Below are 144,179 nucleotides of genomic sequence, written 5' to 3'. Positions count from 1 at the left end.
CTCCTTTGCCTGGCCAAGCAATAAAAGCTAACTTTTTCTCCTTCACCCAAAACTCTTGTCTCGCCTTTGGATTTGGCACCCGGCACCCATGGCTGAGTTTCAGCGACAACACAACATTGGCGACATTCTACAATCACGGTTAACACAATCTCACCCTAGAAGGGGAGAGAAAAATGAATGGTCTGCCAAAGCTGCCTGGAAGGAAACATTTCTATTTGAAATCTTTGCATCATAAATGCTCTACGGGAAAAAAATCTGACTGCACAAAATAGTTAAAGATGATCATTAAATAAAATCATCAAGGTGTGTAAGCAAGATATAGAAAGAATTCAATGACATTGTCATGTGACTCAAACCTTTCACTGAGCAGAAACTGCCTTTTTTTGTTTTTGCTTTTGTTTCTGCTTTGCTTTCTAGGGCCGCACCTGCAGCATATGGAGGTTCCCAGGCTAGGGGTCAAATCAGAGCTGTAGCTGCCGACCTACACCACAGCCACAGCAACGCGGGATCTGAGCCACGTCTGCAACCTACGCCACAGCTCATGGCAACACCAGATCCTTAACCCACTGAGCGAGGCCAGGGATTGAACCTGAGTCCTCATGGATACTAGTTGGATTTGTTACCACTGAGCCATGACGGAAACTCCCAGAAACTGGTTTTAAAAGAGAGACTGTTACTATTAAATTGAGAGGGAATTCGTTTTTCATGGACGTGTGAGACGTTTGGGTGAAGAGACTGGTTGGGCACATTTCAGTGTGTTGATGCCACGCAAAGATAGGCCTGATTTGCATCAGGTAAGAGATGAGGAAGTAGCCTGTCAAAGGCTGTTTGTCTTGGATGAAGTGGTCCTTATTCTTAGGCTGTGTGCCCTACCGTAGGAGACAAGTCTAAGGCAGCCTAGAATTAAAAGGTTGAAAATACCTACCTCTTCAAATCAGAAAACCAGAAATGGTCACTTTTGGAGGCCAGTCAATGCCTTAAATATCTCAGTTTCACTCACATGTCACCTGTTTCCCGGAGCTCTGAACGCCCATAGCTGGAGTTTCATATGTACGGTTTTTATGCTTAGAGGGTCACTGAACTTCAAAGCCCTCACGAGGGCAAAAAGTTATACTGTAGAGGTGAAATAGACTGGCCATCAATGATAATTGCTGTAGTATAATATTACACACACATACATGGATTACACTATTATATATAATATTACACGTACATCCATGCTATCCTATGATACCATTACATATATATCCATGGACATATACATTACAGATTACACATCACTATTATATATACATGCACACACATTGTCACACATATGTTTTATTATTACATACACATATATATGTTATTATAACTACTGGGAGCAATTTGATTAATAAATCAGACTATACCTCTGTCAAATTTTGGGCATGATTTCCCCTGTCTTTTTTGTTTGTTTGTTTTTTCTGGGGCCACACCCGAAGCATATGGAGGTTCCCAGGCTAGGGGTCTAATTGGAGCTGTAGTCGCTGGCTTACACCAGGGCCACTGCAATGCAGGATCCGAGCCACATCTGCAACCTACACCACAGCTCACAGCAACACTGGATCCTTAACCCACTGAGCGAGGCCAGGGATCGAACCTACAACCTCATGGTTCCTAGTCGGATTCGTTAACCACTGCGCCACAACGGGAACTCCTTCCCCGTCTTTTTGATGTTATGCTTCGTAAGGGTGCGGGGAGGGGCGGGGGGAAGCTTGTCTTTATTCGGTTATCCAGTGGAGTGATAATGATAGTGTTTCTTCAAGAAGAAAACTCAAAAGTCACATCTCAGAGATTCAAACAGCTTTTAATTTATACGTTGATCTCTTGTGATCTGGGATGGAATGCCATGGGATTTAAACTGGGCCCTCTCACCACAGAGACAGCAAAACACCCTGCATTTTCTAATCTTATAAGCACTGAGGCTTGGATGATGGATGACTAGGGGAAAATCCCGAGGCGGCGGGAATTGGGATGTGCTTTCTCGTTGCTCACCTCGCTAATTCCCTTGAATAGACATTTCGAAGTATGTGCCTACTTTCCTTCTGTGGCTCCTCGTATCAGCTCCATGACTCTGGTCACTCCCCCTCTGCTTTTCTTTCTACTCCTTTCGAGGGTATGAAGCTTATTTTTCTTTTTCAACTGCCTGCTTCTAGAGATTAGGGGTTAATGACAGTTGACAAGCATAGAATAATTTATTTTATTATTATGTGTTGCATTGGAAGCAGTTATTATGTTTTGGGGTTTGGTTTGGTTTGGTTTGTTTTTTGGGGATTTTTTTTTTTTTTGGCCACGCCTGCAGCTAAGGATGTTCCTGGGTCAGGGATATTGAACCCGCAGCATAGCAGTGACAATGCCAAATCCTTAACCACTAGGTACCCGGGAACTCCCTGTTATTATGCTTTCGGCTATTTTAGAGATAGGTATGATTTGAATTTGTGCATAAATACAGTTTTCTCAAGTTAGGGTTTATGACCCCATTTTGCGGTGGAGGGATCATGGTGTGTAAATAACTTGCCCAAGTTCTCCCTGTTGGTCTGTAGGGGAGTCAGGGTTTGGAAGCCAGAGTTTGACTCCGGAGCCTCGATTCTTTCCTCCGTCGCTCTCTGTGTAAACCTTACTTCTCCTCCAGGCCAGCCACCCCAGCATTTAACGGGGTACCCAGCCTGTGATGGGAGATTGAAGCAGACCCTGACGGTAGACTCGTTCACCATGTTAGGGGAACAGGCCTCGGCAGGAAACGCAAAGCAAAGCAGACACAAAGAGTTTAACGTGGGATCAGAATGCCACATGCTGCCTCCTTCCCCACCTCCCAGCCCAAAGGAAAAAGACATCAAAAATGACCCCAAATTAATTCTGCGTAAGTAGGACAAAGACCGCAAAGCAAGTAGTGCCAACCCACTTGAGAGACGGCGAGGAATGACTTTGGTTCCAACTGAGCAGAAATTCAATTTTTGGCATCCACTCAGCTCAGAAATAAGGTCAGTTGCTGAAAACTGTGTCCCAGGAAAGCCTGCGTGTCACCGGTGATAATCTTCAAACTTCTGGGACAGCCCCGGGGGACCCCACATCAGTGTTTTCGTGCTTTTCCTGAAAGCATTTGCATAAGCGTTGATTACAGCCTTGCTCCCAGCTTGGCTTTTATATTCACAGGGTTCATATGTGAATATATGCACAGGGTTCCCATGCATCATACTCCGGGGTTTTCCCAGGTCATTTAAAAATCTCATTTCCCTACAGCAACAATTTCTTATTTCTGTCCCTCTGGCAAATCCTTCTCGGGGCAGACAAGGCATCATTCTCTTTGTTCTTAAAGAGGCAGCCAATTATGGATTTGTGTGTTTGGGGCTCTGAAACATGACATTTGAGACAGGCTTTCTTTCATCCACAGATTCCCTAGGGCATAATCTAATTATCAACAAGGTACACAATGCCCACAGTCTTGTAGAGAACTCTGGAGTAAATGCTCTGTATTGACCAGAGACATAAATAAGAGATCATTAATTCATGAGCCAGCGGTTATCAAACACACTGGACATCTACTGAGGGTTAGATGTGCCACATGGTAGTAACTAAGGGGTGAAAATTCTCAAAGGCTTCCCAGTGGCTTGGTAGGGCCAATTTCCCACCCAGTGGTGTGATGCCATAAGGGTTGGCAGGCTCTGCCCTGCTCATATTTTTTTTTTCTTTTTTTTGCTTTTTGCTTTTTAGGGCTACACATGCTGTCTATGGAGGTTCCCAGGCTAGGGGTTGAATTGGAGCTACGGCTGCCAGCCTACACCACAGCCACAGCAATACCAGATCTGAGCTGCATCTGTGACCTACATCACAGTTCATGGCAATGCTGGATCCTTAACCCACTGAGCAAGGCCAGGGATTGAACCTGCATCCTCATGGATACTAGTCAAGATTCATTTCCACTGTACCACAATGGGAATTCCTGCCCTGCTCCCATTTCTTTCTTTCTTTCTTTTTTTTTTTTTAATGATTTTTATTTTTTCCATCATAGTTGGTACAATGTTTCATCAGTTTTCTACTGGACAGCAAAGTGACCCAGTCAAGCATATATACATTCTTTTTCTCACATTATCCTCCATCATGCTCCATCACAAGCAACTGGATACAGTTCCCTGTGCTGTACATATCATTGCTTATCCAAACCAAATGCAATAGTTTGCATCTAATAACCCCAAGCTCCTAGTCTATCCCTCTCCCCTTGGCAACCACAAGTCTGTTTTCCAAGTCCATAAGTTTCTTTTCTGTGGAAACTTTCATTTGTTGCTATGTTAGTGATCCAGATATAAGTGGCATCATAAGATATTTGTCTCTCTTTCCTGCTCCCATTTCAATGAAGACACATAGGTCCTATCTACGCTTCTGCCAGAGGGGCAGCCACATGTTCCCTGAGTCAAGAGGACGCTGGTTGGAGAGTAGAGAGGGAGAGGGGAAAGAGCAGGGATGGGAGTGCTTGGATGGGTGGCTTAAAGACCAGCTCTGTTGGGAGCCAACCCAATAACAGCCTCTAGTCCATCCTCCAACAAGTCTCCATGGAGGAGCTAGAGGCAATTTCTCCTTCCTGAGAGTGACACTGCCCAAAATCCTGGAATGAATTTCCAACATATATGTGCACGTATGTCAGGGGAAGGGGGTCCCACACATTCAAGTAATTCTCTGATTCCAATTGGGTGTCGGTCAAGTCAACACTACAATTCTAACACTACATTTGGTCCTTTCCGACTCTGGGCTCTGTATCCTGTATGAAGGGCCTGGTTATACTATGCCATTTTCTACAGGGGGCTTGAGCATCCTCAGATTTTGGTACGCATGGGGGTCCTGGAACCGATCCCCCACAGATACATATGGAAAGATGACTTGGGTACAGTGTCAGATCCCACAGGTCGAGGACTCCGTCCTATAAGACTGTCTCCCCTCCCACTTCAGATGCCAATTGCAAGTCCAGTTTGTCCCTTGGATTTCTGACCAACTGGTTGTCATTTTCAGAGGTTCCCACAACCCCCTTGTTGGGTTTGATTAACTTGCTAGAGTGAATCACAGAACTCAGAACATTTTCCTTACTAGATTCCTAATTTAGTATAAAATGATATCCAACTATTCTGTAATAGTTTTTTTTTAAAAGCTAAATATACTCTTACCACATTAAAAAAATGATATATGGGAGTCCCTGTCGTGGCACAGCAGAAAAGAATCCGACTAGTATCCATGAGGAAATGGGTTCGATCCCTGGCCTTGCTCAGTGGGTTAAGGATCCGGCGTTGCTGTGAGCTGTGGTGCAGGTTGCAGATGAGGCTCAGACCCTATGTTGCTGTGGCCAGCAGCTACAGCTCTGATTTGACCCCTAGCCTGGGAACTACCATATGCTGAGGGTGCAGCCCTAAAATAAATAAGTAAATAAATAAAATATTTTTTAAAATGATATAATTCAGGAACAACCAGGTGGAGGGGGTGCATGGGGCAAGATAAGGAGAAAAGGCACAGAGCTTCCATGCCCTCCCAAGGTGCCCCGTCTCTCCGAATCTCCACATGTTGGCCAAACTGGAAGCTCTCCAAACCCTGTCTCTTTGAGTTTTTGTGGAGGTTTCATTACACAGGCATGATTGATTAAATCATTAGGCGTCAATTAAATGTCCAGCCCCTCTCTCCTTTCCAGAGGTCCAGGAAGGTGGGGCTAAAAGTTTCAAGCCTCCAATCCCATGATTGGTTCCCTTGGCAACCATCCCTCATCCTTAGATTCCTTCCCAAAGTCACCTCATTAACATCACCGGACACCTTTACGTCTCTCTTCATTCTGGAAATTCCAAGAGTTTTAAGAGTTCTGTACCAGAAATACAATGAAGACCGAATATCTATTTCTTATTATAAATCACAATATTACCCCTGCCTTTCCTCTAGCCACCACCCAGTGGTTAAATGTCTAGGAAATGAAAATAACTAGTGCCCACTTATGCACAAGCACATGTCTCTAAGTAGGTCACAGAGGTAGAGGTATTTATCTGTTTCGTGTTCAAATCTTGCCTTTCCTTCTGCCCCTAATATATCCATATATCTTACTCCTTCACTTGATTCAAACTCTGTTCCAATGTCACATATTCAGGAAAAGCTTCTTTGATTACTCTAATTGAAATGGCACCTTTTATCACTCTCTAGTTGCCTGTCCTTTTTTTTTTTTTTTTTTTCCCTTCAAAGCATTTAGCATAATCAGCATTACGCTGTTGGCCTCAGTATCCAAGAAGGGTTACTTCCAGGGCTTCCTGCTGATACCAAAGTGATGAAACTAAGCAGGACCCTGTAGGGCTTTTCCAGGAACAGACCCCTATACCCCACCTCTTGTTTGTAGAAAAGCTTTATTTAGCCTCCTAGACTTTCCCTGAGTTTCAAAGAGAAAATGTAATCAGAGAAGTGAGAAAATGCAGAAACAAAGGAAAGCAGTCCAGCAAGAGAAAATAATAGTTTAGCCATAAAACAAAGTCAAAGATCTTTAGTTCCTTCTCAAGAGCTGTAGAAAATATCCTGAGCCATAGTCTTGAGGCTTTTTTTTCCCTTTCTTGCAGATACTAAAGCCACCACCAGGGGGAGGAAGTTAACTGAATGTTGACCACCAGCACTTAGAAACCAGACTGGTTGGAACCAGAAGGCAGAGTCCAGAAACACCACCCGTTTACCTTACCACCAACCTGTCAGAAGGATGGCCATGAGCTGATTAGACACTCTGAGACCCTCTCCCTCCTGCTGCCTTAAAATCCCTACCTTAACTAAAAAAACTTCCTAACGAGTTCCTGTGGTGGCTCAGTGGTTAGCGAATCTGATTAGGAACGATGAGGTTGCAGACGTGGCTCGGATCCCCAGTTGCTGTGGTTCTGGCGTAGGCCGGTGGCTACAGGTCCGATTAGACCCCTAGCCTGGGAACCTCCACATGCCACAGGAGCGGCCCTAGAAATGGCAAAAAGACAAAAAAACAAAAAACAAACAAACAAACAAACAAACACCTCCCTAAAGGCCTTCAGGGAGTTTGGGTCTTGTGAGCATGCCTAACCTCCTAGCTTGGCCCCATTGATGGGTTGCTTTGCAATAAATGATGCACTTCCCTTCACCAGAACTTGGTGTAAATAGACTGCCTTTACTGTACTCTAGCTGGTGAGTGGATCCAAGTTTGATGGTGATGCTTAAGTGCATATAAAACAGGGTAGAGCAATGAATACTATTTCTTTCTTTCTTTTAAATCTTATTTTATTTATTTATTTATTTATTTATTTATTTATTTATTATTTGCTTTTTAGGGCCACACCTGTGGAATATGGAAGTTCCCAGGCTAGGGGTTGAATTGGAGCTGTAGCCACCAGCCTATGCCGCAGCCATGGCAACTCGGGATCTTAGCCGCATCTGCAACCAATGCCACCACTCCTATAACCTGCTGAGCCACAGCGGGAACTCCCCGAATCAGTTTCAGCTATTACAATAGAGTATTTGACAGTTCACCTAGAAGACCTTGTATACACATTAATATTGTTTATCCACTTACTGTTATGTCCCTGAAGTTTGTTACAGGTTTACACATTTTCTATTCTTTAACAGTCCTGCAGGGAGTTCCCACTGTAGCTCAGTGGTTAACGAATCCATCTAGGAACCATGAGGTTGCAGGTTCGATTCCTGGCCTTGCACAGTGGGTTAAGGATCTGGCGTTGCTGTGAGCTGTGGTGTAGGTTGCAGACAGGGCTCAGATCCCACGTTGCTGTGGTTGTGGCCTAGGCCAGTGGCTACACCTCTGATTAGATCCCTAGCCTGGGAACCTCCATATGCCGAGGGGGCAGCCCTAGAAAAGACAGAAAGACAAAAAATAAATAAATAATCCTCCAAAAAAATTCTGAAAAATACAATGTAATATCTGACAATTGCCCCTTGAATTTTTCATCTAAACAAATACAGAATAACAAGATACAGGCACCTAGAAAACACTCCCCTAAACTGAGACATAGCATTGTGCCAAGAATAGACAAAATTGTCCTCATCTTTGAGGCTCATGAAACAAAGCTGCCAGCTTCCACCAAGATAAATATATATTAGACACAAATAGACTTTGCAACAAGGATTAGAGAGGACAGAATTTTTTGAGTCCATCTCTCTGTGTCACTTCTTTCCTTTGCATCTGAGGCATCTGCCACATTCGGGCCCAAGAGACACTCGCTGGGACTTGTGGTCCTTTTGTTAGACAGGAACAAAAAGACTGGGTTGGTCAGACGCTTCAGTTCTTTGGGGTCTGGAGTGAATTGCATTTCTGCAGAGGAGCACAAGTTGTGAAGCTTTGCACCAGCAAAGGGTCCTGCATCTACCAGTGCCTTCTTGGGCAACGTCTGTGTTGCTGCGAGGGTAGCATCAAGGCCAGACAGCAGAGGATGACGGCATAAAGATGTGAACTCTGGGAGTTCCCATCGTGGCTCAGCAGAACTAGGAACCATGAGGTTGCGGGTTCGATCCCTGGCCTCGCTCAGTGGGTTAAGGATCTGGCGTTGCTGTAAGCTGTGGTGTAGATCGCATATGTGGCTCAGATCCCATGTTGCTGTGGCTGTGTTATAGGCCCGTGACTACAGCTCTGATTAGAACCCTAGCCTGGGAACCTCCATATGCCGTGGGCACGGCCCTAAAAAGACAAAAGACAAAAAAAAAAAAAAAAAAAAAAAAAAAAGATGTCAACTCTGCTCAGTCACCAACGGGCTTTTAGTCCTAGACTGCTTACTTAAGCTTTCTGGCCCTCAATTTCCTCAGCTTTAATCAGGGAGTTAAATGAAAAAAACAAGTTTCATAAAAATGTGTCTAGTAAGATTCCATTTCCTTGTTTGTTCTTTGCGGTTTTTTTTTTTTTTTTTTTTTTTGGTCTTACCTAGGGCCACACCTGCGGCATATGGAGGTTCCCAGGCTAGGGGTCGAATTGGAGCTGTAGTCGCTGGCCTATGCCAGAGCCACAGCAACGTGGGATCTGAGCCACGTCTGCGACCTACACCACAGCTCACGGCAATGCCAGATCTCTAACCCACTGAGCGAGGCCAGGGATCGAACCGGCAACCTCATCGTTCCTAGTTGGATTCGTTAGGGAACCCTGGTTTTTGGGGTTTTATTTGTTTGTTTGCTTTTTAGGGCCGCACCCACAGTATATGGAAGTTCCCAGGCTAGGGGTCGAATCAGAGCTACAGCTGCTGGCCTACATCACAGCCACAGCCAAGAGGGATCCGAGTTGCATCTGTGATCTACACCACTGCTCACGGCAACATGGGGTCCTTAACCCACTGAGAGAGGCCAAAGATCGAACCGGAAACCTCATGGTTCCTAGTCGGATTTGTTTCTGCTGAGCCACAACTGAAACTCCTGTGTATCTATGTTTTTTTTTTTTTTTTTTTTTTTTGTCTTTCTGTTTTTTCTAGGGCCACACCCGCGGCATATGGAGGTTCCCAGGCTAGGGGTCTAATCGGAGTTGTAGCCACTGGCCTACACCACAAGCCACAGCAATGCTAGATACTTAACCCACTGAGTGAGGCCAAGGATCGAACCTGCAACCTCATGGTTCCTAGTTAGATTTAACTACTGAGCCATGACAGAAACTCCAGTGTCTATGTGTTTCTAATTTTTTATTAAAAATGTTGATTTAGAATGCTGGGCCAATTTCTGCTGTACAGCAGTGACTCAGTCATATATATGCTGTGTGTGTGTGTATATATATATATATACATATGTATCTTATTGTTTATCTACCTTATTTGTTTTGAAAACATTAAAAAACCCTTTATAGGAGTTCCCTGATGGCCTAGTTATTCAGGATTCAACATTGTCATTCCTTGTGGCACAAATTTGATCCCTGGTCCAGGAACTTCCACGTGCCTTGGGTGCAGGCAAAAAAAAAAATCCCTTTATAAATGTGTTGTGTGTCACATACATATATATAGAGGATGCGTATACACACACATGGATACATAAAATATATGTGTCTGCATCTATATAGAGATACAGACAAATACATAGATATACATGCATAAACACAAAGAAAGCTTTTAAGGGAGTTCCCATTGTGGCTCAGCAGTAATGAACCTGACTAGTATCCATGAGGACACGGCTTTGATCCCTGGCCTCACTCAGTGGGTTAAAGAATCCGGCATTGCCGTGAGCTGTGGTGTAGGTGGCAGATGCAGCTTAGATGCTGGCAGCCATAGCGCTCATTTGACCTCTAGCCTGGTAACTTCCATATGCTACAGGTGCGTACCTAAAAAGCAAAAAAGAAAAGAAAAAAGAAAACTTTTTTTTTTTTGTCTTTTTGCCATTTCTTGTGCCGCTCCCACAGAATATGGAGGTTCCCACGCTAGGGGTCTAATCGGAGCTGTAGCCGCGGCAACGCAGGATCTGAGCCGCGTCTGTGATCTACACCACAGCTCACGGCAGTGCCGGATCCTTAACCCACTGAGCAAGGCCAGGGATCGAACCGGCAACCTCATGGTTCCTAGTCAGATGTTAACCACTGAGCCACGACGAGAACTCCAAAAGAAAGCCTTTAACATCAGTTTTTCTAGAGAGCCAAACAGGATGCTTGGCTATTGGCCCCTGAGTCTCACTTTCCATCTATGGTGGCAATGATCAGGAGAGCTCAGGGACTGCTCCGCCCTAAGGTTGGGGTGGTGAGGTTGCAACTCCATTTCTCATAAGGCTCCCAAGTGCCTGCAAATAATGGTCCTTGAAGCCTGGGAACAGCTGGCACCCATGCTCACCCTTTGGGTACTCAAGCACAAATCTCTTTTTCCCTACTTGCAAGCACATTCCAATTCTTGTCCCCTATAGAAAAGAAGAGTTACAGAGAGGTGGGATCCTTCTTTGGGAGCACAGCACCATGGATGTCTGGTTCATTTAGCCTAAGCTTGTCCATTCACAGAAGGGAGGGCGCCCCTGTGACTGCTTCTCTTCTGCCCCGAGTTCCAGCCTGCACTAAAAGATGCTGGCAGCTACTCCTGAGCGCTTGACTTGATTGGCATTCAAAGTGTTGATGTGAAAATGCGCATGAGGAGGGTTGGTTGGCGAGTGAAAATGGGGTGATGAGGGGAGAGATTATTAAATTTTACTATACTTGAAAATTTTTTTTTACTTTAAAATTTTATTTGTTTTATTTTTTAATTGTTTTTTTGCTTTTTAGGGCTGAACCCGAGGCATACGGAAGTTCCCAGTCTAGGGGTCCAAATCGGAGCTATAGTTGCCGGCCTACAAGAAAGCCACGCAATGCAGGATCTGAGCCATGTCTACGACCTACACCACAGCTCACAGAAATGCTGGATCCTTAACCCACTGAGCAAGACCGGGGATTGAACCCCCATCCTCATGGATACTAGTTGGATTCCTTTCCTCTGTGCCACAATAGGAACTCCCTCCAAAAAATTTTTTTAAATTAAAGTATAGCTGATTTATAATGTTGGGTCAATTTCTGCTGTATAGCAAGGCGACCCATTTGTATACACACACACACATTCTTTTTCTTGTGTTATTGTCTGTCATGTTCTATCACAAAAGTTTGGATACAGTTCCATATGTGTACAGCAGGACCTCATTGCTTATCCATTCTAAACGTAATACTTTGCATCTACTAACCCCAAACTCCCAGTCCCTCCCCCTTCTCCCTCCCCCTTTAACTTTTGTTGTTGTTGTTGTTTTGTCTTTTTGCTGTTTCTTGGGCCACTGCCACGACATATGGAGGTTCCCAGGCTAGGGGTCTAATTGGAGCTGTAGCCGCGGGCCTACACCACAGTGACAGCAACTCAGGATCCGAGCCATGTCTGCAGCCTACACCATAGCTCACGGCAATGCCGGACTGTTAACCCACTGAGCAAGGGCAGGGATCGAACCTGCAATCTCATGGTTCCCAGTCAGATTCATTAACCACTGTACCATGATGGGAACTCCCCCCTTTAACTTGAGTACATTTTTATAGCATGCTTTCACTAGGCTTTTACTTGATCTACAATGAAAATCAGTACACATTTCTAATTAAAAATCTAGTTCATAGAAGTAGGCACTAAAGGTAGTAAGCATACTTTCCAAATACACAGTATGACCATCATTTCAGGGTACGTGCTGACTTGCTGTCCCGTGGCCTTTCATATCATTATGAACATTTGGTCAAGCATTTGGGTTTTGCTTCTGCTGACCACACTGCTCATTATAAGATTAGAGTCATTTCTCAAGACTCATTGCTACCAGGTTTGCAAAACAGAAATAGAGATATTTTGATGTTCATGCAGCTCTTTCAAAGACACTGAAGTTTCAAAGACACTCTTAAAAAATGAGGTAATTTTAGAAAGAAATTAAAGCTCCTGGCTACCCTCGCCAGGAGTAAATGTGAACAATTAAAGAGGTAATTGGATTAAAACTGGGTTAAAAAAAAAAAAAAAACGACTGACTTTTAGAGCTCACGGAATCACAGGGAAAGAAAAGCAATTTGATTCCGAAATATCATGGACAATGTCTGACCCTTTTGACCTTTCAGCTTTTTGGAGGGGAGGGGGCTGCACACTCAGCATATGGATGTTCCCAGGCTTGGGATCCAATCGGAAGAGCTGCAGCTGCCGGCCTACACAGCAGCCACAGCCACACCAGATCTTTAACCCACTGAACAAGGCCAGGGATCAAACCCACATCCTCCTGGATATGAGTCTGGTTCGTTACTGCTGAGCCACAACAGGAACTCCCCTTTCAGCTTACTCTTCTGTATGGATTCTGTAGGATCCTACCCTTTACAACCAGTTCTGACCTTTTAGCTCAAGAATAGTGAAAAAGGATACGAAAAATATACCCTCTTGATGTGACACATGGACCTATCCCAGACGAGCACACTGAATGTGGCCTTTGTATTCCTGATATTCAAGCAAGACTTCTTATTCTTAATGGTTTCTTGAGCTATTAGATAATATTTGAAAACTGACCAACTTTTAATTTTAATTTAAAAATTTTTTATTATTTACTTATTTATTTGGTCTTTTGTCTTTTTTAAGGCCGCACCTGTGGCATATGGAGGTTCCCAGGCTAGGGATCTAATTGGTGCTATAGCTGCCGGCCTACACCACAGCCACAGCAACACCAGATCCGAACCACATCTTCAACCTACACCACAGCTCACAGCAATGCCGGATCCTTAACCTGCTGAGCAAGGCCAGGGATCAAACCCGCAACCTCACGGTTCCCAGTCGGATTCCTTTCCACCACGCCATGACGGGAACTCCGATCAACTGTATGATCAAAGGCCATTGGGTTACCATGTCTCATTTTTCTCAAAAGCAGGATGTATAGTCGTGTAAGAACTTTGCTGATTTTCCAGATGGCTTTGGAATAAGTCAAATTCTATTCTTCCCTCAAACTGATTACTTGCTCTAAGTTTCAAAGATGGAGAACTTTCCTGTCCTTCATATGAAGAAAATGAAAAGCTTGCCTGAACTTTACCAACAGAGAATTTGTGAGATACAAGGAAGGAGAAAGGGAGGAGGGAAGGAAGGAAGGAAGGAAGGAAAACCTTATTTGACCTGCAGCCCTTTAGAATCAAAAATGAACCTGGTCCTTTTAGTTTCTGTGGCTACTCCTCTCCTGCATTCAGGTTTTTACATGCCCCTACTTCTCTCCGAAACTGGAAAACATGCAGTAATCTCACTTTAAAGTCATAGATAAGATATCTGTGTTACTCAGTTTCTGAAGTTGCCATCAAAGGGAGTCAGCTCCTTCAATACTGTCACCTAGGCTGCATTTCGGATTTTTTTTTTTTTTAAGGCTGTACCCGCAGCCTATGGAAGTTCCCAGGCTAGAGGTCCAGTCAGACCTGACAGCCTACACCCCAGTCACAGCAAAGCGGGATCCAAGCTGCATCTGCGACCTACACCATAGCTCACAGCAATGCCAGATTCTTAACCCACTGCACAAGGCCAGGGATGGTGCCCTCAACTTCATGGTGCATTTCCACTGAGCCACGCTGGGAACTCCGCATTTCAGTTTTTATGTACAGAACTTCATCTGTGCCATTGCATCCAAAGCTGAGGACATGATTCCAGAAATATGTCTGCACCAAAAATTGAGTGTTTTGCCTGGATTCCATTGCTTGAATAAAGTAACCCAATAATTTATATTGCTTTCCATTGAGTAAGTCTTCTTGGGAAGAGATTTTTTTTTTTTAAACCTGGCTTGAAAAATTGTGTGTGTGTGTGTGAGAGAGAGAGAAAGAGAGAGAGAGAGGGAGGGAGAGAGGGAGAATTTTGACGACAGGCAAACAACCAACATGCATTGTGTAAACAGAGACTTTCTGTGGTAAATATTCAGAAATTTCAAAAAATGTACTTAAATTGTTACTAAGGTCCTTAAAACCAGCCAATCTGTTATTTATTCCCTCTCCCCTCTCCTATTATTTGAGAAACATTTTGACAAATGCAATTTCTTTCATTTTCCTATCTCCTTTTGTATTTTTTTCAAGTTACTGTTTTGCAGATGATTTATTTATATGGGCTGCAATGGTTCCCAAACATCAGAAGGCTCATGTTTATGCATTTAAATCCTCTGGGATTCCACGAAGCCGCTGCTTTCAAGGCGTTCAATATCCGTCCTTTCCATACCAATGAGTTTCTAGGCGACTTTTCACAAGGTTCTTGGAGCCAGTGCATTTTCTTGCAATTTTATCCTGGAGAGATTCAGGTCGCTGGAAAAAAACAAAAAGAAAGAAAAGAAAAGAAAAGAAAGAGAGATATTCATCTATGGTATGGTGAAAGTACTTAAAATTAGACTGCTTTAAAAGATAATTTTCTTCCAGTATTTTGTAATTTTTAAAAAACTTGGAAAATATAGGGAGTTCCCATTGTGGCTCAACGGTAATGAACCTGACTAGTATCCATGAGGACGAGGGTTTGATCCCTGGCCTCACTCAGTGGGTTAAGGATCTGCTGTTGCTATGAGCAGCTTGGATCCTGCGTTGCTGTGACTGGTGTAAGCCAGCAGCTACAGCTCTGATTAGACCTGTAGCCTGGGAACTTTCTATGGTGCAGCCCTAGAAAGAACAAATAAAATAAAATAAAATAAAAATCAGAACATATTTGATGTTTTGTGGTCGGTTTGGTGGGCTTTTCAAAAATTACATCTCTTGGTTCACATTCCTAACATTCCACAGAGGAGAGGGGTGACAGACAAAATTCTGAAAACTGAGTCAAGTGCGTGAGAACACAGGGTTAAGGCCTCCTCTTTGAAACATAAGGAGAAAAGAGGACCAGGGCAAAATGATTTAGGATTGTAAGAATTTACTGAGATCAAGTGAAGAAAAAAACAAATATGTGTTCCTATTTTTAAACTTTGGTTGAGGGACTTAGGAGAGTTTAATATACTTGATCAAGTTAGCTATTTTTACTCCCAGTTCTATTTTCATTTTATTTATGCCAAAATTTCCAACTCAGCCAAACCACATCCAGGGCAAAAGATTCTTGTTTCTCTAGGAGCTTAACCAAACTCTGACTATTTTCCTAGTGTCAAGGGACTGTCCAGATAACCAATATAGCTCGAGAGGAAATAAGCTTTCTGGCACTGAGTTAACAAACTAAAAATATGGCAATAATGGCATGCTCTAATCCCACTCACGGACATCTTTGCTCTTTTCCTGTTATTCTAGCAACATTTTTTTTTTTTTAAATGGCTGCACCTGCAGCATATAAAAGTTCCCAGGCTAGAGCATCAGAGCTGCAGCTACCAGCTTACACCACAGATCAAGCCGCATCTGCAACCTGCACCACAGCTTGTGGCAACGTTGGCTCCTTAACCCACTGAGCGAGGCCATGGATCGAACCTGAATCCTCAGGGAGAGTAATCGGGTTCTTGACCCACTGAGGCACAACAGGAACTCCCCAACTTCTTTTTCTTAAATTCTGGTGGACAGCAGTGGGGGTAGCTGGACTCCAGACGAACCATCTTGACTTTGGGAAGCTGGAATCCAGAGGAACCATCCTGACTTTGATCTCTAGCTGTGAGGAAGAATATGCATAAGTGGCCGCTCTCCTAGCATTATGATATTTATGAGGACAAGGGCTGAAAATATCATGGAGGCATGAGCTGGTGTGTCCAGGCTGACAGCTGCATTCCCAGGAGTGCACCTTCTGCAGTGGCCAACGGAGATGAAGGGGTCTGCTCTGAAGAATAATTACTTTCTCAGTTTGAGGAGAGGGAAAAGGTTTACTGTTAAGTGACTATGGGACTTCTAAAGAGTAAAATACAAATAAAGGCAGTGCAATGGAGTAGAAAGGGCATGGACTGGTTCGAGAATCAGAGAGCCTTGCGTTTAAAATCCAGGATTCACCACTGACTAGCTGTTATGTATAATTTGTCACAAAGGGGACACAAAATTCTCGCTGAGTCAAATTCCTAAAAGTGCACTTTTCTGTTAATTTTAATTTTTAAAATTTAATTTATTTATTTTTGCTTTTTAGGGCTGCACCTGCAGCCCATGGAAGTTTCCAGTCTAGGGGTTGAATTGGACCTGCAGCCACTGGCCTACGTCATAACCACAGCAACTAGGTATCTGAGCCACATCTGCCACCTATACTGCAGCTCTCAGCAACACGGGATCCTTAATCCACGGAGCGAGGCCAAGGATCAAACCCAAACCTTCTTGGATGCTAGTCAGATTTGTTACTGCTGAGCTACAATGGGAACTCCTCTATTAATTTTTAGACTCTTGTAACTCTCCTGGGCACCCCGAAATATCACAATATTTCCACTCTCTGAACAGTTGCTGCATTTAACATCTATACAAACCATGTGGCTATGAGTATATATGAGTCAGGGTTCCCTAGAGAAACAGAACCAATAGGATCCCTCTCTCTAAATACATAAACTTGATATATGTATATTGATAAATATATCGAGAGGCAGAATTTTAGAAATTGGCTCATGGAATTATAAAGGCTGAGAAGTCCCATGATCTGCAGTGTGCAGGCTGAAGACCCAGGAAAGCCAAGGATGTAATTCAGTCTGTGTTCAAAAACCTGAGAACAAGGGGGGACCGAGGGCACAAGAATACGGGTATCCCAACTTAAGCAATCAGGCTGAAATACCAAATTCTTCTGTCCTCTGCCTTTTTGTTCTAGTCAAGTCCTCAATAGATTGGGTGATGTCCACCTACACGGAAGAGGTTAACCAATTTTCTGAGTCAGTTGACTCAGAGGCGACTTTGACCTGACACACCTTCCCAGACACACCCAGAAATATTGTTTAAACAAATATCTAGACATTCCATGATCCAGTCAGATTGACCATAAAATGAACCATCACACAGAAGTTGCCATTACACATTGTGAATACGCAGTTATCATTTTTCCAAATCAAAATTACAAGAGATATCTCACACCAGTCAGAATGGCCATCATTAATAAGTCTGCAAATAACAAATGCTGGAGAGGGTTTGAAGAAAAGGGAACCCTCCTGCACTGTTGGTGGTGGGAATGTAAATTGGTACAACCACTATGGAAAACAGTATGGAGGTTCCTCAGAAAACTAAATATAGAACTACAATAGGGAGTTCCCGTTGTGGCTCAGTGGTTAACGAATCCGACTAGGAACCATGAGGTTGTGGGTTCAATCCCTGGCCTTGCTCAGTGGGTTAAGGATCCAGTGTTGCCATGAGCTGTGGTGTAGGTGGTAATCTTGGCTCGGATCCCACGTTGCTGTGGCTGTGGTGTAGGCTGGTGGCTACAGCTCCAATTAGACCCCTAGTCTGGGAACCTCCATATGCCATGGGAGCAGCCTTAGAAAAGGCAAAAAGACAAAAAACAAACAAACAAACAAACAAACAAAAAACAAACTACCATAGGATCCAGAAATCCCACTCTTGGGCATGTATCTGGACAAAATTACAATTCAAAAAGACACATGCACTCCTACGTTTATAGCAGCACTATTTACTATAGCCAAGACATGGAAACAACCTAAATGTCCATCGACAGATGAATGAAAAAAGAAGATGTGGTACATATATGAAATGGAATATTACTCAGCCATAAAAAGAATGAAATAGTGTCATTTGCAGCAACATGGATGGAATTAAACTGATTATACTGGGTGAGGTAAGTCAGAAAGAGAAAGGCAGGAGTGCTTACTGTGGTGCAGTGGATTAATGATCAGCTTATCTCTGTGGAGGCACCGGTTGGATCTCTAGTCCCGGACGGTGGGTTAAGGATCTGGTGTTGCTGCAGCTGTGGTGTAGGTTGCAGCTACAGTTTGGATTTGATCCCTGACCCTGGAACTTCCATGTCCTGCAGGTACAGCTGAAAAAGAAAAAAAAAAAAAAAAAAGAAAGAGAAGGACAAATACTATATGATATCACTTTTATATGTGGAATTTATTTATTTATTTATTTATTTATGTATCGTCTTTTTGCCTTTTTCTAGGGCTGCATCCATGGCATATGGACGTTCCCAGGCTAGGGGTCTAATCAGAGCTACAGCTGCTGGCCTACGCCACAGCCACAGCAACTCGGGATCCCAGCCACGTCTGTGACCTCCACCACAGCTCACGGCAACGCCAGATCTCTAACCCACTGAGCAAGGCCAGGGATCAAACCCACAACCTCATGGTTCCTAGTCGGATTCGTTAACCACTGCGCCACGATGGGAACTCCGACTTTGCCCTTATTGTTGACCTTCATTTCTTCCATGGCCAACTGGTCATGTCCTGCCAGATCCTCCTCTGTCATTGGCTTTTGTTTGTACTATGAGTGGTTTCCTAACAGTGAGGTGGGGTGCTTAGGTGAGGACTAATTTTGTATGACAATCTCAATGATCCACTCCTTAGTAAATACTGTCCCATTATGATCATTCTTGCTGCCCTGCCTAACTCATAAATGGAGACTCAGAATAGAGAACTCGCCTGAACCCGCTGTAAGATAAATTAGATCAATGTGGACTTGAGGAAATTGTCAGAAAACCCTACAAGGAAGTCTTTAGTTTGTGTCCTAAAAGACCAGGATAAAAGGAGAGAGGGCATTGAAGATGAGCATTCCAGGCATTAAGTGGCTTATGATCTGAGCCACTTTCCTTGTCAACTTTACCTGATAGGTTGCCATAAACTACCTGAATCAATTAGACTATGTTGAAGATCAGAGGGCCCGCTTGGGGTTTCAGGTACCAACACAGAGTAGAAAGCAGGAGAAGCTAGGCTGGGTGGTGTCCACTCCCTATTATCTCTCTGTTTACCCATCTTTTTCTGAGTACCTGGAGGGTGGCAGGTGGGTGCCTCTTGAGAGCAGATAGCTATCTAACCAGATAGCAAGTGAGAAGGACAAACATGGTTTTGACCCGCAGCCAGGCTATGTGGCATGTTCTATTCTCTCTGCCTACTGATCCCAGTGATAGTCTGCCACTGAGCAAGGAATCCTGGAATCCTGACCCAACATAACAGACAAATAGCTCAGCTCTTCCATTTATTTTATAGCTACATTCCTAGACTAGCCTGTTGATGAAGCTGATATACCTTGAGTCAGATTTTCCCCCATTTGGCCACAGCATTGGATGCAAGAGTCTGAAAATCTGGATCAAGTCCAGACCAATTAGATTTTCTAGATTTGTGACAACGTTAGAGTCTTGGTTTTCCACCTCTAAAATGATTAGAGCCTCCTCTCTCCAATTAGATCCTGTGTGGCTCTCCTTAACAAAGTTAGTGTCCCTGTAATTACTTGAATAGTATCTGTTTCTCACTTGGACTCTCAGCTCCAGGTCTGTCCTGTTCTCTGTTGAATCCTCAGATTGTAACAGAGTACATCACACAGAGCAAGGACTTAAGAAACATCTGTCGAATCAATGAATACATGAATTGTGTGTCACCTCCTATTCCCAAGGAAGCTGAAATCGAAATGGCTCAGAGTGGCCATAGATCGGTGATAACATATATCTTTGGGCCCCTTGACACACAAGGCAGAGGATAGCCTGTGCTCTGACTATACACCATTCTTTATGTCACGGGCCGTTTTCAGCCCTGCATCTTCGAAACTGAACCACACAGCCCCACGGATCCCTGGGTATTTTGTGAGTGTTTCTCTCACCAGGAAGTTTTCCCTCATCTACCTGGAGAAGTTGTGCAATGCCACAGTCTGATGCAAAAAAATACATATCCAAATTCCCCTTCACCGCTGCATCCTCTGCCATGAAACGGATCACTGAATTGCATTAGCTAGATTGTGGACAGTCTGGGTAAAAAGTATTCCTCTGGCTCAGATAATTTGTCCCTCTAGAAAAGTTCTGAAATGTACCTCTTTTTTTTTTTTTTGGTCCTTTGTCTTTTGAGGACTGTACCCTCAGTATATGGAGGTTCCCAGGCTAGGGGTCTAATCGGATCTATTGCTGCTGGCCTATGCCACAGCCACAGCAACTCCAGATCTGAGGTGCACCTGCGACCTACACCACAGCTCATGGTAATGCTGGATCCTTAACCCACTGAGCGAGGCCAGGGATCAAACCGGCATCCTTATGGTTCCTAGTCGGATTCGTTACTGCCATGACGGGAACTCCTGAAATGTACCTCTTGATATCAAGTTTTAGAATAATAACATTATCTCAAAGGTAATCTGTGGGTGCAGGTACTGATGATGAGGCAACAGGACAAGGTGTGAGGCTTTTCTTCCCACCTATTTGTTTTGAGTAGGTCTGGTTCTTTTCCAAGTCTTCTGTTTGCCTGATCTATGAAATGGGTGTGTGAGCACCACACCCTCCCACAGGACTGTAACTTGGACGTCAGCGAGCTTCATTACGTGCTGTTTGCCTCACCGAGGAGAGCACACAACAGGTCGAAAGTGTCTTTTAATTATCTGCCTGCCCACATGCCAGGTGCCACTTACCCAGCTTTCAGATGGAGATTGGCATCAAATAGACCAGCCACACAAGGAAATGGGAAATGATAGGAACAGAAGGCAGAAAAGGAGGCCCCAGAGGGGAGGCTGAGCAAGCAGAGCTTTGGTCGGGGTCCTGTGGTTCAGGATGGGCTGATGGAGACACCGTGGGCTTGGAGGGTAGGCAGAGGCAAATTCAAATCCGAGCTGAGGGTCTTTCAATTTACTTAAAGGTCTGAGTCCTACTTCCAAGATTAAAACAGGGACGTTACCAAATGTCTAGAGGTGTTGTAAGTATTGGAGACATGTATGTAAACCATTCAATCACGTGTTGTGTGCTTGTCACGGCTCCTGACGCTGCAGGGAGAGAGAGGGTCAAGTTTGATAACACCTGCTGTATGTCTGGCCATTCTCGTATATGATAGAAGGAAATACTGCCTACCAGTTAGACTAATAAATAGATTTTGAGGATGAAATTTTGCTTTCAAAAATAATCCCTTGCCTCCCTCACCCATCCATTTTGTTCTGTTTTCCCTGACAACATCTTTCTTATAAACTCATTCCTGGTTGTAGCTGAGGTTACTGGCAATGAGTTACAAATGAAATATAGGTGTTCCCATTGTGGGGCAGCAGAAATGAATCTGACCAGTATCCATGAGGATGTGGGTTCAATTCCTGGCCTCGCTCTGTGGGTCAGGGATCTGGAGTTGCCGTGAGCTGTAGGATAGGTTGCAGCTGTGGCTCGGATCCCGCATGCCTGTGGCCATGGCGTAGGCCAGCAGCTGCAGTTCCGATTTGACCCATAGCCTGGGAACTTCCATATTCTGCAGGTGCATCCCTAAAAGGCAAAAAAAAAAAAAAAAAAAAAAGAAATGAAATATAAATGTCTGTCATCCTGATGGACTTTTCCTATCCCAGGCACGCTGCCGATCCTGTCTTATTCTGTGTGTGTCCTGCCTCACACTGGCGCAGCCTGTGGACCCGGACCTGCAGGGGGATGTTCTAAAGCCAGAGTGACCAGATGAACACTTCTGTTTGCTTCCCTTAAGCGCTTCCCCCACCAGCCTCCATGAACCTTCAGATCTATGGAAACTCTAAAATATCTTAGAAGAACACGCCGAGTTCAAAGGAGCTGGAAATGCAGCTGTAAGCATCCTTGATGAGCCGAGCTGGTGTGACCTTGGTCTTGGGCAGAGCCTTGAGGGAACTGGCTTAGAAATCAGTCCAGGTAAAAACAAGACTTTTACTGAGACCAGTGATGAGAACCCAAATTTGGGAAGGAGCGCTGAAATGTAAAGGAGAAGGAGGGAGGGTTTGCTGTTGGTTTATACCATGTATCAGCAAGCAAACTTTGGGCATGTTGCCTAAGTCTTATTTTCCACAGCTTTCAAAAGGGGATAATACATTACCTACTGCAAACCTTTATTATCATGATGGAGGGAAGATAACGTTGGTGAATCACCTTGCAGATTACCCAGTGCTTACAGGTGCTCAAGAATGTCACTTGCTGCCTCGTTTCCATGCGTCCTCTTTCTCATAGGCTAGTGTGTTGCTGTTGGCTCACACTGAAGCTAGGATCCATTGTGCCAACTTTGTCTGCATTTCAAGGTCAGAGGCGTCATGTTAGTAGCTTGAAATTTTCTATGGAGGGAGTATTTACACCATAGACATTGGCCCAGGCTACCAGTCAGGGCTTTCTCATCCACGTCCCTCCCTAGAGAACTTGTTAAACATTTATCAGCTCATTACTGGGTATCAATGAGGTACTTTAATATCTTTGAACCTCGGTTTCCTCACCTTTAGAGGAGGGAGAATAAACAGTCTGCCCATCTCACAGGGAGCTGGTATCAAATAACGTAATGAAAAACTGAAATGACTGAGAGTAGTAATGACTAAGATTAGGGTGAGCTAGAGAAGGTGCTAATGGCATTTCTTCTAGGGAAGAGGGAGATGTGCTGGTGGTCTGCCACTCTTGGTGAGGTCCTCTAGTCCATGACTGGAAGCTGAGAGGGGACATGGATGAGACCTGGATGGGATCTTTGGTCACCGAAGAGAAGTGGAGGAGGGCGGGGCAGTGGTGGCTCAAATGCTGCAGATCCTTTTTTTTTTTTTTTTTTTTTTGTCTTTTTAGGGCTGTACCTGTGGCATATGGAAGTTCCCAGGTTAGGGTCCAATCAATCAGGGCTATAGCTGCCCGCCTACACCATAGCCACAGGGACACCAGATCCTAACTACATCTGCAAACTACATTACAGCTCTCTGCAAAACTGGATCCTTAAACCACTAAGCGAGGCCAGGGATTGAACCTGTGTCCTCACAGATACTACTCGGATTTGTTACCACTAAGCCACAATGGAAACTTCCAGATTCATGTTGTTATAATTGATATCTAGTAGATTTTCTTGAGTAAACATGTCTTCAATGGTTCTCTGCTTTTAGGACAATTTCCACATTTATTTATTTATTGACATAGGGTTGATCCATAGTATCACATTAGTTTCAGGTGCACAACACAGTAATTCAAAATCTTTGTAGATTATACCTCATGCAGAATTATTTTAAAATATTGGCTATATCTCCTGTATTGTCCAATGTTTCTTTGTTGCTTATCTCTTTTGTATATGGTAGTTTGTACATCTTAATCCCCTAATCCCTATCTTGCCCTTCCTTCCTGCTTTCCATATCCTTGCTGGTAACCTCTCGTTTGTTCTCTGTATCTGTGAGTCTGCTTCTGTCTTTTTTTTTGTTGTTTGTTTGTTTCACTTTTTAGATTCTGTATGTGATGACATACAGTATTTGTCTTTCTCTGACTCTTTTTACTTAGCCTAATAGCCTCCAAGTCCATTCATGCTGTTTTAAATGGCAGAATTTCATTCTTCTTTATGACTAATATTCCAGTGTGTGTGTGTGTGTGTGTGTGTGTGTGTGTGTACCACATCTTCTTTACCCATTCATCTCCTGATGGACAGTTAAGTTGCTTCCATATTTTGGTTATTGTAAATAATGGTGCTCTGAACATTGGAGTTTATAGATCTCTTTGAATTAGTGACTTAATTATCTTCAGAGATACAAAAGATTGTTTTATAAACCTTTTTTTCATATAATTCTAACCATTTGTAGTTATTTCCTACTGTAGTGAGTCCACAGAGCTCCTCATGCCAGAAGTGGAAGCAGTAGTGATTATTTATTTATTTGTCTTTTTTTTTTTTTTTTTTTTTTTTAGGGCCACACTTGCGGCATATGGAGGTTCCCAGGCTAGGGGTCTAATTAGAGCTATAGCTGCTGGCCCACACCAGAGCCACAGCAACTCGGGGTCTGAGCCGTGTCTGCAAACTATACCACAACTCATGGCAACACCGGATCCCTGATCCACTGAGTGAGGCCAGGGATTGAACGTACAGCCTCATGGTTCCTAGTCTGATTTGTTTCTGCTGTGCCAAGATGGGAACTCCCAGTAGTGATTTTTTAAACAATACTCCAAAATCCTAAAAGGGAAATTTGTTGGTTTCTTCTATATTAAAATGAAAAGATTTTGTTCAGGGATGTATGGTGGATAAGAAACTAACCAATGATTTCTAGGTGGGCAAAACTGAAATAAGATATTTATAAAGTATGCTGATAATAGAATACTATACATTGTTAATGGCTATACATCCAGAATATATAGGAACTTCTGTAAAACTGCAGGAAAATGATGGGCAACCTCATAGGAAAATGGGCCACGAATGTGACTAAACAGTTCACAGAAGGAGAAAACTCATATCTAATGAGTTCCTGAGGAGAGACAGAGCCTTGTTAGCAGTCCTAAAAATGCAACTAAAATAAGATTCCATTTTACTCTCAACAACAGGCAAAAATTATAGGTTATCAAATGCTGATTGAAATGGGGAAACAGAAAGCTTCATGTTCTTTTGGTAAGAGTATCACTTCAGGAGAACACTTTAGGGGTATTTAGTGAAATTAAATACACATTTAGCCTATGACCTAGGAAATTCCATGCTTGGATACCTTGGAAAATCTTTCGTAAAGACACAGGGAAGATTCATGATAGCATTGCTGTTAATGTTTGTCTGTGTAGAGATTTGGAACCAATCTAAAAGGTTGAGTGAAAGGATGAACTTAGTGTGGTATATGTAGTGATAAGATTGAAAGATCGAGATCTACATGTGTCAATGAGGATGGTTCACAAATACACTATTGAGCCTGAAAAATAAAGAGCAAAATGAGATGCTTAGCACAATGCAATTGATGGAAAATATAAAAATAATGTTTTCTGTTGTTCATTGTTACACAAATTTGTGAATAAAGGCATGGATGGTGGGATGATATACATTAAATACAGGAGCCTGGATGTGCACAGTGGGCGAGGAGGTGGCAAATGGCATTGGGCATGGGAGATGAGGAGGATGAGGAATAAATGAACAAAATTAAATTAAAAAGGAACTGCACTGGAGTTTCCATTGTGGCTCAGCCAGTTAAGAACCCGACTAGTATCCATGAGGATGTCAATTCAATCCCTGGCCCTGCTCAGTAGATAAAGGATCTGGCGTTACTGCAAGCTGTAGTATAGGTCACAGACACAGCTTGGATCTGGCATTGCCATGGCTGTAGGCCAGCAGTTGCAGCTCCTCTTTGACCCCTAGCCTGGGAACTTTCACATACCACAGGGGTGGCCCTAAAAAAAAAAAAAAAAAAAAGAAAGGAAGGAAAAGAAAAAGAAATAATGTACCACAAACTAAGGAATATGGTTGGTTCTATTGATCGTATTCTGCGTGCCTGAGAGCCCATGATATTAGTGATGATGATAAAATAACATACGTATAAGTGACGAGCAGTACAACCATCCTTGTCAATTCTCCTTTCTTTTCTGATAGCACCAAAATTAGGGAGATAGACAGTTGAGATGGACTTTGAATATTTCCACAGAAATTGTAATTGGTGTTACTTCTGTAAAAAGAAGCATGAATCATCATTAGAAAATGACTACTTGTTTAAGTTGGCCAGTGGCTCAGTCAGGTAAAGACCAACTGGGAGGGTAGAGTTTAAAAAGAAAATATTTCAGCAAGACAAGCTGTCAAACCTCATATGAATTATATAGGAAAATGAAAATTAAAAATTCTTGGATGAAATCTCTAAGTCGTGAAATCTGGTCCCACTGTTGCCATCTGCTCATAAAATCATGGAGCGGGTGTTGGAACTTTCCAGCACTGGGATGGATGGTCTCCACAAAGCTGTCAAGGCAACAGTCTGTGGCCAGAGCATCAGGAATATTTCCAAGGGAGAAGGCCACTAGGATGCTTTTGCTCTCCTTATCTTATTTCTGCAGAGCCATTCCCAAAGTTAAAAAAAAAAGAGGATTTACCCTAATAAAACACCAGTCCAAACTATACTTCCTCCTACTGAACTAAACACTAGGATATCCCAACTTTATTACCACCAACCATCCAATTCATAATCATTTCTTTTGTCTGTGCCTGAGGCATGAGGAAGTTCCAGGGCTAGGGAGCAAACCCGCACCAGACATTTCTTTCCAACTACAAGGATACCTGGATAGATTCTTCTCTTCCTTTTTTTTAAAATAGCTTTGCTGAGGTTTACTTTGCATACCCATAAAAGTTACCATTTCTTTCCAACTCCACACCAGAACAGCAACTTGAGCCACAGCAGTAATAGTGCCAGATCCTTAACCTGATGTTCCACCAGGGAACTCCCAATAATCATTCTTCAAGTATCATCTCAAACCCAAGAGAAGGAGTCCCTTTTGTGGCTCAGCTGGTTAAGAATCTGACTAGTATCCATGAGGACTTGGGTTCAATCCCTGGCCAGGATTATCCCTGGGGTAATGATCCTGCATTGCCATGAGCTGTGGTGCAGGTTGCAGATGTGGCTCTGATCCTATGTTGCTGTGGCTGTGGCTATGGCTGACTGCTGCAGCTCTAATTCAACCCCTAGCCTGGGAACTTCCATATGCTGCAAGTACAGCCCTAAAAAGCATAACTAACTAACTAAACAATAATGAAATAAAGCTACTTTTTCTGTTTCCTCCAACTCTGTCTCCATGTTTCTACTTGGTATTGGTGTACAGAGGCTGCTGATATTTCAGCAACACAGTGACCCAAGCCATAGCAGTGACAATTCCAGGTCCTTAACTGCTAAACCTCCAGGGAACTCCTAATCTTGCTTTACAGTACAGGCCATTTATTCCATACATTTACATAAATCCAGTTACATTTCAACATGCACTGTTCATATTTGCTGAGCAGCCACGATGAACAAAGTACTGTATGAATGGTGAAGAAGAGCAGTTTTCAGCCATGGAGGGAATACAAGGATACCTGGGTAGATTTTTCTCTTCCTTTTTTTAAAAAATAGCTTTGTTAAGGTTTATTTTGCATACCCATAAAATTTACTCATCTGAAGTATACAATTCAATGATTACTAGTTAATTTGCAGAACTATGCATACCTTGTCCACATTCATCCAATTTTATATTATTTTATGTAGCTCTTCTTACTACAAGGCTACTATCTTCATTTCCGTATTTGCCCTAAGTAATCAAGGCCCATTTCTTCTCTTAGCCATCTTTCTCTTCTCTGGCAGCCACAGACATGAAGGTTGAGCCCTGCAGTTTCGAAGAGCATACGATCTACCCAGGCTATGGAAGGCTCTACACTAGGACCTATTGGAAGGCTTTCCAATTTCATAATGCAAATTGCAAGTTGGTGTTCCTTTCCAAGAGGAGTCCTTGGCAGATACACAGGACTGTTATCTATAGAAGAAAGCACAAAAAGGGACAGCCTTAAGAAATTCAAAAGAGAAGAACCCACGGTATAGTCAAATTCCAGAAGCCATCATGGGTGTAGCTCTTGCTGATAATAGCTAAGAGGAATCAGAAAGACTCAACTGGAACAAGATAACAGGGCTGCTAAGGAAGCCAAAGAGGACTAAGAAATCATCTTAAAATACAGCAATGGCTGCTGCTAAGGCTCCCGCAAAAGAAGCACCTAAGCAAAAAAATGTGAACCTGTGAAGTCTTCTGCTCCTTGAGTTGGTGGAAAATGCCAAATTGACAGGTTGGATTTCTTTTTTTTTTTCTTTTTTTGTCTTTTTGTCTTGTTGTTGTTGTTGTTGTTGTTGCTATTTCTTGGGCCGCTCCCGCGGCATATGGAGGTTCCCAGGCTAGGGGTTGAATCGGAGCTGTAGCCACCGGCCTACGCCAGAGCCACAGCAACGCGGGATCCGAGCCGCGTCTGCAACCTACACCACAGCTCACGGCAACGCCGGATCGTTAACCCACTGAGCAAGGGCAGGGACCGAACCCGCAACCTCATGGTTCCTAGTCGGATTCATTAATCACTGCGCCACGACGGGAACTCCGGATTTCTTAATTAATTAATAATTAATTAGCTTTAGATCAGCTTCCCCCCCCCCTTTTTTGTCTATTTAGGGCTGCACCCTCAGCATATGGAGGTTCCCAGGCCAAGGGTTGATTTGGAGCTGCAGCTGCCAACCTACACCATAGCCCCAGCAAGGCAGGGTCTGAGCCATATCTTCGAACTATACCACAGCTCATGGCAATGCTGGATCCTTAACGCACTGAGCGAGGCCAGAATTGAACCTGCGTCCTCATGAATACTAGTCAGATTCGTTTCCGCTGAGCCATGATGGGAATGCCTAGATTAGCTTTTAAATAAAGATCTGGCTGTAAAAAAGATATTCTGTTCTTAAAATAAGTTGTATGTATTCATATTTTTCCCTTTCCTCTATCCTCATTTCCTCCCTCTCCTGCTTTTTTTTTCTCCAATGGACTTGTTTAGAGGCTTCTATGAGTTAGCCATCAGCTGGATCTTCCTTGGTCCCAAACATCTAGACATGATTGTCTTGAACCTCATTCTATGACCTGTGGGAGTTCAAAGCCCACCCTGACATAACTGCATTCCCAGGGAGCTTACAGTGTGTTCTTATCCAAGCTCCAGCTTTTCCTGAGTTCACAGAGTGATGAATCACCTTGCAAAATTCTAGGTGCTGTCCCTTATTCCTACTGAAACTTTCACTCCAAGCATGTGATATAGGACTCACTGAAGACTTAAGGGGGCAGAGGGAGGGTTTTCAAGGCAGTGAGGCAATATCTTCAAATCCACAAAGTCATCCAGTCTAATCACTAACAGCGACTTTCCATTGTCCCAGCAGCAGATGCCCAGTCACGCCACCTCCCTCTTCTCTTTCTCATGCCTCTTGAACTTCTTTTCTTTGCTTTCCAAGAAGGTATCCAGGTCACAGGACTCAGGCTTAATGGGTATTTGAGAATGTAACAACATAGTAAGGGATCTCTCTTTAACAGAATCCAGCCTCGTTAAAAGGAAATTTGTGGTTGCAAATAGTTGGTCTCTGACATTCTTGATTCCTGTTACTCTCTAGCTATATTGCATGGTATCTTCCCTTAAGGAGATTTTAGTTTCTTGGGAATAACATCAAATAAAGATACATACTAAGTACAGAATGGAAAGGAAAGGAAAGACTTATAAAGGGATTTGTGGGTATTAAGTGAAAGCTTTATGAGTGGTCCATCCATCCATCCATCCATCTTCTCATCTATCCCTCCACCTACCACCCATCTATCCTCCCATCAATCCATCCATCCATTCACCAATCTAACATTGACCAAGTGTCAGCTAAGTACCGGACACTGCTCTAGCCATTGGGTATCTAGTTATGAGCAATACAGCAAGGGATCTGTCTTATCAAGGTTTATATTCTAGTTGGGGGGGTATGATTCATGTTTTGCAGGGAAAATAGGCATTCACTCTGTAGGTAAGAGAGTCAAGACTTTCCAGCAGAGACAGCAGGCACAAAGACAAGAAATAAAATGAAATGTAAGTAAATTGCTAAGCAGCAATATGGTTAGCTCATAGGCTGTGCAGTGGGGGCAAGGATGGAGGCTGGGCCAGGTATGCACATAGCTGAGAGTTTGAATAAATATTATCCTGTGGCAAAGAGATGGTTTGATCAATGGTGCTGTGGCCCTGCCTTCCTTTTCCTGCTGCTGTCCTCTCCCCTTGTCTCTATCCAGTCAGCATGGTGCTTGTCATTCCCACCAAATGAGACAGTGGAGATGGGAGAATTAATTTATTTGAGCAGACATGTGTCAACAGCACTTGGAGAAAAGGCACCAGACCCATTACATACACTCAAATAATGAGATTAGGACTAGTTTGAAAGCGGCAAACCTCAGGCTTTCCTAATTCAGGTCTGACTGCTTCAGCCCACTCTGCTTCTCAGCCTGTTTTCTGAGCTAATTTCTATTTTCCCATATCCCCACTCCTCAGCCCCTTTTCTTTCCTTCCTTCCTTCCATCCTTCCTTTCTTTCTTCCTTTCCTCCTTTTTATTTTCTTTCTTCCTTCCTTCCTTCTTTCCTTTCTTTCTTTCTTTCTTTCTTCCTTCCTTTCCTTTCCTTTCCTTTCCTTTCCTTTCCTTTCCTTTCCTTTCCTTTCCTTTCTTTCAGAGCTGCACCCACAGCTTATGGATGTTCCCAGGCTAAGGGTCAAATCAGAGCTGTAGCTGCCGGCCTACACCACAGCCACAGCAACTCGGGATCCAAGCCATGTCTACAACCCAAACCACAGCTCATGTCACCGCCAGATCCTTAACTCACTGAGTGAGATCAGGGATTGAAGCCATGTCCTCATGGATACTAGATGGGTTCATTAACCACTGAGCCACGAAGGGAACTCGCTCAGCCCCTTTTCCTCATACACTTCACCCATTCCAGGCTCTCTCCTGTTGTCTTGACTCTTGTCATGGCAAGCCACAAAAATTTACTGGATTTCCATAGCAAGGGAGGGGTAAATTCTTCCACCCAACTCTCTTAGTGTGGGGGGAGCCACTTCAAGTAAATTAAAAAAAAAAAGGTTCTGTCCTAAGCTCTTCACATCTTTACTGGATTTAGGAAATTCTAAAGGCAAGATCTGGTAGGGGATGTTAGAGAATATCTGATGAAATCCAACTTCTTCATTAAAAAACAAAACAAAACAAAATAGATTCAGGGAAACTAATCTCAAGATAACAAGGCCCTGGAGCTAAAAGCAACAGAGGCCAATCCTGGTTCCCCCCTCAGTGGGGGATATGCTTGAGTGTGCGTGTGCGGTGTGCGGTGTGCGTGTGCGTGTGCGTGTGCGTGTGCGTGTGTGTGTGTGTGTGTGTGTGTGTGTGTTTGGGGGGGAGTGTGCGGTAGGAGGCTGTGGTCCCTGCCTGCAAGTGGAAAAGGTAAGTTGCAGTCCTAGCAGCCATGTAGCCAGGCTTTATGGATGCTGGAACATTCTTTAGGTTCTGCAGGGGTTGACACAGCACAAAATCCAGGCCATCTGGCCACGGCCTCAGCATAATGGAATTTTGTCCTGCCCCAGGGTTATGTCTTGTGATAGCCTCACTCCTCTGCCTCTGCCACTCCTGCTACTTCTGCTGCCTTAGGTTAATAACTTGGGGAAAACAAAACAAAACAAAACTTGTTTGTCTTCTTTATGGCTCATGCTGACTCTTGGCCTCTCCTGATTGTGGTTTCTGCTTGCTGGGTCTCTTGCGCTTGTTGCTAACTTTGTCCAGCTTTCAAACTCCCTAGGACAGAGGGACTGATTGATTACTTTAGGTTTTTCTTTCTTTTTTTTTTTTTTTTAATTTTAGGGTTGAACCTGTGGCAAATGGAAGCTTCCATGCTAGGGGTTGAATCAGAACTGTAGCTGAAGAAGCCTACGCCACAGCCTCAGCAACGCAGGATCCCAGCTGCATCTGTGACCCACACTGCAGCTTGTGGCAACACTGGATCCTTAACCCACTGCGTGAGGCCAGAGATGAAACCCGCAACCTCACAGAGACAACGCTGAGTCCTTAACCTGCTGAACCAAAATGGGAACTCCCTTTAGTTTCATAGTTATTCTTTGTGGACAGAATTCTTGTGCCAGACCTTCTCAAAGGCTGCCACCTGGCCTGGGGATCAGCTGTCCCTGGGTTCATCATGTGTGAGCAGGGTGGCAGGTGGCAGTTATTTAATTTCTTTAGATGTGATGCTATGAGGGGCAGTGGTGAACCCACTGAGCAGCCTAGCAGCTAAGGAGGGGCTCAAGTCCAGGGATTCAGACCCCCTCATTCTGCATTCTCACTGGTCCTGCGTGATTCTTCCTCCCAGCTGCCTTCCCCTTAGCATCTCATGCCCCCTGTGACATCCACTCTCTGGTGGAGCAGTGCCAGGATCAGATCCTGGAGTTATTGAAAAGGACACGATAAACTAACAATAGCTGAGAACAGCTTAGTCTTTTTCCTGGGTATTTACATTATAACGATGCCGTAAGCTGAAAAAATTACCCTCTAATGCGGCATTTCGGATTGTGCTAGAAGGAAAGGCTTGGGAGGGAGCACATTTCTCAGGGCTTCTCCAATTACTGTGTAAACAGCAATTTATTCTGTAAGCCAAGAAATGAGTTTCCAGGCTCCTTGACATATGTTACCTCCCCTGTCACTACCACCTTTATTTCACTAATGAAGATTAAGAAGTTAATAAATTCGGTCACAATCCAGATTAGAGATGTTGAGATGAGCACAAATAAGCATATTTTATGTTCTAAAAGAGGCTTAGAAGACACAGGCGAAGGATGAGAAATTCCCTTTATAAGGGGAAGAAAGGTTCTAATTTAAGAATTCTCCTGTGAGGTACCACTTTACACCGGCCAGAATGGCCATCATCAAAAAGTCTACAAACAATAAAGCTGGAGAGGGTGTGGAGAAAAGGGAAACTTATGACACTGTTGGTGGGATTGTAAATTGGTGCAACCACTGTGGAAAACAGTATGGAGATTCCTCAGAAAACTAAAAATAGAACTACCATTTGATCCAGCAATCCCACTCCTGGGCATCTATCCAGAGAAAACCATGACTTGAAAATATACCTGTATTCCAGTGTTCATTGCAGCATTATATACAATAGCCAAGACATGGAAACAACCTAAATGCCCATCGACAGAGGAGTGGATCAAGAAGATGTGGTACATATACACCATGGAATATTACTCAGCCATCACAAGGAAAGAAATAATGGCATTTGCAGCAACGTGGATGGACCTAGAAATTATCATGGTAAGTGAAGTCAGTCAGACAGTGAGACTCCAACATCATATGCTATCACTTACATGTGAAATCTAAAAAAAGCACATGATGAACTTCTTTGCAGAACAGATACTGACTCACAGACTTTGAAAAACTTATGGTTTCCAAAGGAGACAGGTTGGGAAGTGGGGGGAAGGGCTGTGGGTTGGGATGGAAATGCTATAAAATTGGGTTGTGATGATCATTGTATAACTATGAATATAATAAAATTCATTAATTAATTTTTTAAAAAAGCAGTAGAACATATGGGTCAGAGGGCCAGACCAAAAAAAAAAAAAAAAAAAAAAAAGAATTCTCAGGTTCTCACTGTGGTGCAGTGGGTTAAGAATCAGACTACATTGGCATGGGTCACTGTGGAGGCTCAGGTTCAATTCCCAGCCTGGAGCAATGAGTTAAAGGATCCAGAGTTGCCACAGATGTGGCATAGGTTGCAGCTGTGGCTTGGACTCAATCCTTGACTCAGGAATTTCCAGGTGCTGAGGCTGTGGACATTAAAAAAAAAAAAAATCCCACACTGTCCATTACCCATTGCCCTCTCCTGCAAGGCAGAGTAAGCAGTCATTCATAGACCTGAAGTTAATTATCTTGTATTCCCGGAAAGTTCTTTTTAAATCAGCAAATATTATTATAGTGCGTATTAGGGACAGGGCAATATTTTTAAAATGCCAATTAGTTCCCTGCACTGAGTAAGTAGCACCCTTGAAGATATCCACTGTAAATATTCTTATTTTTACATTCATTTTACACATATTGTGGTGGAATCCAAGGCTGTGTGCCCAAGGCATAATGAGGCCAAACAAATAGAAAAAGTGGAGTTTGGGGCAGAGGAAAGTTTGCTGCAGAGCCAAGAAGGAGAGTCATTGATTCATGTTCAAAACACCCAAACTTCCCCAGTGACTTTTTTTTTTTTAAATTAATTAATTAATTTAGTCTTTTTAGGGCCACACCTACAGCACATGGAGGTTCTCAGGCTAGGGGCTGAAGGGGAGCTGCAGCTGCCGGCCTATGTCACAGCCACAGCAAGCCATGTCTGCAAACTACATCACAGCTCAGGACAATGCCAGATCCTCAATCAACTGAGTGAAGCCAGGGATTGAACCTGTGTCCTCATGAATACTAGTCAGATTTGTTTCCGCTGAGCCACGATGGGAACTTTAAAAAAATTTCTTTTAATTTTTCAATTTTTTAGGGCCACACCTGCAGCATATGAAGTTCCCCAGGCTAGGGGGTCAAATCGGAGCAGCAGCTGCCAGCCTACGCCACAGCCAGAGCAATACCAGATCTGAGCTGCGCCTGTGACCTACACCATAGCTTGTGGCAACGCCAGATCCTTTTCACCCACTGAGCAGGGTGAGGGACAGAGCTTGCATCCTCATGGATAATTAGTCAGGTTAACCTGCGGAGCCACAAGGGGAACACCCACCCCCACCCAGTGGCTTTAAGGGAAGAATTTTTAAAGGCCATTTAGGGCGAAGGCTGCTGGGGCATGACTTCCTTCTGATTGGCTGGTGATGATGTAATGGTGGTGTGCCTGGAATCTCAATCATCAGCCTTCTGATTCCAACCAGTCTGGGGTCTCAGCCAGTGGTTATCATCCTCTACCTGGGAGGGAGCCTTCCTTCCTGCAAAACAACTCAAAGATATGGATCAGATTGTTATGATATCCCTTGAGGAGGAACTAGGACTCTGTTTTATCACTACGTTATTGTTTCTTAACTGCTTTTCCTCTGTTTCTGCATTCCGTCACTTCTATAATTAGCAATTGCTTGAATCTGCTGTTTGGAACCCATGGAAGGCCTAGGAGAGTGAAGCCTTTTCCTACCAGCAAGAAATGAGGGGGCCTGGAAAGGTTCTTATACCCAAGAGGGGACCCACAGCATCCTGCTCAGGCTTAATGCCTCGAATAAAATTGAGAATGCGTGTATGTATAGGCATATATATGTATTATTATTCTTAAGACTTAACCTTAATCATTATATTACAAAGATTTTTATGTAAGTAAATGTATGGAACGCTATTATTCTCAAAACATTATTCTAATAACTACCTTCCATTCCGTTACTTCAATATAGAGTGTAATTTAAATATTTCCCTTCTGGTGGATATTTAGGTCGGTTTCATATTTTCATCATCGCAATGATGTTATGAATCTCCTACATACATCCTTATTTGCGCTGATGGTTATTCGTTAGGATAGGGTCCCAGATTAGGAAAAAGCGAGTCAAAGAGCATGATGATGTTTTAAGACAAAAAAGCTATCTTTGAGACTGAATTGTAAAAAATTTGCAGTGAGTGGCAAGCATGGGAACCAGGCTGGGACTCCCCCCGCCCGCCGCCGCCAAGTACAAAGCAAAAAAGGGAAGGGAACCTGCTCTGAGGTGTGGCTTGCATTTTGTCCTCCGTTTTTCTGCTGGATTAACGTACAACCACCGTTTGGAGGGCGAGCCAGTCCTTTAACCTCACTGCCGACCTCTCACTCTCAGCTAAGCCCTACTCTCCTTTCAACGGACTTAATGAGTCCACTGAATAACATCCAGAGGACTTTCACAGTCTGCAACATGCACACCATCTGGCCCCAACCACCCTATCAGCCATTGATCGTTGGCACCCTGCCCTTTCTTCAGTGCTTCGAATGGGCCACGTTCTTTAAAGCTCAGCCTTTCCTCTCTGTCTAGAATATTCTTCTACACACTCTACATGAGCTAGATCTTTCTCTTCCTTTGGGACTCAGTTGTGGTTTTTTGTTTGTTTGTTTGTTTTTTGGCTTTTGGGGTCACAGGTGCAGCACATGGAAGTTCCCAGGCTAGGGGTCGAATTGGAGCTGTGGCTGCCGGACTACACCACAGCCACAGCAACGCAGGATCCAAGCCCTGTGGGCGACCTACATCACAGCTCACAGCCAGGCCAGCTCCTTAACCCACTGAGTGAGGCCAGGAGTTGAACCTGCATCCTCATGGATACTAGTTGGGTTCACTTCTGAGCCACAAGAACTCCAGCACTCAGTTTTATGCATACTTCCTCAGAGAGTTCCTGCCTGACCATCACTCAAAATGTTGCTACTTTGAAGAACTTACTAAAACCTGAAATTATTTTATTTATTTCTCTGTGCTTGTTTTTTTTTTCTCTGCTTCCCATCCATGATAGGAGAGGCGGTTCTCTGGAATCCCCAGAGGAGGCTAACACATAATAGACCTTCTGTAATTAAGTCCTGTTGAATTTCTGATGAATTTGGCCAGTTGTGGGGAAAAAAATGTAGAGTAAGATGAGATATGGAAACTCAAGCTGGATTTGGATGGCAGGGGCCTGGGCACCAGGTCCAAGATTGGATTGATCAGCATTGCCTGGTGTGGTGGCTGAGTATTCAATAAAAGCTGCCTGTGTACTCATCCCTGGGACCCGTGAACATCTCAGAATGAGACACCAACATTTGCTTGGCCAATTCCAAGGTTGGGGTAACGGTGATTTAGGTCCAAAGACCAGAACACCATTTATTAAGCACCCGGCTCAGCAAAAATCTGAACTACGGTCACCGCATCCACTGGGGTCCCAGTGAAACCAAGCCAAGACCAGATACTGAAGCCAAAGCTGGGTGTCAACCTGAATGGACCTCCAGATGTGCCCCATTTGTGGAGGTAAGCGTTAGAAAGTGGCCTGATGTCACTGAAACCCTAGTCCATGGATCAATGCAGGACTGTGACATTACGCTTTGGTTTGAATCAGGACGTGGCTACTTTCCAACTAGTGAGGTAGCCTTGGAGAACCCTTTAACCTAACTCTTTTAGGAGTTGAGAGGTTTGGTTTTCTCATCTACAAAATGTCAGTCATAACACCTACCATGCAGAAGGGTTGTAAAGATTAGAAATTCCATTTATGGTGTGCCCGGGACAGAATAGATGCGCAAATGGTGATCACCACTGGAGCATCTTCCAGGGACCTATTGCCAGTCACAGATCAGGGACTAGGGCTCTTAGTTTGGTTCTAATGGATGGGGTGCCTGCTCCTCCACCCCAAATCCCCCCAAAAGAGGTAGATATAAGAAAAGGATATACTAAGGGATCAGACCCATTTCCCCATTGGCTCCCCTACTTCCAGTCTCAAACCCTGGTTAGCACAACTCGGCCAACCATGAACCAGGAAATACGTGCATCTCTCTATATGGTAGAAAATTTATAAAACCTCTGTACAAAAAGTTAACTTTTTTTTTTTTCTTTTTAGGGCCATATCTGTGACATATGGAAGTTCCCAGACTAGAGGTAGAACCGGAGATGTAGATGCTGGCCTACGCCACAGTCACAGCAATACCAGATCCAGGCTGCATCGGCGACCTATGCCACAGCTCATGGCAATGCCACCCAGATCCTTAACCCACTGAGTAAGGCCAGGGATCAAACCTGCAACCTCATGGATGCTGGTCGGGTTCGTTTCCACTGAGCCACAAGAGGAGCTCCCCAAAATATTAACTTTCGATCTCATTTTCTTCATCTCTAAAATAAGGGTAATAATACCATTTCCATGGAGGGTTATTATAGATACAAAATTAAATAAGGCATATTAAGCCCTTATCGAGGAGCCTGGTTCATGATAAGAGCTCTGTAAATACCAACTGTTGCAGACGTGGCGGTGGCCACGGTGAGCCTGAAGATGCTGATGGTGAGGATGCTGAGGATGATGCCATGGAATCGGCTCCCTGATTAAACTCAGGGGACACCCTGGGGGTTGACAGGTCTCACATGGTCTTAGGGCAGAACTCTTTGAGGAGGTGGGAGGTTTAAACCAACACCGATTTATTCTCTGACAATTGTGCAGTCAGAATTTGGCTGTCAGTGTCACTGAGCTAGTCAAGGTGTCAGGCGTTGGTTCCTCCTGGAGGCTCTAGGGGAGGATCGGTTTCCTTGTGTTTTTTAGCATCTAGAAGCTGCCTGCACTCCTGGGCGCCTGGCCTCTGTCCACCTTCAAAATACATCACTCTGATCTCTGCCCCGGTCATCACCCCTCCTTCTCCACCCTCTGACTCTCTTACCTCCCTCTTATAAAAACCCTGTGATCGCATTTATGACCCAGCAGATAGCCCAGGATCATCTCCCCATCTCAAGATCCTTAATCTCATCTGCAGTCTCTTTCTCTCTCTCTCTCTCTCTCTTTTTTTTTTTTTTCTTGGCTTTTTAGGGCCACCCTCAAGGCATATGGAGGTTCCCAGGCTAGGGGTGTCTCCCAGCCTCCCCAGCACAGATTTTAGGACCCATCTCTGTGAGGCCCTCCATCTCATGCACCCTCAACACCCTGCCTCTCCCTTCTCTTTTTGGGCATTTTTTTTTTTTTTGGTCATTTTTTAGGGCCACACCCATAGCATATGGAGGTTCCCAAGCTAGGGGTCCAGTTGAAGCTCTAGCTGCCGGCCTACACCACAGCCACTGCAATGCCAGATCTGAGCCATGTCTGTGACCTACATCACAGCTCAGGGCAACGCTAGATCCTCAACTAACTGACTGAGGCCAGGGATCGAACATTTCTGCTGTGCCAGGATGGAAACTCCTCTCCCTTCTATTGTAAGCCTCAACCTTGCGTATCCAGCCCTCCACCAACTACGTGCTGGCATCCAAGCAGCTGAACCAGTATGGGGAAGGGAAGAAAACCACATTTGTACGAGCCGGCCACATCTTACATCTTCTCCCCCACGTCTGAAGCAGGTGCTTAGCATTATGACACAGACCAGGGCATAGACAGGCAAAGGAGAGGTAGAATGATTTATTCATTTATTTATTTATTTGTTGTCATTTTGCCTTTTCTGGGGCCGCTCCCGTGGCATATGGAGGTTCCCAGGCTAGGGGTCTAATCGGAGATGTAGCCACTGGCCTACACCAGAGCCACAGCAATGAAGGATCCGAGCCGCATCTGCAACCTACACCACAGCTCACAACAACACCGGATCCTTAACCCATTGAGCAAGGGCAGGGATTGAACCCGAAACCTCATGGTTCCTAGTTGGATTCATTAACCACTGAGCCATGATGGGAACTCCTAGAATGATTTATTTTGAGATAATTAAAGTCAAAGAAAAGAAAAGCTAGCAAATCTTAAATGGGGATAAGACAATCTTATCTGGATTAAAAAATAATTTGTGTGGAAGAGTTCCTGCTGTGGCTCAATGGTAACAACCCGACTAGCATCCATGAAGATGCGGGTTCAATCCCTGGCCTTGCTCAGTGGGTTAAGGATCCAGTGTTGCCATAAGCTGTGGTGTAGGCCAGTGGCTATAGCTCCAATTTGACCCTTAGCCTGGGAACCTCCATATGCTGAGTGTGTGGCCCTAAAAACACACACCAAAAAAAAAAAAAAAAAAAAAAGTCAAAAAGAAGAAAAAGAAACAAACAAAAAAAACCCAACAAAAACTAAAAAATGAATTGTGGGAGTTGCCTGGTGGCTAAGCAAATTAAAGATCTGGCACTGTTACTGCTGTGGCTCTGGTTACTCCTGTGGCATGGGTTCACTTTCTGGCCTGGGAGCTTCTACATGCTGCAGGTTCAGTCAAAAAAAAAAAAAAAAAAAAAAAACCTGGGGAGCAAAAGACTGGAAAGTTTAGAAAGTTTGGGATTATCGGATGTGAACTATTACATATAGGATGGATAGATAACAAAGTCCTACTGTATAGCATAGGGAATTTATTCAATATCCTGTGATAAACCATCATGGAAAAGAATATGAATAATGTAGATATATATGTATAACCATACCACTTTGCTGTACAGCAGAAATTAACACAATTAACACAACATTATAAATCAACTACGCCTCAAAAATATTTTTTAAAATTAAAAACAAGAATGAATTGGGAGGAACATCTGCCCTGACGATGAAGAATTTTATTTCTTTTCAGGGCTGCACCTGCAGTATATGGAAGTTCCCAGGCTAGGGGTCCAAATCAAGCTGCACCTGCCGCCCTACACCACAGCCATACCAGATCTGAGCCTGCATCTGCAACCTTCACCACAGCTCACAGCAAAGCTGGATGCTTAACCACTGAGTGAGACCAGGGATTGAACCCGAGTCCCCATGGAAACACTAGTCAGGTTCTTAACTCGCAGAGCCACAAGGGGAACTCCTGGACAGTTTTAATGCGAAGCTTTTTGGGTAACGGAATTCTAAGGCAGAGGGAAAGTTATGAGCGTGGCCAAAGCTGAAAAAGGGAATCTTTCCAAGACTGCTGAGAAGACAGAGGAAAAGATCGTGTAGGTTGTGGCTTAAATTCTTACGAGAGATATGGAACACATTACACTAAACAGATAAAGATAAAATAGAATGCCAGATAGAGAAAAAGGCTGGTAAAGATAAACAGGGAGAAGAAAAATAAAAAATAAAATAAACAGGGAAGAATACGGAAAAATAACAGGGATTGCTAGTTTAGAAAGAGGGAGGGCTTCTCAGAGGAGGTGGCCAGTGAGCTGCGAGGGTGGAGGGGAGAGCTAGTCGGGTGGGCAGGAGAGTAGGAAGAGCAAAATCCCAGGGGCAGGAATTGCCTGGTGAGTTTGAGAAGCTGCTGGGAAGTGAGTGTCACTGGAGCGGAGTGGGCATGGAAGAGAGCGGTCAGTGAAGTTGGACTGGTCTCCCGGGGGGTATCTTGGGTCTTGGCTTGGCTGCTCCTCTGGTGGGGGAGACAGAGGCCTCTCTTCCCTGCTCAACTGCAGAGCCCTGCCTCCTTCAGGAAAGACCTCCTCCAGTGTCTTCTCTCCTGAGAAACCCTTCTGTAACCCCTTACCCGTATCTGATCACTGCCCTTGCCATCTTCCACGAGGCACTGAGAGTTCCCACCTTGGGCATGTTTGCATGTCCCAAGATCCCAGCCTTGGGAGTTCTCGTGGTGACTCAGCAGTAATAAACCTAACCAGTATCCATGTGGAAGCTGGTTCTATCCCTGGCCTCCATCAGTGGGTTAAGGATCTGGTGTTGCTGTGAGCTGTGGTGTAGATTGCACACGCAGCTCAGACCCCTTCTTGCAGTGGATGTGGTGTAGGCCTGCAGCTGCAACGCCTATTCTACCCCTAGCCTGGGAATTTCCATGTGCTGCTGGTGTGGCCCTAAAAAGCAACCAACCAAACAAAACCAAAGAGCAAGCCAGGTAGGTAAGTCCGGGTTCAAGTCTTGATTCTAAAACTTCATACCTGTGCAACTTTAGGTATATTATTACATTTCTTTACACCTGAATTTTTCTTGCATGTAAATGTAAATGAAATTATCCAGCACACAAGTACGTGAGTTAACTAATGAAATATGCCTAGCAAGGCTCCTGGTCTGTAGTTAGTGCTCTTTCTCTCTTCTTTCCAACGTTGCCCTCCTTCCTTTATCCTTTACTTCTTCTTTTTTTTTTTTTGGCAGTGCCCTCAGCATGCAGAAGTTCCTGAACCAGAGCTCAAACCCACCTCACAGCTGTGGATCCGAGCCACAAGCAGTGACAATGCCGAATCCTTAACCCCTGGGCCACCAGGGAACTCCTCTTCCTTCTGATTTTCTAAAGAGTATTATGGCATTCTAAAGATATTTGGAGGAGTTCCCGTCGTGGCTCAGTGGTTAACGAATCTGACTAGGAACCATGAGGTCGCGGGTTCGGTCCCTGGCCTTGCTCAGTGGGTTAAGGATCCAGCATTGCCGCGAGCTGTGGTGTAGGTTGAAGACAAGGCTCGGATCCCGCATTGCTATGGCTCTGGTGTAGCCCGTTGGCTACAGTTCTGATCAGACCCCTAGCCTGGGAACCTCCATATGCCACAGGAAGTGGCCCTAGAAAAGGCAAAAAGACAAAAAAAAGTATTTGGAAAGTACACATATTCCAAAAGGATTTTAATACAAATGTTGACATGTTTCTAAGGAAAAGTTTCAGTGTTTATAACAGGTGTCATACCAAACCAAAAGCAATAAGGAGAGGGAGAAGGAGAAAAAGAAGAAAAGGAAAGTAGGAAGGAAGGGGGAGAAAAGGGAAGGTAAAGTCTATAGATTCTCTCTCCTCTTTCCCTCTCTCCCTCCCTCCCTCCCTCCCTCCCTCTCTCCAAATATAAATCCCCAGAAGGTAAGTTTTCCAAATACATTCTTGCTTTTTATTAACTCAAGTCAATATGTCTAGAAAAAAAAAAAAGTTGGATTTACTGCTAATCTTGAATTAAAATGGGCAAATGTTTCTCAAGCCTCTATTTGGAGAGTATTGTTCCAGGTGCTGTGAGGTGATAAAAACATAAATAAGAGATAAGGATAAGACCTACCAGCCATCCTACATCTGGGCCTTTATCCAAAGCAAACAAAAACACGAATTCAAAAAGGAATCTGCACTTCTGTGCATTGCAGCGCTATTGGCAACAGCCAAGACATGGAAACAACCTAAGTGTCCAATGATGGATGAATGGACAAGGCAGTTGTAGGATGTGTGTGTATATCTGTTCAGTGGTGAAAAAGAAGAAAGTCTTGCTATTTGCAATAACATAGATGGACCTAGAGGGCATTATGCTCAGTGGAATAAGTCAGACAGAAAAAGACAAAGACTGTATGATTCTCTCAAAAGTGAAATAAAAAAAAATTAAAAATAAAAAAATAAAACAAACAAACAAAAAAACCTCACAAAAAGGCAAGATAAGTAGAACGGGTTGGTGGTTGCTAGAAGTGGAGGGTGAGAGTAGAAGAAATGGGTGAAGGGGAATCACAAGGTAAAAATGAAACAAACCAAACAAATCTTAAAAACTCACAGGAGTGTGGATCTATAACGGCTGGCGGCAAAGGACACAGTGGATTTCGAGAGCCGTCTTCAGTGAGGGTGGAGGGTAAAGGGAGGCTGGATCTTCTCAGGTTCTTTTCAGATCTTAGCTGAATAAAGCTGTATTTCTCAAACTGGTCTTAGTTTCTGCCACCAACAGGTGTCATTGCCAAGCAGGCAAGTAGGATTCTAGCTTTATCACTTTGCTGTGTGAGGTTGGACCAGTTACTTGTCTCACTGAACATCTGTCTCTTCATCAGGAAGACAGGATTAAGGATTCTTGCCTCACAAGATTAATATATAGGATGATATTTGTGAAAATATCTGGCGTATAGAAATCACTCAAACGCAGAGTTTATGGAGTTCCCGTTGTGGCTCAGCGGTAACGAACCTGACTAGTATCCAGGAGGACTAGGGTGCCATCCCTGGTCTCGTTCAGTGGGTTAAGGATCCGGTGTTGCTGTGAGCTGTGGTGTAGGTCGCAGACGTGGTTCGGATCCCGCCTTGCTGTGGCTGTGGTGTAGGTTGGCAGCTGTAAGCTCCTATTAGACCCCTAGCCTGGGAACCTCCATGTGCTAGGTTGCTGCCCTAAAAAAGACAAAAAACACAGACACACACAAAAACAAAACAAACAAACAAACAAAAAAAACCCCCCCAAAACAACTAAGAGTTTATAACTTTGGAAATTTCCTGTTATACCTTTCTCTCAGAGATAACACCCCCCACCCCATTAGTGGCTTCCCCAGCCTGAAGTTTTTTTCTCTGCCTTGCAAATCCTTTTGTGTTTAGCCCGCCTAACAGGAGGATTTGAAAAAGAAGCAGTAGAAATGAGAGTGGAGTAATTTTTAACAATTGCTTCTAAGTAGCTACACTTATTGGGGAACTTAATGCCTTAAAATGAAACTCACTGGTCCAATTATTTCTAAGAGAAAAATTGCATTCCATACCAATTTAGCAACGGATAAAGTCATTTACAATCCTTACTTGTAAAAAGAGTAAATGTTTCCATATCAAAGACAGAACCTCACTGACGTGGAGAGTAGAAATGGGAGGAATTCATAGATTCGCTCTAGAAAAGACTATGTTAAGGGGCAAATATCCATCGTGTTCATCATTATGAATTTTTTGTTTAATGTGAGTTTTAGCGCTGTAAAGAGAGAGGGCCGAAAAGCTCACAAAGTGACAACCACATTGTTGATTAATCCAGGCTTTTAAATATTTCAAGTATTTCAGTAAAATGATCAGTTTCTTTTTTGTTGTTGTTGTTGTTTTGCCTTTTTCTGGGGCCGCTCCCAAGGCATATGGAGGTTCCCAGGCTAGGGGTCTAATCGGAGCTGTAGCCACTGGCCTACGCCAGAGCCACAGCAATGCTGGATCCGAGCCGCGTCTGCGACGTACACCACAGCTCAGGGCAACGCCAGATCCTTAACCCACTGAGCGAGGCCAGGGATCAAACCCACCACCTCATGGTTCTTAGTCGGATTCGTTAACCACTGAGCCACCACGGAATCTCCAAAAATGATCATTTTTCTAAGCAAAGCTCATGCTGCTTGAGAAGTGACTTCTGATATGAGTGAGTTACTTCAACTGAGCCTAAGGCATAGTGTGTACACAATGTCCGCAAATCTTAATGTGTGATCTTCAGCTTTAATTACTTCAATAGCATCTATAGGACACACACAAAAAATCATGTGAGAGGGTTATTATTTCCATTTCTTTACTTTTAAGCATTGTGGTGAATTTTGAAGGATTAATTTTAATTTTTGGCTTATCTGTTTTTGGTCAATGCTTGCTAACTTCAATCAGAGAGACAAAAATTAAACTTAAATATGTATTATTCCCAGACATAAAGAAATGTAGGAAAAGTGCAAAAAAGTTTTTATTTTTTAAAATTTTTTCATTTTTTGTTTTTGTTTGTTTGTTTCTTTAGGGCCACACCCATAGCATATGGAAGTTCTCAAGCTAGAGGTGGAATCGGAGCTGTAGCAGCAGCTACAGCCATGGCCACTCAGGATCCGAGTGGCATCAGCCTACACCACAGCCACAGTAACTCAGGATCCAAGCCACGTCTGCGACCTACACCACACTGGATCCTTAACCCACTGAGCAAGGCCAGGAATCGAACCTGCTTTCTCATGGATGTTAGATTTGTTTCGGCTGAGCCATGACGGGAATGCCAAAAGTTTTTAAAACTAAACTTGCAAATGACTTTTAATGTGTGTAACCTCTGTACTTCTGGATGTATTAAAGTTTACAATCGTACCAAGACTCTTGGGACATCTTTTGTCAAACATTATATAGAGTAAGTGCTGCGGAGAATAAAAGTGAAAAAGATTGAATCAGAAGGAAAAATTCTCTCTCAAGGAAAAAAAAAAATCCCTTTTTCCTTAGATCAGTTGGTGCCGTCAGGGTACCAAAGATGAATCATCCAGAAAACCCTTAAAGGCCCTTGAAGGAGTGTGAGTGAGATGGTGAATTGGGGAGTTAAGTGATTATATTGCCTCCATTCCTATTGCTTAAATGACTCTGGCCCCAGTTTTCTCTTGCTATTGAAGTTGTTTCCCTGTCCATTTATCAGAGGCTTTTACTGCTGCTCTTATCACTTACAAAAACCGAAAGAATGGCTCAAAAGAGGTACTGGAATATCTATTTATCCAAAGGATCTTTTTCCACCAGCAACTGATTGCTGTGAGGCAATTCCTTGTGGATTGGCTAAGCAGATAAACCACGAAGCCATAAGGATTGGGTTCAAATCCTGCCTCCACCAGTGGCCAGGTATGTAACCAGAGGCAATCACAAAACTTTTTTTTTTTTATGGTAATTTTTATTGCTATTTTTTAGCTATTGATAACATAGCATGGTGAAAGATTACATCAGGAATGTGACATAATACAACTTTTTTTTTGCCTTTCCTAGGGCCGCACCTGCGGCATATGGAGGTTCCCAGACCAGGGATCTAAGAGCTGTAGCCGCCGGCCTACACCAGAGCCATAGCAATGCAGGATCTGAGCCGCTGTCTGCAACCCACACAACAGCTCAAGGCGACACTGGATCCTTAACCCACTGAGCGAGGCCAGGGATCAAACCCACAACCTCATGGTTCCTAGTCAGATTCGTTAACCACTGAGCCACGGTGGGAACTCCTAATCAACTTTTCATTGAAGCCTTATACCTTCCTATTCCCTAGGCTATTTGGAATTTCTCGCCATCTGTAAAGTGGGGATGATGATTCCAATAATACGTGCCCCCAAAGTTTGCTGTGTGGATGAAATGAGATAATGGCGTGTAAAGCACTTACTTGGTGCCTGGTACTTAGGAAACATGTAGCACATGTTGCTGAGCATTAGGAAGAGAATGGCCATCCATGCAAAGTACCAAACCCTCAACAATCTTACTTTCCTCTATATATGTATGGCTCAAGCCACACATCTTGGTACTAAATTACAGTCTGATCTTATGTGCTTTCACGCCTTTCATCTCTATCTGACTTTATGGGAAGCTTCTGGAAGGCAGATAACTTGCTTGATGTTCTGTCTGCAACCTTGCCTCTTAGCCTATGCTGGGCCAAAACCTACCCTCTGTAACCACCTGGTGACTGAGTAGCTATAAGGAGAATAGGTAGAGAAAGCAAGAGGGAACCTCGGAGAAGCCAGCAATTTGAGAAACCCCAAACTGGACCAGCAGCTCCGAAAGAGAAGTTAATTGTGTTTCATTATCCTTCCACGCCTCCCAGCATCTGCTTGGACCTCTGTCTCCCCAAAATACTTCCTTCTTTAACTTTCTCTGCCTTTCTACTCTAAGCGGCTTGAACTCATCATGGCCAGGAAAAAGTACGCTGCATGAGTCACTTAGAATCCTAGAATATCAGTAGTAGAAAGAATGTGGTCCATATTTATCACATAGCAAATCAAGAAACTTAAGCAAACGCAAACGGGTACAGAGAGGTGCAACAACCTTTCAAATTGCACAGGCTGTCTAATGCCCGAGCTGAGACCAGAAATCAGCTCTCCTGGAGTTCCTGTCTAGCGCAGCGGAAACGGATCCGACTAGGAACTATGAGGTTGTGGGTTTGATCCCTGGCCTCGCTCAGTGGGTTAAGGATCCGGCATTGCCGTGAGCTGTGGTGTAGGTCTCAGATGTGGCTCGGATCTGGTGTTGCTGTGGCTGTGGTGTAGGCCGGCAGCTGTAGCTCCGATTAGACCCCTAGCCTGGGAACATCCATATGCTGCTGGTGAGGCCTTGAGAAAGCAAAAAAAAAAAAAAAGGAAAAGAAATCAGATTTCCTGACTGTTCCACTTCTTTTGACACTACATTGCATCATGCAGAGGAAGCAGTTTTTCTATCCATCTTCCTTCCTTCCTTCCTCGCCACCCCACCAAATACGGAGTTTCCCGGCCAGGGATCAGATCCAAGCCACACTTGTGGCAACACTGGGTCCTTAACACATTGTTCCCAGCTTGAGATTGAACCTGTGTCCCAGTGCTCTAGAGATGCCACTGATCCCACTGTGCCACAGTGGGAACTCCTTAAGCCTCAATTCTAATGGGTCTCTGAAGTAAATTGCTAACTTCCTAACCTAATTTTCTCATCTAATTAGAGTAGTTTATAAAAGATAATTCTCTCTAAAAAGGGGTTGGGGAAGGAATGCTGAGGACATAGTAGGGACAAGCCCTATCCTGGAAATTTTGCAAAATTTATCTTATTTATTCCTCGTGTTACCACGATGAGATAGTTCTGTCTTAAAAACGAAGAAACTCAGACTCTGCTCAGACTTAAACATAGTATAATCTTGCTATATGATAAGTAGCATAATGGAGATTTAATCCGTATTTGTTGACTTCCCAAATGGACTGTTGGTTTGATTAAATCAGTAATTGAAGTCTGTTTTCTCATGAATTGAGAAATGATTTGGAGTTCCCTGTTGGCCTAGTGGTTAAGGATCTGGCATTTGTCAATGCTATGGCTCAGGTCACTGCAGTGATGGGGGTTTGAAGCCTGGCTGGGGAACTTCCACATTCCATGGGCACAGCTGGGAGAAAAAAAGTAACAATTTAGGACCCTGAGTGAAAAAAAGCCCATGGCAAACATTACAGGTGGGAAGTCCTAAAGCACATAGATGATGGGTAATTCAAGGTGAGCAATGCTTTTCACAGTACTGCAGATTCTTCCTTCAGAGAAAGGAACTAATTTAATCACTTTACCATTCTTGGGAGTGCGACAAAGGTGTCCTACCTTCAAAGGATTGGCTATTTTATTTTTTCACATCATCTCTCTTTTATCCAAGAGAGAAGGAAGCTTCCAGAGCCATGTTGCTTTGCACTGCAATTCCTATTTGCTCTTATTCAAGAATGCCTTTGTAGAATGTCACCATGGAGACCTGATCAAACCACGATTATGCACTTCGTCTTGTGGTCTGTTGTCGAATGGCTGATATTCCTTCTAAGGCAAAAGCACAGCCAGTTATGACGTGAACTAGTCTAAGGAAACAAAGCTGTGAATAAAACACTTAGCCCAAGTTCAGGACATGGCACTTTAGCAAAACACAAGATTAAACCTGTTATTGCTTGTGTAACACAAGCCAGGATGTTTGATCTAAGATTTGGGAAAGGAAAAGGGCCATCAGGTGTGTTAACTGTTCCACAGTTTGTCAAACGTTCCACGCTCATTTCACTCAACAGATATTTATTGAGCCATGTAACTATCTTGCATCTTGATTACGGAGAAACGAAGATGATTAAGACATAGACTTTGGCCCCAAGAGCTCAAGATCTGGCTGGTGACACAGAGAAGTAAACTAACTGGAGTATAACGTCAAACTTGCTGTGTGACAGAGCCATGTAGAAAAAAACTGGAGGAAGGAACAATTGTCTTTCCAAGTGAGGATAGAGAAGGTGAAGAGAGGACATTAGAAAAGGCTTCTTAGGAGTCCCTGTGGTGACTCAGTGGGTTAAGAATGTAACATAGTGTCCGTGAGGTTGCAGGTTCGATCCCTGGCCTCACTTGGTGGGTTAAGGATTTGGTGTTGCAGCAAGCTATGGTGCAGGTTGCAGTTGTGGCTCAGGTCTGGCATCGCTGTGGCTGTGGCCAGCAGCTGCAGCTTCAATTCAACCCCTAGCCCGAGAACGTCCATATGCTGCAGGTGTGGCTGGCAAAAAGGGGAAATAAAAGGCTTCTTATATGAGGTATCACTTGAGATTGGCTTTAAAGGGTGGATTCATAGGAATTCAATAAGCAGAGGAGGGTAACTGAAAAGCAAACAATACCTAACAGGATGTCCCATCATGGCTCAGTGATTAAGGAACCAGCTAGTATCTACGAGGATGTGGGTTTGATCCCTGGCCTCGATCAGTGGGTTAAGGATCCAGCATTGCCATGAGCTGTGGCGTACGTCGCACACGCGGTTTGGATCCCATGTTGCTGTGGCCCTGGCATAGGCCGGCAGCTACAGCTCCGATTTGACCCCTAGCCTGGGAAGCTCCACATGCTAAGGGTGTAGCCCTAAAAAAAGACACAAAACAAAAAAAGCAAAAAAGAAAACAACACCTAACAAAGGCTTAGAAGTATGACAGGAACAAGGAAGTTAAGAAACATAATAATCTAATGGGATTCATATGGAGAACCTGGAGTTTGTAGGGATTGGCAGGCAGCGGGGATGAACTCAGGTGGATATTGGAAGTAAAGGCTCTAAGTGGCATATTTGTACATGTTCACTCAACTTTGTAGAAGTGGGGGCGGGGGTTCGAATCAGAAACAGTAGAATGAGTTTTATTAGGACTCTGAGCTTCAAATTGAGACTAACGAAGAAACATTGTTGGGTTTTTGGTCTGGGAAGGACATGATCAGATTTAGGTTCTAAAACACTCATTATCTTTTGGGTGTAAAGAAGAGATTTCTTGAAGGATTGAGAGGACCAGGCAAAAAATCTAAAGGCAGGGATGCTAATCATGAGGTTTGTGTAATCATCTGGGCAAGAGGTGTAGACCGGAGCTGAAGGAATATGCAGGAGGTGCAAGGGGGAAAAATGATAGAGATTCATTAGAATTGACTGGGATAGAATTTGCAGGGCTTGGTGATAGCCTGGAGGGGAGGGATGATGGATAACTAAATCTAGCCAATGGGAACGCTTCCCAGAAGACACACTGGTTCTGCTTGGCCAGAGTTTAGTCACATGCTATACCTAGGCACACTGGAGGCTGGGAAAGGTAGTCTTTTATTCTGGGCAGCCACATGGTCCGTTGAAAATAGGTGTGCATCTATAAAAGGGCAGAATAGCCATTTCTACCATCCATACCTACTGTACTATTTTAGTCAATTTTTTAAACATTTCACTCCCTAAGACTTCAAATTCCTCAAAGCCAGGACCAGTTTTTACTACTGTTTCTTTTTTCTTTTTCTTTTTGCTTTTTAGGGGCCATACCAGCAAGTGGACGTTCCCAGGCTAGGGGGCAAATCAGAGCTACAGCTGCTGGCCTACACCACAGGCACAGCATTGCAGGATCTGAGCCGCATCTATGACCTACACCACAACGCCGGATCCTTAACCCACTGAGCAAGGCCAGGGATCGAACCTGCCACCTCATGGTTCCCAGTCAGAATCGTTTCCGCTGCACCGCAACAGGAGCTCCTTTACTGCTGTTTCTGTTGTACCCAATAGTGCCAGACACACAGGAGATAATCAGTACGTTTGAAATGAAACAATTTTGCTGCTGCTTAGACAAATTTCATGCTCTTTTCCCGTTCGAGGGTGACTTCAGCTGATTCCTGCACCTTTTGCATGCTCACATCTATTCCCATTAAATTCTGGACATTCCTTCCTTCATGGATCAGCTCACAATATTGATCATAAAGCAGTCACTACTAAGAAGGTGGACAATTGTTATTTTCATTATAAAAAAGTGAGTACCTACATTTGGGTGGGTGGGAGGCACAGCACTCACAGCGTCTGAAAGTTCTGGCAGGGACTCCAGCAGCTATAGAAACAACAGCAGATCCTTAACCCACCGTGCCACATGGGAACTCCACTTAACCTTTTTAAAAATTGAAATTTTTCTAGAACTGGCAACCATGTGCAGGATACATTTTAAAAAATAAAGCAGAAGTCAAGGTGAGATATAATCTTGGTGATTTCTCCAGTGTCCAGATATATAATCAGAAAAGTGGAAAGACTGAAAAAAATGGAAACGATAGGAAACAGGCAGATTAACTGGAAATGGACTAAGCGACAGGAAGGAATAAACAGTGACTTTGAAGCTAGGAAACTAGGAGAATTGAGGAGCATGGGCAGAAATAGAAGAAGCTCAGAGCTGGGTTGTGTGTGAGAAGATGGGAGTTAGAGGGTAATTTTGTGGCAAAGAGGTGGCAAAGCTAACCCTTATACAATACTGAATGTCTATCCTTTCCCAGAAAATAAACCTGTCTAAGTGACCATTCTGAAAAAAAGTATCAATGAGTTAACAATTGGAGAATTTTTACAAAGTGAAATGAAAGCATTTATATACTCTAATTCAAAGTAATAAAGGTTCATACTCCATTTAGATTCAAACTATACACAATCTATTGCTCCTATAGAGGGCTTTTTTTTTTTCTTTTGGCTGTGCCTGTGGCATGCCTAAGTTCTCAGGCCAGGGATCACCAAAGCTGTAACTGGTTCCACAGCAGTGACAATGCTGGACCCTCAACCCTGGAACTCAGGAACATTTATTTAAATGTTAGTAGTAAACAAAATTGAGGGAATTTTTCATCTTGGAATGGATGTTCAAGTTCAAATTTATGCGGTCAAGGTCACAGCAGGAAATGGGGACATCTGAAAGCAGTGGAAGCACAATTCAGATTTTGTTTAGGTTTTAGGAAGACAGATACTTGAGAAAAAGACTTCTACATGCACAAGAACCCAAACTCTAAACTCTAAATTTACCTCATGCATGGAGCAAGTCAGATCCTACTTTGAGAAATGTAAGTTTGGATGCAAGGAGTTAAATGGGCTAACAAACAATTGCTTTGATTGTCTCTCTCTCTCTCTCTTTTTTTAATACCCATGCAGCTTATTTTAAAAAGACTTATGATGGTATTGACCGGTCATTTAAATTTTTCACAAAATAATTGAAACTGTTATATATGAAGACACAATGCATTTCCTTCCTAATTTTTTTTTTTTAAAGCCAAATGTGGAAATTCCTGGGCCAGGAATCAAACCCTAGCTATTACAGTGACAACACTGAATCCTTAACTTCTAGGCTGCCAGGGAACTCCTCCTCCTCCCTGAACTTCCGGGAATAGCTAGAGATGTTCAAGTCCAAATATAATCCTCTCCCCCAAAGTCCATATTTAGTGGTAATGGTTTCTAGAACTTCTTTGAATTTCACCAGAGGTTAAACATTATGACTTCCTCAACTCCAATATTTATGGACAATGTTTTTCTTTACTGATAGATGTTTGAAAGAATAAACTGGAACTAATTCTCATATTAATTTTTTTCATCTTCCATGTGTGCATATTACAAAGGTCAACAAAATATTTTAATAAGGAAACAAGTAACTGGCACTTCTAGGGGTACTGGGTATTAAGTCTTTTTTTTTTTTTTTTCCTTCTTTTAGGACCTCACCCGTGGCACATGGAAGTTCCCAGGCTAGGTAGGGGTTGAATTGGAGCTGTAGCCCCCAGCCTACACCACAACCACAGCAAAGTGAGATCTGAGCCACATCTGCAACCTACACCACAGCTCACGGTAATGCAGGATCCTTAACCCATTGAGCGAGGCCAGGGATCGGACTCGCATCCTCATGGATACTAGGCAGATTCTTTTCCACTGCAGCCACAATGGGAACTATCGCATATTGAATCTTGTAGCGGATAATTGAGAAAGCGTATTATTGTGAAGAAGAAGGGGTCAAGGAAAGCTAGAAGAAACGGAGCGCCACAGGGCTTACAAACAAGTGAGGTGAGACAGATGGCCAAAGAGGTCATTTCAATAGGGTACCTATTCAATAGAGGTACTGTGTTGTAGTACCCAGAGGATGGACACTACTGGACCAGAAACAGTGGCCACCGTCAGAAGACCCCGCCCACCTCCCCATGCCTGAGACAAAGAAAGGGATGCTAGGTCCTCACTCACATTCAGAAATGCAGGAGGAGTTGCCACTGTGGCAGAGCAGAAAGGAACCCGACTGGTATCCATGAAGACACGGGTTCTATTCCTGGCCTTGCTCAATGGGTCAAGGACTCCATGTTGGGGTGAGCTGTGGTGTAAGGCATAGACTCGGCTCAGATCCCGTGGGTTGCTGGGGTATAGGCAAGAAGCTGTAGCTCTGATTTGACTCCTAGCCTGGGAACTTCCATATGCCGTGAGTGCAGCCCTGAAAAACAAAAACAAGACAAAACAAAACAAAACAAAAAGGGAGGAGATGCCACCCATTGAAGGGAAGCTATGGTTGTTCTTACTTTGAAAGCACCATGTAACTGCCCTTTTCTATATTCCCCAGAGGCACCTGGAGCTCAGCTGAAAAATTCTGAACACTTTTTTGGGGGAGAAGTGATCCCTGATAATCTGATTCAAAATTCTACATCCTTTATTTAAGAAAATGCACCTGCCCACCTATTTCCAGGATTTCCAAGGCCTCTGGAAGACCATTCATTCATGGACCCAACTCTGCGGCCTCCCGTTTGGAATTTTTAGTCTTGGATTTCCTTAACTGTATTCTCTCACCCAGAGTCTCTTCACACTCTGCCCCATAATCTCTCCCAATCACCAGGAAAACTGGAAAAAAAAAATCCCAATGCCCAGGCCTCACCCTGTTCTGAATAAATCAGAATTCTGGGATGGGACCCAGCATTAAGATATACGCTTTACGTTCTTCAGGTGATTTTAAAGCGCAACCAAGTCTGAGAACCAACACCCCGGACTCTTTACCGTACGCAGTTAATCTAAATGCTTTATTTTTGTTGGCTGTCTTTACTCACTGCACCAGAAACGATAGAGAGGCGTGTGTCGCAGAAATAATTTACTGAGAATCATCTTAGAAAAAAGTAAATTTGGGTCAGCGGTGCGCATACCTTTGCAACGTTTTCCCTGGGTCAATAAGCAGCTGCAATTTCTTTAGCGAACGCCAAGGGGCATCCTCTCCCTCCTCGCTCCTCCTGGAACGCCTTCCCGTTTCCGACCGCACAAAGAGCCCGGCCTCCTTCGGGATGACATCACAAAGGGCCAATACCCCGCCCCTTCGGCGCCACCACGTGTGTCCCCGCGCCCGGCGGCCACCCGACTCAGTCCCTCGCCGGCCGGTCTGGGCAGCGGAGGAGGGTGGTTGGCAGCGGCTGGAGGCTTCGCTATGGGAAGTTGTTCCTTCGCTCTCTCGCGCCCAGCTCTCCTCCCTGGTTCTCCGCAGCCGTTGTCGGAGGAGAGCACGGGGAGGCGCGGGGTGCAGCCGCGGCTGCTTCTCCCCGCCCGGGCTGCCGCGCAGCTGGGCAGGTGCTGAGCGCCCCCGGAGCCTCCCTCGCCGCTTCCTTCTGTGCCCGGCAGTCCCGCTGCCGCAGTGCACATGGGGTGTTGGAGGTAGATGGGCCCCCGGCTCGGGAGGCGGCGGTGGATGCGGCGCTGGGCAGAAGCAGCAGCCGATTCCAGCTGCCGGGGGGCCACGCACCCCGGGCGCCCTGCGAGCCCCGGGCTCAGCCATGGGGACCTCCACGAGCAGCAGCACCGCCCTGGCCTCCTGCAGCCGCATCGCCAGAACCACGATGATCGCGGGCTCTCTTTTCCTGGTGAGCATTTGTGGCGCGGGGAAGCCGGGGGCGGCGGTCGAGCCGGAGCCGAAGGCGCCGGGCTCCGGGAGCGGGGCGGGTCCCCTGGCCGCGACTGCTGGGGGCCGGGGTCAGGCCAGCCGGGTGGTGAGGTTGGCAAGCAAGGGAGGGCTACGCAGCGGAGAGCTCCGATCGGGTCATGTAGGGGAGGCACAGGGTTCGGCCGGGACTCCGGAATGAAGGAGAATTGTTTTCCCTGCAGTCTGGCCGCCTGGGAGAGGCGCTGGAGGTGGCCACCGGGCTTCCTGCGCATATTAGGGCTTCTCTCCCTCCTTGGCTCTTCCAGTGCCATCATCGCCTCCACACACTCCTACAGCCGCGGGCCTCTGCCCCGTCCTCGTGGTGTGGGGCTGGGGCCGCAGGGTGGGCGGCGAGGTTGGCGGTGGCCGCCGCTTTGTTGCAGCTGCAATGTCATGTCGGGATGCTACCGCAGTGGAGAGCGCGGGACCCGTGCGTGCCGGCCGCCCAGACCGCCGGGTGCCGACGCGCCTCGCCTGCCCAGAGGGCGCCAAGCCTCCTCCCCCATCTCTCTTCCTCGGCTGGGTGGGTCTCGGTTTCTGCACACCCCGAAAAAAACAACCCTGAGACCCACTCTCAGGCGCCTCCAAAGCGCCGGCTCCCAGCCAGCCAGCCAGCGCGCTGGCGCTGGAATGGGGGGAGGGGGGGAGGGCTCTACATAAAGGAAGCTGAATTTCCCCCCGTCTTTCCTCTCTCTCCCATACCTGTGCCCTGGCAGGTGAACCTGCAGGGCGCGGCAGCTTCTTCAGCACCCAGGCTGCGTTGGGCTCTAGGGCATGCCCTATAGCTTTTCCTCTCCATCACTTATCTGGTCCAAGCGTGAAAAGCACCCTTGACCCAAAACTTATCCCCAACTTCCCCAGATCCCTTCCCTTTCTCTCCAGATGTTAGAGGGGGATGGAATGAGTTAGGTGGAAGAAAATTTACTTGAGATCAAATCCATGAGCCACCATAAGCTTTCCGTGTCTACCTTTTTGTCTCCGATGGAGTCTCTTAGCTAAAAACCAAACAAAAACAAAATACAAAAGCCTGTTTTCACGGCAGGGCTGTGTCAGGGAAAGGCAGGCTCGCTGTCTCCTTCCCCCCAAACAGCTTAATGCCTGGCCAGCCAAGATCTCCTAGATCCCAGGGCATCGCAGTTGCCATGGCCTGGGAATTCATCCTACACTCTGGTTCCCTGTGTGAGAGTATGTTTTAAGGGGGAAGAGAGAAACTAAAGAAAAGTTTGGTGCTGTTAGCATTTGTAATGAGGCAAGTCTCTGTCTCCTTCCAAGACTGTTTTCTGCCCATTTTTATAGTCATGGCAAAGGCAAGATTTGTGTCCTTGAAACAAGGGAGGTGAATGATGAGCCATAGGGAAGAAGGGTCCCTTCAAGAGGTGAATCTGAATTGATAGCCTTGGTGTGGAAAGGAAGCCGTTTAGGTCCAGGAGAGCACTGATTGTAGTCTCAGCGGAGTTAGGTCCATCCTTGTCAGCCTTAGATCTGCTACCCTTCCCACCACAAGCCTAGCCAATCCCTCCAACACATCTGATTACCGTGCTCCCCACAAAGCCCACTCCTAGATTAAAACTTAAATCATTGCAATGTTTGATTGAGTTTACATTTCTGCATGAGATGGTTGCTTAAAATAAGGTCTTCATGTAAGCAAAGTGTAGGAGATACAGCCCAGCTCCTTTTGTCAATTGACCTAAACATTGTACTTGCAATTGACTTGCAACTGAAGACTTGAGAATTTAAGTTTGGCCGACTTTAAAAAGAAAATGTACAATGGCCTTTAGAAGCAATCGTGAGGTGTTAACTAAAATAAGAATCTATTCTCCTGCTAATTATAATAGAAAGGTTCCACTTCAATTCCTGGAATGGCCTGGAGTTGACCCCTTCGTGATGACAGGAAACTGAGAAGGTGGATCAGGGGTCACCAGGGTGAGCAGGCAACGTCTTTTATTTTTCCCAGTTCTGCTCTGCCATCTTCTGTCCTCAGCAAAGGCATTGTTTATGTATAAAATGATGATCTCATGATACTGTTATAAGGAGTCTTTATTCGATGGGGTTTCTTGGCCATGTGAATGACAGACACCAGGTACTATGGCCCAGGTAGAGGTGGCAGCATGCTCAGAACAGTACTGGAGCCAGTGGGGAGGCAGTGACCTACCCATATATTGCAGTTAGCCCGAAAAATTAGAAACCCAACAAAATGTCCTGTTTATGATGGCTTTGGTTACCCCTCTTTCACATACCTCCTTTTCCATGGGACAATATTTGTTACTATCATTGTTTTTCACACTCTTTTTCTTTTCCTCTTTCCTTTCTTTCTTCTTCTTCTTATTTTTTTTTTTTTCTTTTTCTTTTGCTGCACCCACGGTATATGGAAGTTCCTGGGCCAGAGATGGAATCCGAGCTGCAGCTGTGGCAACGCCGGATCTTTAACCCACTGTACTGAGCCAGGGATCGAACCCACGCTTAGCAGTGACCAAAGACACGGCAGAGACAGTATCGGATCCTTATCCCACTGTGCCACAGCAGGAGCTCTGACCCTCTTTTCCTTGTGGTGACAAGCTAACTGAAAATGAACTTACTATTCGCTTTAAAAAAACTTTGAGATGATCGATGATGTCTATTACATCTAATATGATTATTACTGTTGTATGTGTCAGGTGCTTTATACAGAGGCTCTTCTTTACTCCTAACATCTCTGTGAAGCAGGTGGGATGATATTTTCCAGGTGAGAAAAATGGAGGCTGCAAAACCTTCATTGATTGTCTCGGGTCACCCAGCTCCCAAGTGGTGACAGCCCTGGGGTTGGGACCCAGCACCGCCTGGCTCCCTTGCTCCTGGGCCCCTCTGTGGGTTTCACAACTCCAGATGGTGATGATGAAATATAACAACAGAGAAGGCTCACCAGGGGAGTTGAGGCCGATGGTTTTGTTTGTTGCAGAACATTGATGAGAATTATGCGAATGCCTTTGGAAAAAAGCGTTCTTGCTGCTTGCAGTTCTGTTTCTTATGCACGGAGGCGTCTGCATGATATTAGAAAGTAAACCACACACTGATAGGCAAAATATTGTGTGTTCCAGGGCAAAAGTCTGGAGAGCAGATACATGAGACCTTGGGGTTTGTGCCAATGTTCAGGAAAGCCCTAGAAGGGCTTGCCTAGTGTGACACGACACACGCAGAGATGTCTCTTGCCCTCAGGGAGCTTGCTTTAATTGGACAGATAGAAAATGGGTAGTGGGGCAGTCAGAAGAAAAGGGAGCCATAATGGATAAGGAAATGCCTGAAGTTTTAGAATCCACTAATCTGCACGTATTATAAATTCCAGAGAGATGGGCATTTGCTGTAAGGACCTTCAGCTGTGTGCTCGCCTAGAAAGTCCCAAGTATGGGTGTTTGTCACTGTCATTGAGACTAGATGCCTGGCTTCGTGTCATCTCCTGACCCTTGCTTATCAAAGTTAATTTTCTTAGTATCTAGGCATTTGACTTTGGCTATGCAACTAGGTAGACGTGGAATGGCTGGTTGGGGCCGAAGTCCCAAATGGACTTGGTGACTAGTTCAAGGAGAACTTTGAATTAGAGCTGATGTTATAGACACAGGATTTTCTCCTTTCTCTATACCTTAACTCTGCAATCCTAGAATGTGAAAGCTGGAAGGGAACACTGGAGGGAATAAAACAGCCTAGACTGGGGAAGTGAATTATTTTTTTTCATCTTGACAAACCAACTTTGAGCACTTACTCTGAGAGGGGCCTGGTCCTAGGTGGTGGGAACCTAGAGATGAATTAGGATGTGGAACTTGTCCTTCAAGTACCATTTGTATGGCGTATAAAACGACTATGGCTATCAGTAGTGTTGGTGGAGTTTCATGTGCTCAGAAAGACATCAGTGGATGAATGTACTAAACATAATACACAAAATGTGAGCGGGGTTAAAAATCTTTAAACGACTGAAAGTAATTTGGGCTTTTGGTCTGAAGGTCAGAAGAAGAAAAATCTTCCTGGTCTCAGAGTAACATCCATTAGCTTCAGCAGGGAAAGTGACTTTTAATCAGAAGGCAGGCTTTCTCACTTGCCCCATGAATCTCCCATCCCTACACTCGAAAGGAATAGAATGGAGTTAAACTTTCTCATCTGATCTAAAGGCATATGGCTGGAATCTGCCTCCTTTCAGAATGGTCCAGTTCAAAGCAAAGGCACAAACCTACAGTGTAACGAAAATACACAAGCACACCAAATCAGCAAGGAAAAAAAAGGCCTTGTCATGGAATATTTCCTACCTTAAGTTGAGAAGGTACCCAAGACTAAACAGGCATAGATCCACCAATTGGCTAACTTACATATTTTAGAGTGGTTAAATTAGGACAAAGTTTTTCCAGCTGGATGTGGTCAGCGCAGTTCATGCTGTATTTTCCAGCAGTTTGCAGAAGGTCTCTTTCTCCATTTCGGTGGGCATGGGCTCTGGGGCTGGTCCCAGCGCATGCTCCGTGTACTGTCTGCTTATAGATCCCCAATGTGGAGACATCACATTCCAACCTGACCCTTGGCTCCACCTGTGAGGATGAGAGCGAAAGTCTCTTTGCAGACTCTGCAGACCAGTTGCAAATTAGTTGTGTACTCAGCTGGCCCTTTATGAAGCCTGTAAACTATAATTGGCTTAAGTAAACTTTATTACTTTGTGTGTGTGGGTGTGTGTGTGTGTGTGAGAGAGAGAGAGAGAGAGGGAGAGAGGGAGAGAGAGAAAGAAAGAGAGATAGGAAATGGTCAGATGCATCATCAGACTATTCAGGGGCCAGTGTGACTTTTCTTTTGGTCAGCTGCAGTGTCTAATTTCCAGTAAGCACTAACTCTCTGCTGGCCCTCTTCCCCCAAGCAGGCCTGGCAAATTCCGGTGATGCCAGGTCACCAGCAGCTTCCTGGAAAACTCAGGTGCTTCCCTCCAGTGACAAGAGCCTTGCCTTTGGGCATTTGCCTGCTGACCACTTGGAGCAGATGCTGTCTGGACCATCAGGCACAGATATGTCTGTTTGACAGAATGAAAACTGAAGCTGTAATAGGAATCAACCCGGTCCCCAGAATGAATCCTCGGTCCCCAAACTGAACCCTCGTTTAGCGTCACAGGACTTTGGGCTTTGTTGTTTGCTGGCATAGCAGCCGCTAAGCTTTGATTCTTTAGGAATGGAGTGAGATGGTGCATAAGTACTGGCCTCGCCTCAGGGCTTGTATTTGTCAAATACCAAAAAGTAAACAGGCATCCAAAACTGGCTTGTATGCTGCCACCTGGCTTCTCTACGCCCACCCGCTCTGTCCCATTTCCAGCCTGAGGCCAGGAGAAAGGGAGCCGGGCAGAAGTTACACGTAGGGAGGAACCTGGCAGATGTCAGTGAGTGTCTGCTGATCACTCACTGTGGCTGTAGGGACATGGGGCTCCTAGATGTTTAAGCTGTTGATTCAAAGTGGCAACCTCACTCTTCTTGAGGGACGCCGGAGGTCGCCGGGAATCGTCTGTTTTCCTGGATTCTGGCCGTCTGGAATTTTTCCACATGTCAGCACCCTGGCCTTGTGGAAATGACAGATGCCTGCCTTGGTGGAAAAGATACGCTCAGAAAGGGTCCTCAGGTGGGTGTGGGATCGCGCAGGGCGTGGGTATGTGAGCCGGAATCTAGCCCGTCTTCTCTTCAGACTCTCTGAGAAATTGGTCTAGGGCTTTGTTCTGAAAACCAACGCAAAATTAAAAAAAAAAAAAAGTGGAGAGGGGGCGTCATAAGGGAAGTCACCACAGGGCTCATCTGACCGTGATGGACTTTTGTGTCAGCCCTTTTGCCCGCCCAGGACTGCTTGGTGGCTCCGTCGATTGGAACCATCTGCAAATCTTGTTTTGGGAGAAGGAGCATGAGTTTGATGGATTTGGGAGAGAGGAGAGGAGTCAGTCCCTGAGTCCTGGAATCAAATGAGAGCAGCTTTGGCTTCAGGAGGGCGTTGGCCCTGACACCCCAGAAGGGATGAATATTAATGACTCAGTGTTAATCACTGATGCTGATATTGGTAAGCTCCTATTTATTGAGCAGGTGCCAGCGACGTTGTGTTCAATACCTTCTACAAACGATCGCAGCAAACTTTCAAGTTCATGAAGTGGGAACATGAGCTTCATTTGACAGATAAGGAAAGGAGGGCTAGGCGTGGTTATGGTCAAATAATTGGCAACGACCAGAGAGAGGATTCAAATCTAGTTCTGTCTGGCATTGTACACAGCTCTTTCTGCCAAGATGTTTAGGGGATGGGTAACCTTAACATAGTGGAATTTTGTTTCCCTTTAAGGGAATAATTTTACCTGAGAGTCAAACATTCTCTTTCCATCAGGTGAGCGGTTCTGCTTATGATGGCTCTTGGATGTTTAGCCGAAAGGGCTGATTATAAAGTAAGAGCAACCTCTGTGTGTGTGTGTGTGTGTGTGTGTGTGTGTGTGTGTGTGTGTGTGTGTGTGTGTGGATAGAAAGGGCAGGGCATGGAGCCACTGGCCAGCATTTTCCTATGGCCTGATTCTGACGGGCTGTGGTGCCACGGTTAAGATGGAAAGATACTCTCATGAATTGAAAAGTTATAAATGGGGAATGGATGCCTTGCTTTCCTATGACTTGGGTCATTTTGAAAAATATTTGCTTAGTGAGTAACAGCATGACATGGGTTCTGCTTAGCAATGTAGTTTCAACTCGTCCTGAGAACCTGAGGAGCCTTTTGGGATTTACCTTGCTGCCAGCCTGATTATTTGTCTAGGATTAGTGCATGGGTTTGCATCATCTATTATTAGTATTTTCTTTGTGAACTTGTCATGTCAGGTCTCCGAGATTTGCACGGCCTCGTCTGTGATGTGTTTGTGTGGTTTAATCACACTTATGGTCCTTTTCAACATATCGCTTCATAAGGTGTAAATGCTGAGTAGTCTAAAGAACGGCAAAGGGTGAGAAGAAATGTTATCAGTGGTTCTGGAAAAGAAGTAGCCTTCTGCTTTCCCAGCGAACCCTTTTGAGATAAGACCATTATCTGGTATCATCCTAGGTCTGGCCAAGTCAGCGTAGCCAGGATTAGGAAAGGCAGAAGCATGTAATGGAAGATAAGAGGAGAAAAAGAACGTATGTGTATGTATAGGTGGGTCGCTTTGCTGTACAGGAGAAATTGACAACAACATTGTAAATCAACTCTAATTTTAAAAATTAAAAAAAAAGAAAGAGAGAGGCAGAAGGGCAGGGATGGGAGAAAAGATTCAAAGGCAAACGGTGACAGGTTCCCTGAATAATCTAACTGGTCATTCATCACTCCTCATTCTTCTTCCAAAAGCTCAGGGCTCCTCGCTCTTCTTTGGTTGAAATCTTGGGTACCTCATCCAGAAGAACTACCAAATCACACAGGGTTTGGATGTGTTTCCGTCCTCCGAGGGAATGCTCAGGGCCAATGTAATTCCATTTCAGCTTCTTTTTTTTTTTTTTTTTGTCTTTTCTAGGGCCACACTTGTGGCATATGGAGGTTCCCAGGCTAGGGGTCTAATCGGAGCTGTAGCCGCGGGCCTTCATCAGAGCCACAGCGACGCCAGATCTGAGTCGCATCTGCAACCTACACCACAGCTCACAGCAGCGAGGGATCCTTAACCCACTGATCGAAGCCAGGGATCAAACCCACGACCTCATGGTTCCTAGTCAGGTTTGTTTCTGCTGCGCCACAACGGGAACTTCCATTTCAGCTTCTTTCACATGACCACGTGCTATTCATCTTGCTGTTTCTGGATCAATGTCCTGACACCTAGTAGTTAGGCAATACATGATTGCTGAATAAATTCCAGAAGGAGTTTGCTCTAAACTAACTGTTCATTCATTCTAGACAAGTTGGAGGCAGTGGGGGCTTGGGCTACCTCTCAAAATGAAACCTAAACACCTCTGACTTGGACCCAGCCTGAACCCAGATCGGGACTTGAACCCACAGTTTTTTCAAGTTAGACTCCCTCACCTGGTGTCTGGATTTACTGAGGTTCCGGTTGTTTGTGTTCCAGTGCAGAAGGAATTCAGCAAAAGACAAAGTGGTAGGCTAGAAATAGATTTATTAAGATAGGATGTTTGTGAGGGAAACCCGAGGGCAGGCAAGGAGGCTCTGCCCCGAGGATGAGGTGGGCTACTTTGTTAGAGTCCAAGGAAAGGGGGTGAGAGGGAAAGACCACCTTCGGAGCTGTAGCCATCGGCCTACACCAGAGCCGCAGCAACGTGGGATCCAAGCCTCGTCTGCAACCTACACCACAGCTCACGGCAATGCCAGATCCTTAACCCACTGAGCAAGGCCAGGGATCGAACCCGCAACCTCACGGTTCCTAGTTGGATTCATTAACCACTGAGCCACGATGGGAAATCCCAGGGTCTCTGACTTTGGAATGTCGTCTTTTCCCTAAGTTCCTGTCCTTGGTCCTAAGAATCATTATCTTGCTGAACTTGAAAGCTGACTTCCTTTTTCACTTAATGACTTGAGGCATAGCTCATGCCTTTTCTTAATGGTTTTATTGTTAAGCAAGCCGGCTCTGTTCCAGACATTATGAGAGCTTTCTTGAGCAATCATTGACATACAGCGGTCTCCCAAAGTTCCCTAGGTGTCCCTCTCTCTCTGTGGTCCCCTGTTGGGACTTCTACAACTACCTGTGTAACTATCTTACTCCATCCCCATGCAAAACTTGGAGCTACACCTCAAGGGTGTTGGAGTTACTAACAGAGAACATTTTAAACTTAATGTACCTGGCAGACTCGAAGAATGTAGTGCATATGGAATTCTCTTTATAGTTCCTCCCAATTCATTCTTGTTCTTTGATGATATACACTTATGTATAGTTAAAACTAATAGGTGCGTACTTGCTTGTGCTCTGCCTTTCTTTATGTAGCTATTTTCTGTGATCTTACAGAGATATCGTTTTATTTTTCCTTCATTTTATAAATATTTATGGTGCTTCTGTTAAAAGTCAGGCATTGCTAGACTCGGTGTATGATAATAAAAGGCTACTAATATCCTTCTGTTTGGGAGTTCATAAAAGACATAAGGGTTGGTGTTGAAGGACTAGACTTCTTCTTCTTCTTTGGTCTTTTTAGGGCCGCACCCACAGCATATGGATGTTCCCAGGCTAGTGGTCGAATCAGAGCTGTAGCTGCTGGTCTATACCACGGCCACAGCAATGCCAGATCCAAGCCGCATCTGTGACTTACATCACAGCTCATGGCAATGCCAGGGATCGAACCTGCATTTGCGAATGCTAGTCAGATTGATTTCCACTGAGCCACCACAGGAACTCCAGGACTAGCCTTCTTAAAGAGCAGAAGGAAGATAATGCCAGCAAAAGAGAGCAGCATGTGGAAGGGCCCAGGAGTAGGAAAGAACCTCCATGTCCAGAGCTTGAAAAGAAGGCCACTGTGGTTGGTGCTCAGCGCATAGGAGCAGAGGGAGCATGAATTGAGGTTGAAGAGGTAGGAAGGGGCCAGACAGTACAAGACCTTTAAAGAGGTGAGTATGTCATGGTGTTACTCAGATTGCAGTGGGAAGCAGGATAATGTGGCTTTAATTAGTTTTTTTTTTTTTTTTTTTTTTTTTTGAGGATCACTGTGGCGGTTCTGTGGAGAATGGCTCATAAAAGGGAAGCATAGATGCAGAAGGCCAGTTGGAATCTTTTACCATAGTGCGGGGGAGAGATGATGGTTCTGGGATGGTGGTAGTACCAAATGGTGGCTTACCAGATAGATTTGCAAGATTCTTTTGGAGAAAGTGTGCTGATGATGAGATACAAGGGGGCAAGTAGGGTGAAAGGAAAGCAGTCATGGAGCTTGACTCCCTGGTTCTTAAGTCTTTGATGGTCTGATTCCTTTGAAGGGGAGGCTGGGGAAGGAGTGGGTTGGGGAACCCAAGTTTGGATATGAGTTTGAGGTGCTGTGGTTCAGTTCAGTTCCGCCTTTGTGCCTGCCACAAATTTGCACCTCTTAGAACGCTCAGAACTCTGCCTGCAGTTGTGATACCTCCAAGATTTACTAGGTCGACCCTGGTCAGCTATGTAAAAAGCTATGTACCCCTCTAATATGGCTAATTGTACACATATTTTCCCTCTCTCTCTCTCTCTATCTTTTTTTTTTTTTTTTTTTTTTTTTTGTCTTTTTACAGCCGCACCTGCAGCATGTGGAAGTTCCCAGGCTAGGGGTCGAATCAAAGCTACAGCTGCCGGCCTACACCAAAGTCACAGCAAAGCAGGATCCGAGCCACATCTGTGACCTACACCACAGCTCATGGCAATGCCAGATCCTTAACCCAGTGAGCAAGGCCGGGGATCGAACCTGAATCCTCAAGGATCCTAGTCAGGTTCGTTACCACTGAGCCATGCTGGAAACGGGCCTTTTTTAAAAGCCCACTCCTCTGATTGACAGTGTGTTGAGTCATCCTACCGTTGTTGGACACTCGGGTTGGTGTCATTGTTCTTCTTAAGCAAACAGCACTAACAAAGTTGTCTCTGTCCAAACCAATTGCTCTTTCTCTTTTTGGGTTGTTCCCCAAAGCGAGGTGCATTTGATGTGTATTCCCCAAAGTGGAATTGCTGGGTCACAGGAAATGAATGAACCATTTTATGGCTTTTGCTGCATGGTGCCAGATTGGCTTTAGAAAGACTGAATTCATTCAGAGCGTCACCAGCAACCTATAAATGTACCTTCTACCCCACGAGGCTGCCAACATTGGAGTTTATGATTTTGATTTATCTGTGTTGCTTTAATACAAATATATAAAGGTCCTTGGTTGTGCAGACTTACATTTCAATAGTTGCTAGGGATGTGGAAAACCTTTCCATGTGACAATCGCCTTTGTAATTTCTCTCTCTCAACTACGGAGTAGAATTTGTGTTAACCTCACTCTGTTCATTCTTTACGTTTTCCGTTATAAGCTTTTATAAGCTGTATATGGCGTATATTTTTGCACTCCCCTTTTAACATTTTTTTGTATTTTTTAATGCAAAAATTTAGGTTAATGTTCTTAGGTTGCTGTTCTTTAATGTTCTCAAGTCCATTTTCTTTTTTGTGTCTGGGTATTTTTTTTTGTTATTGTTGATTTTTGTTTTAAGAGTCAGAAATTGATCTCTTTACAGATGGGCTAAATCAACTCTTGCTATTACTTTGAGTGTTTTTATTTGATCTCCTTCTTCTTCTCCTTGTTGTCTTAAGGCCCTACCCATGGCATATGGAGGTTCCCAGGCTACGGGGTCAAATCAGGGCTGTAGCCACTGGCCTACACCACCGCTATAGCAATGCCAGATCTGAGCTGTGTCTGTGACCTACCCCACAGCTCACGGCAATGCCAGATCCTTAACCCACTGAGCGAAGCCAGGGATCGAACCTGTGTCCTCATGGATGCTAGATTTGTTTCTGCTGAGCCAAGACGGGAACTCCTATTTGGTCTTCTTAATGTTGGGTTTGTTGACATTTCTGGACTGCAGCATCCTGTTGGTGGTGAGGATTACATCACTCTGTTCTGCAGGATGTTCATGGCCCTGGCGTGAGTAAAGGATTTCATGGTCAAATAAGTGTGGCAGTCCTGGGTTCAATTAAATCACCATCTTCTGCAGCTCTCCTCTGGGGCCTCCTGGAGTCATCATGGGGCTGCCATTAGTGGATCCTCTCCAAGTGAGGGCTGAAATCAGGGGCATTTCCTAAACTTTTAGACCAGGGATTGGTAAACTTTATCTGTAAAGAGCTGGATAGTATTTTTGGCTTTGTGAGCCCTGTGATCTCTGTGGAAACTCCTCAACTCTGCCTTTGTACTTTGAAAGCAGCCCAGGCACAAGAAAGAAGAATGGCCTAGCTGGGTTCCAATTAAACTTGATTTGTGGACACTGAAATTGAACTTCAGTTTTCATGTGTCAGAAAGTTTTATTCTTCTTTTAATTCCCCTCCCACCCCCCCAGTTATGGAAAATGTAAAAACCATTCCGAAGCTTGCTGGTTTTATAAAGGAGGCAGCTGGCTGGGGTTTGTTCTTCTGTGTTTCAGACCCTAGATGCATTGACGTCTTACGAGACTAGAGGAGGACGACTCACTCTGGAAAATGCTTACTTAACTTCTGCTCCATTTGTCCACAGTGTACTTATTAATAGCAAACCCTTTCCCCTCTTGTGTTTTCTCATTTGTTATACACTAAGTTTATCTTTTAAATCGGGTTGGAAATGCCAGTTGGCCTTTGCTTGTCTTTTAACTCCTTGCCATGCAGTCTGTATTTTTTGTTTTGTAGTGGCTCGAAGCCTAGGAAGGTATGTTTTAAGATTACAGTGTTTTTTTTTTTAATGATTTTATATTGAAATACAGTTGATTTACAACATCGTGAGAGTTTTTAAAAATCTGGAGTCTTTGAGAGACTTGTCAGGAACTGGATATCTGCACTTTTTTTTTAAATAAAAAGGAGGCTACATGTTAATGCTTCAGTGTTGTAAAAAACAGGTGTTATTATTATTATAGTAGGTGTTATTATTTTTTTAAAGTTTTATTGAAGTATAATTAATTGAACAGGCTATGATAAAATTTCTGCTATACAACAGTGACCCAGTCATACATATACACATATCCACTTTCTCTGATTCTTTTCCCACAGAGATTATATTATTTATTATTATTATAACTGTTTTATATTAATGTTATATATTATACTTATATTAATATAATTGTCTTACATTATATGTCTTTAGTTTTTACCTTGGTTTAGAGAAGTCTTTAAATTCTATACTGCTTTATATTTTTCAGAAGTTTCATACACATGATTTCATATGATTCCATAATAATCCTTTCCCCCCATCCTTATGTTGCCCCCCCTTTCCCTCTTTTTTAGCGGTAACCCCTAATTTGTTCTCTACTGAATACTGTTTTTTTTTTTTTAATTTTACATGTTATTTTATTTTACTTTATTTTGGCTGCATCCACAGTATGTGGAAGTTTCTGGGCCAGGGAGTGAACCCAAGCCACAGCAGTGGCCCAAGCTGCTGTAGTGACAACACTGGATCCTAAACCCTTGAGCCATCTGGGAACTCCTGGATATCGATGTTGTTTAACTGGGATGTTTCGAAAGACGGTGTAATCCTCCCCCTCTTTTTTTTTTGTTTTGTCTTTTTGCTATTTCTTGGGGGCTCCCTCGGCATATGGAGGTTCCCAGGATAGGGGTCCAATCGGAGCTGTAGCCTCCCGCCTACGCCACAGCTACAGCAACGCGGGATTGAGCTGCGTCTGCAACCTACACCACAGCTCACGGCAACGCCAGACCCTTAACCCACTGAGCAAGGCCAGGGAGTGAACCTGCAGCCTCATGGTTCCTAGTTGGATTCGTTAACCACTGCGCCACGACGGGAACTCCTTTTTTTTTTTTTTTTTTTTTTTTTTTTGGTGTGTCTTTTTTCGTCTTTTTAGGTCCACACCCGTGGCATATGGAGGTTCCCAGGTTAGGGGTCCAGTTGGAGCTACAGCTGCCAGCCTACGCCACAGCCACAGCAACATGGGATCTGAGCCACATCTGCGAACTACACCACAGCTCACGGCAACACTGGATCCTTAACCCACTGAGCAGAGCCAGGGATTGAACCTGCATCCTCATGGATTTGTTACCGATGAGCCACAACAGGATCTCCCTGTCTAGTCCTTTTTAAAAAGGAATTAGAGTAAAGTGAGAAGTAGAAGGAATGATAACTAAAATAACTAGCATTCATGGAGAACTTACTTGTCATGCATGTCCCACCAGCTTTACTTGTAGTAACAGTTAATCAGAAAACAATTGTAGGATTGCTATGCTAAGTATTATTTTTTTCATGCTCTTATTAAAAAGTTTTCCAGTTGTTATTTAATTGGATTATTATTATCATCCCCATTATACGAATGAGGAAATGCACTTGGGTTGAGCCACTTCCCCAAGCCCCTCCCAGTCTTCCCGCCCATCAGGACCTGGTGGAGCTGGGTCTGCTCAGCACGGCACACGTTAAACTAATAGAGGCTTTGTGTGTCCTTTCCGGCTGGAGTTGCTGCCCTTCCGGTGTCTTTAGCTTTTACCTTGGTTTAGATAAGGCTTCTGTAAAGTCTTGGTGAGCCCAGAGGCATATTCCTCCTGCACGTTTACCACTGTCGTATTTACAACACGGCTCTTCCATGTAGGGGGGTCTGTAGGACTAGCCATCGTGATGGGTGGAGGGAGATGACGTTTGGTGGTCCAGGGCCTGAAGGCTGAGTTCCCACCCAGCTCAGGAAACAGCATGTGGGTTAGTTCAGTCTTGCCCATTTTTTTCCCCCATGTTTCCCCATGTCCCCTGAGCCTGCCGCCTTCCTGTCCTGCTGTCAGCACGTTCTAGCCTTAGCCTTCTCTATGTTTGCCAGCTTTAACAGCAGTCCTTGCTTTTGCCCTAGCAACAGAAGCCTTTTTTAAATCAGAGAGGATACTAAGCAATGCCAGAGCCAACCAAATTTATATAACATCACCGGAAACCGGTCTGTCTGTGCTTTGTATTCCCTTTATCCTTGGCGCCTCTCTCTTCATGCATTCTTTCTCTCCTTTCAAATCTAAAGAATTCCCAGCAGTCCGTGTCTTGCAATTACACATTGAATGTGATGCTCCAAAGAAAACGGTCAGAAATTCTGGGGGTGTCTACCCTGCCTGGCTTTTTATCTTTTGATCTCCTGTTAGCATGTTTTATAGTCACCCTCTCAGGAATACCTAGGTCCCCTTTTCTTTGTCAGCATCTCTACAGTAACTGAGCTTCCTTTCGACATGCTAGTTTTATGCGGCATTAAAAATTTTTCTGTCACAAATTCACAAATTTCTGTTGGCCCGTCATGCCTAGACCAAAGTTTATCACTGTCTTGAGTTTGATCGTTTTCCATTAAAAGTGATTGGAATTTAATAGGGAACAAGAATGATATAAACATGTTGTAGGTGTAAACTGCATGGAATTTTCCCCCTATTTTTTTTGCAGGATGAGGTCATGGGGTAAGAATTGTTAAAGAGAAATCGGCGGCAACATTCTGACATGTATTAGCCCATCTGGTGCGTCCTGTTTTCAGTCCGGCCCTCCTCTGTGCCCTAGAATAGCAGTGATATAACAGGACAGGTGTGACGTGGGTCCCCGAGGTGAGGGTGGAGACCTTGGAAGCTTTTATAGCTGGTCATTTTGAAGTGACCTCTTCCCTCCTTTGCAATTTGCTTTGTCTTGGGCTTTACCTTTTCATGACGTGATAACTATTTATAGGGCTCCCATATGCTGTACACTTTGGAATGGTACATTGCTCTTTGCTCATCTATCAATTGTGGTTGGTGAAATAAATGTCCCAGGTATGGGAGTTCCCATCGTGGAGCAGTGATTAACGAATCCGACTAGGAACCATGAGGTTGCGGGTTCGATCCCTGCCCTTGCTCAGTGGGTTAACGATCCGGCGTTGCCGTGAGCTGTGGTGTAGGTTGCAGACGCGGCTCGGATCCCGCGTTGCTGTGGCCCTGGTGTAGGCCAGTGGCTTCAGCTCCGATTAGACCCCTAGCCTGGGAACTTCCATATGCCGCAGGAGCGGCCCAAGAAATGGCAAAAAGACAAAAAAAAAAAAAAAGTCCCAGGTAAATGGAAATTTTCAAATGACTAAAGTTTAAACTAGGATGGAACATAGGTCGTTTCTGGAGGATAATCTCATTATAAGGCTAAGCATCAAGTCAATGTAATCTTTTTATGAAATGAGGGGGAGATGTTTTAAATTCTTCATTATATGTGCTTGTCATCTTAAGCACCATGCTGAGCCTAATTCTTCTAAACCAGTTACAGTTCTGTTAAAACCGAGTGATTTCTTCAGGGACTTAGGAGGCAAAAACTAACTATTTACTCTTACACTGAAGGGTGCCAGCCTGCTTTATCTCTGGAGGTATCATGGCTACGTGGAGGAGGCATTTTGGCTTTCTCACCCTTGTTTTTGTACCTGGGCTCCTTCCCAGCAACCTCCTCCTCCACTGCCCTTGAATTTGCTGCTTCCGATGAGTTGTGGTCTGCAAATCCATTCATTTATTAAGTCAACAACCCTTTGTCAGGTATGCCATGCATTGGGTGCTGTCCTCGAGGGCGGCACGGAGAGCATCATTATGTAAAATACGCTCTATCCTTCTGCTCATGGGGATTATGGTCCAGAGGGAAAAACATCCTAAACAGATGAATGCGTAACTACAACATTATGGGAGCTGTATGGGGAAGAAAGGGAATGAGGGGAGAAGGTGTGATTTGTTTTGAGTTGGGGAGGGGAGGGCAGGGATGGTGTTTCAGAGTAAGTCCTAACTCTGGTCCAGATTTTGCATTTCTTCCTCAGTCATGTGGGTGGTGGGGCGGTGGAGAGTGTTCAGCAGAAAAGGGGAAGATCTGACTTGGCATGGGAGCTGGGTGGGTGTCAAGAAAGGAAACCACACACTCAGTACTCTTTGCTAGACTCTCCAAGGGGTATGAGTGTTCCTGCGAGTGAGCTCTGGGTCCCTGCATTTTCGGACTTTTTTTTTTTTTTTTTTTGACTTCTTAGGATAGATGTTAACACTTTGTTTTTTTCCCTTTAAAGGACAGATAGTAAATACATTAAATTTGCATTTATAGGGTCTCTTTTGCAGCTCTCCAGCTCTGCCATTGTAGCATGAAAGCAGCCATAGCCAATACCTACCTCAAAGGATGTCTAGGTTCCCATAAAACTTATTTATAAGAACAAGTGGCATTCGGGATTTAGTTTGCTGAGCCTTGGCTCAGAGGATGCTCTGTTTATCCTTTCTATGATCTTCCTTATTGAGGCAGTCTACGTGGTTGTCCCCAGCTTTGAGCTGCTTATAATTATTAAGGGAAGATAAGTATATGCACTTATGAGACCATCCACAAACATTACAGGGCAACATGTAATTAGGCTGCAAAGTGATGAACAGAAACAGGAAATGGGATGACGAGTTTGCTCATCGGCTTGGAATCCGGGTATCTAGGAATGGTTGTAAAGGCTTCATGAAAGCGCAACTTGGCAAAGCCATCACAGACACCTTCCAGCGAGCTGAATGCAACCTAGTCCAACCTGCTAATTTTACGAGCATGTAAAACCAGGTCCAACTGATCTTAAGGCAGAGTGTGGACAGGGGCACAATTCTTCCGTTCTCTAAATCTGTACCCAGATATGCTTTTTATTCATGTCTGGGCCTCTTGCAGGCTGGAAATGTGTGCCTAGTAGATTCATAATAATAAAGAGGAAGAGGAGGAGTAAGAGGTTCTAAGATATGGGCTGTATGGAGACTTCTTTTGCCCTTGAAGAAAGAGGCTCTCAGAAGACTGAGAGTGGCCTAGTTGTAGCTGTCATTGGGGGTGAGAATGAAAGAAAAGAGAATGAGAAAGGAAGGAAGTGGATATGGATTATGGAAAAATGTATGCGTACACCGACACGTGGACAAGGAAGCCATCTATGTGGCCTCAGGAGGAAGGATCTCTTAAGTTCTTCACCATTTGTATGTTCAAAGCCATGTCCATACTGTCAAAGAGAACTTGACCATTATAAAGAAAGGAGCAGCTCGTGTCTTCCAACACGAAAGATTTCAGTGATGCTGTGTTAAAAATGAACAAAAGCGGGAGTTCCCCTCGTGGCTCAGTGGTTAACGAATCCAACTAGGAACCGTGAGGTTGTGGGTTTGATCCCTGGCCTTGCTCAGTGGGTTAAGGATCCAGCATTACCGTGAGCTGTGGGGTAGGTCGCAGACAAGGCTTGGATCCCACGTTGCTGTGGCTCTGGTGTAGGCCGATGGCTACAGCTCCGATTCGACCCCTAGCCTGGGAACCTTCATGTGCTGCGGGAGCAGCCCAAGAAATGGCAAAAAGACAAAAAAAAAAAAAAAAAAAAGAACAAAAGCAAGTCACAGAATAGTGTTATGGTCTGTCTCCATACATAGAAAACAATAGAAAACATACATAGAAAACAAATAGCTGATATGGCCAACTGAAAGTGTGTACGTGTGTTTTATGTGCAAATGCTCAGAAAAAGGGCTGGAAAGACACACACCAACATGAACAGTGCTTTTCTCTGGGGATGGGGGGATTTGAGCAGAGTCTGAAATATTTTGCTCTATTTTATAATTATTAGAATTGCTACAAGAATGTTGATTTTTTTTATAAAAATGATAATGTAAAAAGAGCAATACAATGGAGTTCTTGCTGTGGTGCAGTGGGTTAAGAATCCCACTGCAGTGTCTTGGGTCGCTGCGGAGGCATGGGTTCCATCCCCAGCCTGGCTCAGTGGGCTGAAGGATCCACTAGGTTGCAGTGGTTGCAGCTACAGCTCCGATTCAACCCCTGGCCCAGGAACTTCCATATGCTATGGGTGCCGCCATAAAAAAATAAAAGAAAAAGGGCAATTTTAAGACAATAAAAATGTGCCAGTTTGGGTTAAGAGATGGAGGGAAGGGCTCTGACAGCAGAACCGAGCTGTCTCCCAACCTTGGTGATTCTCAAAATCTGAGGTGATTAGAGCCTGAGAGGTCTTGTCTTAGTTCAGGGGGTTTGAGTCATCAGAATTACTTGGAAATCTTAACAGCAACACAACACAACACAACACAACACAACACAACACATTCCTGGCCCCATTGCAGATCTCAATGATCTCAGAGGATGGGCTGGGGATGTGGATTTTTTCCACCACTTCTCAGTTAATTTTGATGCCGTGTTTGAGACCTGAGGCTTCCTTCCTTCCCTCCTTCATGTCTTTCTTTATTTCTTCTTTTTGCTTTTTAGGGCTGCACCTGCAGCATATGGAAGGTCAAATTGGAGCTACAGCTGTCAGCCTATGCCACAGCCCCAGCAACACAGGATCTGAGCCGAGACTGCAGCCTACACCACAGTTCATGGCAACGCCGGATCCTTAACCCACTGATTGAGGCCAGGGATTGAACCTGAATCCTTTTGGATCCAGCTGGGTTCGTTGCCCTTGAGCCAGGGTGGGAACTCCCACTGTGATTTTCAAATTTGTTTTAGGACTGAACCTTCCTTCAAGTGAATTCTTACTGGGAAGCCCCCTAACAAATTGGTAAATCAGAGATGCTGCATTTGAGGCAGAAACAGGGAGCTTGGCACCCTTCTTTCCATCCCTGCCCCAGGGCAGCCCTGAGAACTATGTTCTGGGTTGTGCTGTCTTGAGTCCAGTTTGAAAACAGTTTATTTCTATCTCTTGTTACTCATTTATTTATGTTTGGATGAACCTGAAGCATGTGGAAATTCCTGGGCCAGGAATCGAACCTGTGCCACACCTGCAACCTGTGCCACAGCTGAACCTGTGCCACAGCTGCGGCAACGCCGGATCCTGAACCCACTGAACGCCCCGGGGAACTTCCAACTTCTCCCTTTTTCTTCTTTTGGTCGCCGTTCACCAGATCCAGCTGATCTGACCTCTCCAGCCTGCTGCCTCTTCCTCTTGCCTCGGCTGCCCCCTGAGCTCGTCACCCCCAATTTCCTCCTTTGGCTTTTACCTTCTATGTGGGTTTTCTCAACCCCCTGCCCCAATGCACACACCACTTTCACCTCTTGCTCTGCAACCAGATAACATTTTTATTCACCAATATGATTATCGGCCACTTCCGCCCTGCCATCCCCCAATATAAATATGTAGTGGCTTCTCACTGCTGTTTAAGTTAGCATCAAAATGTGGAGCCTCTCCAAATTTAACTCTGGCCACTGTATTGCATCGTGAGGTAGAGCCACACAGCTGCTGCTTCAAATTTTTGTTCGGGGGCTCCCTCTGCTCCATCCCCTCCACTCCCTTGCCCAGGGTGCGGTCTTACTTCTCCATCTTTCAGAATGTCTCCAAAACATTTTTTTTTGACCACTCCTGCGGCATATGGAGGTTCCGAGGCTAGGGATCAAATCGGAGCCATAGCTGCCAGCCTACACCACAGCCATAGCAATTCGGGATCCAAGTCTCGTCTCCGGCAACGCCAGATCCTTAACCCACTGAGCAAGGCCAGGGATCGAACCCACATGCTCACGGATTCCAGCTGGGTTCGTTAACCCCTGAGCCACGAAGGGAACTCCCCAAAACATTTCTTTAACATCCCCGACTTAGCAAGTGCCTATGAAACACCCTGGCACACGACTGTGTATTTCTCCGTTTCAGAAGATATCTCAATTCTAATTAAGAAATTACCATGGAATTGGTTGTTTCTGTTGGTCCATAAACACTGGAAAGGCTGGAATAGAGTTCTCGAGGGTCTATAGTCAGCCTGTGGAGTGGTGCCTTGTACACACACAGTAGGTCTTTACTACCTGTCTGGTGAATTGAGTGTCTAGTCTTTACACAAACCTCATTTCTAATGTTCAGCCAGGGCAAACCTGCTGAGGCAGCTCAATTTGTAAGAGCTGGGGTGACCTATAACACGAGGTGATTTAAAGGTCCATTTTTAGAGCTGCTGCGTCTAAAGTGGGTTACCTCGTAGGATGCAGTTTAAAGAGCCCCAAGTTTTACTTTAATTAGAAACTTGACCAGTTATTCTAAATGAACAAAGAACTGAAAAATCCATGTGCTGTGTGGCAAAGGGTGTAAGCGTGGTAAGGTTTTGAGGGTGTATTTTCTGTAGGGCTGGGGGGACCTCTGCCTCTCAGGAATCAGGAGATTGGTACAGAACCTAGCAGCATCCCTGACTGATGCAGAACCTAGCAGACCCACACTCCCTGAGTGTGGACCCTGGAGAGACATGAAACTGTAGGAAGCCAAGCCCCCACCCCATGCCCGGACATGCACACAGCAAATTCGTGATCCCTGTGTTCTGCAGAGCCACCCTGGGTGTGTGTCTGGCTGACTGTCCAGCCCTCCTGCACAGTCAGGCGGCCAGACTCTGACCCCGCACTGAATCAGAGGGATGTTGGTACCCCACCATCGCTCTCTGGCCAGATCGCCCGTTCCCTTCTCTGCACAAGTGGAATAACCTGCCCTTTGGGTTATTTACACATCTTTCAAGCTTCCAGAGCCCTGCAGTTGTCTAAAACTGCTTTTACACTGAGAACTGGATACTAAACCATTCTGGGGAAGCACAAAGCAGAGTCACTTTTTTGTCCCCTCTGGGGTTGGGTCCTTACCGTTGGGGCAAGATGTGTCCTCCTAGACTAGCCGAGTGGCAGGTAGGGGCCACAAGCTGGGGACGGGCTTTCTTCCTCTCAATCTGATGCATCTGCTGTGCCCAGAAGAGGGTGGCTGGGCTGATTTTTACAAATAGAGGGAGCAAGAAAAGGAAAGATAAAGCCAGAGAAAGGGAAGATGTGACAAAACTTATTCCTTATTAAGCAAGACATTTCTTTTCTCTGGAACCCAAGAGGAAGTTTAAGTTTCTTACCAAAAAAATCAACCATTATCCTTTTACTTTTTTTTTCTTTTTTGATCTCATATTGAAGAAAAGATGAATATATTCTTATCAGCTGAAAATTTGTCAATATCGTCATGTAACGGGAGTTCCTGTTGTGGTGCAGAGGAAATGAATCCAACTAGGAACCATGAGGTTTTGGGTTTGATCCCTGGCCTCACTCAGTGGGTTAAGGCTCCAGCGTTGCTGTGAGCTGTGGTGTAGGTTGCAGGTGTGGCTCGGATCCCACATTGCTGTGGCTCTGGCGTAGGCCGGCAGCTGTAGCTCCAATTAGACCCCTAGCCTGGGAACCTCCACATGCCTCTAGTGCAGCCCTAAAACAATTAAAAAAAAAAAAATATATATATATATATATGGTCATTTAACTGCATGCATCTCTGGGATAGGGTGAAAAGGATTTCAAGGGAAATCCTTGATGTTTTGGGTTCAAATATTTAAATTTGGAGGTGGAGGGGAATTGCACGTTGGGTTCAGTTCCAAGGTATTGAGGAGACAGGAATTCTGTCCACTTAAATTTTTTTTTTCTTTGTTCTTTCAGTTACTGGTCTAGCACCAAATTTGGAAGGAATCGGCCCTATCTGGTAGCTGGCGGTTTGAGGCAGCCATTATTTTTTTGCACACATAATCTTTCTTCACTTTACAGAGTACAGTGAAAACTTTCTTGCTGGAACCTCTCAACTTTATTAGCGCGAAAAAGCTTGATTTGGGGAGTTCCCATTGTGGCGCAGTGTTTAACGAATCTGACCAGGAACCATGAGGTTGTAGGTTTGATCCCTGGCCTTGCTCAGTGGGTTAAGGATATGGCATTGCCGTGAGCTGTGGTGTAGGTTGCAGATGCGGCTTGGATCTGGTGTTGCTGTGGTTGTGGTGTAGGTCGGTGGCTACAACTCTGATTAGACCCCTAGCCTAGGAACCTCCACATGCCGCGGTTGTGGCCCTAGAAAAGGCAAAAAGACAAAAACAATCAAACAAAAAGCTTGATTTTAATATTCATTCTTAAATGTCTCCCCCTGCTCAGAAGGACCTCAGGATTTCAAACCACAAATATATTTCGGACCTTACCTTCATGTTTTCTTTCTGGAAGCTAGTGTAAGTCCTGTTTAGCTGGTAATGTTTCTGTTCTATGAATTAAATTTAAGTGTCTGTTGACCCCTTGCTTTGTGCTTGGGCTCTTACAGTGGCTGTAGGTCCATGCTCTCTTGACCGTGGCCTTCAGAGGTTCAACAAACAGGATGTGCATCTGAAAGCATTACTTCTGCTGCATAAAGCATGTTAAGAATGCAAAAAGGCCTGCCTCTGTTTTACAGAATAAAAACAAAACCCATTTAGCTTTGTAAAGACAAAACCTTGGAAAAAATCACCCCTTGTTTATTGGCTAACTCCATCCAGGTCATCTGTTGCTATGGAATTAGCCACTCCAATATTTGCCATCCTGCTTCTCAGTTATTTGTCCCGATATCAGGCAATGGCAGGCGACATTAGAGTCATGGAAGGAAGACACCAGTCAGCAAGTGATTTCCCTCTTACATTAGGATTTTGACTTTTGTGTAGCATTTTCTTTTTTTTTTTTGGCTACACCCACAGCATGTGGAAGTTGGTGACCATGCCAGATCCTTAACCCATTGAGCCGCCAGGGAACTCCTTATGTAGCATATTTAATATATGAGTCCCAAAGTGCTTTCTCAGTTGATTTTATAATCAATATGAGAGGTACTGTCAGCTTCACGTTACAGATAGAATAAAAGAGAGTCGAGGCAAAGGTCAGGCAACCAAACCAAAGCTTCTCAGCCAGTAGGTCAGGCCCCTTAAGGAATTCGAATCTTTGTTTCTCTCGTTCTACAGCTATGGTGTTAAAAGGATGCAATATTGGTCAGACCTTTAATAGGAATGTTGATGGTGGTGTTGGTTCCATCCTTTGTCCTCCTCTTCCTGTGTTAACACCTTTTGATTTTTGCTCCCCTCCCTTTTATTTCTTGCAGCTTGGATTCCTCAGCATCACCATGGCTCAGCCAGAGCAGAAGGTCCCGAGTCTCATCGGCAAATACCACCATGTCGACCGTGTCACCGGCCAGGTGCTAACCTGTGACAAGTGTCCAGCGGGAACCTATGTGTCTGAGCACTGTACCAACACGAGCCTGCGTGTCTGCAGCAGCTGCCCCGTGGGGACCTTTACCAGACATGAGAATGGCATAGAGAAATGCCACCAGTGTAGTCAGCCATGCCCCTGGCCAATGGTTGAGAAGTTACCTTGTGCTGCCTTGACTGACCGAGAATGCACTTGCCCACCTGGCATGTTCCAGTCGAATGGTACCTGCGCCCCCCACACGGTGTGCCCTGTGGGTTGGGGGGTGCGGAAGAAGGGGACAGAGATGGAAGACGTGCGGTGTAAGCAGTGTGCTCGGGGGACCTTCTCCGATGTGCCTTCTAGTACGATGAGATGCAAAGCATACACAGACTGTCTGAGTCAGAACCTGGTGGTCATCAAGCTGGGGACCAAGGAGGCAGACAATGTCTGCGGCCCACTCCCGTCCGTCTCCAGCACCACCCCACCCTCCCCCGGCACAACCAGCCCTTCACACCCTGAGCACACGGAACCCCATGAAGACCCTTCCTCCACTTTCGTTCCCAAAGGTAACTTAAGCTCCTGAGATACGAATTTGAGGAAGGCTTTGAGCCCCATGGAGGTACCAAGAATGGGCTTGGACCCAGGATGTTTTTTCCATTCTGTCTATTCCGAAGTCACCCATTTTGCATTTTGTGGCTATTAGCATGCTAGTTTCCTTGGACCTATTAGAAACCCTGAGACTCAGAAGTCCTCTATTAGGGGGGAGCAAGTATTTGAAAACTTGGTGACATCAAGCTAGAAAATAAGAACTGAGAGAACCAAGGTTGGCCAGTGGCCTCATGGAAGTCACTGAACTCCTTCAGGCCTTGGTTTCACACTCGTCAGCCATTTGACACAGGACATGAGTGATTTAGATGTTTTAAGGTCCCTTCTAGATTAGAAGTTTTCCAACACCCAGTCAGTCCTGGAGAGACGCACCCTGAAGGTCAGAGGAGAAGGGGGAAAAAATACCAAGAGATATGGAAGGGGGGGGTGAATATTGGATCAGAGGTAAGACAGAGGAAAGGAAAGTAAGGCAGAAGCTTTGGGAAATAAGCACATCTGTGTCAGTTTGAAGGTCGCTCTCTGGAAAAGGTTTCTTTTTTTTCAAATGATTTTAACTTTATGTCCTTCATTAAGTACATCCCAGTTTTCCTCAGAATTCATTTTGAACTTTTAAAAAATTTATTGTTTATTTATTTATTTATTTATTGCTTGTTAGAATCACACCTGCAGCATATGGAAGTACCCAGGCTAGGGACTGAATTGGAGCTGCAGCTGCCAGCCTACACCACAGCTCATAATGACGCTGGACCCTTAATCCACTGAGGCCAGAGATCAAACCCGCATCAAGAACACTGTGGAAGCTTCTCTGTTGAGCCCCAACCTTGCTTCTCTATTAACAGCACATACGAAGCAAGTCCTGCCTTATTTATTTATTTTTTTGTCTTTTTTTTTTTTTTGCCATTTCTAGGGCCGCCTGCAGGATATGGAGGTTCCCAGGCCAGGAGTCTAATCCGAGCTGTAGCCGCCAGCCTGTTCCAGAGCCACAGCAACGTGGGATCCAAGCAGCATCTGCGACCTACACCACAGCTCACTTTTTTGGCAACACCAGATCCTTAACCCACTGAGCAAGGCCAGGGAGTGAACCTGCAACCTCATGGTTCCTAGTTGGATTTGTTAACCACTGCGCCACAACGGGAACTCCAAGTCCTGCCTTATTTTATTCACTGACCTGTCTCACCAGACCTTGCACTGGTCCAACTTAGATTTGAGTTTGAGCTCTTTTCTTTATCTTGGTCATCTTCTCGCTGTTACTGTTGTGTCATGAAATAACCGAAAGGTGGAAAGGGAGGAAAAAAGGACAAAAGACTTCAGTGGGAGCTAGTTCTCTGAATAATCCAAATGGTTAAGAGCTGATTCTGTGTTTGCAGCACAGGAGAGGCTGCTTGAGGCTCAGATGTTGAATCCCTGGGAATGTCCTTGGTATTGACATGAGGAAGTGAGGTTAGTTGTTAAGCTGAGTTTTTGCCTTCCACATACATGTGCTGTTAGGGTCTCTTTATGAGAATGTGCCATATCATTTATTCTTAAGTTCCAAAGCTCATCTCTTTGGTTATCTTGCCTGGTTTGGAGATGACCAGGAAGAGGAGGGACTGCGTAGACCCCCACATATAGAAAAGCTCTTCCCCCTTCCTTCCTCTTTTTTCTAGGCATGAACTCAACAGAATCCAACTCTTCTGCCTCTGTTAGACCAAAGGTGCTGAGCGGCATCCAGGAAGGGACAGTCCCTGACAACACAAGCTCAGTGAAGGGGGAGGAAGGCATGAACAAGACCCTCCCAAACCTCCAGGTAGCCAACCACCAGCAAGGCCCCCACCACAGACACATCCTGAAGCTGCTGCCATCCATGGAGGCCACTGGGGGTGAGAAGTCCAGCACACCCATCAAAGGCCTCAAGAGGGGCCATCCCAGGCAGAACCCACATAAGCATTTTGACATCAATGAGCATCTGCCCTGGATGATTGTGCTTTTCCTGCTGCTGGTGCTTGTGGTGATCGTGGTGTGCAGTATCCGGAAAAGCTCGAGGACTCTGAAGAAGGGGCCCCGGCAGGATCCCAGCGCCATTGTGGAAAAGGCAGGGCTGAAGAAATCCATGACCCCAACCCAGAATCGGGAGAAGTGGATCTACTACTGCAATGGCCATGGTAAGCCTTCAGTCTTTTCTCCCTGCTTCCAGGTTCTCCAGCCTCTCCTTCTCTCGACCCTTTTGGTAGATGGAGTGGGGGAGGGAAAATCTTCTGGAATTTGCAATGGCCATGGTGAGCCTTCAGTCTTTTCTCCCTGCTTCCAGGTTCTGCAGCCTCTCGACCCTTTTGGTAGATGGAGTGGGGAGGGAAAAGCTTCTGGAATCTGTTTATACCAAGGGATCTGGTTGTGTTGGCAAAAATGAGGTGGTCAGCCTTCAATGTGATACACTCAGAGGGAATAGCTTCTCTGCCCCCTTGTCGCCCTGGCACATTTAAAGGAAAATGTCTTGGCATCAGAGACGGGAGAGTGACATTTAGGGACGCTGCATGACCTTGTCATTTCACAAACCAGGGATCAAGAGAGGTTTGGCTCTGTGGACTCAGGATCATCTTTTGTTCAGGACAGATGCAGCCGACTGCAAGTTTCCAGACTCTGGAGCCCTTGCTTCTTCACATGAGGCTCCTAAGAAAATTGAGGGAGGCCAGGAATTGAACCCGCAAAATTGTCTTAAGTTTGTCTTTTTTTTCCCCTATCTTTCTAGGCCCACACCAGTGGCATATGGAGGCTCCTAGGCTAGGGTTGAATTAGAGCTGCGGCTGCAGACCTAAGCCACAGCCAGCCACAGCAACTTGGGATCCAAGCCATGTCTGGGACCTACGCCACAGCTCATGGTGACACCGGATCCTTAACCCCGTGTTGAACGAGGGTTAAGGATTGAGGGAGGCCAGGGATTGAACCTGCATCTTCCTGGATACTAGTCAGGTTCGTTAACTGCTGAGCCACGACAGGAATTCTAAGCATCCCATTTCTATCAGGAAGATGGGAAGATCTTTTGGGTTTTAGACACCCAAAGTTCAGTATATTAGGGACCCTCTGAGGCCGGGGCCTGTGTCTTTTACCTAGTAGTCAAGGCATGTGTGGGTCCGGGCTGGACAATTTCTGTTTTGCCTCTTTTGAGGACCAAATATAGCCTATAGAACTTGTCCTAGCAGCTATATGGGATCTGAAGATTGCAGTTTTCAGACTGTGCTGTAGCTTCCCTTTCTTTAATATTAAATGAAATTTCAGCCCAAAGTTTGGATAATCCCATTAGGGATCTTTCTCCTTAAAGATAAAGGCATAAGCTTAACTTCCTAAAGAGTAGGTTAGCCTTTTGTATTGAATCTTAAAAACCTTTATACTCTTTGGCCCAACAGTTCTATTTTTGTGAATCTATCATCGAAAAGATCTAAGCCGGAAATACTAAAAAAAAAAAAAAAAAATTAGGGACAAAGATCTTGAACTTTTAATTCAACATTACGCTCAATACATTAAGACTGGAAATAATCAAAGGGTTGGTTTTAGAGAAATGGCTAAGTAAATTATGGCATATCCATACAATAGAATATTATATTGACATTGCAGATTATAGAAGTTTCTGTTTTTTTGTCCATGATATAGGAAAATGTTTATACTAGGTTAAAGAATAGGGGGATAAAGGAGTTCCCATCGTGGTCAGTGGAACGACTAGTAACCATGAGGATGCAGGTTCGACGTCTGGCTTCACTCAGTGGGTTAAGGATCCGACGTTGCTGTGAGCTGTGGTGTAGGTCGCAGACATGGCTCGGATCTGGCATTGCTGTGGCTGGGGTGTAGGCCGGCGGCTACAGCTCCAATTTGATCCCTAGCCTGGGAACCTCCATATGCCGTGGGTTTGGCCCTAAAAAGACAAAAAAATAAATTGATAAATAAATAAAAATTTAAAAAAGAATAGGAAAAAAATGTATACTACACATGTGTATAATATACTCTTACTTCTCTTAAAACTTGGAAATGAAGGCTGAAAGGAAATAGGCCAAAAATGGCAAAGATGGTTCTTCCAGTTTGGTGGGATTTATGTGGATTTTTTTTTTTTCTTCTTTATTAGTTTTCTTTTTCCTAAATTTTCTATAGTAGGCATATACTGCTTTTATAATCAGAAATGTAGAGAAAGTTAAAAAAAAACAAACCCTCTTTTTGCTTCCCTTTGCTAATTTGTGTGAAGGACCAAACCAAGTGAAAATCTGTCTGGGGGTGAACCTCCCACTGGGGGTGAACCTGCACAGACTTGACTAAAACAACCCTTTGCTGGCAACCCCGCTGGAGAAGAAAGGCACTAACTCTCTCTCCTTTTTAATAAAAAACATTTTTTTCAATTCGGATGTAATCTCAACCTTATGGAAAAATTGCAAGAATAGTACAGGCTATCTGTATACCTGTGCCCAGATCGACCTATTGTTAACATTTTGCCTTTTTGCATTATCATTTGCTCTTCTTATAAAAAAAAAAAAAACACAGATGTTGTTTTATTAAAAATGTGTCTTATAGAATAATTTATGTTATATATGTTATATAACAATGTTACATAATATACAATCTACAGCGTGCATGTACACATAGACACAGACATAAAATAGTTCTTCGGAGCCATTTCATGACCATTTGTGCCTAGATACTTCAGTATGTATCCCCTAGCAACGAGGATATTCTAGAAAAAATAGTACAGTGTTCAACTTCAATAAATTTCATTTATTTAATTTAGCAAAGATACAGTATTTGAATTTACTGTCCATATTCTATTGTTAGTTGACCCACTTAAGGCCCTTGATGGATAGCATACTTTATCCTCTGGCATTAGATTCCACCTAGGTGTCCATAGCTCTTTAAATTATCCTTTAAGTGGCCAGGCAGGACACTTGCTCTAATATACCTAATAAGCAGAAAACAATGTGACCCTCCTGCTCAATTATGTAAATATTTGGAACTCGCCTTTCATTCTTCACTTTATTAAAGACACGACTTCACCCGTTTAGTAGCTGCATTTGTGGATTAGATTTTGGTCAGCTCTCTTGCAGTGTAGTTTTCAGAATTCTCGAGAACACAGGGAGTTATAGAAATAAATCTGGTCCAACAGTGGAAAGCAATTTCATGCAATGACATCCTGATGGCCACTGTAACCTTATAAGCTCCTAGGCTCCCCGTCCTGGAAACAATATCCTAGTTTGTAGAAAGAATGGAAGTGCCAGATCAAACAGGACCTGACCTGACTTTCCATGGAAGTCGTACTTCAACATACGCTTTTCCAACTAAATTACCGTCATCTCATTCAGATGTTACTATCGCTTCCCTCCAGTAGTTTAACCTTTTTCCCTGGGATTTGGCATTTCGGTGTTTCTATTTCAGGTGTTTTTCTTTTTTTCTTTTCTTTTCCTTTCTTTCTTTCTTCTTCTTCTTCTTTTTTTTTTTAAGGAAGCTCTCTTCTTTCCAAATTGCTGTTCTCGAAAATGTGTCTGGGTAAAATCCCATAACAAAGAGAGGTTCTGTTTAAAAGAAACCATTCCAGGTGCTCAGAAACAATACCTTGTTGATCTGATCGCAGTGAGCTCTGGGCAGCAGATAACCTTGTATCATAAGATCTTTTTTTGGTCCTTGTCCATTTTACACTGAATTGCGTATGAGGGTGAGGGTGGGAATAACATCGCCTTGTCCTGGGTCTTTTGAACAAGAGATCACGTTAAGACCTCACATACCCTTGCCCACCTTTAGCGGACAATGCCGTATAGACCCCCAGCCCTCTGAAGGCAGGCCAGTAGTTCCCATCCTCTCTTGCCAACGAGAGCCTCTTACTTGGCTCCACGTGCTCTTCTCCGCCTACCATGGATTTATGGTTTAAAAGTTGAATTCCACAAAACTGCTACCCTACGTTCATGGAATTCGAGTGTTGGCAGCACAAGATGAGACCTTATGTGGCCAGGGGGATGGGAGCCCCAGGGTGCTGTGGCAGGTTGTATGTTTCCTTCCTTTCTGAAGTCATAGCAGTTTTCTGCTTGGTAGATTGGGACGGTACTCTGGTTTCCTATCCTGTGTGCTTTTCAGCAACAGGAGTTGAGAGTCCCTTCAGAATTTATTTAAAAGTTTATTACCCATTCCATTGTCATCAAGTTGTAAGTCTACTGGTAATGTTCCATGTGTTATGTTTTTGTCATTTTTATTGTATTTTATTTTGCTTTTTGGGGGGCGGCGGGCTGCACCCTTGGCATATGGAAGTTCCCAGGCTAGGGGTCAAATTAGAGCTGCAGCCACTGGCCTACACCACAGCCACAACAACATGGGATCCGAGCCGCGTCTGAGACCTCACGGCAACAGCAGATCTTTAACTCACTGGTCGAGGCCAGGGATCGAACCTGCGTCCTCATGGATGCTAGTTGGGTTCATTAACCACTGGGCCACGATGGGAACCCCCTCCCTGGTGTAGTTTCCTAGAGCACATGTTATATAAAGACAGCCCCTCCTTTCAGTGGACTGCAAAAGGGATTGTGAAAGCAACCGCTGTGCTCTTTCTTGAGCAGACTTTGTACCTGCAGCAGCAATAAGACAAAGGGCTTATTCTGTAGAACTTGATTCTAAAATGCTTTTTCTTTTTTCTTTTCTTTCATTTTTTGGGTCTTTTTAGGGCCGCACCCGAGGCATGTGGAAGTTCCCAATTGGAGTTGTAACCACCAGCCTACGCCACAGCCACAGCAATGTGGGATCCCTGCCGAGTCTGTGACTGACACCACAGCTCGTGGCAATGTTGGATCCTTAATCCACTGAGCAAGGCCCGGGATCAAACCCATATCTTCATGGATACTAGTCATGTTCTTTAACCGCTGAGCCACAACAGGAACTCCATGATGCTTTTTCTTTTGTTAAATTTTTAAATTAAAAAAAAAATTTGACCTATGGTTGATCTACAATGTTGTGTTAGTTTCTGGTACAGCAAAATGATTCAGTCATACATACATATATATATATATATATGTATATATATATATATATATATGTATTCTTTTTCAGATTCTTTTCCATTATAGGTCATTATAAGATATTGAATATAGTTCCCAGTGCTATACAGTGGGGTTTTGTTGTTTATTTTATATGTAGTGGTCTGCACCAGTTAATCCCAAACCCCTAATTTATCCCTTCTTCTCCCTTTCCCCTTTGGTAACTGTAAGTTTGTTTTCGAACCCTGGGAGTCTTGTTTCGTTTTATAAATAAGTTCATTTGTATCATCTTTTCAGATTCCATATTTAAGTCATATCACGTGATACTTGTCTTTGTCTGACTTCCCTGCTTGCGATCATCTCGAGGTCTATCGATGTTATTTGCATAACTTTGATGTTCCCAGTCTGTGCCCAAAGGCTATTAGGGAAAACAATAAGGCTGCTTAAGAAACAGACAGAATTTGCTTGGTGCATTTACTTAAAAGGTTCAGACACTGTCCTGGCACTGAGCTATATTTTTGCCTTTGAGTTTCTGATAATATATTTTTGATTTCTTCCATCCGCTCCCCTACCCACAACTCACTGTTCAAACAAAGCGAAATGGGACATCATCGTCCCAGCAAATAAGCAGAAATGCATCGTCTCTTGTCTTTAGATTCTACTCCGTAACAACCCTGTTCTCTGTTCTGGGTCCTTACAAATCCCCACATCAGGCCAAGAAAAGAAATGTTTCTTTTCTTCCCAAATTGGGCTTCCTCCCTAGGATTGGTCCAGTATAAGAGAACTGGTCGTTATTGGTGCTTATGAAGGAAATGCGTCTCCCAGATTCACAATTCTGTAGACTTCATCTTTTTTCAAGGGGAAGCAGTAAGACGCAATTGAAATGCAGGAGGGGAGTTTCTTGAAAAATATTTCCCTGAAGTTGCAGGGGTTAGTAAGGGACAGAGGTGGAGTGACTGAAAGTTGTGTCCTGGAGGCGTTTGATCAACCTCCATATCCTCTTCAATCAATTTGCAGGAATTAACATTTCATCTGAATTATTAAAACCACCATAAGCAGTGTTCAGAAATGAAGAACAAATGAAGTGCATTGGGAATTCAGTAATAAGTACTTTTCCACATTATTTCTTTCTGAAGTGAGGTTCTGGGGGTGTTTGCTATGACACACATAGGCAAGATTGCAAGGTGATTTGGGGGTGCAAAAGATGACATAACCGGACTTATTAATATAATTTTCTAATCTTGTAAGAAAGATTTCTGCTACCATTAAGTTTTTTTTTTTTTTTTTTTGCTACCTTTAAGTTTTCATGGTCTACTTTTCTTTAACAAAGACTTATGCTTATTCGAGGCCATATTCTGTTCTACGCATTTGTGTAACTACAGACTTAATTTTCTTAACCCCATAAGGATGGCCACTATCATCACCATTTTACAGATGGGGAAACTGAGGTACTGAGAGTCACTTGCCCAAGGTCCCACAGCTAGAAAGGGGCAGTGCCAGTTTTTTTTTTTTTTTTCTTTTCTTTTTTGTCTTTTTGTCTTTGTAGGGCTGCACCGGTGGCATATGGAGGTTCCTAGGCTAGGGGTCAAATTGGAGCTACCACTGCTGGCCTATACCAAAGCCACAGCAACATGGGATCCCAGCTATGTCCATGACCTATACCAGAGCTCACGGCAATGCCAGATTCTTAACCCACTGTGCAAGGCCAGGGATCGAACCCTCGTACTCATGAACACCAGCCAAGTTTGTTAACCACTGAGCCACGAGGAGAACTCCAGCAGTGCTAGGTTTTCAACTCAGGCACCAGTTTGATTCTGAATACTGCCCCTTGATTCTCAGCATCTGGATTTATTTTTCTAAGTCTTAGAATCTGGATTTATAATAACCTAGATTTAAAATTTAAAAATTTTTTTTTTCCTTTTTTTTGTCTTTTTGCCATTTCTTGGGCCACTCCCGTGGCATATGGAGGTTCCCAGGCTAGGGGTTGAATCGGAGCTGCAGCCACTGGCCTACACCAGAGCCACAGCAATGCAGGATCCGAGCCACGTCTGCAACCTACACCACAGCTCGCCGGATCCTTAACCCACTGAGCGAGGCCAGGGATCAAACCCGAAACCTCGTGGTTCCTAGTCAGATTCGTTAACCACTGAGCCACGACAGGGACTCCCTAAAAAAAAATTTTTTTAAATTGTTATTTCCCCAATACAATTTTTTTTTTCTACTGTACAGCATGGTGACCCAGTTACACATACATGTATACATTCTTTTTTCGCATATTATCATGCTCTGTCATAAGTGACTAGACATCGTTCCCAGGGCTATACAGCAGGATCTCATTGCTAATCCATTCCACAAGCAATAGTCTGCATCCATTAACCTCAAGCTCCCAAAACATCCCACTCCCTCCCCCTCCCCCTCGGCAACCATAAGTCCATTCTCCAAGTCCATGATTTTCTTTTCTGTGGAAAGGTTCATTTGTGCCACATATTAGATTCCAGATATAAGTGATATCATATGGCATTTGTCTTTCTCTTTCTGACTTATTTCACTCAGTATGAGAATCTCTAGTTCCATCCATGTTGCTAGGTTTAAGATTTTTTGAATGTTAGAAATTTCTAGGTTTCTGTGGTTGATTTTTTTTTTCTTTTTAGCCATGCTCAAGCAAGAAAAATTAATTTCCCTCCCAGCTTGTTCTGAAATGAAACCACCACCAAACTGTCCTCAGTAACGAGTTTTCCTCTGTTAGAAGACACTCCAATTTCCTCCTTTTTTACGTTTTGCTTGAATGGCCTGACATGGAAAAATTCTCATACCAGATACCCCCCGGCTGAGGGCCTCTGAGGGCTGTTTGCAAAAATTAAGGCTGTTTCAAGTAAGTCAGAGGTGATGGAGTCCTGCTAATCGGAACTCACATCTGTTGGACTTGGTTTTCTCAGCCCCAGACAGCAGAAATGCTCCTTCCTTTGCCAGAAGCCTCCTGGACTCAAAATTCCAGACAGTCATCCTGTCTGTCAGCCCAGATTTCCTATGGGAAGTAGGCTTGAAGTGTAAACACCGGGAAGCCAGGCTGAAGGGAGCAGACTGTTCGGTTTAAGAGGCTGCTGGGTCCTTGCTCTGCCCCCAGGGCTGCAGTCATTAAAGGGAACAGGTTGGAACAGGGGAGCTGTTTTCCACCCCCACACCCCCACCTTTTCCACCTTTGCTCCCAGTAATGCAGTTTTCAGCTGAAGGCACCTTTCGGTTGCACCTCTTGGATGTTTGAGGATTAGAAAGCGCACAAAACCATCGCAGGAGAAAAGCGTCTTTATCGAGACAGCCTAGAAAGCGAGACTCCTGCACAGAGTCTCAAGAGAGGTGGCCTTTGCACTTGGTAGGCTCACCCACTGATGGCTTCTCCCTCCAGGCATTTAGAGGACAGGTATTAATTAATTAGTTAATTAATTTTTATTGTTTTAGGGCTGCACCTATGGCATATAGAGGTTCCCACGCTAGGGGTTGAATCGGAGCTGCAGCTGCCAGCCGACACCCCAGCCACAGCAACACTGATTCACGTCTGTAACCTACACCGCAGCTCATAGCAATGCTGGATCTTTAACCTCCTGAGTGAGGCCAGGGATCGAACCCACATCCTCATAGATACTATTCGGGTTCCTTACACTGAGCCACAACGGGAACTCTGATATTTATTTTTTATTTTTTGTTTGCTTGTTTTTTGCTTTTTAGGGCACTCCTGCAGCATATGGAAGTTCCCAGGTTAGGGGTCGAATCAGAGCTGTAGCCGCCGGCCTATGCCACAGCCACAGCAACACGGGATCTGAGCTGAGCTTGCAGCATGTACCACAGCTCACAGTAATACCCGATCCTGCCCACTGAGTGAGGCCAGGGAGCGAACCTATATCCTCTTGGATCCTAGTCGGGATCGTTAACTGCTGAGCCATGAAGGGAACTCCCAGGTATTTATTTTTTTAATGTATATTTTATTCTCTAATCTATCTAACTAACAGCTTTTGAATTTAAGCTATTTGGGATACTGAAAAACACATTGGCATTTTCCCCACATAAGGCTAAAATACAAGTAGGAAAAAAAAAAATTCCTTATAAATGAGTGTCCTTGAATCAACCTGGTCTGGTATTATGTAAGCAGATTTGGCAGGGGAGGAGGGATTTCTAGAATTCTTTTGCTCTCTCTTCATAAGTAATTGGTCGTTACCGTTGCAGTGTATGTACAGACTTTGATTTATGAGGTTTTTGATGCCATGTCAGATTGTAAAAACTAGGTAGGTTCAAGTTTACACGTTAAATAAATAAAAATTCTTACTATATTTAGTCAAATCTAAGACCCACTGACTGTGAGATTATACACCACTCGGGGAAAGAAAAACCCTGCAAGCAAGCTATGGAAAGGCATTGATTAAAAACATATATCGCTTAGGAGTTCCCTTGTGGTGCAGTGGGAGAAGGATCCAGCGTTGTCACTGCAGCAGCCCAGGTCGCTGTTGTGGCATGGATTCAATCCCTAGCCCGGGAACTTCCATGGGGGCAACCAAAAGAAAAACCGTAGATCGCTCCTATGTGGAATCTAAAGAAGTGATACAAGTGAACTTATTTACAAAATAAAATTAGACTCAAGACATGGAGAACAAACTTGTGGTTACCAAAGGCAAATTGGGACTTTGGCATTAACTGACACATGCTACTATATATAAAATAGGTAAATAACAAGATCCTATGCATAGCAGAGGGAGCTTTACTCAATATCTTGTAATAACCTATAATGGAAAAGAATCTGTAAAAAAATATATACATATCTGAATCACTTTGCTGTACACCTGAAACATTGGAAATCAACTGTACTTCAGTTTTTAAAAAATGCCTTTTAAAAAAAAAAAAAAAAAAAAAAAAAAAGAAGGAGTTCCCGTCGTGGCGCAGTGGTTAACGAATCCGATTAGGAACCATGAGGTTGCGGGTTCGGTCCCTGCCCTTGCTCAGTGGGTTAACGATCCGGCATTGCCGTGAGCTGTGGTGTAGGTTGCAGACGCGGCTCGGATCCCGCGTTGCTGTGGCTCTGGCGTAGGCCGGTGGCTACAGCTCCGATTCAACCCCTAGCCTGGGAACCTCCATATGCCGCGGGAGCGGCCCAAGAAGTAGCAACAACAACAACAACAAAACAACAACAAAAAAGACAAAAGACAAAAAAAAAAAAAAAAATGCCTTCAGAGGTCTTAGAATCTGTGGTGGCCATGTTTTAGCCCCAGTCTTGCTTCCTTTCCACCTAGTCTGACAACACGATTCCAAAATTCCAAGCATTTTCAGTTGTGAGCTTCCCTTTACTGGCCTATTGGCTTTTGGCAGCCTTGATTCCCTTCTTCCTGAAATACTTCCCTCCCCTGGCCTAAGACAACACCCTCTCTTGGTTCTCCTCTCACCCTTCAAGCTGTTCCTTCTCCAGTTCCTTGGCTAGCGCGACCTGACCTCTGAATCATGGAGAGCCCAGGGACTCAGGACTTGCCCCTCCTTTCTCCCTGCCCACTCTTCCTCCCTAAGTACCATCTGTCTGCTGCTGATTCCCAAGTGCATCTATCCAGCCTGGATCTTGCACCTGAACTCAGCATGGGGAGAGCCTCGCCGCCTGCCTGATAGACACAGGTGTCTTACAGGCACCTCCCAATGAAGATGTGTGACTCGAATCCCTACATCCCTCACATCAGGTACCCAGTGTGGAAAGTGGCACCTCTGGTCTTCCTGCTGCTCAGAGCAAAACCTTAGAGTCATCCTTAACGCCTTTCCTTCTTTCTCACCCCACATTCGATCCGCTAGCCAGTCCCATCAACTCTACCTTCAAAATAGATGCAAAAATGGACCATTTCCCCTCATTTCCACACCCCACTCCCACAAGCCCCTGTCTGGATCATTGCCAGGAACTCTTAACTGGCTGTTCCACTTCCGCCTGGGCTCCTTGTGGTTTGCTCTTGACACAATGGCCAGAGCGATCCTGTTCAGTGTAAGTCAGTTCGCGTCATTCCTGACATTGAAAAGTCAAGATCCCCAGTGATGGTCCATTGTACGCAAAGCCCAGTGCAGTTCACATGCCCCTCCTGACCATTGGTCTCCAGTCTCCGATGCCCACTGTCCTCCCCATCCCTTACTTGCTACAGCCACATCAACCTCCCTGCCCCTCCTTGAACATGGTGCAAACACTCTTTGCACCTGCTCTTCCCTCTACAGGGCTTGCTCCTTCACCTCCATTAGGGCTTGGTTCCAGCATTAGCTCAGTGGAGTCTTCTCTGAGATAATGGGGGAGAAGACCCCGTATCTAGAATTGCAGCCCTCCCCCCCCACCTTTTTCGCCTTGGCCACCCTGGCTATCTAACACATGGACTATTTGATTACGTCCCACCTCCCCCAGCAGAATGCAGGCTTCACCAAAAGAGGATTTTGTCCTGCCTCCTTCCTCGCCCCCTCCCCAGTGCCTAGATTTGCATCTGGTGCTCAGTAAGTGCATTTCTGTGGAATGAATAAATGCGTAGCTTCAGACACAGGCTAAGATCAGGAGGAAGAGGGCATTTGCAGTCTTCTGGGGGTGTTTTTCATTTTCCTCCTTGGAAGGAAAGAAAAGGTTCTTAGTGTTCCTGACGGCATCAGTGAAATGTATGTCTCCCATCTAGAAAATCACCTACTGCTTGGATAGAGTTTGTCCTTGGTGAACGGTCCACCCATTAACCAGGAGACCTTTGCACAGTGGTTGTCAGTTGCTTCTGAGATTCATCTGAGCTTGTGATATTCAGCAAGATGGGGATTCATTCTGCTTTGGAAATCACTTCTGGGGTTTCAAATGAACCATTCCTCCAACTTTTAGATCTCAATAGGGAAGGGAAGGGAATTTTTTTTTTTTTTGTCTCTTTAGAGCTGTACCCAAGGTGTATGGAAGTTCCCAGGCCAGGGGTCCAATTGAAGCTGCAGCTGCTGGCTTGCACCACAGCCATAGCAAGGCCAGATCCAAGCCGCATCTGCGACCTACACCACAGCTCATGGCAATGCTGGATCCTTTAACCTGCTGAGTGAGGCCAGGGATCTCATTCATTCATTCACTCATTCATTCACAGAGAGTCATTGTACTATCTTTTATTCTGTGCTAGGCTCCCGGAGGTGCTGCCGTTAATGGGGATCAAAGCAGACATGGGGCTTGGGCAGAAGGTGTCCAGAAAAGGCATCTCTGGGGACATGACCGTTGTTCATGAAATGTGAAAGCCAGGCTTTTGTTCAGATTTCTGACCTTGACCTACCTTGCTCTGTACAGACATTTTATGTTTTATGCACTGTGTCCCTCTTTGCCTTTGTGCCTGCAGTTGGCAAGCCTGAGGTCACAGCATGTTTGTTGGGTTGGGGGGGGTCAGGCTGGTAGTAAAAGGGAAGTGGTTTAGAGCTCATATGTTCTGTTTTCCACATGTATGACTCAGGAGATGTGTGTGTGTGTGTGTACACCAGCACAGGGATAACTGTAGAGTCATCCGTCCTTGGAGGAGTTTGTGTACTAATTGCCTCCATGGGAGTTTTCTCATTATTTGTTCCCCCACTTCTTTTTCTAGAATAATGGGAACTGCCATTACATTGACCAAGGATGGGAGATGCAGTGGGAATACATCAGTCTTTTCATGATGAGCATGTGGTACCAGCCAAAAGCTTAGAGACACGTTCGTCTGTCTCATGGATGTACCTGTTCTGTACGAAACGCGGGTCGTCCAGCATGAAATGCAGAGGGTTGGGTCGTGGGTTCCAGCCGGGCTTTGTTTCTTCCAGCTCTGTCCTCTCTGACCTCTTCCAGGGGAGGCTTTAATATGGGTTCTGAAGGTTGGCACTCATTTCAGAGATTTATCTCCAAAAGGAGAGAGCTTTAATACCCTCACTTATCAAGGTTCTTATTAAATGAGGAAGAACCCTCTTTTGCATACTGGCGCGGCCATTGAGCTTTAAAAGAAATGAGCTTCGAATGAGGATTGTCTGTCCAGATTATATCTGATTCAGGGTTTTATAACATAGCAAAATGCCACGTCTTCCATAGTAACCCAGCTTCTCACCTCTTGCCTTTGTCTTGGGCTCCCTCACGGCCGATCTGGGCAGAGTCTGCTCACTCCAAAGAGCCCCTGGATGCTGCCCTGATGCCCTGATGCTCTGTGTGTAGCTGGGGTGGCAGCATGGTCCTTTCACATGTGCCCCTTAGGTCCCATATTAATGGAGTTCTGAAAAACCCAGGAGGCTAGGATGCTGGTGCCTGGCTTCATTGTGCTGCTAGGGCTAAAACTGATGTCTGTGCAGAACTGCCCCCGCCTTTCAAGTTCATTGCCCAGGGACTTGTGTTCACACTGAAAAGGAGGGGACAGAGGAAAGACAGCTAAGGTGCTTTAAGGTTTTCTGGGATCAGAGATGGTATTTTTCAGTTTATGGATGGGGACACGGTAGTTCTTTCCTTTAAAACCCTGTCTGGTGATGGCCAAGTTCATGATCTTTTTACTACCTTCACCATAAAAGTCACACACCCTTTCCTGGGGCCAGGACCACCTTCTCAGATACAGCCCCTGGCAAGTGCAGACACTGATTTATAGAGCGTGACTCCTTCCGTGACTTTAGCAACTTTAGCCATGCCCCCGAGCCCCGGGACTTGCCATCACAAGAAAAGCGAAGTTAGGCTTGTTGCCCCATCAGTCAGCACTTTCGTGGGCTGAAGTTTGTGTTGCTTTTCAGCCTAAGGAAAAAAAAAAAAAGAGGCTTGGCATCACCTTCAGCTAAGCAAATCAGAGGAACTCAACACATAGTGAGTGTCTCCATTCCAGATGAAAATTCTCAGAACTCTGTGGGACAGATGACCAGGCCGAGCAGAGATTTGGTCTCTATTTTACTGTCAATGAAATGCCACACTGAGGTTAATAATTGGGGTAGGAACTTTCATTGTGTGTGTGTGTGTGTGTTTCTCTTCACACAGTACTTTTCCAAATCTTTGGCCATTTGATGGTCTAGCTTGGGTTTTTTTTTTTTGGTTGGTTGTTTGGGTTTTTTTGGCTTTTTAGGGCTGCGCCCATGGCATATGGTGGTTCCCAGGCTAGGGGTGGAATCACAGCTGCTGCTGCTGGCCTACACCACAGCCACAGCCACTCCAGATCCTAGCGCAGCTGCAGCCTTGCACTGCAGCTCACGGCAACGCCTGATCCTTAACCCACTGAATGAGGCCAGGGATCGAACCCACATTCTCATGGATACTAGTCGGTTTCATTACCACTGAGCCACAAGGGGAACTCCTAGCTAGGGTCTCTTTAACTTGCTACCATTTCAAGGGTTGGTGAACTACAGCATGTGGGTTCATTTACATTATCTGTGGCTGCATTCATGTGAACAGAGTTGAGAACTTGCATTGCAACAGAGACTATATGCAAGTTCTCTGTGCAAAAATAGTTACTCTTGCCCCTTGCCTGGTACAGAAGAAGCTTGCTGAAACTTCCTTGGGTTTTTTTTTTTTTTTTGAAGAGTACCATAGTTTTAAAGAAAAGAACTGCACTTGCTAGCTCCAGAGAAAAACTTTCCCAGCATCTGCTTGGTCAGTAATAACAGGCCAGCAAGAAGCTCACAAGCGTGGCCAACCCTGGGTGCATTCATATGTCAACTAGATGGCTGTGCCCGAGGGGCATAATTTCAGTGACTAATAATGCTCCTCTCTGGTGCCACATGACATTCCCTGTTAACCACCAGAGAGGTACCACGAACTAGCTGGGCAAACCTGAACTGGTCATTAACCTTTCTACCTGAGATTCGTCACCAATAAAATTAAACAGTTAACATATATATATATATATATACATATATCCGTCATAGTAATGTGTATATATAAAATCTGCAGAAATACATGTCTACGTAAGTGTTACTTGTACATACATATAAATATATATATATATATATAGCTTTAAAAGGAATAATAAATGTCAAATATAGTCATAGAATAAAAAGAAGACCCATTTCCCCACCATGCAGCTTATGAAATGGGACCTTCTGAATACCTTTGAAGTCCCCTCTGTGTACCTGTCCAGTAACATCCCCCTCCCTCCCCAGAGGTGGCTATTAAGCTATTACTTTTCCTTATAGTTGTATTGTGTAGTGTTGGCTGAAACGTTTTTTTTCTAAACAAAGAACACCTTCAGATCCCATCCTCCAAGTTTGCACTACCTTGGGGCAACTTCATTTTCTGAGTGCTAACTGCGTCCGTTGTCTTAAAATCTCACCAGGGCTCCAGTCCAGCACACAGGTAACGCACATTGGCTGCCCAGTACACACCCTGGAAATATCCAAAGGTTTTTCCTTTTTTTTTTTTTTTAAATCTTTTTAGGACCACACGCGTAGCATATGGATATTCCCAGGCTAGGTATCAAATCGGAGCTGCAGCTGCCAGCCTACACTACAGCCACAGCAACGCCAGATCTGAGCCGTGTCTGAAACCTACCCTGTAGCTGGACATGACAGATCCTTACCCACTGAGTAGGGCCAGGGATCGAACCTACGTTCTCATGGATACTAGTCAGGTTCAATGCCACTTAGCCACAGAGGGAGCTCTTGGAGGTTTTCCTTTTCCCTTTGCTGGCAGTGGGGGGATGGGGATAAGGGACAGCAATGTCAGGGGGTAGTTCAGACTGGTCTTCGATGTTCCCTCTGTTTTGTGATCCTTGCTAGGTTGAGAGGCTGGGGTCTCCAGAGGGAATGCCTGGCTCTGCCATCTTTCATTGTATCCGTAGTGGGAAGGGGCAGTGATGGGGGACCTTGCTCACCCAGGCTGGTTCACCTGGGTTGACTCTACATTTACATAATAAGAGAATAAGATGAAATCTGATTTGTGAGCCTTAAAATTAGCTTCCAGTCAATTTTGGTGGAAGCAAAATCTCATTGTATTCATTCTTTGTGTTTTCCTTTTTCTTCTTCTTCTTTTTTTTTAATTTTGTGGCTGAAAAAAAAAGCATAAATACTGGCTTTTGGAAGAAGGAGCTATTGTTAAGCATAAGCCTTTTAAACTCTGTAATTACTCTATAAAGCCTGTGTGTTTGCATCAGAAATGCGTTTCGTCTTAAGTTGTAGTGCCCAGTGTAGGGAGCATTTATAATGATGCGGTACTTCCAAAAATAAATCAACTCTATAGAAAATGTTAATCAGCTCATCCCCAGAGACCGTACGGAATATCTCCACTGTACAAATGAGGAAGCCACCACGACAGTTAGTGGTTTGCCCAAAGCCACACTGTCACTGGCATTACGAAGATTTAAGCAAAGGTCCCACGTCCAAGAAAACGCACAGTCATGTTTCCATGTAAGACACTGTGAGCCTTCGTCGAATTGGCCTAAATTAAGATTCAGGGACTAACAAGCCTTTTGGTGTTGGGAAGAACCGACCGCATCCACCACAGAGCGCTGGCTTGCTCTTGAAAGTTACCTGTGGGGTTTTAAATAGGACATTTTTTTTTTTTTTTTGAGGCGTCTGTTTGCTTGAAATGAAAAGCTCTGTCTCTGGCTACATATCACTAGGAAAATTGAAAAGCAACGGGTCCAAGCGTATTTCCCTCTGCCAGGGAAAATAGTGTGGGAAGGACAGTGATGTCTCAATTTGTGGCATTCTTCTTTTCCAGTTGACAAAAAAGCAGCCTTCTACCAGGAACTGACTTTCAGAAACCATTTTCAAGGGGGTGGGTCAGGATGTGCAGACTCTTCGAAATGATCTGCTTCGGGGGGATTGCACAGCAAAGGGTTTCCACGGAGGCAGCACAAAGACCTCCATTTACACAGAAACTTCTGGAATTCTTACTGCCATTTTCTGAGGCAAAACATTGATAGCTCATTTTATAAATATTTTCCCTAACAACTAATTGAAGCAAAAAAGGTTTTTTTCCCCCTCTTGATTACTCTCCAGTTAATTGAAGAATTCAATTAACTATCATGGGGTAAGTGCCTCTTCAGTCTCCTCTTCTGCTTTCTTCCCTCGGCTTCACTTGGAAACTTTACTCCATTTTTTTTTTTTTTTTTGAGTTGTGTTTTTTGAAATTGCAGTAAAGTTAATTTACAATGTTGTGTTAGTTTCCAAAGTAAAGGGATTATTCTATACACACAGACACACATATTCTTTCTCAGATTCTTTTTTTTTTTTTTTTTTTTTTTTTTGGTCTTTCTTTGTCTTTTTAGGGCCCCACTCACAGCACATGGAGGTTCCCAGGCTAGGAGTCGAATAAGAGCTACAGCTGCCGGCCTACACCACAGCCACAGCAACCCAGGATCCAAGCTGTGTTTGCGACCTACACCACAGCTCACTGCAACACCAGATCCTTAACCCACTGGGCAAGGCCAGGGATTGAACCTTCCCTCATGGGTACTAGTCAGATTTGTTTCCACTGAGCCACGATGGGAACTCCTGGATCACTTTTTTAGATCCCACATATAAGTGATATCACATAATAAATATTTATCGTTCTCTGACTTACTTCACAGTGTGATAATCACTAGGTCCATTCGTGTTGCTACAGATAGCATTATTTCATTCTTCTTTAAGGCTGAGTAACATTTCATTGTGTATATATGTACCTCATCTTTATCCCCTCCTCTGTCGCTGGACATTTGGGTTGTTTCCATGTCTTTTTTTTTTTTTTTTTTTGCCATTTCTTGGGCCACTCCCGCGGCATATGGAGGTTCCCAGGCTAGGGGTCGAATCGGAGCTGTAGCTTCCAGCCTAGGCTAGAGTCACAGCAATGCAGGATCCGAGCCGCGTCTGCGACCTATACCACAGCTCAGCTCACGGCAACACCGGATCTTTAACCCACTGAGCAAGACCAGGGATCAAACCCGCAACCTCATGGTTCCTAGTCGATTCGTTAACCACTGAGCCACGATGGGAACTCCCCCATGTCTTAACTATTGTGAATAGTGCTACAACGAACATTGGGGTGCATGTATCTTTTCGAGTTAGAGTTTTCTCTGGGTATATGCTCAGGAGTTGATTTGCTGGATCATATGGTAGTTAAGGAACCTCTATATTGTTCTCCATAGTGGCTGTACCAGTTTACATTCCTACCAACAGCTAGGAGGGTTCCCTTTTCTCCACACCCACTTCAGCATTTGTTGCTTGTAGACTTTTTGACGGTGGCCCTTCTGACTGGAGTGAGGTGATACCCCCTTGTAGTTTTGATTTGCACTTCTCTAATAATTAGCAATATTGAGCATCTCTTCATGAGTCAATTGGCCATCCGTAATGTCTTCTTTGGAGAAATGTCTAGTTAGGTCTTCTGCCCATGTTTTTGGTTATTGAGTAGGAAAAGTTTTAAAGACATCGTGAATGATAATGGCTCTGGTGTCTGGGCATATGAGCATGGCCTCATCCAAAGATACAGTATTGACTCAGAAGACTGATCACTCCCCCACCCCCACCCCACCCCGTGTGACAACTATCAAGAGCCCTAACTGGGAGGTTATACATGCACCCATGGATACATCTGGGAAAAGCCAATGCTTAATTGCAGAGGCAAGGTGCCAAAAAGGAGAAAAACACCAAAGCCACTCAGGAAAAGCCCCACATCACAGAGGGACAGTGCCCAGTGCTTATCTTGAGTTATCAGACCCCAAGATTTGATTTTGGCCTTTCACGCTCTGTTCACCCCATCAGTGGTGTCTGCATTTCACACTGACTTGAGTTCACAAGTAACTGATGGGCCAGAATGACAATATATAATGTTATCTGGTGAGCTGGGTTTAAAACCCAACCCATCTGCCTTTGTGATATTGGGCAAATTGCCCAACTCTTCTGTATTTTTTTCTTACCCAGACAATTGGAATGGGGTTGCTTTATACAGATGTTCCAAGACCAAAGCCTTCACATAATACCTGGAAGATCACGGCTATTATTATTACACTGTCATTTTGCTGTTATCTTCACTGTAACTGTACAAGTCAACTTAGGAGACTGACTAATAATCAGAAAACTGCTGGTTGAGCACAGGATTGTAAGGCATGAGGAGTTTCTGGGTGGCTCAGAGGTAACGAATCCTACTAGCATCCATGAGGACACAGGTTCAATCCCTGGCCTTGCTCAGCTGGGCTTAGGATCTAGTGTTGCCGTGAGCTGTGGTGTAGCTCACGAACATGGCTTGGATCCTACGTTGCTGTGGCTGTGGTGTAGGCAGGCAGCTACAGCTCTGGTTCGACCCCTAGACTGGGAACGTCCATATACTGAGAGCACAGCCCTAAAAAGACAGGAAAAAAAAAAAAAAAAAAAAAAAAAAAAGGCTTGTAAAGGATAAGAGGTTAGACTTTTTTTTTTTTTTTTTTTTTTTTTTTTTTGTCTTTTGTTGTTGTTGCTATTTCTTGGGCCGCTCCCGCGGCATATGGAGGTTCCCAGGCTAGGGGTTGAATCGGAGCCGTAGCCCCCGGCCTACGCCAGAGGCACAGCAATGCAGGATCCGAGCCGCGTCTGCAACCTACACCACAGCTCACGGCAATGCCGGATCGTTAACCCACTGAGCAAGGGCAGGGCTCGAACCCGCAACCTCATGGTTCCTAGTCGGATTCGTTAACCACTGCGCCACGACGGGAACTCCAGGTTAGACGTTTTTAAAGAATGCTTCCACTGGGTGGGATTAGCTGGGTATTTTGTCAGCGGGTCTCATGGACACCATGGGGAGACTCGGAACCCCCTCTGCCCCAGACAGTGTGGGATTCGCTCCACTGTAGTTTGAACCGGTGGCTTAGCTTTTTCTTCATTTCATGAAAAATGAAGTCTCAGATTTTTTGGGTTCCAGGTGTTTTTAGCAGCAACACAGAATCGCTCTGGTGACTTAGTTTGGATTTGGCTTTCAAAACATCTTTTAGGGGTGATTTACTATACTTCCAGGTTGCTCTTCTGGTTTCACATCCAGGAGGTGACAGTGGCAGGAGGGTACCTAACCAGTCCCCAGCACAGGCTGTGTGTGCCCCGTGCTTCTAAGAAGGCACTGCCGGCCTCGGAAGGGCTCCAGTGATGGGAAAGTGTGCTTCTCTCGTTTCCTTAAAACAGAGTGGCCTTATGGAGAGATTTCACATGCCTGTATTCGTGTTTTATTTTCTTTCGTGTCTGGTTTAGGTATCGACATCCTGAAGCTTGTAGCAGCCCAAGTAGGAAGCCAGTGGAAGGATATCTATCAGTTTCTGTGTAATGCCAGCGAGAGGGAGGTGGCAGCTTTCTCCAACGGGTACACGGCGGACCACGAGCGGGCGTACGCAGCGCTGCAGCACTGGACCATCCGGGGTCCCGAGGCCAGCCTGGCCCAGTTAATAAGCGCTCTGCGCCAGCACCGGCGCAACGATGTCGTGGAGAAGATCCGGGGCCTGATGGAAGATACCACCCAGGTAATGCAGCCCGCTTGTCTGTCTTTTTTTTTTCTTTTTTGGTCTTTTTGCGTTTTGTCGGGCTGCTCCCGCAGCATATGGGGGTTCCCAAGCTTTTGGGGTCGAATTGGAGCTGTAGCCACCGGCCTACGTCAGAGCCACAGCAACGCGGGATCCGAGCTGCCTCTGCAACATAACCACAGATCACCGGCAACGCAGGATCCTTAACCCACTGAGCGAGGCCAGGGATCGAACCTGCAACCTCATGGTTCCTAGTCGGATTCGTTAACCACTGCACCTCGACGACAGGAACTCCTGGCTCGTCTGTCTTTGCCACTAACCTTAGGTCCCTGCGCCGTCCGATTTTACCAAGTATGTGTGATAAGGGAAAATAACTAATAGTAGGTGTTTAGGTTTACACACACGCGCACACACACACACACCCTCTTCCAGGCCAGTGCTTCTCAGTGGTTTTCATTAATTATCTAGAGAACTTTTAAAAATTCTGATATTTGGACCCTGCCGTAGACCAGTCAAATTAGCATCTCTAGGAGGACTTAGGAATCAGTATTTTCAGGCATCAATATTTTTAAAAGCTTTCCAAGTGATTTTAATGCGCAGAGTTGAGAATCATTGCCTTTGGGGTGGATCCTAGGGTCAGACTGAGCCGCTCCATCTCTTCCTCGTTACCCAATTTACAGTCTCATTTTGCATAACACACTCTGAACAAAAGCAAGAAGGAAGACCTTTTTTTTTTTTTTTTTTTTTTTTCTTCTATTCACTTCCCTGTCCAGAGGATGTTTTCTGTGATGGGGTTCAGGCTCCCTCTTACCTCCTGACCAGGCAGGTGGTGCTGGCAGCAGTTAGCGACAGAACTGACGTTTCTCCTTGGGCTGGTCAGGGAGACACTGAGGGGGCCCAGGAGTGTGATTCATTTATAGTCATTGGTCCATGAATCCTGGCTTTGGAGTCACACGGCACTGGATTTGAATTCTGGCTGCGTGACCCAGGGTAGGTTACTTCAGCGATCTCTGCCTCTGTCATCTCCCTTGTAAGCCACATTTCTAGGGTTAATTAAGGGAGGAGAAGGTGTATGAAATGCCTGATGCATTAAAGATATCCTACAATTCATGGGTTATGATGTCCCTCGTTTTACTTAGCCTTCCTTAATCATAGTGTGGTTCCCTGAAAGGCCCTGGGTTAAGTACACGTTTGGCTGTTGAATCGTATTTCTCACAGATTTTGATGAACGTTTCGCAGTATATTCTCAAAGTAAAAAACACTGCAGCCGCGACTTCATAAAATCCACTTTAAAATTTCAAAGGCCATTCTGCCTGAGGTTTTTTTCCAGTGATCTCAACTCATTACCTAAAAGAGCTGGAGGGATACATGCCCCCCCACTCCCCACCCCCGCCATCCGCTCTAATCTACTATCATTTCTGCACTGAATTTTGTATGTCAAGAGACTTCATTTTTTATATTTAAGAAATCCAAAAGCCTTTATTGTTTTACAGGAACAGGGTAGTGTGTCTTCATTACTGAAGTAGACATTCATCTGATGGATCTTTTATCTAATGTCTGGATAAAAATGTATTGGTGCTGATTGACTCTGCAGTCAATGGATCTTTAAAGTTTCTGGTGTGTTTTTTAACTTCTTTGAAGTGTGGAATTTCAGAAAAAAAGATTGACTAAGAGAAGCTGGGGTCAACATTCAAAGGCACACATCCGTGCCTTGTGACTTTCTGAGAAATGATCTCAGTTAAGTATGGTTCACAATGAAAAGAAGGCTTTGAGGAGCTGGATTTGGGGAAAGGAAAAGAAGAGGTGTGACCTCCAATTAAGTGAAATGGCTGCAGTTCAGATGAAGGGACTCCAGAAGCAAAATATTATTGTGCTTGCTTGGAGCATCGGCTTTAAGGAAAGAACTGCTAAGGACAAGCAGCAGGGTTTTCTTTTGTTTTTAATTTTTTTAATGATAGTTGATTTACAGTGTCCTGTCAATTTCTGCTGTACAGCAAAATGACCCAGTTATACATTCTTTTTTTTTTCACATTATCCTCCATCATGTTCCTTCACAAGTGATTAGATACAGTTCCTTATGCTATACAGCAGGATTTGAAGCAGCAGATTTGAAGAAGGATTTAGATGCTTGAGAATAAATGTCTCCTTGGATCTAGTATCTGCACTGGATCTCCTTGCTGATGCCTCCAAGAAAGGTCAAATGTAATTGATGCAATGTCAGGATTTGGTTAAATGGAACATTTACTAAGGTGGAAGGATGATTGAGAGGTACTGTTAATGGTTCAAAAGGATCTTCTCATTAGAAAAAAACAAATATAAACATAAGAAAATGAAAAAGCATGAATGTTACTGTTACGTTATTAAATCGAGGTGGTAGAATTAGAAGTGACTTTTTAAATTATTTTCTATAATGAAAACAGGACTTGTGTGATTTAAAACCCTTAGAAAGGGTTGGAGGTAGGGCTTTGTTTTACTGTGTTAAATTGAGAGAAGGAACTATTCTCATTTTAATTGAGGAAGAGCAGAGAGTGGTTTCCCTGCCTTCCTGGCAGGGCTGACTGAGCTTTGTAATGTTGGGCAGGTTTGCCTAAAACTTGCTTCATTTTCCGTTTCTGCAGGTCTGTGTTTCTCTGTGTATGCTCAGCCGTCCCTTAGAATTTGGACCTAGTCTTTAAGGTACTTCTTTCTTGGGAGAGATAGTGATGGTGGTATTATCCATACCAGCTGACCTTTGTGTGGTCCTCTGAGGGTTCTTCTGAGTTTCATCAGTGTTGATGGAGCATCTCCTTTATTCCAGGCACTGCCTTAGGTGCTGGAAAAGGTGGACCCAAAGGCGCCATCTCCACGGAGGAGACTGCATGTCAGGGAGAGTGATTATAGCAAAAATCACTGGGCCAATAAATAGGAAAATAAAAACACCTACTCCCCAAGTGCCAAACTTTGTTCCCTTTAGTTTTTTTTTTTTTCCCCTTATCTTAATATACGAAAACAATTCTAGTATCTATTTGTAATTTTCTAAGAAGCAGTGGTATCAAGACATCCTAGAGCTTTCTCCTGGGTGCCACTGTAGCCTGCTTGTTAGGGTGGAGGCTGAGAAGGAAGTATGAAGCTTCTGGTTCTATGTTTTCATTGTGTCCGTCATTGTCTGGCAACGCTGTGGACCCAGCTCTGACTCTAATTTTAATAGCCAACGAGCATGGATTTCTGGCTGCCAGCTCTTATTAATTGCACAGTTGGTTCATAGTTTATCTCTGGGATCTGTCAAGTTGAACAAGAGACTCAGACACAGGGGGCATAATTGAGGCTTAGTCTTTCCATCTTCTGGTGGATTTGTATTCTGGGTGTATTGTGGCACTGCTAACAATTTGAGACTTTGCCCCGGGAGTTAATGGACTCTTAATGTGTAAAAATGACTCTGCGTGTCTGAAAACGGTTCATGTCTTTTCCTATTCATGAGCCTGAGAACACCTGTATTATGTTCATCTCAAAGAATTGATCTGGCGTCCCTGTAGTTGCGTTTGTCAGGAACAGCCAGTCCATGATTAACCATGGTGGTTTATTAGCCATTTTTTAATTAAACACATCCAGAGTCTGACTGCTTCTTTTTTTTAAATACAATAACAAATGAAAAAATGTGTTCAAATTTACTTTTCGGTGTACTGTCCTATTGTCCTCTGAATTTTTTTAAAAAGACAAATTTTTAGAGCAGTTTTTTAGGTTTAAAACAAAATCGAGTTTTCTTGTGGCGCAATGGGTTAGGGATCGGGTGTTGTCACTGCAGAGGCTCCGATCACTGCTGTCCGCTGCTAAGGCGCAGGTTTGATCCCTGGTCCAGGAACTTCCACGTACCTCAGGTGTAGCCGTGTGGGTTGGGTTCATTCTTGGTGTTGTATATTGTCTGGGTTTGGACAAGTGTAGAATGACATATATCCATTATTATAACGTCACACAGGATGTTTTCACTGAGGGATACGCCATTGTCCGGAGGTACCACAGCTTATTTGTTCATCTGCTTGACTCTGTCCTTCTCTATCTGAGACATGAGATGGGTTTTTCAGTAAGCTCTCCCACGTGGAAACGGAACCCAGCCTTCCAGAATCATCTCCATTCTTCTTTTCCAGGGCATGAGCTTTAGGGAGAAGCAGGAAAGCAGTGGGACCATAGTTGAAAGTTACCGGGACTTTGCCAAAACGATTTAAAAAACAGAACAAAACAAAAACCTAATACAGCCTTCCAAATTTTGTTATCTCCCCCCCCATCCTTTTCCTGTGACTTTATTTAAAGAAAATCTTTTGTAAGTAGCATATATTTAAGGTTTTAAAAGTTCGATTCTGTTTTGGTCATTTAATTAGAGAATTTCAGTATGGTTACATTTTTAACATAATTATTCATAATCTGGGTTTAAAGCTGCCATCTTATTATTTGTTTTGTATTTGTCCTATCTGTTCTCTCCCTCCTTTTCTTTTCTTGCTAATGAAGCATTTTTTATTATTCCACTTTTCCTCTTCTAATAAATTGCTAGTTACACATTTTTTGCTTTTTTTTTCATGGATACGCTAGAGATTATAACATGCCTCCTTGAATTATTATTACACATTATTTTATATGGACTTTTTAGTGTTTTTCGGAGGTACAACAGCCTTACAAGACTTTACTCCTATTTATCCTTCCCTTGCATTGTGTTTTTGTTGTCATAAATTTTAACGTTGCACATTTCTTAACTCCCCAAAGGCATAATTATTATGGCTTTACACAGTCAGGATCCACTTTTACCTGCTTACTGATCTCTCTTGTTCCTCATTCCCCTTCTCTGCCTTAGATCCTCTTCCTTTGGCCTTAAGAATACGAAGTGGAGGTTTCCAGCAATAAACCCTGCTTTGCTTTGTCTGAAAAATGCCCACTGACTAATTAAATTGCATTATTTGCCCTTTGTTTCTAAAGGATAGCAGGAAAATGGAACTTAAGCTTGGCAGTTGTTTTTCTTTCAGTACTTTCTTGCCTGGATTCAGGTTTCCCTTGCTCAGGAGCAAAGGCAAGCATGCGATTTTATTTTTAAATCTATATTACATAATAAATTACGTCTGCAATATCATACCAGGCACTTTGGGCAATGCAAAGATGAGGAAGATGGAGTCACTGCTGTCAGGGGAGCTTACCGTTGCAGGGAAGAGACGTATGTATGTTTAATCTAAGGAAGCACTCGGGGCGGGGGGCGGTGGGGGGGGGACGGATTGCTGGCTCTACATCGTATCAGCATTAAGGCTCTGAATTGGGGTGTCAGGGCGGAGAGAGGTGTTCAGGCAACATTTCCCATTGGGGACAGGCAATTACTTGGCCTCTTTGCCTCAGCTTTTTCCTAAGAAAATGGCAACACCATCATTGCCTGTCCTCTGAGCTGCTGTGAAATTAGAGGACTATGACCCACAGAAAGCTCTTGGTGGAATATCAATTCAGCCTTTGCAATTATTTCCAGGCTCTAGAGGCAAGATAGGTAGAAGACTGTTCCTGACTGGGTCCAGCTTACATAATAAACAGATCCTTTTTTAAATTTTTAAAAAAAAATTTTGGTCTTTTTTAGGGCTGCACCCATGGCATGTAGAGAGGTTCCCAGCTATTGGCATTATGCCAATAGCTGGGAACCTAGGGGTCCAATTGGAGCCCCTAGCCACCAGCCTACACCACAGCCACATCAACAGGGAATCCGAGTCGTGTCTGCAACCTAACCACAGCTCGTGGCAATGCCGGATCCTTAACCTACTGAGCGAGGCCAGGGATCCAACACGTGTGTCCTCATGGATGCTAGTTGAGTTCGTTAACTGCTAAGCCACAGTGGGAACTCTAATAAATAGATCTTTTAAATCTGGCCCATTAAGGGTTACTTAGCCACTGGTTGGGAGAGATGACGGCCAGTTCTAAGGCTGCTTAACTTGAGCTCAAGGGTTGCCATCTGCCTTCAGTGCCCAAGAACTGGACATTCCAGCTAACTGTAAATATTTATTCCTTACTGCCTGAGTGAGCGTTCCTAGGCTGAGATGTTTTCTCTACTGAAGAAACAGAGGTGACAGTAGGTATGGAGACAGGGTGCCATCAGAAAACGGCAGCACAATTGAGCATGAGCAACTGAATTTCTAGGTTTCCTTTCATGCTTTTTTTTTTTTTTTTTTTTTTCTTCTTCTCCTTTTCAAGACATTGTATATTCAGGTAGGCTTACCCAGTGCAATTCATTTCTTTTTTGTTCCCCTCTCACCTTGGACTTTTTTTTTTCTTAAGCTATAGGAAAACCTTGGACAAATGATTTCTCTGACTCAGATTTTTCTACTTAAAATGGGAATACATATGGTTTTCAGAATTAAATCAGATCATGTCTTGTTAAATTGTGGGAGGTAAAGAAGTGAGGTATGAGGCATTCCCTGGTGGCTCATCCAGTTAAGGACCCTGTGTTGTCATTGCTATGGTATGTGTTCAGTCCCCAGCCTGGGAACTTCTGCATGCTATAGGCACCACCAAAAAAAAAAAAAAAAAAAAGGTGAGGTACAAAAGTGAGGCTTATGGGGCTAGGTTTGGAAGAAGGGGGATTTGAATTTTTCCAGCATTCCTTTGTAGTTTCATTTTGAGAAAGGGAGGAAAAGAGCATTTTATGCACATTTTAAGGTAATTATATTAACAACAACCACACACATTTGAAATAATAAAAATGTTACTTTAGCTGCCCGCATTGACGAGAGGTTCACAAGAAGAGCTGATGTGGGTTAGGCAAAGGCTTTGGGTATTTCATTCTTCCCACTAAAACTACACCTGCTGTAACCACTAGTTCCTTGGAAGCCCGTGTTGTTGTTGTTATCGTCTATGCAGTAGGAGGATTTTTTGGTTAGAGATTCTTTGTCCTTTCTAAAAACCCTGTAGGAGACCCGCATCCCAGGGAGAGAGGTTTATTTTCCCCCTCTTTCTACCCCCCTGTCCCTAACTCTAGAGGACCGGGTGCAGACTGGGTGCTCTTGCTCTGTATCATCAACCAAGAGAATCTTAACAGCGAGGCGAGCACAGGACATTCTGTTTTGGCAAGGACCGGACCACCACTCCCGTGCAGAGGGAACTACAGTTACCAATTCTTTTGCTTTACCAGCTGCACGGTGCAGCTGTCTTTATCTATGGTCTGAAACCAGCTAGTTTCAGAAATTTAATATAGTGAGAGCGAGTTGAGGCACATCCCAGCTGTACCGTCAACTCTTGGCTTTTTGTCTACTCAGATTTGTCTTGATCTTTAATTTGCCAGTTGAGCGTCTCTTAGAAAGCAGGGATTTTGTTTGTTTATTTGCAGTTCTTCTTTTTTTAATTGAGGTATAATTGACTTACCACAGTATGTTAGTTTTAGGCCTACGACATAATGATATCATGTTTGTAGGCACTGCAGAATGATCACTGCAGTTAGCATCCATCACCATACCTAGCTACAGAATTTTTAGAAAACAGGTATGACTGTTTCCTAAAACAGTCATAGGTCTTACTGTCCTAAGGCCTTAAGATATTAAACTCGTATCCAGCTCCTGCCTTCTGCTGTGTGACCACTGCCCAGAGGGTCATTTCAGGTCAAGTTACTTAATTTGTGGGGAGTGCCTACAGGCTCTGGGGAACTTGTAGGGTGGTGTGAAGAGGATATTGTAAGGGCATTGCTGACACACAACAGGCCCAGGTACTTTTAGGGATGCTTGTTCTTAAAGGGGTCATTGTATACAAAGAAGCCGTGTCTATAAATAAGCCTTTCGACTTCTAATGACATTTCAGGCCATTCTACCCATTGTTGTATTCTAAGGTTTCATTCAGTTAGCAATCTTTTGTGGAGCGCCAGCTGTGTGCCTGGTACTATGTAAAGAAGAAAGATGTGTGCCTTTCAATAGCTCTGAGAGGCAGATGCATGTGCAAATAATTACAATTCAGTGGGATAAGCGAATGTTATGATAGAAGTATACATCAGGGAATTATAAGCATCAGAAGGCTGGGGTACTCGACCCACCAGAAAATAAGAGAAGATGTACAAATATATGTAACAAATATGTATATATACAGATAAACAAATATATATACAAATATATATGTATACAGATAAATATGTATATATACAGATATACAAATATATATATACAGATATACATAAATAAATATACAGATATACATATAGATATACAGATACACAGATATATATATATATACAGATATATAAATATATACAGATATACAAATATGTATATACAAATAAATACATATATATAGGCATATATAAATATATATATATCCATATATATATTTCCATCTGAAAGTCATTCTTTTTAAAAACCAGACTAGTTTCTTTCAAGATTATATCTTGGTCTTCTTTTCCAAGACTTTCGCATCTGGTTTCTGTCCAGGGCACCCTGCCTGCTCTTTCATTCTAAGGGCTTCTCAGACTTTGGACTCTGCAAAGAACGTCTGTTTTACCTAGAACCTTGTTTTGTTTGGCGCAGTAGCAAGCTTGCCAGAACTGCTCTTTGTTCTGTGATGTGAAAGGTACCCGAAGGAGGTTCGATGGCCCTTTTCACATCAGGTGTTGGAGTTGGAACTTGGAATCTCCAAGAACCGAGAGGAGATAACCATCGTTGGTTAAGATGCGTTACCAGCGATGTGACTTTTGACTTCCTGTATCCGTAGCTAATCTTGCAGGCCCCTGGAGATGAATGTTTGTTCATAGTAGAGTTAATGATTGTTAATGCCCAGTCTTACACTTGACATCTACTAGGAAGGCCCAGTAAATTTTTAGCTACTGTTTTCTGTGTTGGAACTTGAACTCCACACTCTCCTTTTTTTATTCAAGAGCAGGACCATTCCACTTTCTGTAAATGTACATTAAGGAAAAAGGGACCCCCTGTTTGCTGAGTAACTGTGGTGTCCCAAACACTGTCTGCATGCTTTGCATCTGCTTTTATCTCGCAAATTACATGGCCCTGTGGGATATAGGTCAGTATTTGAATTAAGATATATTGGAGTTCCCATCATGGAGCAGTGGAAATGAATCCAACTGGGAACCATGAGGTTGCGGGTTCTATCCCTGGCCTCTCTCAGTGGGTTAAGGATCTGGTGTGGCTATGAGTTGTGGTATAGGTTGCAGACACGGCTCGGATCCCATGTTGCTGAGGCTGTGGTGTAGGCCGGCAGCTGTAGCTCTGATTCAACCCCTAGCCTGGGAACCTCCATATGCCATGGATATGGCCCTCAAAAAGACAAAAGCCAAAAAAAAAAAAAAAAAAAGAATTAAGATATGTTTCTCTGTTTTGTTGAATGACAGGTAAACCATTATTATAGGTACCACTAAGAAAGCAATAGAAACATTGCCAATTATAGTTGTAAGGTACATCCCTATTTCAGAGATGTTAAAATGTGAAAAAAAAGTAGGCACCATAGGAACATGGTGGTTGAGCTTGAAATGTGTAGGTTATAAGGAGAAAAGCCTGGGAAACAGATTCTTGGGATTAATATACCTTCCCTCCTCCTCCTCATCTTCCTCCCTCCCTCCCCCACATGCTTACACCTGCTTTTTTTTTTTTTTTTTTTTCCCCAGTAGCCTTTGAAGATGAAATGGTTTAACACAAGCAATTTATTTAGCAAACATTAATGGAACACTTATTTTGAGCCCTGTACTGGGTACTGGAGATGCTAAATGAAAACACACACACACACACACACCTCCCAAAACATAAAAACCAGGAATCGTCTCTCAAGATGCTTGCAGTTTTATAGGAGGGATGCCTATGTGGGCTAAGCGTTAGAATGTTTTCTGTGAAACTGCCATATGGGGGAATTGAAGCGGGCTCACCACCACCCCCACCTGAGACACAGTGTTTCAACATTCAGAAAAGGCTGAGTCTCTTTAATTAATGACATTTTCTACACCTTTATTGGCTTTCTCAAAAGTGTATTGGAGGGAAATCAGAATCAATATTGTGGAAAGTAGCTTAATTTCTCCATCAAATATCATTTTTTTTTTGAAAGCCAAAACTTATGTTCAGACAAAGCTCAATAGCTTTCAGTTTTAGCCTAGCTTCTCCATCCTACATTCATGAGACTGTCTCTTGATCTGTTATAACCCAAGTGCCAAAAACACATATACTTGCTGATGAAGAATTGCATCACTGTCAGCAGTGGGTTTTATTGTTTTGAAACATTTTAGTCACTTATTCCTCACCGTTTCCTTGGGAGAGAGAGCTGTCACTCCTGATTTCCCCATTAAATTTTTTTTTTTCTTTTTAGGGCTGCACACATGGCATATGGAGGTTTTTTGAACATTCTAAAACCTTTATTTAGCATCAGGTAGATTATTTCATTAGAACCCTTGCAAACTTTAAGGCAGCCATTAAAATAACTTTACTGGCCGCTGCCCAAGGCCCCTTGGAGCAGCAATATCTCAGTCTGGGGTTGGGTGGGAAAATACCGTAAGATTAGTGTACCCCAATTAAAAGGACAAAGCTACTGTACAGCAGCTCTCCATAGGCCTCTTAACTACACAGGTGCCTTGCAAACTTGAAAAGCACAAGACCTGGAGTTCCCGTTGTGGCTCAGTAGAAATGAATCCAACTAGGAACTACGAGGTTGCGGGTCTGATCCCTGGCCTCGCTCAGTGGGTTAAGGATATGGCGTTGGTGTGGCTGTGGTGTAGGCCAGCAGCTGTAGCTCCAAATAGACCCCTAACCTGGGAGCCTCCATGTGCCATGGGTGCAACCCTAAAAAGCAAAAAAAAGCAAAAAAAGAAAAAGAAAAGCGCAAGACCTCCTTTCGTATAGTTTGAGATTTCTGTCTTTTTTTGTAAGGCAAGCTTGTAAGATTCGAGCAACTTTTCTTCATGGTTAGAATTGTCCAAAGGCTTTTTTTTTTAAAAAAAATAGGAAAGGCTTCCTAATAGATCTTCTGAAGTGAGGTTTAGGGAAACCCAAGTCATTTCCAGCAGCACAATCTCCTGTACCGATGGGGCTGGGCTTGTAATACGGCTCAGCGTGAACCCGCTGAGTGTGAACCAGCTCGGCTCTGAACCCAGGGAGCCCCTGACTCACTATCTTCACTTCCCTTTTTGAGAAAGCTGGTCCAGTGAGTCAGCTCAGGGCTGCAGCATTACGGTTGATGTCAGCAGCCCGGACAGCCTGCAGACACAAGCGCCAGCAGCTGGGCGGCCCGCCCTCCTCGCTTCCCTCCGGACCCAGCTGGTTCTTACCAGCTCTGGCAGCTTTGTACCGCAAAGCTTCCTGTGGCTTCTCTCCCTGCACCCAGCTCTCTTAAGGCAAAGATTGTCCACCAGCCAGCCACACCTTGGCTTAAACGCAGAGGGCTTTGTAGCCTTTGGAATTTGATTTTTGAAATTAGCTCGTAGACATGATCGGAGTTAGCAGATGATAGAAATACACCAGACTACAGCAACTGCCCTGATTGGGGCTTGGGAAACCTTTTTTTTTTTTTTTTCCGTCTTTTTGCCATTTCTTGGGCCGCTGCCGCAGCATATGGAGGTTCCCGGGCTAGGGGTCGATTCAGAGCCATAGCCGCCGGCCTATGCCACAGCCACAGCAGTGCGGGATCCGAGCTGCATCTGCAACCTACACCACAGCTCATGGCAACGCCAGATCCTTAACCCACTGAGCGAGGCCAGGAATCAAACCTGCAATTTCATGGTTCCTAGTCGGATTCGTTAACCACTGAGCCACGACGGGAACTCCGGGGCTTGGGAAGCTTAAGAGAGAAACACACCATGGCTGGCTAACCTGGGCTAATGTTTAAATGGAGTCTTAGGTCAGGTTGCAGTTGAAACAAAATCTTCATTAGCCTATGCCTGGACAGATCTAGGGTGGGTGCAGGCTGGCTTTTAAAATAATTCCCCAGTGAGGAGTTCCTGCTGGGGCTGAGCGGGTTAAGAATTTGACTAATATCCATGAGGGTGAGGATTCGATCCCTGGTCTCGCTCAGTGGGTTAAGGATCTGGTGTTGCTGTGGCATAGGTCGCAGCTTGGATCCCATGTTGTTGTGGCTGTGATGTAGGCTGGCAGCTATAGCTCCAATTTGACCCCTAGCCTGGGAACTTCCACATGCCCCAGGTGCAGCCCTTTAAAAAAAAAAAAAGAAGAAGAAAATAATGTCCCAGTGGTTTTGGCAGGTTTCAGTTAAGTTCCTTTGAGCCTCCTGAGGGCACGTGCGTTTGTTGTGCAGTTTCTGTTCTTGGCTCCCAGCTCACCTGGGCAGCACATAGCTGTGTTCCGTCATCTCCGCTACCTCTGCGGTCCAGTTTAGGGGTTTCCAGGGAAGCTGAACAGGGCATCTTAGCATCATACTCCTGTTCCTGCTTCCACCCCATGACCTCTGGTGACTCCAGGGAGATCTAAACACCATAATGCAGCCATGTCCACCTGCTAATGGATGATATAGAATTAAGTGTTAGTGCTCTTCCTTATACAGTAGAAGTACTTCTTTGTCTCTCTTTCCTATGGTCTGGGTTGGGATGGAGAAGAAAGAAGGAAGGTCAACAAAAGACTACAAAATCAGAAGCCAAGGAAAAGTTTGGGGAATTCTTGTTTTAAGATTACTTGGCCCTTAGCCCTTCTTTTTTTTAATGTGTTTATTTTCCTAACTTAAAAATAAGACTTAGGGAACAAAGAAAAGTTAAAGTGCAACAAACACCCATCCCCTACCACTTAGACTCAGCAATGACTCACGTGTTGACATTTTTACTGTCTCTCTATATGTGTATGTAGGTTTCCAGTTCATAGTCCTGTTTCTAAAGCTTCCCTCCAAATCTCTTACAACAGCTAACCCTTCGTTTTTGGTTTAGGAATCAGCATCTCCTCCATTTCCTTTGCGTTTTTTTTCTCTCCACTGGCAAAAAAATTTTGCTGAGTAAATTTGGATTGTATTTTTCTCGAGACCCCTTACCCTAGGTTGGATTGGATAAGAATTCATACTCAGAAGAATTGTTCAAGTCTTTGTCTCCTGTTATCAGGAACTTTAAAGAAACCTACCTATCCCCCCCACCCCGCCGGCCTTTGTTTTTTTTTGGGGGGGCTGTGTATTCTATTTTGTTAAGGGAGAAATCATCATTTGCAGGTTTTCTTTAGTATCTGAACTTGGAAATTGAGTAGATAAACGTTTTGAGATAGAGCCAGCAACCCTGACTATCTGAACCCTCATTTAAATCTGAAGTCCTGGAACCATGTAGGGATAACAGATCGTTCCCAATTATCTGTTCTCTAAATGTAGGTACTACATACACCCAGATGTCAAGAGATATTTACATGGGAATTCCCAATGTGGCTCATCAGGTTACGAACCTGACTAGTATTCATGAGGATGCAGGTTTGATCCCTGGTCTCTCAGTGGGTTGAGGACCCAGTGTTGCTGTGAGCTGTGGTCGCAGATGTGGCTCAGATCTGGTGTTGCTGTGGCTGTGGTGTAGGCCAGCAGCTGCAGCTCTGCTTCCCAGACCTCTAGCCTGGGAACTTCATATACTGCAGGTGCAGCCCTTTTTAGGAAAAAAGAGAGAGATTTCTATGGCAAAGAGGCAAGTGCTCTTTATCAGAGCCCAGTCTTATGTAACTGCATGCGCCTATTGGAGGCCATGAAATCTAATTTGATCTTGATTACTTGGGCAACTGGGAGAGCGGGAGAAACAAGCTTGAGATAATATCATCGTCCTTAAATAGTTGCAGTTATGTCTTTATTTGTGACTGTAATTCCTTTGACATAAACCTTTAGTGGAAATTGAATTTGGTTTTTTTTGTTTGTTTTTTTAATAGTCACTGATCTGCTGGGATCTGACATTTTTTCTTTTTTTTTTTTAAGCAAGGAAACATTTATTAGGATAGAACGCTTGTAAGAAATGCAAGCAGGCAGGCACAGAAGCTCTGCCCGTATTTTCTAATAGAAACCAAAGTTACTGGCTATAGCTGGAGTATCTGGTATTTACATAATCACTCACCTTTGGCTCAGGACAGTCATCCAGCTGGAGGGCAAGGTCTGCCATTGAGTTTCAGGTTCTTGCAGACCCTTTGCCCTGGCTGAGGGGCCAAGGCCACCCCTTGTGGCCATGTGATGTCTTGTATTGAGTTTCCAGGGTTTGTCAGTTTCTCTAAATACAGTGAGCCCAGACAGGAAAGTGACATAGCTCAGCAAAGAAGATTACTCGGAAACTAGACCAGACCTGATCTTAAATCCTGGCTTCTGTGATCTTGGGCTGGTTACTTGAACCTCTTAGAGCCTCAGTTTTCCCATCTATAAAACGGGGCTCAGAAGAGCTACCTTAACATCAAAAGGATTCCGTATATTTCATGCCAAATCATTTAGCACAGTACTGGTGGTGGCTTATTTCTTAAAGTCTCTCTTTGTTTTACTGGGTCTGAGTAATCAGCTGGTTCACTCAGATGGAATAGCAATTAGTGTCCATTGAATTTAGCAAACGGGATTTTGAAAACCATCATTAAAGTGATAGAAATGTTCACAAATGTAGCATAAGAATCCTTCCTTCTTTCTAAGTGTTGGACGAGGTCCGGAGGGAAAGTTCAGTTGAAAGGGCGACTTTTTTTTTTTGAGTGTAAGGAGCTTTTTTCTTGAGTCTATCAGGCATATCTGGCTGCAGAGGGGGCAGAAAAGGGTCTCGTGGAATCCGACAGTGAGATGCCAAGAGCCAAGGGATTAAGTTGAACCATTTTAGCAGATTGGTGAGGGGCATCCAGTCTGGGTAATTAAGGCTTCATTTCAGAGGATCACTGATGCATCAAAGTTGTTAATTAGTTTTATGAAAACAGATTGTACAACCCCAGGGAGATTGTAATTGGGTAGTAATTGAAAATAACTCAGTGGTAAACCTTAGTTGAGGAACCAGTTGGGAATAACTTGGAAGGAGAAAAGGAGTTGGGGTCTGCAGGTGGGGAAGAGGGGAGAATGAATGGGCCATGGTGAAGATAAACAAGAAACAATTTGAACAGAGAAAGACCTAGAGTAGCCTTTTTCTTTTAGAAATGAGGAAACAGATCTGAAAAGGGGTGTGGTTTTTTCCTAAGACCACACACCCAGCTAGCTGTAGATTTCCTTTCTTCCCTTGCCATGGTGTTCCAGGATTGTCATGACTTTGATTTTTAGGAATCAACTGTGAAGATCATGAAACAGGCTGAAAAGAAGGCTTCTGGGGCCAGAACCCTCCACTCCTCCCTGTTGGCAGAGTATCTTCAGGAACACTTCTCCCTAGGAGAGAAAAAAAGGAGCCCCAACTCTTGTTTCATTTACATACCACCCTGGCCATGACTTTGGCTTCACCATCCATGGCTTCACCCTTCCCAAGATTGGAGGAACCCTTCAGCCTGCCACTACGTGTCATCTTAGGAAAGGCCAGGCACCAGGGAAATGTTTTTGGTTTTGCTATTAAAAGAGGAGAGTGCCTTCCGAGCTTCAGTTTCTGGTTGTGATTTGATCGCATACCCACTGTGGGCACGTGGAGTTGAGTTGCTGGTTGAGGCGTGGAGAGTTGCAGGGACACGAGTGGTTCATTCCAGGCCTTCCCAGGGCAAGTTAACTCACTGTTCTCACCACCACTGCTCTAACCTCTGCAGCCCAAGAAGCATTCAGCCCACAGATTTCAGTCGATACCTGTTGACCTAATCTGTTCAGATGGTTCCTTGTGCTCAGTGGTACTGGCAATCAGAAAGGCAAGTAGGCAGGTCCCCAGTGGGGCTTAAGGCGTGGCTCTTGTGGCTCGAATGTGGAGTGAGGTGAACCATTTATCTCTCTTCCCTTGTCAGTTTGGACTAATAGAATATCTGGAAGGACCAAGTGGATTTGCATCGAAACTAATCAGGAGGGGCGGGAATGGACAGGGAATCTGGGGTTAATAGATGCAAACTATTGCCTTTGGAGTGGATAAGCAATGAGCTCCTGCTGTATAGCACTGGGAACTATATTTAGTCACTTTTGATGGAGCACGGTGGAGGATAAGGTGAGAAAAAGAATGTACATGTGTATGTGTGACTGGGTCACTTTGCTGTGCAGTAGAAAATTGACAGAACACTGTAAAGCAGCTATAATGGAAAAAATAAAAATCATTAAAAATTTTTTTAAAAAAAGAAATTAATTAGGGGGACATTTGGGGCTCATTTGGCCAAAATAAGTTGCATCCTTTGAGGTTCACACAACAGACCTTTGTGGATTTGGGTTATTTGGGGAGCTCACCCCTCGTTATCCCTGCCCACTCCCCCTTTTTGGTCTGTCTTACTGTTTCTACCTTATTTCTCAAGTGAGTCTTCTAAGTTAGCATGATGACCTCCTGGCAACAGAGCAAAAAGAACACTGCTTTTCAAGTTTCTCCGAAGGGACTTCAAATATCCACTCCCAAGAAACCAATAAAAGGATAAAGTCAGTAGTTTCCCTTGTGGCTCAGTGGTTAACGAACCTGACCAGCATCCATGAGGATGTGGGTTCGCTCTCTGGACTTGCTCAGTGGATTAAGGATCCTGCATTGCTGTGGCTCTGGTCCACTGATTGGTTGATTGCCTTCATCGGCCAAGTTTTTCCAGAGGCCTTTAAGTCTTAATATTTGCTTCATGGCAGTAAGTTGGGGAAGAGTTTTGGCCTTTTGTTTCTGTGATAGAGAGGAGCTCAGCCAAGGAGATGATCTTCGAACGATCTGTTCCTTGGCTACCAATGTAAATAAGGGCTGCTACAGCCACAGCATTTTCAAAGTTAACGGAGGTGGTGACTGCTTTTTAAAAGAACATTGTTCTTCTAATTATAAAAGTTAATATGTCCCTGTAGAGAATTTGGAATGCCTAAAGAAAAAAAGAAATAAATCCAGCTACCTAGGATCTATTTTGTGATTGTTTTGATAAGTTTATGTTCAGATCTTTTGCAAGAGGATAAAACCATCTGCTATGGACATCTAGCTTTCTTGTTAGAGTATTTGTCTTCTTTTTTAACATCTGAATCTTATTATAAGTTCTGTTTATTTGCTATAAACTCAGTACTGAACTATAAACTCTCTGAGCTCATAAAATAATGTCTTCCGCCTATCCTGAGGTCTCAATTACTTGTCAGAGGAAGCACAGGTAATACAATGCTTGAGCTGCAGTGCCACAAACCAACTTTGATGGATATTGTCAATATTAAGGTAAAGGGAGTTTCTAGGGGCAATTTTTTTCTTTTTTAACCATTTTTTTTTATTGTAGTAGATTTACCATGCTCTGTCAATTTCTGCTATACTGCAAAGTGACCCAGTCATACATCTATATATACATATATATGTATATATATATTCTTTCTCTTGTCTCCCATCATATTCTATCACTAGTGATTAAATATAGTTCTCTGTGCTGTACAGCAGGACCCCATTGCTTATCCATTCTAAATGTTACAGTTTGTATCTACTAACCCCAAACTCCCAGTCCATTCTGCGCAAGCGCGCACACACACACACACACCCCTGCGTTTCTTTTTCTTATAGGAAAAAAAATGCAAGTAACTTCAGAGAAGTCTGGAATATGACCAGCTACTATGTATCCTCCTCATAGTGAAGGATCAGCTATACTTAGTAGCAGAATAGATTTTCTAGAAAGATGCTTGTCAGATGGTCTCTGGCTTTTGCTGTGGTTGTTAGCACCACTGTGGAGATATTAAAACCATTCTTAGTGGATTTTCCCATTCATTTGACTCACAATTAGTTATTAGCCAGCATCACCTCCGCATTCTGTGTTGCTAATGTATGTTAGAACTCATGTGCTTCATTTCCACTGATAAGATCCTTTGGCACAAAGCAAGGCGGGGGGATTAAATATTTAAAGTTTTGAACTGAGTTCAGGAAATAGGTGGGTGGACTTCTTAGTCTGTTGGCATGTGATTTGTGGGTGGGAATTTCTTTTTAAAAGCCAGAACAGTGCCCTATATTGACTGACCGTGTCGTCCAGTGTACTATCCCTGAGAACCAGAGTGTAGACAAGTGCTCTTTGTTTAACTGAGTGAATAAAAAAAAGCGTGTTGGCATGAATGGCAGTGTGCATTTTCAGGGAGGAGGGGCATGTGCCAGGGCCTAATGGACTCACATCTTAAAAATATACCCGTAAAACTTGTTTGCGGATCAAAAGAGGCTGATGGGAAGGCATGGTATCCAAGTCTTATCTTGTACCGGAAGCAGAAGCAGGATGTGGGCGGTTTTACGGAGGGAAAACCTATTGGGACTTTCGATGGGCTGTCACCAGAGGTCTTCAGAATCTGCCCTCTGTTGCAAGGATTTCTCAGGCCTTAGAGGTTGAACAAGAGGCAGCTGTATTTTTTGCCTTTTACAGCTAACTGTTCAGCGTCATCTGTTGAAATGAGGGTCAGTGTCTTCTTGATGGAGGAACTTGAAGATGTGTCACTGGTCATGTGGGAGTGGAGTCCGGAGGTTTCTAATGATGGGGGATTAATAGCTCTGGCGAGAGCACACATCACTCCCTGAACCCTGCCCTGCATCATCTGGTCACATGGCTTCCAGATTTCCTTCCACTTCTGAGGAACCAATAACAAGATAAAACCAGTAATTCCTGGCACGGCTCAGTGGTTAACAAACCTGACTAGTATCTGTGAGGATGTAGGTTTGATCCCTGGCCTTGCTCCGTGGGCTAACGATCCGGCATTGCTGTGAGCTGTGGTGTAGGTCACAGATGCGGATTGGATCCTGAGATGCTGTGGCTGTGGTGTAGGCTGGCAGCTGTCACTCCAATTGGAGCCCTAGCCTGGGAACTTCCATATGCCACAGGTATGGCCCTAAAAAGACCAAAAAAAAAAAAAAGCCAAAGCCAGCTGACTCCGAGATGCCACCAGTGCCTGTCAGATTTCTAATGTGGAGTGCCAAGGGACTTGAATTGAGCCCTGGCTTTCTCCCAGCATCTGTGCACCTTCCCGAGCCTTTGTCATTTCACCTGTAAAATGCGGCGATCCCACTTGTCACTTCCTCCCATCTCCACTGCGCACCCTGGGACAGGCCACGATCATACCTCACCTGGCTTCCTAACTGGTCTCCCTGTGGAAATTCTTGCCTCTCTCAAATCCAGCCCCCAAGCACCAGCCAGAGAGGTCACGATCCGCTCACTGTCTCCCTCTGTAACCGTCATGTTTATTTGCCTTCTTGCTGTTTCCCTGAGCATCACTGCCACCCCCACCCACCACCCCTGCCGCACGGCAGAATGCAGGCTTTGTGGTCTCCACTGCATCCTGAAGAGGCCTCCCATTGGCTCCAGCGGGGTGGTCCTCCCTCTCAGCTTCCAGCCCCTTTTGCCTTTGGGGTTTTCCTGTCTCATTATCTTTTTCAAGCTTTTTTTTTTTTTTTGCTTTTTAGGGCCTCGCTCAATGGGTTAAGGATTTGGCATTGCCATGAACTGTGGTATAGGTTGCAGACGCAGCTCAGATTTGGTGTTGGTGTGGCTGTGGCACAGGTTGGCAGCTGCCGTTCCGATTTGACGCCTAGCCTGGGAACTTCCATATGCCACAGGTTCTGCCCTAAAAAGCTAAAAAAAAAAGTTGTCTGAGAATTACATTTCTCCATAAATTTTAAATTAAAATTTATTTATTTAATTAAAGTATAGTTGCTTTATAAGGTCATGTTGGTTTCTGGTGAACAGCACAGTGGTTCAGGGTGTGTGTGTGCATATGTATGTGTATATATGTATACACATGATGTACTTTTTCAGATTCTTTTCCATTATAGTTTGTATAATTTTGGGTTTTGTTTTTTTTTTAAAGTCTTTTTTTTAAAGTCTTTTTTTTTTTAAGTCTTTTTTTTTTGCCATTTCTTGGGCCCCTCTTGCGGCATGTGGAGGTTCCCAGGCTAGGGGTTGAATCGGAGGTGTAGCCGCCGGCCTAGGCCACAGCCACAGCAACGCTGGATCCTTAACCCACTGAGTGAGGCCAGGGATCGAACCCGAAACCTCATGGTTCCTAGTTGGATTCGTTAACCACTGAGCCACGATGGGAACTCCATCTATAATTTTTGAAGTAAATAAAAATTTCTTGTTCTCGTCCACAGCTGGAAACCGACAAACTGGCTCTCCCGATGAGCCCCAGCCCCCTCAGCCCAAGCCCCATCCCCAGCCCCAACACGAAGCTTGAGAATTCCACACTGCTGACGGTGGAGCCCTCCCCGCTGGATAAGAACAAGGGCTTCTTCGTGGATGAGTCCGAGCCCCTCCTGCGCTGTGACTCCACCTCCAGCGGCTCCTCCGCGCTGAGCAGGACCGGCTCCTTTATAACCAAAGGTACAGATGGCTCCCAACATGAATTCACTCTTTTTTTTTTTTACTTTTATTTACTGAAGCATAATTGATTTACAGTGTTTCAGATGTAGAGCAAAGTGATTCAGTTACCCCTCCCACACACACACACACACACGCACACGCACAGACATGTATTTTTTTCAGATTCTTGTCCGCTATAGGTTATTATAAGATATTGCATATAGTTCTCTGTGCAGTAGGTGTTTTTTTTTGGCGGGGGGGGGGGCGGGGATTGTCTTTTTAGGGCCACATCTGCAGCATATGGAATTTCCCAGGCTAGGGGTCAAAGAGGAGCTGCAGCTGCTGGCCTACACCACAGCCACTGCAACACCAGATCCAAGGGGCATCTGCAACATACTCTGCAGCTCATGGCAATGCCAGATCCTTAACCCACTGAGCAAGGCCAGGGATCAAACCTTCATTCTCAGGGATACTAGTCGGGTTCATTACCGCTGAGCTAAACAGGAACTCCCTTTGTTGTTTATCTATGTTATATATAGTAGTGTGTATTTGTGAACCACAAATTCTTTTATTTTCCAAAGAATATTCTTTGTTTTTTGTCTTTTCTAGGGCCGTACCCTCGGCATATGGAGGTTCCCAGGCTAGGGGTCTTTTTGGAGCTGTAGTCGCTGGCCTAGGCCACAGCCACAGCAATGCCAGATCCGAGGCGGGTGTGCGACCTGCACCACAGCTCATGGCAACGCTGGATTCTTAACCCACTGATCGAGGCCAGGGATCAAACCCGCAACCTCATGATTCCTAGTTGGATTCATTAACCACTGAGCCACGATGGGAACTCCCAAAGAATATTCTTTATTGGACTTACCCAAAGCTTTGAATTTCATCAACTAGAATGATTTTTAAGTATTGTTTTCTATAATTTTTTAAAGTTGATCCCCAATTCTTAATTTATCCCTCCTCTGCATTCATTTTTAAACCTCCCCCAAAAGAGTGCCTGGGTTTTTCCCCTCCACGGGTTCCCCATTCCAGGAGGCGTTGGGTCATTTGAATGACCTGCCCTGAACTCTGAGGTGAGACTGGCCTGCGAGAAACCACGTCATTAGCCAGTCGGGACCCACCTAGAAAATCTTGATAGCCCCAACTGTCTGGCCAGGAACCCGTGTCCAGGAGTATCGGTCACCATTTATCCTACGATGCTATCAAGTGTGTGTTTCGGGGAAGGACTGATAACATGTCATCGGGCAGGTTTTTTTTTGGCAAATGATTTACCAGGCTTGCAGAATCCAGGGATTTCAGGTATTGCTTATCTTGAGAGTCTGAAGTATAGGTTTTAGTGACTCAAATTAAAACTCGTTCTGTGAAGCTTGGTGGCAAATAATGTTTTAAACATTATAGATTGGTACCTTTGGTAAATAATTTACCGCTTGCCGTTTTTAATTACAGGGTAGGGAATTAGCATGTACGCTATACTGATGACAGATTTTTGTAGAAATGTCCTAATTTGAGTAGTACCAGTGATATTTTCCTGAAAGGGTTATATTTTATGTTAGGGTTTATATATTTTAAAATAAGTTCTATTTTATGTATTTATATTTTATACTTTATTGATTTTATTTTTACAAACCGATAGACATCTTAGTTTATAATTTATGATGCTACATGCTATATTTTAGAGAAAGCATTTTATGATGGTAACAAAAGTTTTAGCTCCTCACCCTGTTGTAAGGTATGACCCGAGAAGCAATATTTTCTTATTTTTGTGCTCTTGCTCTTTGCAGTTTATTTAGCTTAAAAATATGGCAGTGTAATTAGAAGGTCAGATTAGCAGATTATTGACTTGGAATGATGGAGGGGAAGGCCTGGGTTATCTTTGCTTATTAACACATTACAGATGGGGAAAGTCCTGAAGTTTAGAATCTTAATTTTTTTTTTTTTTTTTTTGTAAACTTCTTTAAGTATTTCAGCATTCTCCTGAGTATTAGAAGAACTTAGAAGTCATTTGAGTCTAGGCAAACATCTTGGGGTTTTTTTGTTTTTGTTTTTAATTAGAGCCTCACCCACGACATGCGGAAGTTCCCAGGCTAGGGGTTGAGTTGGAGCTGCAGCTGCCAGCCTTCGTCACAGCCATGGCAACGCCAGATCCGAGCCACGTCTGCGACTGACACCGCAGCTCACAGCAACGCTGGATCCTTAACCCACTGAGTGAGGCCAGGGATTGAACCCTTGTCCTCATGGATACTAGTCGGGTTCGTTACCATTGAGCCACAACCAAAACTCCTCAGGAAATGTCTTGTTACATCCACAAGCCATTCAAGCAGATCCTTGTCTGATCTCTATTAGGCAAATCTTGTTTGTTATCTTATGTGCAACGTCCGTGAAAGCAGCTGTGCTGTTTCAAATGTGCTGGAGGTTCACTCACTCACCTTGGGAGGGGTGGGGGAGGTGCAGTGGGAGAGGGTTGCTGTCACCTTAGCTCTCCTCTGTCCCCCAACACAGTCCCTTTACAGCTGTCCCCCCCTCCCTTCCCTCTTCCCTGCAGAAAAGAAGGACACAGTGTTGCGACAGGTCCGCTTGGACCCCTGCGACTTGCAGCCTATTTTTGATGACATGCTCCACATCCTGAACCCTGAGGAGCTGCGGGTGATCGAGGAGATTCCTCAGGCTGAGGACAAGCTGGACCGGCTGTTTGAGATTATTGGAGTCAAGAGCCAGGAAGCCAGCCAGACCCTCCTGGACTCTGTTTATAGCCATCTCCCCGACCTGTTGTAGAACACGAGGCTACTACACTCTGGAGATGACTCCATTTAGTGGCAGGGTGGCATTTTTTTGTTTTGTTTTGTTTTGTTTTTAAATTTTGGTTTGGGGTATGTGTGTGTATATGTGTGTGTGTCTTTAACAGAGTATATGGCCAGTGTTTTGAGTTCTCTCTTTTTTAAAACCCTTCTGGGACGCTCACTTCTAAGCCTTTTCAACTGTTGCAGGATAACCACCACTGAACTTTTTCTTTGGTTTTTAGAGTCCGTGTTTTCTCCGTCTTGCTTTCTCATGCATTCTCAAAATTGTTCTGTGCACGCTAAAGTCACTTCATGTACCACAAACAAATGCGGTGTGGCTCTTCCCTCACGCTGGGTTGTGAGGCTCTCACCTTCTGAACAAGTGTCATGGCCTCTTGTAAGTCGTCTTCCTGTCTCAGCATCCGCATCTGCTTTTATCATTATTATTATTATTACTATTTTATTATTTGTCATTTACGAATTTTCTTAAGGGTTCAAGTAATGGAAGACCCCGTTGAGTTACTGTAATGCAATTAGAGTTTGAGTTATCTTTTTACTATGCCTTGTTGTATAGTTCATCTTCATGGCTGAAACTTGACCACACTGTTGCTGATTGTATGGTTTTTCACCTGAACACCATGTAGAATGCATTGATTCCTTGTGCTCCTCTTATGCTAATCTGCTCTGGGCTGGAGACATGAAATCCTCACAAGCCATCACGACTTGCCATTTGAGTGGCTTGACCACTGGGCCACCAAAGAACTTGAACTTCACCTTTTAGGGATCGAGCTGTTCTGGAACCTATTGCTGCACTTTGGAAAGTCACACTCGAGTTGCCGGTGATAACCGGCATCTGTTCCAAAGGGAATTTGCCCAGCTTTGCTTTAAAAGATGTCTTGTTTTTTATACACATATAGTCAATAGGTCCAGTCTGCCCTCCACGCCTTGGTCTTGGTGGGTTTCCTTCCTTCATTCACTTTAATTAAAAATGGCTGCAGCTGTACGAACTCTTGTCTGATATATTTGCAACAACTCTGCTCCCATTTATAAACGTACTCTCAATGCTCAGTTGCCAGATTCTACTGCAAAGGTGGTGTGGACTCCCTTTGCGTGGGCCGGGTTTGTGGGTCGTGGTGAGAGACTGATGTCAGAATAATGCCTTCAAGTGTACTAATTTATTAATAAATATTAGGTGTTTGTTACTTGAGTAGTTTGTGTCTGTTTAATCCTTGCCTTGCTCGTGTGCTCAAGTTACAGCTCTTTGATTAGTCTCTTGGAAAACTCCGTGTAGTCTAAAACCTTAGCCCTGGAGTTCCCTGGTGGCACAGAGGGTTAAGTGTTATCTCTAGTGTTATCACTGTGACCGCTCAGGTCACTGCTGTGGTATGGGTTTGATCCCTAGCCTTGGAACATGCACGTGCCACAGGTGTGGGGAAAAAAAAACAAAAGCAAAACCCTCAGCCTTTCCAATCTGCAAATCATGCACATTAGCAAAGACCTATGTTTGGAAAAGTACCTGGAAATTTACAGAGAAGGATTTGCAAGTATTGAAGATGACCAGGTTATTTCCTAGTTTTAGGAGGGAGTCAATCTGAGACACCTGTTTTTGGCATTGTCCCTATTTTAAGAATTAAGGGAAGGGGCGTTCCCGTTGTGGTGCAGCTGACTAGTGTCCATGAGGATGTGGGTTCGATCCCTGGCCTCACTCAGTGGGTTGGGGATCTGGCATTGCCATGAACTGTGGTATAGGTCGAAGATGTGGCTGGAATCTTGTGTTGCTGTGGCTGTGGTGGAGACTGGTGGCTACAGCTCTGATTGGACCCCTAGCCTGGGAACTTCCATATGCTGTGGGTGCAGCCCTAAAAAATAAAAAAAATTTAAAAAAAGAAAGAATTGGGGGACATTCCCTGGTACCTCAGGGAGTTAAGGATCCAGGATTGTCACAGCAGTGCCTTGAGTCACTGCTGTGTTGAAGGTTTGATACCTGGCCCAGGAACTTCTTCATGCTATGGGCACGGCCAAAAAAAGAAAGAAAGAGAAAAAATGAGGATTTGGAGGCTGAGAGGTTCAAATGCTGATGAGGCCTTAAAGTATATTCTTATGCATTTTCATCTAGGAAATTAACACGCATAGGCCGGTCTGTACACGTTCACAGGCTTCTATGGGAAACCTCATTGCCTCTGAATAACTCCAGGAGGTTTCTTGGCAGTACAGAAGGGTAACATCTTATGTTGGTTGGATATATTACGTGCTATTATGTTTTATACTTCCTTGCATGTCCCTCTTAGCTTGGGAACCCTGGCTCAACAGAATTCTGACAGCCCAAAGCTCAGCAACTTTGAGTTCCTCTTTCAGTGGGAAATTGGAAGTAGCGAGCCCATCTGAATACGTGGACCCCCGTGTCAGTGTCATGAACGGGGTTTTTTCTGGTTTTGTCCACTTCCATGTGGCTGGTTTCAAGAAAGTCATCCTGGAATTAGGCTGCATGGTTCTCAGGCCAAGTTCCCTTCCTCTTTTGTCACCAGAGACAGAAACTCTTCACAAAAATGAAAGCACACCAGAATGGGTCCTAGACGGTAGTGGTGGAGACTGATTTTTCTCTTTTTCACAGGATTTCAGGATTGTCACTTAATTTATGTGGGAGTTGAAAACCTCATAAATGAATGAATCAGCATTATGGTGATTAAGCTTGTAAATTATTCACCGCTTGGGGATGCTTTTATTAATCATTTATACAACGTTATACTTTACAAAGTGCTTTACACTTTATCGTATTGAATCTTTTTTCTTTTTGCCTTTTCCAGGGCTGCTCCCGCAGCATATGGAGGTTCCCAGGCTAGGGGTTTAATCGGAGCTGTAGCTGCCAGCCTACGCCACAGACACAGCAATGCCAGATCCGAGCAGCATCTTTGACCTACACCACAGCTCACGGCAATGCCAGATCCTTAACCCACTGAGTGAGGCCAGGGATCAAACCTGAAACCTCATGGTTCCTAGACGGATTCATTTCCTCTGCACCATGACGGGAACTCCCTATGATAGCTTTTCTTAAAAAACAACGACAAAAGCAACTTCAGCAGCATTATTTAAAAATATAACGTTCTGGTCCGAGTGGATGATAACCTCATATGTATACTGTGTTGCTCACTTTGGAGGTTTTCAATAACTGGAGCTGCCTGACTTTGAGGGGTCTGACCTGGAAGTTCTGCAATGTGGGGTTGGAAGGATAACCAGAAGAGGAAGAAACAGCAGATGTTGGGAAGTCAGAACTTGATAATGAAGATCCAAGGAGGCAAGGGGAAAATCTATCTCCGTTTTTTTGAAAGGCTGAGGAAGAGATGATTCTTTTTTTTTAAAGTCAGACTCTTTCCTCCAGGCCAACTTAGGCTGAATGCCGAGGAGATTTTTATTTTTATTTTTTATTCATTTATTTATTTTTGGCTTTTTAGGGCCACACCCATGGCATATGGAGGTTCCCAGGTTAGGGATTGAATTGGAGCTGCAGCTGCCGGCCTACACCACAGCCACAGCAACGCAGGATCCGAACCACGTCTGTGAACTACACCACAGCTCATGGCAATGCTGGATCCTTAACCCACCGAGCAAGGCCAAGGATCGAACCCACATCCTCATGGAAACTAGTCAGATTCGTTTCCATTGAGCCACAATGGGAACTCCCCAGAGGAGCTTTGGGGCTGGTTTTCAAAGGGGAGATGATTTGTGCTCTGGGGAAGTTGGATGTGCTTTGGTGCTATTGACCTTTCATGTAGGTAAAAACGGCCTGAGAATGAGCAGGCTGTTAAAAAGACAGATTCTGGAGTTCCCGTCCTGGCTCAGTGGTAGTGAACCCAATATATGGTTCCATGAGGTGCGGGTTTGATCCCTGGCCTCAATCAGTGTTGCCGTGAGCTGTGTAGGTCGCAGATGTGGCTTGGATCTGGCGTTGCTTTGGCTGAGGTGTAGGCTGGCAGCTGTAGCTCTGATTTGACCCCTAGCCTGGGAACCTTCCTATGCCATGGGTGTGGGTGTGGCCCTAATAAGACCAAAAAAAAAAAAGGCAGATTCCTAGAGACTTCAAGAGATTTGTGGTGATGTGGAGAATGAGCTTCCCACACAGTGTTTATGGAAACCTTCACTGGGTCACACTGAGAAAAGTTCTTTAGATCCCTGCCAGTGCAGACCAGGGACCAGCCGACCTACACCTGGGAGCTTGTTGGAAATGCATAGCTGGAGGCGCCTTTGCTGTGCTCCTTCAACTTTAATAAGCCATGAAACAACTTCCAGATTTTGCTAAAGCGCAGGTTCTGTTTCAGCTGTTGGAGGGGGCGGGTACCTGGCGGATGTCGAGGCGGCTGGTCTCAGGATGACACTGAGCAGCCTGAGATTAAGTCTGAGTTTCACACATAGAGTGGTTCTAACATGGGAGAGAATCACATCAATTTCACATGAGGAGAGGGAATAATTTCTTTCTCTCTCTTTCTTTCTTTCTCTCTTTCTTTTTCTTTCTCTCTTTCTTTTTCTTTTTCTTTCTTTCTTTCTTTCTTTCTTTCTTTCTTTCTTTCTTTCTTTCTTTCTTTCTTTCTTTCTTTCTTCCTTCCTTCCTTCCTTCCTTCCTTCCTCCCTCCCTCCCTTCTTTCCTTTCTTCTTTTCTTTTTCTTGCTTTTTAGGACCACACCTGCGGCATATGGAGGTTCTCAGGCTAGGGGTGGAATCAGAGCTGCAGCTGCCAGCCTACACCACAGCCCCAGCAATGGGGGATCTGAGACACATCTGCAACCTACAGCACAGCTCAAGGCAACTCCAGATCCTTAACACACTGAGCAAAGCCGGGGATCGAACCCACATCCTCAGGAATACTAGTCGTGTTTGTTACCGCTGAGCCATAGTGAGAACTCCCAGGAAATAATTTCTGATGATCTAAAGAGATTTCCAGAGTCAGGCAATCCTAGTCAGAATCTATAGCACTTGGAATCAACCAGGGGAGCTTTGAGAGATCCAAGGCCCAAGCGAACCCCAGACCCAGTATGTCAGAATCTCAGGGGTGGGGCCCAGATATGAGCTAAAACTCCCCAGGGGATGCCACTAGGTAGTCAACTTGGACAGCTGCTGATGTAAGAGCTTGTGAAGAAAGTGATTCTTTAAAAAGTTTTTTTTTTAATTATTTTAGGGGTTCCTACTGTGGCAACGTAGGTTAAGAATGTGACTACAATGGCTCGGGTCCCTTTGGAGACATGAGTTTAATCCCTGGCCTGGCGCTGTTAAAGGATCCAGTGTTGTGGCAGCTGTGGCTCGGATTCAGTCTCTGGCCTGGGAACTTCCATATGCTGTAGGGATGGCCAAAAAATTTTTTTTTAATTTTATTGACATATAATTAATATACAATACTGTGTTATTTTCTACTCTACAGTAAAGTGATTCACTTATCCATATATATACATTCTTTTTCATATTCTTTTCCATTATGGTTTGTCACAGGATATTGAATACAGTTCCCTGTGCTATACAGTAGGACCTTGTTTATCCATTCTATATATCATAGTTTCCCTTTGCTAATCCCAAACTCCCCATCCATCCCTCCCCTCTCCCTCTCCTCCTGGCAACCACAACCTCTATGTCTGTAAAGCCTCCCCCTACATCCAATGGATAAATCTTACAGGGAAATGACCCGGGGAATCAGCATTTATGATTTTTCTATAGCCAGTCCCACTTAACGCTGCAGACTTGCTTTAGGACCCAAAACCCTGCTGTAAAATTTTATGTGAATTTTACTGTTAGAAATTAATACACTACCAAGCCCAGTGGGGGCAAACACCTTAAGACTTAATTGCATTGATGAAGCCACCTGCACACTACTCAATTCTTCATAACTTTGAGTGTAGTATATGAGGCATGATTAATCAAGAATATTTAGGAAGGGATGTTATGAAAGTATGATTAAACAAGAACACTTGGGAAGTGATATTATCCTGATTTATGTTTCTATATATATATATATTTGATGGAAGCTTTGCCAATTTTCAGAGAAATGAAATATCAGGAGTCTTAAAACTGCAATGACTATATCAGAAAATTTCTTTTCTTCTTCTTTTTTTTTTTTCTTGCAACACCTGGGCCACTGGGGCATCACTCTCATTGTGCAGTGCTGCACATGCAGCAAATACCTATCTTGACTTTTGACTTGAGAAAGTAGATGTGATCTTTGGTTTAGCAGAGTTGTGGCCCTTACCTTGGACATCATCCAAGGAGCCTGTGGCTTTCAGGTGGGACATAAGGGCCATATCTGCTAGTTAATGGCAGAGCCTTGTCTGAGTTTCTGGCGATGCTTTCACTGTGCCAAGAGACCTCTTTTGCCTCTTTTCCTGAAAGAAAATGAAATGAAGGATTTGAGTAAGAATTACTCGGATTAGAACTCTGAAAAGGTTTTACCCTATTTGACTCCAAGTAGCTGCATATGTGAAACACATTTGAATGCTGGAGTCTTATTATTGCTACAAAACAGATAGTCATAAAATATATTACAAGGATATATAAGAAATTTGGCAGTGGATGCCTCTAGGGAGAGAACAGGCTGTCCAAGAGACAGGAAGAGAAGATGTTCTTTTCATGATTTGTCCTTCAAAATATTTTGAGTTTTGCGCCCTAGTACATATAGTTGAATTTTTAAAATTATAAATTAGGAGTTCCTGCCATGGTGCAGCAGAACCGAATCCAACTAGGAAGCATGAGGTTTTGGGTTCGATCCCTGGCCTCGCTCAGTGGGTTAAGGATCTGGCGTTGCTGTGGCTGTGGTGCAGGCCAGAAGCTGCAGCTCTGATTAGACCCCTAGCTTGGGAACCTCCATATGCTGCAGGCATGGCCCCAAATAGCAAAACAAAAAAAAAAAGATTATAAATTATATCATTATACAGTCACTATTAGCATATTTTTATGACATCCAGGCAATAGAACATCTAGACCAGAATTACATGAACCAGACTGAAAATATTACAAAAAATAGCTTTGTGAGGACCATTTGAGTAAAAATCTACAAAGGAAATCAGCTTCTTTCCCCGCTCTTCAGGAAAAATGGCACACACACACCCCCCACCCTCTGCAATTTTAGATCATTTTCTTGGACTTGGCTCCCAAACGAACAATGGAGCATAAAGTTCAAATGGGGAGATTCAAACTTAGAAAGTTTAGAGAAGGGAACATGGCAGCTACCTTATATTTCTCAGTACAAGAATTGCTTGTAATTAATATCTGCCCCAGGAAAAAAGAGCAAAGCTTTCTCAAGAGTCTTTCAAAAGTTTATCTTTCCAGAGGAGATGCTTCTGCCCTGTCCCGGTGTTGCCTTGTCTCCATTCACCGACTGTGTTATGCACACAAAATGCCAAGCAGGAAATCTCATGGGGGAAAATGAAGAGACAAAAAAGTCGTTCATTTCTAATATTCCTAGGTCACTTGTTTCTCATTCTCTCTAGAGGCTTACACTAGCCATTTTCACACCAGCCATTTTCACACCATTTTGTTTAAATATAGTGTACCCTCTAATGGAATTTTTTTAAATTTTTATTTTATTTTATTTTATTTTTTTAGAGTCACAGCTGCTGCACATGGAAGTTTCCAGGCTAGGGGTTGAATCAGAGCTGCAGCTGCCAGCCTATGCCACAGCCACAGCCACAGCCACAGCCACAGCTGTGTCTGTAATCTGAGCAACGTGTCTGCAATCTGAGCAATGCTCAATCTGAGCCATGTCTGCAAACTACATAGCAGCTCACGGCAATGCCGGATCCCTGCCCCACTGAGCGAGGCCAGGGTTCATAACCTGCTGAGCCACAACAGGAACTCCCTAATGGAAATATTTATCACTCCATCCATGAAACTTTTGTGGGCCAAACACTCCTAGGAATTGGGAATACAAAGAATTCCGTAGAAGACTGTAACTCCTGTTAAGAACTGGGCATTTGCCTGTTCACTGCTGTATTCTCTGCATCTAAACAGTGCCTAGAATATGGTAGCTACTCAGTAACTACTTGTGAGTAGATAAATGCTTACAGGCTCCTGATCTCAAGTTCATAGCCCAGTAAGGGAAAGAGACCTTTGGATGTTGTAATCAACGTATTTAAGTGGGAGTTCCCGTTGTGGCTCAGAGGTTAACGAATCTGACTAGCATCCATGAGGACGCAGGTTTGATCCCTGACCTTGCTCAGTGGGTTAAGGATCAGGCTTTGCCATGAGCTATGGTGTAGGTTGCCAAGGCGGCTCGGATCCTGCGTTTCTGTGGCTGTGGTGTAGGCTGGCAGCTGCAGCTCTGATTAGACCCCTAGCCTGGGAACCTCCCTATGTGTGGGTGCGGTCCTAAACAGGAAAAAAAAAAAAAAAAAAAGTGAAGGGTGGAAGTACTAAAACAGTATAAGGGAGTCAGAAACCAAATATGAATCAAGGAAAAACATTGAAAAGCTCCCTCGTGTAAGCCTTCCTTCTTACTAACTTCAAAGAAAATTGTGTCAAAAGAAGCAGAAGGCTGACAGTTGTAGTGCTTTGGGGAGTGAGACAGATTGAAAAGGGGAAGAAACCCCCAAAGAAAGCAGAGGTATATTGTGAACGTTCTGATGTAAGCAAGGAGTTGATACTGCTCAGTCTCACATCACATGCTCAGAGCACAGAATGCATGTGTCCCTTCATGGAAATCCTCCTCTGATAAAGTATCCACTGCACTTGACATTAATCACCCTTTTATCTTTTTTTTTTTTTTTTTTTGTCTTTTTAGGGCCACACATGCAGCATATGGAGGTTCCCAGGCTAGGCATCTAATCAGAGCCGTTGCCGCTGGTCTACGCCAGAGCCACAGCAACACAGGATCCGAGCCCCATCTTCAACCTACACCAGAGCTCAGGGCAATGCCGGATCCTTAACCCACTGAGCGAGGCCAGGGATCGAACCCGAAACCTCATGGTTCCTAGTCGGATTCCATTCTGCTGCGCCACGATGGGAACTCTCACCCTTTCATCTTAACTGTATCTTATGATGCAGGAACTATTACTATTTCTATTGGGCTGATGAGGAAACTGAAGTACAGACAGCTTCCCCAGAGTCACGCAGCTAGCAAGTCGTGGAGCCAGAAAAGCAAGTGAATGAGCCAGGCATGGTCCCAAAAGACAAATTAGTTGGACTGGATTCTTTCCCCCCGGAGCCTCTCATCTACACTCAAAAATTGCATTGTTTGCTTGTTTGTTTGGCTTTCTCCTTGTTTTTTTTTTTTCTTTGTTGTTTTCTTTCGAATAATTTAAGATACACAGGAAGTTTCAAAAACAGTGTAGCGAGTTCTTATCTACCCTTTGCTTAGCTTCCCCCTAGGATAACATCTTGTGGCCATAGTATTATTCCAACCAGGGTATTGACATTAATACAGCGTTATTCACTAAACTACAGTCCTTACTCATTTCACACCAGTTTTTACATGTCCCCCCCCCCCTTTTGGGAGTACTTTGAAATTTTATCTCGTGTGTGGACTCATGTAACTACCACCATAATTGGAGTCCAGAACTCTTTCACCACCGCAAAGAAGTTCCATCCTGCTACCCTTTTATAGAGATATCCTTTCCTCCATCCTAAACCTGGGTAACTGTGCTTCATTGCTACGGTTTTGCCATTTAGGGAGTGTTATATCAATGCAATCTTCTGAGATTGCCCCTCCCACCCCATTCAGCATAATCCCCTTGAGATCTGACCAAATAGTTGCATATATCAAGTTTGTTTGCTTTTACTGCGGAGTATTAGCCCATGGTGGGGAGGTACCACTGTTTGTTTAACCAGACAACTGGACTGTTTCCAGTTTGAGGCTATTATGAAGAAAGCTGCTATGACCATTTGTGTATGTTCTTTATGTGGAAATAAATTTCAGATATAGGATTGCTGGGTAGTGAGGTAAGTGTATATTTAATTTTATAGTAAATTGTCAAACTAGTTTCATTATAGTAATACATGTATTTCCAGAGTAATATATAAGGCATCCAGTTGCTCAACCTCCTTGCTATTCTTAATATTGTCAGTATTTTTGTTTTAGTCATTCTAATACATTCTAATACATTTGTAGTGGTCCAAACTTGGTTTTATAAAGTTATGAAGAATGCACATAAGTAAGAGTTTTTAACTGAAAAAGGCTACCTCTCTGAAGCTCACTTCTATTTAATCGCTATAATTTCATTCCTTTTTCTTTTATTTCACTTAACTGATAAAGGAACACTCAACAAGAGATCTGCTGTCAAGAAATTTTGAAGTATCCAGTACTGTCTAATTGACTCTAGGTAAAATGCTATACAGCAGATCTCTAGAAAGTATTCATCTTGCTTCACTGGAATGTATGCCCTTTGAGGGATAACTAACCATTTTCTCCCTCCCCGCAGCCCCCAGCAACCACTATTATTTTACTCTCTAAAAAACTTTCTTTTTTTTTTTTGAAGTACAGGTGATTTACAATGCTGTGTTAGTTTCAGGTTGACAGCAAAGTGATTCATATGTATATGTAAATATATATATATTATTTTCGAGATTCTTTTCAATTATATTATTACATTTCACTCTTTGATTCTGTGAATTTGACTATTCACACGCATTTTATCTCATATAAGTGTAATCATGTAGTGTATTTCTTTCTCTGACTGCTTATTTTACTTAGCATCATGTCCTCAACATTCATCCATGTTGTCACATATTGCCAAATTGTCTTAAGTCCAAGTAATACTCCATTGTATGTCTATACTGGAGTTTATTTATTCATTTATCTGTTGATGGACATTTGGGTTGCTTCCACGTCTTGGTTACTGTGAGTAGTGCTGAAAGAGGGTTCTAATATCTCTTGGCAATAAGGATTTCAATTATTTTCGATAAATACCCAGAGTGGGACTGCTGGATCCGATGGTGGTTCTATTTTTTAATTTTTTGAGGGAGAGCCATACTGTTGTCCATAATGGCCATAACCAATTTATATTTCCAGCAATACTGCACATTATTGTGTATATTCTACTCCACATCCTGACCAATATTCATCTTTTGACTTTTTAAGAAAATTGAGGTATAATTGGCATACATTATATTATTTTCAGGAAAACGAAATAATGATTCAATATTTATATATATATATAGCAAAATGATCACCTCAGTAAGTTTAGTTAATCTTTGTCTCTCTTGGCTTTTTGAGAATAACTATTCTAGGAGTTCCCATCATGGCACAGCAGAAATGAGTCTGACTAGTATCCGTGAGGACACAGGTTCAATCCCTGGCCTTGCTCAGTGGATTAAGGATCTTGCATTGCCGTGAGTTGTGGCGTAGATAGCAGGCACAACTCAGATCTGGCACTGCTGTGGCTGTGGCATAGGCCAGCAGTTATAGCTCCAATTCGACCCCTAGCCTGGGAACCTCCACATGCTGTGGCTGCAGTCCTAAAAAGATAAAAAAACAAAAAAAGCACCATCCTAACAGGTTTGAGGTGATATTTCACTGTTGTTTTGGTTTGCATTTCCACAATGATTAGTGATGTTAACCATCTTTTTATATATCTCTTGACCATTTATGGGTCTTCTTTGGAGAAATACCTATTTGGTTCTTTAACCCATTTTATAAATAGGTTATTAGGTTGTTTTGTTTTGTTTTTGCTATCAAGTTGTAAGGGTTCCTTATATATTTTAGAAATAAATCTCTTACCAGATATATGATTTGCCAATTGTTTTCATTCCACTTGTTGACTTCTCACTCCATTGCTTGTTTCCTTTGCTATGCAGAAGCTGTTTAGTTGGATGTAGTCCCACTTGTGTATTTTTGCTTTTGTCATCTGTGCTTTTGGTGTCATGCCTATGAAATCACTGCCAAGACCAATGCCAAGAAGCTCTCCCATATTTTTTTCCTAGAAGTTTTATAGGTTCTAGTGTTATGTTTAAGTCTTACTCTGTTTTGAGTTGAGTTTTGTGAATGGTATGCGATAAGGGTCTAATTTTACTTTGATAATTAGGAAGACTTGATCCATTTATGTTCTGTCAGAGGGAAATTTTTTCAGATGGCTCTAGGACAGCATCAAATAATGGATCTTAAATCACTCAGCATTTCTCACATGGAGTTCTGAGGAACTTTTGGTAATATGTTTAGAGTATTATGCACAAAAACCTCAGGAGGCCAATAATTTTTTTGGGGGGGTCTTTTTTTTTTGTCTTTTAGGGCCATACCCATGGCATATGGAGGTTCCCAGGCTAGGGGTCCAATAGGAACTGTAGCCACCGGCCTACACCACAGCCACTGCAATTCGGGATCCAAGCTGCGTCTGTGACCTACACCACAGCTCACGGCAACGCCAAATCTTCAACGCACTGATCAAGGCCAGGGGTCGAATCTGCGTCCTCATGGATGATAGTCAGATTCACTAACTGCTGAGCCAAGATGGGAACTCCAGTAGGCTGATACATTTGAAAAAAGCTATGGACTGTGCTCCCCTATCCCTTGACTATTACAAGCTCCTTAGCATATTGGAGGGCCTGAAACATCCTGCAGTAAAGGGCCGTGTTTAACACAGCATGTCTCAAAATCACATGATTATGAAATACACAGATAGACACTTTTTAATTAATTTATTTGTTTTTGCAAATGTTCACTTTTTTTGGGGGGGGGGCATGCTGACAGCATGTGGAAGTTCCTGAACCAAGGATTGAATCTGTGCCATAGCAGTGACTCAAGCCACTGAAGTGACAATGCTGGATCCTTAACCCCCTGAGCCACAAGGGAACTCCTACAAATGCCATTGTCTCCTGGAATAGTGATATCCTGCAGAGCAGAGTCTGGAAGACACTGAGATAGATCATACCATTGCAGCAACCTAGAAAGAACAGTGGATTTGGGATCGTAGTCCTCTGCCCATAGCTGCTGTTGATTAAGATTAGAGAGGTGTGAGCACATCTGAGCCAGCTATCAGAGTAAGGTAACATCCCAGGGGCTAAAGAGGCCCTGAGAGTTCCAAGGAAACAAGGAGGCATAAGACAGACACTGTTGCCATGGTCAGGTCAAGCCCTGGGTCAGAGACCAGCATGCAGACATAGAAGAAAGAGACCCAATACAGGGAAAAGCAACTAGAAAGCGATAATGTAGAGCTGATAACCGAGGCAAGGCTTTGGCAGAACCAGAGATTCACCTTCATTTTCTCCTTGGTCGCAAACAGGGAGTTCCCATTTTGGCTCAGTGGTAACAAACCCGACTAGTATCCATGAGGATACGGGTTCGATCCCTGGCCTTACTCAATGGGTTAAGGATCCAGTGTTGCCATGAGCTGTGGTGTAGGTCACAGATGTGGCTTGGATCCCACAATGCTGTGGCTGTGGTGTAGACCAGTGGCTGCAGCTCCCATTTGACCCCTGGCCTGGGAACCTCCATAGACCATGGGTTCGACCGTAAAAAGACAAAAAAAAAAAAAAAAAAGTGAAGTCCAGGGTCACAGGCCCAGCGGTGGCTGGAACAGACTAGAGAAATGTGGATTATGAGCCCAGCTTGAGTCAAGACAGGGCCCAAAGGTCCACACAGAAGCCCAGCTGGGTGATATATGGAGGTGGGTTCCAGAGGGTCCCAGTTGGAGGCCACAAAGGCCTTTTTCAAGGTCTCCCAGTTTAAAATCCAGTGGTGGCCTCGAGTAGGAGTAGGGTGGGAGATGAGTCACTGCCCAGGGAGCAGGGTGTCAGTATCTAAAAGGCCAGCAGCAAGGGTTGGGCAAGCAGCCTCTCAAAGATTGACAATAGGGGTAGAAACCCCACTAGTGATGGCCCGAGAGTGAAGGAATGAAATGACAGGCGTTTTAGGCTCTGAGTACCCCACCCCCCAGCCATCCCTCTTCTCCTAAGATCAGATCTATCCCTGGAGTTGGGGGCACAGTTGCTATTAGGGATGAGGGTGAGAAGCCAATGGATGTTAACCAGGCAAGACAATACAGTTAGGGCTTAAAAACCATGGACTACAATTAAGGAGAGTCGATGAGTGGGCCCCTGGTTCAAAAGGGGGACAAAGACTGGAAATAAAATCACATCTGGATGCAGGGGTACTGAAATTGTCCTGGAAGATCTATCTTTCTTTCTTTCTTTCTTTCTTTCTTTCTTTCTTTCTTTCTTTCTTTCTTTCTTTCTTTCTTTCTTTCTTTCTTTCTTTCTCTCTCTCTCTCTCTCTTTCTCTCTCTCTTTCTTTCTTCTTTCTTTCTCTCTCTTCTTTCTTCCTTTCTTTCTTTTTCTTTCTTTCTCTCTCTTCTTTCTTCCTTTCTTTCTTTTTCTTTCTTTCTCTCTCTTCTCTCTTTCTTTCTTTCTTTCTCTTTCTTTCTTTCTTTCTTTCTTTCTTTCTTTCTTTCTCTTTCTTTCTTTTTTTTTTTTATGATACCCAAGGCCTATGGAAGTTCCTAGGCAAGGGATTGACTCTGAGGGCTTGACCTATGCTACAGCTGTAGCAACACCAGATCCTTCAACCTTCTGTGCCAGGCTGGGGGTTGAGCCCGCATCTCTGGAGCGACCTGACCGCTGCAGTTGGATTTTTAATCCATTGTGCCAGGGTGGCAACTCCTGGAAGAAGATGCTTGATGGTCCCTGAATCTGAGTCTCTTAAATTATGAAACAAGATCTTAACATGGTCAGACTTCTACTTCCACCATCCAGACTGGTCATCGAGTCATCTTCCTGAAGTTTAGTTAATTTTGCTTTTATTTGTATTGTTTTACATTAAAAAAAATTAAAGTATAGTTGATTCACAATGGTGTGCCTATTTCTGCTGTACAGCAAAGTGACCCAGTCATATATATGTATATACAAACATATATACGTATATATACACACACATTTTTTTTCTTATATTATCTTTCACATGTATATACACACACACATTTTTTTTCTTATATTATCTTTCATCATGATTTATCCCAAGAGATTGGATATAGTTCCCTGTGCTATACAGTGGTACCTTATTGATTGTCCATTCTAAGTGTAATAGTTGGCATCTACTAACCCCAAACTTGCTGTCCATCCCACTCCCTCCTACCTCCCCCTTGGCAGTTTATTTTATAAAAACAAATATTCATACACTTAGTAGCTCCAGGTATCTGTGGTCCAAGGACTAGAGTATTATGCAAACGGAAGGCACATTAGAGGTGATTTAACCACACTCACTCCAAATCGCTCTATTGCTTACTTCACTGCAATTCAAATTCATGACCCTTGAAACTAAAAACATCCCTCCAGCCCTTGAGCTCTAAAACCAGTCAAGTGAAACAACTCAAGTGCAAAGTGTGAAATTTTCAACTGCCAAGCCAGTGGGGGCAGGGATGATAGCCAGCCAGCACAGATAATTCCGTGGCAAGGATTATCTACACACCAATTCAGCGGTCAGTTCGCAGCTCTAGATTTCATTTTGAGTTCTACAAGCCTAACTCAAAGCCTCGGCTGCACAATTAAACAGTTTTTTTGTTTTGTTTTGTTTTGTTTTTTGTTTTTTGTCTTTTTCTAGGGGCCGCACCCTCAGCACATGGAGGTTCCCAGAGCTACAGCTGCCGGCCTACACCGCAGCTGCAGCCACATCCACGCCAGATCCCAGCCATGTCTTCAACCTACACCACAGCTCACGGCAACACTGGATCCTTAACCCACCAAGCAAGGCCAGGGATCGAACCCACAACCTCATGCTTCCTAGTTGGGTTCGTTAACCACTGAGCCACGACAGGAACTCCTAAATAGTTCTTGAACTACTGAAGTGACCATTTCCATATAAATTCCCACAGGGGCATTGCAGATAGTGTCAACCTAATTAAAAACAACCACCACCATAAAAATGATTTATCTACATTGCTGCCATTCCATCCCAGTCAACGTTTGTTTTGTTGCACCAAGTGAAAGAAACAGATAAAAAGAAGAAGGTCTGGTCTCGTTTCTGTTTTGAAAACACTTTTAGGGAAAAACCAATGTTTGCCAACGAAATAAATGTGCATGCTTTAGATAATTTGCCTAGTCTGAAATGTAGGTACCCTACCAAGGAAAACCTTTGGGGGAGGGACCAGCCTTCAGTAAAGTAGCAAAGAGAGGTGCTGGTCTTGGGAGGATTTGTTCTTCCAGGAGAGGCTAGAACATCTCTTTTACAATGTAGGAGACCTCCAGATGTGGGGAGTGTATCCTGGCTGTGTCTCCACATGAGGACTCCTCTCTCCTACCGATTCTACTCCAATGAGCCCCCACTCTGTCAGTACTGTTCTCCCAGGGCTGGACTGGGTTTAATTGTATATTTCGACCGTTATGCTTCTCCCACACACGCTTTACTCGTCCAGGAGTTTCTGTCGTGGCGCAGCGGAAACAAATCCAACTAGGAACCATGAGGTTGCGGGTTGGATCCCTGGCCTCGTTCAGTGGGTTAAGGATCCAGCGTTGCCAGGAGCTGTGGTGTAGGTTGAAGACGAGGCTCGGATCTGGCATTGCTGGCATTGCTGTGGCTGTGGTGCTGGCAGCTGTAACTCCCATTGGACCCCTAGCCTGGGAACCTCCAGATGCTGCGGGTGCGGCCCTGAAAAAAAAACTGTCTTAGGGTTACCATGGGGGAAACCGTGGAGGAGGGGAGGAATTGGGAGGATGGGAATAACATATACATTACTGCGTAAAGTAGATAATTAACAAGAACCTACCATACAGCATAGGGAAATCTACTCGGCAGTTTGTAATAACTTATATGGAAAAAAGAATGTGTGTGTGTATATATATACATATATATGGGAATAACATATATATTGCTGTATAAAGTAGATAATTAACAAGAACCTACTGTACAGCACAGGGAAATCTACTCAATAGTTTGTAATAACCTATATGGAAAAAAGAATGTGTGTGTGCGTGTATATATATATATGTATATACATATATACACAAAACAGTCCCTTTGCTATACACTTGAAAGTAATACAACATTGTAAATCAACTATACTCCAATAAAATTTTAAAAAAGAAGAAAGAAATTCAAACTAAAAAAATAAATAAATAAATGGTGTAAATACAAAATGGAGAAGCAACAGAAAAGGAATAGAATTAGCCACTTTCTGCTCATCCTGCCTCCTCTTCACCATACCTCACGGCTTGCTTTAGGAAAAGTACAGCTTATGTAAAATGCATATGCCCTCTCACTTTCCTTTTTTTTTTTTTTTTTTTTTTTTTTCTAAATATCCTTATCATGAAATGGTATGATGTTTTTGATTTGCCTCAAAGTAATGTGGTTTGGACAGGGAGAGAATGGGACATACATGAAATAAGCCATGACTTGACTACTGTGGAGTCTGGCTGATGCATACACTGAGGTTTATTAAATTTTTCTACTTTCTATAAATTGTAAAAAATAAATTAATGAAAACAATTATAATAAAAAATACCAAATAAATCCTCATCAGGAATACGAGTTCTGCTCTGGTTAAGGAATTTATCAAGCTAAATTATGTACTAACTGCATGTGAATACATGCCTTCAACAAAATTTATTGCAGACGTGAAATGTGTCAGATACTTGACAAAGCATCAGATATTTACTGTGACAAATGCAACTGCCCCTATATTTCCTTCTTCCACCTCAACCTGAATCCTGGTTATCTTGAACCCTGACTCAGTTCAGGGATTTATTCTGGGGGAGATGTAAGGTTATCAATGGCCTCACAGCTCAGAAATGGGCAAAGCTTCCTCCTCCCAGGGGCTGCCACAAAGGGGCTCTTAACATATTATATGGCTATTAAATATGGGGGCAGGTACCAGGCTATCTCCCTTATATGGTTCCATATATCTACTCCCCTTAGATAGGAAATTTAAGGCACAGAGGGGTTAAGTAACTTGTGTAATATCCCACAGCTAGTAATGGGCAAATTGAAGATTTGAAACTTAGGGTGTCAGAGCCCCAAATACTAATTCATTTAATCACTAAGAAATGCCCCAGTAAGCTCTTTAATGCCTCGCCTTCCACACCCAATTTACTTCCATACCTTCCCACTCTTGAACACTGGCTTTAGGGGACAATATTCTCACTCCTTTTATCCCATTTTGGAGGATAATTTTTTTTCTTGCTTGTATGCCTGATGCCTAGATTGCCTTAGGCTAAATACGATTCCTCTCCTTCCTCAGATAGTTTTTCCCCACAGCTATGTTATTTTTGTTCTAGGATCTTTGACTTTTCTCTTTTTCTTTTTAGGGCCACACCCATGGCACATGGAAGTTCCCAGGCTAGGTGTCAAATTGGAGCTGCAGCTGCCGGCCTACATCGCAGCCACAGCAACACGGGATCCAAGCCATGTCTGTGACCTACACCACCGCTCATGGCAACACTGGATCCTTAACTCACTGAGCAAGGCCAGGGATCCAACCTACTACCTCATGGATACTAGTTGGTTTTGTTACCCATGAGCCACAAAGGGAGCTCCTGTTCTAGGATCTTTAAAATTATGGGATGTGGTGATACGATGGCAAAAGAAAAAAGAACAGCAGGAGGCAGCTGTGTCAATTTGCTGTCTTAAGGTGATGCCCCTCCCTCTTTCTGGAGGCAGCTCATCAAAGAGGTAGTGAAGGCTCATGACACCGAGAGCTGATATTTAGTGATCCGACGCATGGATTTGAATGCTGAGCCCTGTCCATCAGTTTTTGTACTTCAGTGAGATAGGCACGCTCGTCTCCACTTTACAGATGAGAAATGCAAGCAGGTAGAAATTAAGGACTTGCTTCAGGTCAAAGGGCTGGTGGGCGGCAGATAAGGGATTTGCACCAGGGCTGCTGTGTACCCCTGTGCATGTGGGGCACCTCTTTCTAATGGGCACAGAGGCATCACACAGACTCCCAGATGTCTTAGGAGTTAATAGAGCATCTTGGTCTTGCTGCCCAGGAGTAAGCCTGGGCTTTCCACAGAGCATAGAGTCTATGTTTCCCGGTGTACATTGGATGGTTACCACGGCGGAAAGGTGTTACCGGAATCCAGGTTCTTGTTCACACAGCCGAAGAATGAACTTCGAGAACACACAGGCAGCAAACAAGCAAAGTCCTTATTGCAGGAAAGCAAATAGCTCCCAGGACAGCTGGGAGGGGGGAGAAGAGCCCCCCTCTCTATTGTTTATAGGGGTTTTTATCCCTTAAAGATGTGGGGGTACCAAACACCAACGTAGGGTCCAGAAAGATGTGGTTTTCTCCATTGGTCTTGCCCAGTTACCTGTATCAGTCCTTGTTCAATAGGGGTCTTAGGGGTGGAAATGTCCCATAAGTCTCATGGTTTATTTGTCCTTTTCTTCCCATAAACTGGATCACAGGGGGTTAGGGATTAAAGTCCATCCGGGCGTAGGTACACTCCCTATAGTAAACAAGGCCTGTGGGGATGTTACTCCCTGAGCCCTTAAGCCACAATTTTTTTTTTTTTTTTTTTTTTTTTTTTTTTTTTTTTGCCTTTTAGGGCTGCATCCATGGCATATGGAGGTTCCCAGGCTAGGGGTCCAATCAGAGCTATAGCTGCCAGCCTACACCACAGCCACAGCAATGCCAGATCCCAGCCATGTCTGTGACCTACATCACAGCTCATGGCAACTCCGGATCCTTAACCCACTGAGCGAGGCCAGGGATCGAACCCGCGACCTCATGGTTCCTAGTTGGATTCGTTTCCACTGCACCACGATGGGAACTCCACAAATGTTAATCAACAGTCGTATCAAAGAATGCATGGAAGCCCATGCTCCTACACTGACAACCTGAGTGATTATTCTGCCTCAGTTACATTTTGAGAAGGGCGAGACCATGGGGATTCATGGGAAAAGGAAGCCTCAGCCACCTTTGGGTGGAGAGCAGATAATTTTTAGGCAGATGAAGAAGATAGGATTTCCTGGGGAAGAGGCGAGGGAAGAGGCCAGGGAGTGAGCAATGAGCAGGCAAGAGTGAGGAGGATGCTTTGTTTGGAACATAGGCGTGTGGGGAGGGGAGGGGTGGGAGGATGTGGAAGGAGGCAGGGCTGGGTGGGGGCGCCTAGACAGGGGCAGAGCTGTTGAGACTCGAAGCAAGAGGCAATCCCCAGCCCGGAGATCGATCTGACCCAGGGAGGGGCAAGATGAAAGTATTTTTCAGGAGGATTAGGCTGGCTGAGGCACAAGATAGCCTGGTCT

General features: G+C 44.1%; 1 protein-coding gene and 1 pseudogene across 1 annotated transcript; both read left to right on the top strand.

Moving 5' to 3' along the window:
* LOC100515213 lies at window positions 27,370-38,729 on the top strand (annotated as a pseudogene).
* On the top strand, window positions 53,947-125,249 carry TNFRSF21 (TNF receptor superfamily member 21). The gene is made up of 6 exons (XM_003128430.4): window positions 53,947-54,531; window positions 77,968-78,619; window positions 80,306-80,800; window positions 100,751-101,016; window positions 121,061-121,289; window positions 123,808-125,249. The coding sequence occupies exons 1-6, from the start codon at window positions 53,962-53,964 to the stop codon at window positions 124,035-124,037; spliced, it is 2,442 nt and encodes an 813-aa protein (XP_003128478.3). The 5' UTR covers window positions 53,947-53,961; the 3' UTR covers window positions 124,038-125,249.

This window comes from Sus scrofa, chromosome 7 (genome assembly GCF_000003025.6).
Source record: "Sus scrofa isolate TJ Tabasco breed Duroc chromosome 7, Sscrofa11.1, whole genome shotgun sequence".
NCBI lineage: Eukaryota > Metazoa > Chordata > Mammalia > Artiodactyla > Suidae > Sus > Sus scrofa.
Note: the sequence above shows the minus strand (reverse complement) of the source record. Positions and strands in the feature narration are given on the sequence as shown.

What these genes read in the sequence shown, in the direction of transcription:
- TNFRSF21 (XM_003128430.4), top strand. Translation starts at nt 53,962, where the DNA reads ATGACATCACAAAGGGCCAATACCCCGCCCCTTCGGCGCCACCACGTG. An exon ending in CTCCACTTTCGTTCCCAAAG is followed by an intron (nt 78,620 to 80,305) that starts GTAACTTAAGCT and finishes TCTTTTTTCTAG; the next exon opens with GCATGAACTCAACAGAATCC. An exon ending in CTACTACTGCAATGGCCATG is followed by an intron (nt 80,801 to 100,750) that starts GTAAGCCTTCAG and finishes TGTCTGGTTTAG; the next exon opens with GTATCGACATCCTGAAGCTT.